The sequence below is a fragment of the Pyrus communis genome, chromosome 2, assembly GCF_963583255.1.
Source record: "Pyrus communis chromosome 2, drPyrComm1.1, whole genome shotgun sequence".
NCBI classification, from domain to species: domain Eukaryota; kingdom Viridiplantae; phylum Streptophyta; class Magnoliopsida; order Rosales; family Rosaceae; genus Pyrus; species Pyrus communis.
In genome coordinates, this window is record NC_084804.1 from 6,618,744 (window position 1) to 6,762,922 (window position 144,179).

The 144,179-nt window shown below is 35.5% G+C and overlaps 8 protein-coding genes, 3 long non-coding RNA genes, 1 other non-coding gene and 2 pseudogenes across 25 annotated transcripts; 9 read left to right on the forward strand and 5 right to left on the reverse strand.

Annotated features, from left to right (window-relative positions):
- Positions 1-13,001: 13,001 nt before the first annotated feature.
- Positions 13,002-15,442, forward strand: LOC137721386 (patatin-like protein 6). Its single transcript, XM_068460483.1, has 2 exons — positions 13,002-14,078; positions 14,784-15,442. Exons 1-2 carry the CDS (start codon positions 13,128-13,130, stop codon positions 15,159-15,161), a joined length of 1,329 nt encoding a protein of 442 aa, XP_068316584.1. The 5' UTR covers positions 13,002-13,127; the 3' UTR covers positions 15,162-15,442.
- A 6,170-nt stretch (positions 15,443-21,612) lies between these two features.
- LOC137726498 (probable LRR receptor-like serine/threonine-protein kinase At1g56130) lies at positions 21,613-54,188 on the forward strand. 2 transcript variants are annotated; one of them, XM_068465433.1, is made up of 25 exons: positions 43,435-43,592; positions 46,458-46,628; positions 46,913-47,099; positions 47,248-47,319; positions 47,444-47,515; positions 47,740-47,811; positions 47,938-48,009; positions 48,126-48,197; positions 48,303-48,374; positions 48,462-48,533; positions 48,616-48,687; positions 48,794-48,865; positions 48,959-49,030; positions 49,215-49,280; positions 49,483-49,545; positions 49,734-49,778; positions 49,885-49,946; positions 50,184-50,569; positions 51,740-51,935; positions 52,036-52,200; positions 52,322-52,440; positions 52,584-52,794; positions 52,906-53,137; positions 53,287-53,437; positions 53,526-54,188. In XM_068465433.1, exons 2-25 carry the CDS (start codon positions 46,520-46,522, stop codon positions 53,955-53,957), a joined length of 3,144 nt encoding a protein of 1,047 aa, XP_068321534.1. In that variant the 5' UTR covers positions 43,435-43,592; positions 46,458-46,519; the 3' UTR covers positions 53,958-54,188. The 2 variants fall into 2 exon arrangements, with proteins under 2 accessions (XP_068321533.1, XP_068321534.1); XM_068465432.1 differs by lacking the exons at positions 43,435-43,592; positions 46,458-46,628; positions 46,913-47,099; ... (2 more) ...; positions 47,740-47,811; positions 47,938-48,009 and adding exons at positions 21,613-22,516; positions 23,020-23,206; positions 23,414-23,485; ... (1 more) ...; positions 23,916-23,987; positions 24,114-24,185.
- Positions 24,193-24,611, forward strand: LOC137726506 (uncharacterized). The gene is made up of 3 exons (XR_011067645.1): positions 24,193-24,276; positions 24,382-24,453; positions 24,544-24,611. It is a non-coding gene; the product is annotated as an uncharacterized lncRNA (long non-coding RNA).
- On the forward strand, positions 24,942-29,519 carry LOC137726502 (probable LRR receptor-like serine/threonine-protein kinase At1g56130; annotated as a pseudogene).
- LOC137726505 (uncharacterized) lies at positions 31,644-38,182 on the reverse strand. Of its 11 annotated transcripts, none has more exons than XM_068465439.1 (6): positions 38,057-38,182; positions 37,632-37,873; positions 37,004-37,034; positions 35,225-35,297; positions 34,764-34,841; positions 31,663-32,701 (listed from the first exon to the last, which is right to left on the reverse strand). In XM_068465439.1, the coding sequence occupies exons 2-6, from the start codon at positions 37,798-37,800 to the stop codon at positions 32,648-32,650; spliced, it is 405 nt and encodes a 134-aa protein (XP_068321540.1). In that variant the 5' UTR covers positions 37,801-37,873; positions 38,057-38,182; the 3' UTR covers positions 31,663-32,647. The 11 variants fall into 11 exon arrangements, 2 of the variants coding, with proteins under 2 accessions (XP_068321540.1, XP_068321541.1); XR_011067642.1 differs by lacking the exon at positions 31,663-32,701 and adding an exon at positions 33,112-33,420 and having other exon boundaries at positions 37,632-37,697; XR_011067640.1 differs by lacking the exons at positions 31,663-32,701; positions 35,225-35,297 and adding exons at positions 33,112-33,420; positions 36,321-36,418 and having other exon boundaries at positions 37,632-37,697.
- Positions 54,189-60,539: 6,351 nt separating the features above from the next.
- On the forward strand, positions 60,540-72,452 carry LOC137726500 (probable LRR receptor-like serine/threonine-protein kinase At1g56130). Its single transcript, XM_068465434.1, has 24 exons — positions 60,540-61,006; positions 61,381-61,567; positions 61,714-61,785; positions 61,903-61,974; positions 62,203-62,274; positions 62,401-62,472; positions 62,590-62,661; positions 67,584-67,655; positions 67,746-67,817; positions 67,901-67,972; positions 68,079-68,150; positions 68,245-68,316; positions 68,498-68,563; positions 68,760-68,822; positions 69,008-69,052; positions 69,159-69,220; positions 69,460-69,845; positions 70,062-70,257; positions 70,358-70,522; positions 70,644-70,762; positions 70,910-71,120; positions 71,232-71,463; positions 71,612-71,762; positions 71,852-72,452. Exons 1-24 carry the CDS (start codon positions 60,895-60,897, stop codon positions 72,281-72,283), a joined length of 3,147 nt encoding a protein of 1,048 aa, XP_068321535.1. The 5' UTR covers positions 60,540-60,894; the 3' UTR covers positions 72,284-72,452.
- A 7,483-nt stretch (positions 72,453-79,935) lies between these two features.
- On the forward strand, positions 79,936-83,029 carry LOC137726503 (uncharacterized). Of its 2 annotated transcripts, XM_068465437.1 has the most exons (5): positions 79,936-80,238; positions 80,670-80,750; positions 81,795-81,884; positions 81,992-82,045; positions 82,587-83,029. In XM_068465437.1, the coding sequence occupies exons 1-5, from the start codon at positions 80,182-80,184 to the stop codon at positions 82,848-82,850; spliced, it is 546 nt and encodes a 181-aa protein (XP_068321538.1). In that variant the 5' UTR covers positions 79,936-80,181; the 3' UTR covers positions 82,851-83,029. The 2 variants fall into 2 exon arrangements, with proteins under 2 accessions (XP_068321538.1, XP_068321539.1); XM_068465438.1 differs by lacking the exon at positions 81,992-82,045.
- A 32-nt stretch (positions 83,030-83,061) lies between these two features.
- LOC137726504 (uncharacterized) lies at positions 83,062-84,695 on the reverse strand (annotated as a pseudogene).
- Positions 84,696-85,929: 1,234 nt separating this feature from the next.
- LOC137726501 (probable LRR receptor-like serine/threonine-protein kinase At1g56130) lies at positions 85,930-96,203 on the forward strand. Its single transcript, XM_068465435.1, has 25 exons — positions 85,930-86,087; positions 89,215-89,458; positions 89,786-89,972; positions 90,118-90,189; positions 90,509-90,580; positions 90,826-90,897; positions 91,024-91,095; positions 91,212-91,283; positions 91,389-91,460; positions 91,551-91,622; positions 91,709-91,780; positions 91,894-91,965; positions 92,059-92,130; positions 92,315-92,380; positions 92,531-92,593; positions 92,782-92,826; positions 92,931-92,989; positions 93,193-93,578; positions 93,724-93,919; positions 94,020-94,184; positions 94,305-94,423; positions 94,564-94,774; positions 94,886-95,117; positions 95,269-95,419; positions 95,509-96,203. The coding sequence occupies exons 2-25, from the start codon at positions 89,347-89,349 to the stop codon at positions 95,938-95,940; spliced, it is 3,144 nt and encodes a 1,047-aa protein (XP_068321536.1). The 5' UTR covers positions 85,930-86,087; positions 89,215-89,346; the 3' UTR covers positions 95,941-96,203.
- A 5,490-nt stretch (positions 96,204-101,693) lies between these two features.
- LOC137724641 (uncharacterized) lies at positions 101,694-109,463 on the reverse strand. Its single transcript, XM_068463388.1, has 3 exons — positions 106,656-109,463; positions 102,032-102,178; positions 101,694-101,954 (listed from the first exon to the last, which is right to left on the reverse strand). Exons 1-3 carry the CDS (start codon positions 109,461-109,463, stop codon positions 101,694-101,696), a joined length of 3,216 nt encoding a protein of 1,071 aa, XP_068319489.1.
- Positions 109,464-113,719: 4,256 nt separating this feature from the next.
- On the reverse strand, positions 113,720-115,411 carry LOC137721886 (uncharacterized). The gene is made up of 4 exons (XR_011066737.1): positions 115,334-115,411; positions 115,193-115,215; positions 114,862-114,937; positions 113,720-114,000 (listed from the first exon to the last, which is right to left on the reverse strand). It is a non-coding gene; the product is annotated as an uncharacterized lncRNA (long non-coding RNA).
- Positions 115,412-127,907: 12,496 nt separating this feature from the next.
- LOC137726823 (uncharacterized) lies at positions 127,908-137,898 on the forward strand. 2 transcript variants are annotated; one of them, XR_011067696.1, is made up of 6 exons: positions 127,908-128,453; positions 128,713-128,785; positions 129,305-129,341; positions 130,113-130,187; positions 130,994-132,629; positions 137,359-137,898. It is a non-coding gene; the product is annotated as an uncharacterized lncRNA (long non-coding RNA). The 2 variants fall into 2 exon arrangements; XR_011067695.1 differs by lacking the exons at positions 130,994-132,629; positions 137,359-137,898 and having other exon boundaries at positions 127,958-128,453; positions 130,113-130,657.
- On the forward strand, positions 131,585-131,688 carry LOC137727186 (small nucleolar RNA Z103). Its single transcript, XR_011067755.1, has one exon. It is a non-coding gene; the product is annotated as a small nucleolar RNA Z103 (small nucleolar RNA).
- A 5,057-nt stretch (positions 137,899-142,955) lies between the features above and the next one.
- Positions 142,956-143,726, reverse strand: LOC137724642 (uncharacterized). The gene has a single exon (XM_068463389.1). It carries the CDS (start codon positions 143,724-143,726, stop codon positions 142,956-142,958), a length of 771 nt encoding a protein of 256 aa, XP_068319490.1.
- Between the last annotated feature and the right edge of the window lie 453 nt (positions 143,727-144,179).

Below are 144,179 nucleotides of genomic sequence, written 5' to 3' on the forward strand. Positions count from 1 at the left end.
GCTGGTGTACGCATGTTTTTTTAAATTTTTTATACATAATACTTGATTTAATTAAACTGTTCATATATGTTGACTTCATAATATTGTACGGTATCTGTAAACGAACTGAGGCATCTAAGTACCTGGTCAGTTGAGAGAGTAGAATGTTGATGATAAAGGTAAACGTGGTTGATGCCATAACCTTGCATTGAGCGTTTTAGTATCGTTCTTTGATACTATAATCTTTCCTTCAACATTTAAAACTTATTATTCTTAAGAAAAGAGAGGAGGATGCGAAACTATTACAATAATTTAAGAGATAGAGAGTTTCGAACTCGGGACGCATATTTGGAAATCAAATACTCTATCTACTAAGATATTGAACTATATATACTCCTTCAATATTTGAATATTCGGGTTAATTTTTATGCTATATATAGTCTCCCAAAACCTATTTATATAAGATCAAAACTTTCTTGTAATAGGGGAATCCATCTTTCATACTTGTGATTGAAATGATGCAAATTAATCATGCAGTTCATGATAAAAAATAAATAAATAAATAAATTTTTTTTATTTTTTATGATGTATGGTGAATTTCGATCTTTGATGCGAAGTGATTTTTCATCTTTGAAGTCTCAAACCTACTTTAATGCTGTAAAGTACACATAACGAAATAAGAAACCCTGCTCACTTTCTCTTTCTTTTAGTCTTCTTTTAATTTCTCCATACTTATTTAATAGGGTATTTGGAAGTCCTTTTTCTCTGCACGTTGACAATGACAATTTTGTTGTCCTCTAAAAAAGTATTGCTGACTTTTCCTTTTCCATTACGCTGCATCCACCGCCACCATCACCAACAGTTTTGCTTTAATTAGTATCTGATTCCCGTTCGTTATGTGCCAAAGTTCTTGCTGTGATTGCTGCTAAAGAACCCTAGCTGCCGTCCTCTGAGTCTCTGACCTAAACAAAAGATGCTTTGAGAGATTATCATAGATTATGATTGATACAGAAATACGCTTTATTCCCACATAGCATATTTATTTTTTATTTTGTTATGCTTTTCCTGGGTAGGCATGATTTAAATTTATTCTCTGAGGCCATGGAGAAAAAGTCCCTACTGATCATCAAGAACTTTGTAATTACAAATGTTGTGAAATGTGCGACTTGGATGTCCGAGCTTTACCAAGAATTTTGTTACCTTGTCAAACAATTCACTTCTCCCATACAGATAATTTATGGCTTTACGATTTGCACGAAATAATCCAATTTACGTATGATCCAAGTATGATAGCGAGTATGCTAATGCAGATTAATTACAGTTATTCTTCAACTTTTCTCCAACATTTCACCAACTTGTCTGAAACGAGAAAGCTAATATGTAGTGTACGTAGCATTGCTCAAAAAATGCTCGAACAGCAGCACAACAACATAGAGCTTAACAATCGGAGGCGGAGGCACTATGTCTACTTGTCTAGGCCTACCCTCACGCTCTCAACCTTTCTAAATAATTTTGTATTATACTTCTTAATTTTTTTTGTTGTAAACTTAGTATTATATTTCTTTTAGTTTACATAAAACTCTTAAATTATTCATCAATAGTTAAATCAAGTGGTCTCTTTTTCTTTTCAATTTCAACAACACTCGTCTTAAAACTAAATTTAACCTTATTTTATAAACAAATCAATAACTCTTAAAATTAATATCTAAAGTCTGACTTAGTTTTATCAAAAAAATACTCTTCCACATTGTCCAACCGAAGAATAAGAAACTTCGAGTTTTTCCTCATCCTTTTTTTGAAATTTCATATATTTTAGCCTCCAAATTCCCCAGCCAAAATATCAATGTTTGTTAATCTCAATCTAATCAAGAAATTCAATCTGATCATCAATCGCCACATCATGTGGTCTCCAGAATATAGTAAAAAAACATAGTCTCTCTAGCATTTTGTATTGACTTGATATTGGAAGGTTAATTCCCCTTGATCTTCTTTAATTTTTGATTAATTACTTTCTATATTGACTTAATATTGGAAGGTTAATTAACATGAAAAAAAAGCATATAGCGCCTAAAAAAATATAATTAGCTCACAACTCCAAGCAATATTATACTCTTTTGTAAATACCATATATTTATTTTAGGATCCCTTGTTTTATTTTTTTAACATTTATGTGAGACCCCTCCACACATAAAATGATAACTCCGTCACCGTTATCAATGATAAGTAGTAAAAAATAGTAGAAAACAACCCTTGGTTTCCATGTCCCAACTCAAGAGAAGAACATATGCCCATAATTAAATATATTGAAAGCAAAATTAAACTAGGCCCAAACTGAAGAATCTTCCCCTTGTAACTAATTAAACTTATCCCGATCAGTTACAAAAATGATGTAGAACGAGGGGTGATTCGGTATGGGATCTCAAATCGAAAATGGGATCTCGAATCTCATACTGAATATTTTCAAGATGGAAATCTGAAGATCAATCCCAAACCGAAATTTTGATATTCCTAATTTTCGGAATTCCCCAAATGTTTTAAGTATTTCGGGATTTCCAAATTTCATCTATCCAAAATCAATAATATATTGAAGTTCAATCACATATCCGAATCCAGATTCCAATCCATAAGCAACATAATACAACACACACACAGACACACAAAAATCAAATCCAAATTTAAAGTACCACAATTCCAATTCAAACTAATAAATAATGGACGGCCCAGATCGTTTCTAAACAATCCAATGATGGCAATTAAATCTAACTATAATTAAATATATAATTTCGGTTCGGTTCGGGATTCCCAAAAAATTGAATAAGAAATCCCAAATCCCGTACCAAATGGTTCGGGATTCTGTTCCAAAATTTCAGGAATCTTGGTTTGGGACTTTTTCAGTTTGAGATCGGGATTTTTTTTATTTGGTATGGAATTTTTAGGAATTTTTTCCTGCCCTATGTAGAACAGACGATTGAAAGGATAGAAAAACAGCTGAAAAGACAAAACGTCGGTAACAAGGTTCAAGCATTGCATATTTGGCCTCTGGTGTCCAATTTGGACCTACAACCTGTCGTTTCAAAGAGAAACCTGCAATTTTCTCTAACGTAGGGGCATTTTTGGCCCAAAACGAGATTTTAAGATTTTAGGACCTTTTTAATATTTAGTTATTTGTTTAACTTGTTTCCTAAATGTAATGCTAGATAATTTAGGGTTAAGAGGTATTATAAGCAACCTCAGGGTGCTAGGGTTGTATTTTTTATATCATTCAATAATAAACTTTGAAACTTTTCTCAAGTCTTGGTGAATTTTAGTTTGCTAATAGATTCTAACTTTGAAACTTTTCATATATATCATGTGCGCTGATTCGCCTCTGTAGTAACAACAAGTGCTAAATCGACTCCATCGTAACTCCGCTTGGTTGTTAGATGGAGACAACACCGGCAAGAGAGGGTTGGGAAGTTCGTCGTCAGTGGGTTGCTTACCAATTAATGAGTCGATATTATACTACCCTATTCTTAGTATTAATTTATTGGTTATTTTGTAAGAATTTTGATGCTTTGAATTATATTTTCAATGTAGGACATTCAAATTCCTCTTAAGCAAAAAGTAATCAAACGGATGAATTTTGGAATGATTCCAATTGTTTGTGTCAAAGTTTCAGATTTTTCTACCATGCAGTTTATTTATAGCAATGAAATAAAGGAGAAACAAGGTGATGTGTTTTGGGTTCAAGGCCTTCTATAATTATGTTTGGGGACATCTCAAGTTTTAATTCAAGTCATTTTGGGCTTGTTTTGGAGCCCTGAAGATCCAGAAACGTGGGATTCTTAGTGGTGAGCAAATTTCCTAAAGTTTGAATATGAATGTATTTCCTAGCTATTATCTTATTTTATTATGTTTCCTTGTTTTTAGAAGCCATTTTCTAGTAAGGAATTTAAAGTGTGTAGTAGTATAAATAAGGCTTTTTAGCCATTAGGGTTTGAGAAGAAAGGGAGAGAGAGGAATGCATCAATACTTTGCTAGGTTTCGGCGATTCAAGTTTAATTTCCCGTTGCTAGGGCGAGGCCAGGAGCCTCAACAAGAATATGTAGTTTCTTTTCAATTTACTTATGATATTATGCATGCATGTTTTGAATTATTAATCACCGGTTTAAACTATCTAATTGTTTTGATGCTTGATCACCATTAGGATATTTATAAAAGTAATTTGATGCAATTTTGGTTGGAGGTCGATCTCTGAAATTGACGAAAGCTTCTTGTGGTTAATATGTGCATGTTCACTTAAGATGAATACCACGTCTTAAGGGTTGTATGGTTTTCAAAAGGTTTCACAAAACTTAATGAATCTTGCATGTTTAAATACGAATACCATAGACAAGTTGCATGTTTGATATACGCTCTATGTTGGGGGTCAAAGTAGGCATACTTTAAGAAAACCTAACCTTCAAAATATGCATGTGTAAGTCATAAGTAATTGAAAGAACTACGTATGATTGTTAAGGTGACAGCGGAACCTAGTGCCTTCAAAATTTAATTTTCAAAAACTGTTTTCTTTTAATTTATTTTATTTTGCCAATTTATTTAATTACTTTTATTAAATTCGTTTGAATTAGTTTAAATCACAAAATCAACCTTTTCTCAAACTTTGTTTTAAATAATTAACTAAGATTTGGTTTAGATATAAATTATTCATTGTGGAGAACGACTTTGACAGAGCCATCTATATTTGTAATCTTGCAAGTATTTTTATTCCTACTTTTATAGGTGGTAAAAATCCCCATCACCTGACAAAGACGATGATACCCGACTGAGACTTATTTCTATTGTTAAGATTTAAAACAATTTTCAATTTTAATACTAAACAAGGTTTTGGATTTTATAAAAAAAAAAAAACTGTTTTTAGGAGAAGTTATCTTAAGTTGTTTTAAGAATGACCAAGTTTTTTGAGCTGAATACTAAACTGGCCTTAAAAGGTTTGAGAGTTCCGCAAGCCTTCTTTGTTTTGTTGCAAAACGGTTTGTGGACTTGGACGTTTTTGTTACTCAAACACGATTAATCCAACTCGGCTTTGACTGGAAAAATTTATCTGAAAACCACGATACAGGAGAAGAAGAAAAATTAAAGGTGACTGACAATTGACAGTGAACTTGGTAATGGTTTCTCACACAACCCCGTTTAATTATGATCGTTAATAGTTCGTTTCATTTATTCAATTTAATCACTAGAAATCAAGAAGAGTGTGTGAGAAACTTATGTGAGAAGTTAAAAATGGTGTGTGAAAAGCACTCCCCATTTACAATTTTGACTCAAAACGGCCCATGGGAAACCACAATTATATACACATCAATGATCAATACATCAAATTGGTTCAAAGCTTTCAAAGTTGAATGGTTCATAGCCCCCGTTTGGTAGGCAGGAAATTTTGAGTTTAATTCTCAATAGAAGATCCAATCAAAGAAATTCTCGATGGTAGAATATGGTTTCTTTGGACCTGGGGTTAACGGAAAAAAAAATATAGAAATATATTTTTATTCCAATAGGATACTCTTTAGGATCCTGAGGATTCGTGAATTGTGTCCGTTCATCATACATTGTGTGGTCATATTTTGTCAGGTACTATTTGTGTTTAACTTTAAATTAATAAATTTAAAATAATTTTTGATCGCATGATGTACGATAAACGGACACGATTTACGAATCCCCGAAATCCTCACAAAGAGGATCTGGATTCATTTTTATTGGCACTCAACTTTTATAAAACTTTTCTTTTCTATTATAACTTCAATAAAACTTAGTTTTATTGACAAGTTAATTTGGCTTCTGATTTTTAGCTGAAACAAGATTCAGATCTCTCTCTCTTTAAGATTCGTTTTCTGATAAAAGGTTCAAATCCAATTTATCTTCAAATCAAACTTGTAATTTCATTTCTAATTTTTCATATCAAACTTGTTCGTTTTGTCTCTCTTTTCAGTCCTAATGTGAGTTGTGAGGGTCATGTGGAGTGGTGGTTGTGGTTTAATAGTGAGGACAGGCTAGGGTGGGTGGTTGAGTTGCGGCCCTTGCAGGGAGGGGAAGGGTACCGCGATCCAAATAGTGTTTGAACTCTCTCAATAAGACACTCTAATATCCGATTATGAGAACACACTCTAACTAATGCACTAAGATTTCACATTATATAGGCATTATCATGCCTAACTAATATGTATTGTTATGACAAGGTAATATGTGCAATTTTTTCCAACAGTGGGTTGCTGGTTTGAAAGAGGTGTACAGGGCTTAGGAAGTTGTGGTGGGTTGCACAAGTCCAGGGCAGTTATCTGCAATCTGCATCAAAAATCAAAGAACAAAGTTTGGTCCCATCCAAATCACCAAACGAAGCCTTAAGTTAATTGGTCAGCATACTGTCGGCTAGGAGCCCCATACCAATTACCATACGTATTCCCCAGTGGTGGCCCTGCATATATCAAGTAGCTATCCATGCATTGCATGCAGCCATTGGTAATTTGGTAGACCCCAAACCCTACCCCTTCGCTCACCAACAGGATCCCAATTCTCTCTTCTTCCTTTGTATTTATTTTCTTTATTTCAAAACAAAAGAAAAGGTATGATTTCTTTTACAATTTCTCTGTCATAGACGTATCAAATTCGTGGACGGGTTTTCAGAATAGAAATATACAAATTTCAGTAGCTTTTGACACGTTTTTGGACCTCTCCAAAGGTCCAAAACCAGCATCATACATATTTTACATTGTTATCCTAATTAATAATTAAACCCAACTTTATGTAATCTATGCTTCAAGATTATCATACCATTATGTCATAATAGTACAACAATTACACTAATTAAAATATGTAACCTCTGCTTCAAGATTATTCCACTCCATCCACACCCTCCACACACCATCAGACAAATTTGACTATTTAAAATCATAAAACCCACATTGAAATCTAGCAGCGTTATTTAACTAACCCAAAATGATTAAAGTTGTAATTAAACACATGATTATGACACCAACAATCTCTTGTCGGGTGGCAATAAAAAAAAAAGTTGGTCATAAACAAATGATTAAAGTTGTAAGTAAATGAAATTAGAGAAAAATATTGAACTAGTAAAGGGGACAAGGACAAGAATGCGTGGTGAACAACGTTCATCACGATGTTGTTTTTTTCTGATTGATTTCTTGGCCGAAATCTACTTCTACCAACCGGTAGATTTGGCGGTGTCCCCACTTGGCTGGGCAAAAAATATCGGCTGCGGATTTCGTTCGTGTATCTTTTGCAGTTTTTGCTGGGACAACAAATGGTAACTTAGGATGTTTATAAGGTTTTATGCTCCATTCCAATTTTGGGCGTCGGTGGTGAGTAGTGTTGGTTGAGGAAGCCGTCACGAAAGTGAAGTATGTCAATAGATCCACAGGGAAATAAATATGAGCCTCAATAAATTGCAAACCAGGAGGGTACCTTTTCAATTTTGTTGGTATGCATGACCATATAGTATCAAGGGACAATGAACTTGGAAAACTTGAACATAGAAAAAGGAAAAATAACGTGTAAGACTTAACAAAATTGGAATTGTTCTCTTACCGTGTAATCCATTTATATGTTCTGTTGTGTGAGTATAATTAGATCAAATTTGTAACTTATACAATTTTATGCGTTTGTAGATGTGTGCTGAAAAACTTTTACGTGTCTAGCTATATTTTTGCGCTAAAGATTGTTTGTTATTATGGAGGTGTGATAAATAAGTTTGTGAAACTTGATATCGACACACATGCATGTTTTCTTGTAAAAGATGGCATTTCATAAAATGAAAGCTTGAGCAACCAAAACCTTACATACTTTTTGTAGTAAAGGGTATACTACATTGAAGGATTCAAGAAATTAAGAGAAAACAACTCAATACATCAAATAACGTCATCTGTCACTAAATTAACACAAATCAGATGTCACTTATTAAAGAGTCTTTCCCTTACTAGTCAAGTGGTAAGGTACGACACTTTTTGATGAAGAAAACATACTTCAGAAAGTAGTTCAAATTGCTTAGCGGATTAGAGTAAGGAACCGAAAATCTTGTTGGTTCAAATACACTTCTCCAAATAATATGCCGATAAAGAATATTACTTGATAAAAGAAATAAACATAATAAAATCATAAAACTATCTCATGGGAGTTTAATTTTCTTAATTTTCTACATTCCTTCCTTTGAAGGAAAGGGTTAGAATGAATTGACTAGCTCTAGGAATCTTCATTTTGTTGTCAAATGTGAATTCGTCAAGGTTCGAGATATACCATGCTATATGTAATAATAAAAAGGGAACATCACTCATATTAAAATGGAGAAGGCAAAAGTTTCTATCACATAAAGAAGAATAAAACGTTGGGACCTATCTTGCGGGAACTCGTGCACAATTATAATAACAAAAGAAAAAAGGACACTGTGTCGGCAGTTTGAATCAAAGAAGAGGGATTAGACTATGAGAAGCATCTTGGAGAAGAACCAACCATTGGTGCTGAACAAAATATGTAGAAACTTTAATTAGGTCAAAAGAAAGCTGGTTCTAACTTCTAACCAATTGGTGGGATCATCACTTAATTAGCTAATTTATATTATCATCACTTAGTTAATTTTTTGTATGGTTGGAGGTCCTTCCCTCCTCTCTATCTTGGTGACAACTTGACATCACATATCGGTATAGCCAAATGTGCCAACACCAAAATTATTGGGGGTAATGAAGGAATCGAGATCTTCTCCGAATTATTTCTATTCAAATCTGCCGGATCGATCAATCAATCAATCAATTTATTGTCCTATTGAAGCAGCTGCAGCCACAGATATTGAAGCATTTGACAATTTATCGGACAATGTCAATGAGGGTAAACGGTACGTACGTGTGACGCTTGATATATAAAGACGATTAATCATGGGAGATTTCAATGAGGAGGGTGCTACTTGGTGCCTTTTGACAAGTCCCAAGAAATTTCGGTACACAACTCAGCTGCAGGTTTGGGTTCGGGACCCGGCGGGGCAACTATAATTGGCAAGATGAACGCCATGCTAGCTAGTATCTCATGACAATTGAATGTATCCAAATCTAAAGAGATATACGCTCACTTATTGTGACGACTGCTCATGGATAGCTCAAATTAATATTTTACGAGTATGTTTCATAATTCATTGAGTAGTCAATTTCATGCCTCAATCAACACTGTTCAACGGCGGATCTAGAAATTTGTTGAATGATTTTTGTCTGATCTTATTAACCCGTATGTCGATCCACCGTCATTCGTAATGAATTAAAATCCTATTTGTCAAATTTCAATATAAGTACTAGAGCATGTATTAGAATGTTTGTCATCATCAAGTGACACAGTATATGTGAACTCACAAACTTTGTCTGACAACATAATATATATATATATATATATATATATATATATATATATATATATATATATATATATATATATATCTCATAGTTATCAGCCTAGCAAGAGGCCATTCGAGGCATGCATGAGAGATCTGTGAGATTTCTGGCAGAAAATGTCGGTCCATCCGTACATGCACATCTAAGCTGGTGAAGAAGGAAAAAGAAATTAAAGAATCATACGAACACTCACATGTTATTAGGGCCTACAAGGATTTTCAGTTTCCATGGCTTATAACGACCACAAGATTTCACAGCCAGATAGTACTACTACTCCACTTGTGGGAGAGACTAGAGAGAGAGAGAGAGATGAAATTATGAATTAACTGGTGTACCTACGTACGTAGTACTTGATAAGTCAGGGGCTCCACTCGATATGGCTGTCTATCTATATTTATTTAATTGGAAATTTGGATACTAGGAGACGATGACATTCACAAATCAAAATTTCAGTGTGGATCGACCTGTCTCCAGCCAAAAACAAATATTTTGTGATTTACATCGGTGTAATCTATGGCAAAAGAAAAAAAAAGGGAAATGCTTTAGGGAGTCATGAATTTATGCATCTTTCCTACAAACGATGGACTCTTCACTAAAATCAAATAAGAATGTTTACATCATAAGCTAAAGTATTGAACAATCTTTCGTCCCTAATTACATAACAATGACGATGACCTCTTTGTTAGAGACACATCTAAAACAACCGAATGTACAACTCCATTGAACTTATACAGAGTGTAAAGGAGTGTAAAGAAACCCTAAACTCTAAACTTCAAAAGGTAACATTGACTCTAAAAATTACAAAACCTACGTGGCGTGAAGGCTGAGTAAGTATGAGTTAACTACGTCCTTCTTGTGAATGTGGGCGTGCCAACTTGCAACCAAACTCGATCAGGCAAGTAGAATACATGTGGTGGTGGTGTCAAATGCGCTACTAACTTATGCACTGAACCAATTACGACCCAGGAAATAACACGTCTCAACCTTGGGTTATAAAACCTAAAAACAAGGTTACTAGATCACTGGGAAGTTCAATAACTGGTTCAGCTTTCACTATGCCAAACAAGGGGTAACTAGGTAACACCTCTCTTCGACGAAGCTGATGAGATGACCTGTTGAGACGAGACAATTCTTCGTCCCCCGAGACTTTGATAAATAACCAAAACCAACCAAAAGCAATGTTGTTTGTCCAAATTGAAGATGCTTTTTGACTACTGCTACAGGAGAATTAGGATAGTTATGGTTGTGAGAAGGGTTTCGCGCGTTTTGAGTTGTTTCTTGAGTTAAAGGGGCTCTATATGTTGCAAATCCTCTTGTATTTATAGGGATAAATTATGTGCTGGTCAAGTCTAACAAATGGCATGGTTCTTAATATATTTTGATTCTTGTTCAATATATTCTTTGAATATACACGGAATTATTCTTGATTGAAACTCTATCGCTACCAAGTATTGTCGTCTTTGACTAGAACTCTAAACCTAGGTTGATTCAACCTTTATCCGAACACCAATTTTGATCCTTAATATTTCTCTCATCTAATAGCATGGAATATATGGGCCGAGTGCGATCAAAATCAAGTTCAAACAGGTATATTTGAAACTTTGAAGTCGATGGCAGTGAAGATTGAATTTTGAAAGAAACATGGCGCTTAGAATAGTACTGGTTACTGGCTACTATTTCCATAAGTAAAGGGGATAATGAGAAAGAAAGGGGATGAAGTTGAAGTTCCAATAAAGCATTATTAATTTATCATCGGAAGTAGCTGAATTATATCCCTCTAGTACTCCCATCCCTTCCAAAAACTGAACCCAGGATCTTCTATTTTCTGTTCTATCTGCCAGAGAGGTAAGATAGCAAGGTACTACGGACATTTTGGTATACATGGCATTATGATAGGATTGTTTTTGGGATCAATTGTTATCTTCTGTTCCCCACTATTATTATTCAAACTTTTAAATTGCAGTAAAAGTAAAGATTTTACTGCAAAATAACACTTGTTAACACTTGTTTAAAGGAAATAATAGTACCTCTTGGAAAAAAAAAAGGAAATAATAACACTTTCTATTGCAGAACTAACATACAATCAACACATTATTTGAAGTCTGCTTACAATTCAGGAATTTTATAATTTTTTTTCTCACCCAAATAAAAAGTATTACGTAGTTAAAAAAATGTGAAAATTACTAGCCATTATTCTCGAGAATGATTTTCACGACATGGACATCTTTATATCAATGGCACAAAAATATGTATAAGTTTTTTTGTTCACGTGACGTGTATTATTGACGTGAGACATCAGAATAATAATGTAACCGTATTATGTAAGTTAATTTTTTCTCTTAAGAGTTAATCTGTATTAGTCATAGAATGTCCTTTGAGTCATTAATTGAGAATAATTACCACTCAAAAATGCCAAAACCCTAAAGAATATTTTCTAGGGACACTTTGGATGCATTCCCTAACTATCAATATTCTTTGACTAAAACCTTATTGGTTTTCAATTTTTTATCAAAGTCACTGAAATTAATGTGATCATTTATTTATATGTAGGTTACTATATTTTTTAAATTAAAAGTTGAAATTTATAGTTGTTTATATTAATGCTATTTTAAATATATAAAAAAATCCATAATTTGTGGATTAAAAAATGTTAAAATATAAATTATACTCTCCAATATATATTGTGTGTGTGTGTGTGTGTGTATATAAACATGGGTACATTCATCAAAATTAACAAAAAAAATTATTGTACCAAAATATGGGTACATTCTTCAAAACCACACAAAAAAATAATAGAAATTAGGCTTAATAACATTAGTAAATTTCTTCGATTTGAACTTGAATAGATTAGAAAAAAACAAGAATAAGAGTGTACCCATATAAATTAGGCTTAATAACATTATCAAATCAAGAAAAAGAGTGTACCCATATAAGTTTAAAAATGGATTAGAAAAAAGCTGAATAGATTTTATATTTAAAAAAAAAAAAAAAAGGGTACATTTTACTTACAATTGAAAAATTGTACATTTTAAGATTAAAAAAAATTGAAAAATTATATGAATGGGTACATATAAGATTAAAAAAATTGAAAACCTTTTTATAAAAAAAATTAAAGGGTACAAACTTATTCTAATTATTATTTTTTTTTATTTTAAAAATTTTTTGAATTGAAAATTAGTTAGGAGTTTAGTAAAGGTGTGAGTAGTAAAATTCTAAATCAATTATTAATTTTTATTTTAAAAAGTATATAACTGATTTTTCCTGTTTTCTACCCTCCAAACCTATTCAAAGTTTTTAAACAATTGTGGCGGTTTCGGAGCACCCTCCGTCCAACGTACAGCTGCTGCATCTTTTCTTTCTCTTTTTTTTTTTTTTTTTTGTTCTGAATTAAAAAGCTCACTTGGTCGTATGGTAGCTAGGTACCTAAGAATGTTCCAAGAAGATGGTCATAGAAAACATTCGACTCGATATTAAAAATATCATCCTCTCACTCCCACACATCCACAAATTCCCACACGTACCTCTTCAAATCCCACCACGCACCTATATAAACCCTCCCTTCTCCCCTACCCATCTTCAACATCATCCACAACAAAACAAGTCTAATATTCTCGAAAAGCACTTACCACCACTCTAGCCAGTACTTTTCCTAGAAGCTATAAGCCAAAATCCTTACCTATATTTTCAGTACGTACGTTGGTCTTTTTTTGCATTAAATCTACAAAAATGGCGGCTCCCATGCTCAACGTTGACACAAACTTGCTCGACGTCGACAAGCTCTCCTACGAAATCTTCTCCGTTCTCGAGAACAACTTCCTCTTCGGAAACCCACCAAACTCAAAAGCCTTCGACCCCAACTCCGCCGATCTCTCCACTCCTCTCCACCACATGCATTCTAGCAAACAGTTCACTGGAAAGGTCAGAATTCTCACCATCGACGCAGCCGGAGCCACCGATGGCATCCTCGCCGCCAATGCTCTCTCCCACCTCGAGTCCTCTCTCCGCCGGAAATCCGGCGACCCCAACGCCGCCATCTCCGACTTCTTCGACGTCGTTTCCGGGTCAGATGCCGGCGGCATTCTTGCCGCCCTCCTCTTCACTCGAGGTTTAAAGGAAGGGTCGACCCGACCCATGTTCACCACCAAAGAAGCCCTCGACTTCCTTATCGAGAACCGCCGCAAGATCTTCAAACCGTCGCCGGATGGAGTTCTCCGGCGGTTTTTTCGGCCGGCGAAGGCTGAGAAGGAGAGGGAGAAACTCTTTCGGAAGACGTTCGGGGAGCAGCTGACTCTCAGGGACACGCTTAAGTCGGTGCTGATCCCTTGCTACGACATGTCGTCCAGCGCGCCGTTTTTGTTTTCGCGGGCGGATGCGGTGGAGATGGACGGCTACGATTTTAAGATGATGGACGTGTGCGCTGCCACGTCGGCTCAACCGACCGTTGAGGTGACGTCGGTGGACGGGAGAACAAAGCTCATGGCCGTTGATGGTGGTATCGCTATGAACAATCCGACGGCTGCGGCTATTACGCACGTGCTAAATAATAAGCAGGAGTTTCCGTTCTGTAACGACGTTGTGGATCTCTTGGTCGTGTCTCTCGGAAATGGAGAGTCCGAGTTTGGAAATTTGTCGCCTTCTGGTTGCCTCAGAATCGCCGGTGAAGGAGCTTCGGACTTGGTAAGAATTCTGATTTTTTTTACTTCTAATTTTTAATTTGCATTGTAAATATGTTAACTATTATTTCATTTCGGATAATACTTGTGTTTTCCTTAAAGGGAAACTTACCTATCCATACATACAATTTATGTATATTCATCGTACAAACATCATAATAAAAATATAAGTTATTCTTTTTATTATCATCTAGAAATTATATCTGTAAAAAAAACATTGTACGAACATAATAATTGTGAATAGATTCAATTATTAATTGTTAAAAATAAAATTAGTAGATATTGAACTCGCATCAAAATGTATAAAAATACAAATATTTTTCACCACTGCAATAAAACGTGATTTGCAAAAGTGAAAGTATTTCAATACGAGAAGCTTGACCTGTAGTTTTAAGTTTTAAAACTTTGCATGGTAAATTATTAGGGTTTTCTGAAGAAAAAAAACATTAATATGGTGGATGCTAGTTGTACCATGTGTACGGTGGTCGGGTGGCCTGATAAAAGTGCCACCTAATTATTGATAAAATATTTTTTTGTTTGTTAAAATAAACAGAGAGGCTCTTGTCCCTTTGCACAAATATTTTTAATTTGGTGGTTAAAATCTTTTGTGTAAAATATTCTCAAAGCATATTTGGTGCTTAATTAATTTCAATTCTCTTTATGATTATGTAACCTAACTAATCATTATTTTTCTTTTTCTTAATTAAAGGTTGATCAAGCCGTTTCAATGGCTTTTGGACAATCCCGAGCAACCAATTATGTTCGCGTGCAAGCCAACGGCATCATATCTAAAATGCATGGAGGCCCCCAAAACTCCAACGGCAAAAATAAGAACAAGATAGACATGTTGGCCTTGACAGAGGAAATGTTGTCGCAGAAAAATGTGGAGTCCATACTATTCCAAGGTAAAAAAATGGTGAAAAGCACAAATGTGGAGAAGCTAGAAATGTTTTCCGGGGAACTGATTAAGGAGCAAGAGAGGAGAAAAACTTGTATTCTTCCAACCGTGGCGTTGAAGCAGACTTCTTCGTCATCACCCAGCAGAACATCATCTGCCACAACTTTATCTATGTCGTCGTCATGTTAATTAGGGCTTGAGTTATGTACGTAATATATGTTAAGCATTTGCAGCCGCTCGCGATGTATGAGATTAAGTGTCCACATCTAAGCTAAGCTGCTAATGAGTTGATCATTTTGATTTTTTTTTTTTTGTATGTTTATTTGCTAGTTAATTAGTGTAATTAAGTTTTATGATAGAAGGATGTTTGCAGTGTGTATATAGCATGGAGGTGAGAAGAACGGATTTTTTATAGTTTGTATGTTTGATTCTGCAGGAGTCAATTTATATAATACACATTTAATTAATTATTTGCAGTTGTACTTTAGCTTTGGGCTTTTGGTAGTGGGTGTGTTGAGGGGATTAACTTAATTTAAATTTAAGGGCTTTTTTGGTCAATAAATTGAGCCTTGTGGGCCAGTTGCATAATGATGAATAAAAAGCAAAATTTTCATTTGTCACCTTAACTTTTATTCAAATTTTAATTTGTTACCTCAGGAACAAAAACAAACTCGAAATGATAAGTATATTTGTTATAGAGTGTTACGTTTTCTCCTTTTGGATTCAAATAGCAGCTTTCCTTCCTAAACGATTAGCAACAATGGAAATGATTTGGAGGACCCCTTAAAGTTAAAAGGAAAAAATTGTCGCGTATTTTAAGGTTGATCGGGAAAGGACTGAAACAACCTTATATAAGGGGTATGTGCAAGGTAGGTGATTCAATGTAAATGAATATTTTCTTTTGGTGAAGATTTTGATTGAATTGATGGCAAGAGGCAAACCAAAACAAATCTTTTTTTTTTTTTTTTTTTTTTTTTTGAGTTTGGTATTGTTTTTCAGGTAACAAATCGAAACTTGGATAATATTTAAGGTGGCAAATAAAAATTTCTCTCGCATTTCTCTTTAAATTAAGTTACTTTACCTTGCCACTCAGTACTACGATCTGATGGTATTTCTGTTTACTTGTAAGTGAGAGTTCTTAGGTTCATATCTCGTGGATGATAATTCGATACCAAATTAGGCTACCCATTGTGTGGTTTAGCTGAACTCTCACTTCCCTTAGTGTAAAATATATCGTTGTACTGAAAAAAAAAGTTACTTGCCCTAGTGGATAAAATCTTCATATTCAACCTACTACGTCTCTAATTCGAACTGTTGAATTTAGTTTAAATTATCTATTGCTTGTCAAAAAACTAAGTTTACAACTGGCCCATCAAGATTTATTCATTTTAATTAGGATGTCTTGGAAATTAAGAATCAAATATCTTATATCTTTTTAGAATCTGTTCCGGATTAATAGGTCTTCCTACAAGGAGTCAAAAGATCTCTATAAAGTTATAAACAATCCCCCTATTCACCGATTTATAGAATTCCGGTAATTGTTCGTATACCAATTATTGTGCGGGAATTCGGTTTTAACAGTAGGAATGATAATGTGTTTGTTCGTATACCAATTATTGTGCGGGAATTCGGTTTTAACAGTAGGAATGATAATGTGTTTCTACAATTAAAAGTCCAATGCATGCTGTCTGTGTTTAGTATTTTGGGCCTCTGCTTTGTTTCTCATCCTTCATTGTCTCTGTGATCCTGTGATTGTTCAAAGATCCATTGGTTTCTTTCCTTTTTTTTGGGGTTTCAATATTGTCTCTATAATTCCGTAATTATTCAAAGGTTCCTTGCTGTCTCTGTGATTCTGGTTTAACCTAGTGATCTTGATTCTTTATCAAATGTTGTTAGACATTCGACATGTTTTTTTGTCGGTTGCTTTCTTTCTTTTTTACGTTTTCAATTTCCCAAATGGTGTTTTCATTAGGTTTTTCTGGGAGTGGACTCTCTCATCCTCCCCAAAGTGCTTTAATGAGCGTTGTTGATAAGTGCGCTCTATTAGCGAACCGGAAATATTTCACGAAAAATCGCAACTTACATATTTAAGAAAATGAGTCGGCTTTTAACAATACATGCACAGCTTACATATTCAGAAAAATTCAGGAATATTTACATTCAACCTGTTAGAGTTTTTAAGATTTTTGACAATATTGTTGCTCGGCCTGCAATCTAAAAAGGATTTTTTTTTAAAACATAAATATTGACGCTATATTTAATATTTGATCTGTGTGTTGCTTTTGTTTTCTTCTGTTTCTTGGGGAAACAAAATATATTTGCCGCCACATTTTTTGTAATTAGGAACGTGCAACTTCATTCTGTTAATTGTACAATGTGTTTTTATGTCAGCTGAATTTAATGTATATAAAAGCTAAACTGCTTATTTTACCAACTCCATTCACCCATCTATCCTTGTGTTCATTCATGATTGTGTTGAATTTACGCCACATTATTTCTTTCGTTGCTATCGAGTAGCCTGGTGTTCTAGGAGGAACTGGCATTCACCTTCTGTGTACATTGTCTTTATACCACTTGAATATTGGGGATAGACTACACTTTTCAAACACCATAGTATCACAAAAAAATTGTCATATGGGTTTTTCAGTTACTGGTTTCTGGTTGTTTATTCTAAAAACAGGGAATAATTTTGGGAGTTAATTTTTTGAGACGTAGCTCTAAATTTGTGGTTTTCTTTTTGCTGATTTTCGAAGTAGTTGCGGGAAGCGGTTCTTTTGAACCAGTTCCACACACACACACCCCACTTCCCCGTGTTTCCCCTTTCCCCAATCTCTCGAACCTTCTCCCTCATTTCTCTTCTTTGTTTCTTCTCCCCCCATCTCTGCAACTCTCCTTCCCGGAGCACAAACGCACCACACCCACACCCCACCGAAAAATGATATGCTGCCGCCGCCTCACAAATTATTCCCCCGACGAACGATGCATGGATTGGCTCTTCTGCCTTAACTCCTCCACACACCCTCTGTTTCTTCAACCTTTATTCTTCTTCTTCTTCAACCTCAAGATCTTTGCTTTTCCTGCAAACCCGACCCGAATCTTCGAAACCCATTTTCAGATATGCCTCGAAACCCGTAACCAGCTTCTCAAATTTGAACCATAGACGACGACGTTTTGCTACCATTTTGAGAGCGAGTCACAGAAAGTCTCCTTACCAGGTTCTGGGCGTGTCTTCTTCTACAACTGATGTCGAGATTAAAGGGGCTTATCGCAAACTTGCTCTTAAGTATCACCCCGATGTTAACAAAGAGGTAATTAACAGGTTACAGATTCAAACCCATAATTTATTTTTTGTGTGGATGTGGAATTGCTAGTGCTTTAGCTGCAAATTGAAGGTTTTTAATTTCTGGTTAGTTTGTTTTCCTAATTTATTTGTCTGTTTTATGCCCATAATTTAATTTATGTTTTATGTCCTGATTCGATTTGATTTCGAACTCGAATCCGAACTCGATCGAGTGCAAATTCTACTGGGAATTTGGGTTCTGGGATATTGAAAATTAGAAGGAGATAAAAAAAAAAAATAGGATACTTGTTGGACCCGTAGGAACCGGCCCGTTTTATACGGGCCGAGTTAGGTCTGGTTTTCAGTTTGAAAATAGTAAAATCAGCCCCTGCCCATTGTATTTTCAAGTAGGTCCGATCTGGTCCCTTCAATCTTGGGCCCGGCCTAGCCCATGCCCACCCCTAGTGTTCTCTTATTTACATCTAAATTTGAATAGTTTATTATATCATAAAGGAAAAATGAAAAGAGAATATAAGATGATATTGAAGAAGGCCTAGAAGGCCTAGCAAAGCATCTGCCTGCTAGCTTGATTCAAATACCACAACCTCGGTTAATTGTTTAGGTGAGGTGTTCTATTTATATGAAAATCTTTGAGTCTTGAATATTTTAGGCATTGCGTCAGCAACTTGAGATGATTGTAAAGCAGTACATATAGCGTTGATGCCTTTTACTTGACACGCGTATTTGTTTCGTTGGAATTAAACTTGCAATGTACATATTTATGCCAATGAAAAGTCAAGGCCTTTGGAGCCTGATATTCTTTGTTAGGGTTTCTTTACAAAATTAGGGAGCTATCATGTCCATTTATGCTTCTATTTAGTAAGATTGGGTTAAGAAAGATTTCTAATGTGTTTTCTAAGTTTTTTTGGAGTTGCATTCATTTCTTGGAAGACCACGTTAAGAAGCATTTTGTCAATTGATGCCTTATGGAAAATTTTCATTATTTAATCCTCCTTTTGTTTTAGTTTCGTGTTAGCACATGGCGTATTTTGCTTTACTTGCTGGTTATTTGATGTGCCATCAAATTTGAGTATTATGTGGAAATGATTCATAGTTGTTGCAGATTATAGCAGTACTTCGTTTTGATTTGTAACCAAACTTTATACTTTATCTTTGTCTTGGGTTGCAGTATGACATTTAACGTTGAATTTGTAAGACAATTTAGCAAGTTTTTCAGAAACTTACTATTCCTGCCAAGTGCTCAAGTATTATGTCTTCTGCTTTTCTACTTTCCATTTTATGTGTTTTTCCTTCATGTAGGTTGATTACTTGAAACTATGATATTGATGACACAATACAATCTACAAATAAATGTTTCTTATAGCATGCATATCTATATAACAAGCAAAGTTCTATATATAACAAGCAAAGTTTGACTTCATTAGTTCTCAAGTACTACAACATCTTTTTAGTTGCTTTATGTGGAAACTATTCATTCCTGTTATGACTAATACATTCAATGTAAGCTTGGACACATTTTATAGTTAAAAACTATAAAATTGCATTGTTTGTGGACTTCAAGAGAAGAAAAAAAAACTTGTATTTGGTAAGAATAAGAAAAGGATAATGCTAGGGAGACTCTCAAATTGGCTTTATGGACTTTGTACCACCTTATGTCTCATAGTTAAACGTCAATTTATGTGTCAACATTATAAAATATTGCACATTCAGGTGGCAAACTATGATGCACAGACACAGATACGGTGACATGCGACACAACGACATGAGGACACGGCAAATCTCAAAAAACAAGAGCATGGACACGGCGATTAAAATGTAATATTTTTTTTTGGATATATTACATGTATTAAAAACCATACTAATATTCCTCTATTATCTTTATCAAAATTTCAAAATATGCCCAATCCAAATACACAATACCCAATTAAATTTTCAAGAGAACTCAATTTATTTTTGGAAGAGAAATCAGAGCTTGGTGGGCAACGGATGTGGTTAGAAAGTTGAGAGATTTTGGAGAGTAAAGCAGGCTATCCTTTAATTTTTTTTTTTTTTTTAGAGTACATCAACTAAGGAGAGGGGGAGTTCGGCTAAGCCACATAATGGGCAGCCTAATTTGGTATCGAATTTGCCATCCAAATTCAATGTGGATGACGAATTCGATATTAAATTGGTTTACACTAAGAAGAAGGGGATTATTTTATTTATTTTTTAGATGACTTGGCTCAAAGTTAATCGTTTTGGCTAAGTTTTTAAAAAATAAAGGGAATTTTCATGAAAATGGCTTGAGCTAAGTTTATTTTAATAAAAAAAAAACATGCTATAACCTTATTTAAATGAAAAGGACTTAAAATTTTAATGAAATACCCTTAGAATTTAATAAAAATGACAAAAGAATTTAAATTTTAATGAAAAAGACATAATTTTAATATTAAATTTTTTTTTTAAAAAAATTCTAACATGCGGACCTACGAGTCCTCACACAAGCTATTTATGAAACTTACAACATTGTTTGTGAAACTTTATGACATTGTTTATGAAACTTAATATACTATTTATGAAAACTTACGACACTATTTATGAAACTTATTACACTGTTTATGAAACTTAATGGTACTACATTCTTCCCTTTCATCTTCTTGAATTTTCTTGGCACATTCTCACCTTCCAAACGTAATTTCTTCTTCTAATTTTCTTTGATACTCATCAGATTTTCTTTGTATCTCTTCAATTTCTTAATTTTCTACACCAATTACTTAATTTTCTTATATTGTCCATCCATCTACGGCTTCCTTTTCTCCTCCACTTACAATCTTAACTTTCTACATCACGTATTATTATGTAAGTGGTGAAATTTTTTATTTTTTAACACAAGAATCTCACAATTTGTATAAAAACGTGGTGTATCATCTCATGTTTTAGGCATATTGAAAAATCTTTCGTCATCTTGATTGCCATTGAAAAACAACCCCACAAAAATAAAACTGAAAAATTTAATTCAATTTGAAGTCTTTCACTTATTCTAAACAAAAAATAAATAAAAATAATAATAATAATGTCTTATTGATAGCGGACAATGGAGAAAAAAGAATGGAAAGGAAGTGTGGTGCGCGCCAACTCATGTGGTTTTTTATGTTTTTTATTTATTTATTATTTTATCCTTATCCTCAAATAAAAGTCACTGGATGGTTGTTGTTGTTGTTTTTTTTAATTATATTTTATTTATTTATTTATTAAAATGTAAAGATTTAAGGTTCTTTTTATTAGTTTAGAAGGACAATACTTGGGTACTGATTAGTCAGTACCCAATTTTACTGATTACCAATAAAAATTTGACACCTATCCATTTTGTGTTATTTCGAACTACTACAATTTCTGTAACCAAACGCCTCTTATCCTCCTAAGGTTCTGCAATGGAGATTTGGAGAAATTCCAGACTCTTCCAACCTCTGCCTCCGTCGACCACATCCACGTATCCTCCTCCTTCGTCTCTCTTCCGTCAAATCCGCGACCATCTTTTTCTCGATGCAACCATGGTGGCAAGGAGAGGAAGCGGCGCCGAGTCACGACCAAAGAGTGAGCAGGTGCGTAAGTGCTGCCATGGCGAAGGAGGTTGGGTATGAGTGGGCAGGGTTTAGTTCGACGGAGGAGAGATTGATTGAGAAATTTGGGTTGGATTTGATGCAATGGGATCTGCGGCATGGCCTGAGTAGGACAGAGGAGAGAAACTGGTTGTTTGGTTACAGGAGCAATATTCTTAGAGTTGTTGTTTGGTTATAGGTTTAGAGGGAGCTTTAAATGAAACATGGCTTTATTTGATTGGGGTAATTTCAGTATATTGGGTCCTCCCCGGTGAGGACCCAAGTATTTTCCTTTCACCGTGTCCAACCCGGGAGTGTCTTGACCGTTGATAAATATTTCAAGAGTAAAGCAGGTCAATGTGTAATATTATAATATACAATTCAAGTAGTATGATCAAAGCCTTAGAACCTTGGACAGAAATATATGCATATGTTAATTGTCGATGTATGATTAAAATCTAATGGTCTTCTTTTTATATGCATGATTCAGTCAGTCGAAATATAAGTGTCGGCCGTTTAAGTTCACGCCGTCGAGGAGGGCAAGTTCTGGCACATGTACAATATGAAGATGAAGTTGATGATGAGGATACTATTACTCTGCTTCCTCAGCTGCTTCTGGTTTCAGCTGTCCTTTGCTCAAAATGCTACCACTGATCCATCTGAAGGTTCTCTCTCTCTCTCTCTCCCCCCCTACACACACACACTTTGCCACTGATCCGTCTGAAGGTTCTCTTCCTTCCACCACACCCCCCCCCCCCCCCCCCCTCCTCCTCCTCCTCTCTTACACACACCTACTTCGCCACATTTAAGTGTTCTTGACCAGGAGCTGGCCTTTTTTCCCTCAACAAAATGCTACCACTGATCTATCTGAAGGTTCTCTCTCTCTCTCTCTCTCTCTCTCTCCCCCTCCCTCCCTCCCTATACGCATACACACTTTGCCCCATATAAGTGTTTTTGACCAGGAACTGGGCTTCTTTCCCTCAACAAAATGATATTTTTAGTGTTTTTCGACTATATGAAATGAAGTTTCAAGGAACTTATTTGTAAAGCCTTTTTTTCTTCCCATACACAAAACATCCATATTAAGGGTAATTTTCCTTTGTAATAATCAATTTGATGGTGTGATATAATATAATACACACAAGGACTGAATTAACTGAGAGTGCAGTGAGGGCGTTGAACTCAATATTTGAACAATGGGACACACAAGCAGTGCCGGGGCTGTGGAATATCAGTGGAGAACCCTGCAGTGGATCTGCCATCAACGGCACCGGCTTTGAGAGCGAAATTAACAACCCAGCCATCGCTTGCGACTGTACTTACGACAATGGTACTACATGCCACATCACCAAACTGTATGTTAAACTAATCTCTTTATGAACAGGATTTCTATGCCAATGCTAATTTTCCGCTAGCTATACCTATATGTATATATACACACACACACACCTATACATATATATATATATATGTATATATATATATATATATATTAGTCAATAATTTGATTGCGCCCACTCCATTTTATAAAGTTCTAAATGTTCAATCTTTTTGCTTTCCAGGAGAGTGCAAGCTCAGTACAAAAGAGGGGTGTTTCCTGAAGAATTTTTGGCTCTCAGATATCTCGCAGTTTTGTATGATTTTTTTCAAACTCCCTTCTCTGTTTTTGGTTCATCAAAATTATCAATTGGAAATTAAAAATATGGTGATGTCGTAAGATTAAGAGTTAATGATTACATTTTGTTTCAATTTTTGTAGGAAAATCGATCAGAATTATTTCAAAGGTCCCCTACCGGCATTCATTGGCAATATGTCTGCATTGATTACATTGTAAGCAGTGAGAGAAAATTTGTTTAAGTACTCATACTTCGGATGAGACTCGTCGCAATTTGTATACTTCATTTTAAATATCATAATCTACAGTTATGTTCTTTACACCTTTTCTCTATTATTTACACAGTAATCTACACAAAACCATTATGTTTTTATTGAATAATGCAGTACTAGTTTCTTGTAATGTAATGTAATGGTGCTTATCTTTAGTTAACTGATATCTCTATTCAGGTCAATTGCCCACAATTCATTCTCTGGGCCCATCCCCAAGGAGCTTGGAAACCTTACGGAGCTAAATATACTGTAAGCCATGAAAAATTAGAAAGCGTACAGTAAAATTTTGTGTCATAAACATTAGATACAGAACCTTCTATCACTCTTCAATAATTGCTTTCGAGTAATTGTTAGCTTGTTCAACATGACTTGCAGGGCCATCGGATCAAATAATTTCTCCGGAACACTCCCTCTAGAACTTGGTAATTTAGTCAAGCTCCAGGAAATGTAAGTGGTTCGTTAAATCATCAAATTTGAATTGCATGTTAGTTCCTTATGCATAAGCAACATTTGCCAAGCTCACCAGTACGCAAATCTTGTAAGAACGGCTCTTAAATCGTATTTTAGATTTGTTTGTTTATCTAGTACTTTGAGATTGCTTTTCTTGGATGAGCTTATTATAAGTCAACTTTGTGAATTTTAGTTGGGCATCGGACAGTCTTTTCTCAGGAAAGATACCTGATTTCATAGGGAATTGGACACAACTCACTTCTTTGTAAGCACAGAAAAATTTGATCTTATGCAGTTTATGGAAGCAGACCTGAGATGGATAATTTGTTCACAAGCTTCTTATATGTTTCTGTAGGCGATTTCGAGGGAACTCTTTCGAAGGCCCAATTCCAACCAGCTTTTCTCAACTGACCTCATTGAACTCTCTGTAAGTACAAATGTTTCATAAATTTTAATTCTCTCTCTTTCTCCGAAGACGGGATTTCAGTTATTTTGCATATAATGATGTAGGCAAATCAGTGATATATACAACGGGAGCTCCTCTCTTGATTTCATAAAAAAAATGAAGAACTTGACTGATTTGTAAGTGAAGATTCTTGTCGATCCATATACTTTCATCCAACTTTTTCCTTTTTCCTTTTGATATCTTACTCCATCTACTTTTTATCAAATTTTATGTGAATAACAGAAAACTACGAAACGCATTAATCACTGGTACCGTCCCTTCTGATATTGTACGTACCACCGCATAAGAGCTTGAGTCCCAACGAGGCCAATTAGTTTTCTTTCATCCTGATTGCTCTGCTCAACTTATCGTTGGTGTTGCAGGGATCTGAGTTTCAACAATTTGACAGGCCAACTCCCAAGTTCTTTGTACAACTTGAATTCTCTTACATCCTTGTAATCCCCGTCCTTATTATTATATTTTGCTTGCCTTATCATACATAAGTTATCAAATCTGTAACATTCCCTACTTTGATTGAAGGTCTGGACTAATCCTTCTAGATTTTGTGCACAGATGACCTTTTTCTTGCTCATCTCTTTTTCTTTTCTGGGTGCCTTCTACTATAATCGAAATGGCCAGGTTTCTTGGAAACAATAGTCTGTCCGGACCTCTTCCGAGCCAAAAAAGCAATCTACTTCAGACTATGTAAGTCCTCGTTTCTTAAAAGTAGTCATATAGAATGTACTGAGTCTACTAACACTAAAACCAGTACTTTGTACGTGTGTGTGCACGTGCATGTATGTGTATGTGCATTTTGTAAGCATTCTAATCCTTTGTCTTACACAAGTTCTTATAACTTTCATGCATTTTGTGTCTTCTGATTCTATTTTGTTATTTGCAGAGATTTGTCTTACAATTTTTTATCAGGAAGCTTTCCCCAATGGGTGACAACAATATCACAATTGTATGTCTTTTTATCTTTCACCTTCATTTTATAGTTTAAATCCCAAGAATATGTTCGAACAAAAAATATCACTGCGATTAGTTCTCACAGTGCTACTTGCCTATTAAGTTTTGATCTTGTACATGGAATTTTCATTTGAAAGAGATATATTTCTTCACATGTTGATTGATTAATGATTTTATGCAGGAACTTAGTGGTCAACAACTTCACATTTGACAGTTCAAACATAACGTGAGTTGAAGTTTCTGTCGCCGGTTTTTCGACAAGCAATACTATCACTACTCTTCCACTATATGTTTCTATCTGGATAATTAATAATTGTTCTCTGTGTTTGCAGTACTCTTCCTGGATTGAATTGCCTCCAGAGAAATTTTCCATGCAATCGAGATACCCCACGATGTAATCTGCTTTTATGTCACCCAACATTAACTGTTTTAACGCAACGTCATGTTAGAGGAGAAGGCATTGCTTCTCTAGTTATGCATGCATATGGATATAGATTGCAAGCATGTTTTCATAAGTTCAGTAATAAGCATAACTGGTCAGAAATATGTTACTGAAAAACATTAGTATGAGTCTTCAATTTGAAGTTTCATCGCTAATCATGGGTAGATTCTGGTATTACATGAAACTTACAGATGCAAACTTCTCAATCAACTGTGGTGGATCGCAAATGATGGGACGTGATGGCATATTGTATGAGGCTGAAGACTCACTCTTGGTCCAGCAACATTCATTGTAACCAGTACAGAGAAATGGGCTGTCAGCAATGTCGGTATGTTTTCTGACGGAGTGTACCGATTGTTTCTGGAAAAGACCGTTGAACAAGTCACCGGAACAGATGTGACCCCGGAGCTTTTCCAGACTTCAAGATTGTCCCCAGGATCACTGAGATACTTTGGCCTGGGTCTTGAGAATGGACCTTACACTATAACATTGCACTTTGCAGAGACGGTTTTTGATAGGGACATTCAGCAAACTTGGGAAAGTCTAGGATGGCGTGTATTTGATATCTATATTCAGGTAAGGCTGCTTATGAAAAAAAAAAAAATCTGACTTATTTGAAGTGAAGACTCATTGGGTAGGTTTTCGATATTTTAAGCTACTTTAAACTTATAAAGGGCACATTTTATTTTGTTGATTTGAAAATGTATCCATGTCTAGTTTAATGAAAGAAATTTAATATGTTAGTAAGCCTAATATCTTTTTTATTTTTTTGAAAAATGTACCCATGTTTTGGTACAATAACTTTTTGGTTAGTTTTGATGAACGTACCCATGTATTTATGTATGTTTGTATACACACAATATATTAGAGAGTATACTTTATCCTTTAATGTTTTTAATCTATAAATTATGGTTTTTTATTTAAAATCTCATTAAGATAAACAACTACAAATATCAATTTTTAATTTAAAATAAAATAACCTACATAAAAATATATTATCACATTGATGTCAGAGACTTTAATAAAAAACTAAAAACTACCAAGGTTTCAGTCAAAGATCATTGGTAGTTAGAGACTGCATCCAAAGTCTTCCATGATTTAAAGGAGACTAGAATTATTACCTAGCTCTTCATTTGGTTGCTAGGGTACCCGCAAGATAAAGGACTTTGACATATCCAAGGAGGTAGGTGGGGTTAACGTAGGAATTATGAAAAGATTCAATGTTAGCGTGTCAGAGAATTATCTCGAAATTCATCTGTTCTGGGCTGGTAAAGGGACTTGTTGCATACCAGGTCATTACGGCTCACTAATAGCAGCCGTCCATTCTGCTTCAGGTATAATTTGTGTTAACTAGTAGAGACTTCCTGTGAATTGTTTAAATGTATTTTTCTGCTGTTAATTGACACTGAAGAATTGGTCTGTTTCATTGCTCATATTTTATACCAACAGTTTCCGGGCTTCCACCAACTACTCCAGGAAAGAAGAGCAGGACTGGGTTGATAGTTGGTATTGCAGTTCCTCTTGGAGTTGTGAGCTTGCTATTAATATTTGCGATCCTATATATGAGGAGGAAAAAATCAGAAAAAGAGGACCACGAAGGTAAACGACCATATTATTAGTGGTATCCAATTCAGGTTTCCCTGCTTTGACATTAACACACACAAGTAAGAATGCTTTCACGAAAGTAAAACTTATGTCACACTGTTTCGTGAATGTGCAGATATTCTAGGATTAGGCCCTCGACCAAATACTTTTAGTTATGCTGAGTTGAGAGCTGCAACCGAATATTTTAATCCTTCAAATAAGTTAGGAGAGGGAGGATATGGCCCTGTTTATAAGGTGAAATCCGTATTACATCAGTATCATATACTTGAAGAAATGACAAGAGAAAGGGAGAGAGCGAGCGAGTGAGCGAGAGAAGAAAATAAAGCTTCCTTTTTATTTCTTTCATGTCACTAAATTGTGTTTCTGTGTACATTGTAGGGTACACTTTTTGATGGGAGAGTTGTGGCTGTGAAGCAACTTTCAGTAGCATCTCACCAAGGGAAGAGTCAATTTGTATCTGAAATTGCTACCATATCTACTGTGCAACATCGGAATCTAGTGAAACTGTATGGATGCTGCATCGAAGGCAGCCACCGCATTTTGGTTTATGAGTATCTTGAAAACAAGAGCCTTGATCAAGCACTTTTTGGTACAAACCTATCTACTTTTAGGTTGCATAGAAACAACATTGTCTGCAGTTTCAAGCACTCTAAAATTGTTAAGAAATATTTTTGATTGGATGTGTTCACTAATATTTCAGGAACAAGTAACTTGCACCTTGACTGGCCTACTCGATTCAATATATTGTTGGGAACAGCAAGGGGACTTGCTTACCTTCATGAGGAGTCAAGGCCAAGGGTTGTACACCGAGATGTCAAAGCGAGTAATATTTTGCTCGATGCAGAACTCTCCCCAAAAATATCAGATTTTGGACTGGCAAAGCTTTATGATGACGAGAAAACCCACATCAGCACCCGGGTTGCAGGGACAATGTAAGCCATCCTTTATTGTTTTTCTAGAGGATACATACATTATGGCCACACACATTTATACTTGCATGAAATTTTAACACGCATGTTAATAATGCCTCTAATGATCTCAAGCAACATTGTGCAACCATTTGATTATCTTGCATTACAGAGGCTATTTGGCATCGGAGTATGCATTGTTTGGACATTTGACAGAGAAGGCCGATGTGTTTGGTTTTGGAGTCGTTGTTTTGGAGATCCTCAGCGGGAGACCAAACTCTTACAATAACTTGGATCAAGAAAAGATTTATCTTCTTGAATGGGTAGGAATTGCATTCGCCTAGCTTCGTTTAGGCATTGTTGTGAAAAACTTATTTATACTTTCCTTTGACCGTGGCATAATGTTTTTCAGGTATGGACTCTACATGAAAACGACCAAACTCTAGGGCTGGTGGATCCGAGATTGACAGAGTTTGATGAAATTAAAGCAACTAGATTGATAAAAGTAGCTCTCGTGTGCACGCAGGGATCACCGATGGCGAGGCCATCTATGTCACGTGTGGTTGCAATGCTCTCTGGAGACATTGACATAGGCACTGTCATGTCGAAGCCAAGCTATTTGACAGATTATGATTTTAAAGATGTAACAACATTGTCAACAGGTAGATTTTTGGTGGAGGATGATACCCCATCAACTGCATCCAAGGATAGTAATGTTCACCTCAACTATCAGCCGGGAGGCAGCAATGCAAGTGGTACTAACACTCCTTGGATTGACCCTGCGTCATCTGTAAACGTCACTCAATCACTGCTCGCTGGCGTTAGAGGAGAAGGAAGGTGATAAATATTGGGAAATGATTTCCACATGCTTCTTTTATCCCTTTGTGCGCCCTTGTACTTGTTTTGGACCCTTTCCTTTTATATAATACACATTTTAATAATTAATTGTAATTGTACTTTAACTTTGGCTTTTGGTTGTGGGCAGGGGACTGGCATGCCAGATTTGAACATATCTTAGATGGATGTATATTCTACTTATTCATACAAAATGTTTACAGATATGTTCATGAACCACCACCACTCAATGGAGATCCCACCACTAAAATTTAAGAATGTGTTCAGAGAATTCAGATAATTTAATAAGGCCTTTTTGGGTCTATAAATTGAGCCTTGATGTTGATGATCCAGTTGCAGAATACAAAAGAAAAGGCAAATTTTTTATTTGTCACCTAAACTTTTTTTCAAATTTCAATTTGTTACATTTTTTTTAAAAATAATTTATAAGGGGAGAATTCCGAACCTCATGTGGAAACTCAATAACCTATTTATTAGAATATAGAACCACATGCAATACAAAAACAATCTCAAAATTATAAGTATATTTGTTATAGAGTGTTACAATCTTTTCATGATTTAGGTCTAACATCCATAACATTTTGTACTCTCGGATCCAAATATGAGCTTTCCTCCCTGAAAAATTAGGCAACAATTGAAATGATTTGGAGCCTAAGTTTTTAGGAGGGGAAAGTTCATGTTTGGAGTTAAAAGGAGAACAATGTCGTGTATGTTAAGCTTGATCATGAAGGGACTAAAACAGCTTTATATAAGAGGCATGTGCAAGTGTAATACTCTGTATTTTAAAAAGTGGATATATAGAGGGAGATTTTGGATGCGGTCTTTAGCTATGAATATTTTTTGATTGAAACCTTGTTTGTTTTTAATTTTTGATCAAGGTCCCTGAAATTAATGTGATAATGTATTTCTATGTACGTAACTATATTTTTTAAATTAAAAATTAGAAATTTTAGTTGTTTATATAAATGAGATTTTAAATAAAAAACCATAATTTGTGGGAATAAAAATATTAAAATATAAATATACTATTGTGTGTGTTTATATATATAAACATGGGTACATTCATCAAAATTAACCAAAAAAATTATTGTATCAAAACATGGGTACATTGTGACATCCCACATCGCCCAGGGGAGTGATCCTTAAATGTATATTCTCATCCCTACCTAGCACGAGGCCTTTTGGGAGCTCACTGGCTTCGGGTTCCATGGGAACTCTGAAGTTAAGCGAGTAGCGCGCGAGAGCATTCCCAGGATGAGTGACCCATCGGGAAGTTCTCGTGTGAGTTCCCAGAAACAAAATCGTGAGGGCGTGGTCGGAGCCCAAAGCGGACAATATCGTGCTACGATGGTGGAGCGGGCCCAGGAAGTGATCCGCCCCGGGCCGAGATGTGACAACATTCTTCAAAATCACGAAAAAAAAAAAAGTATTAGGCTTAATAACGTTAGTAAATTTCTTCGATTAAACTTGACATGGATACATTTTAAAATTAAAGAAAAAAGAATGTACCCATATAAGTGTCAAGGTACTTTTAATTTGTGTCTTACGCTAAAGTTTGATCTACCAAGTTCTTTTTTTTCATTAGTTAACAAATACATATATGTTTCACTTTATTTGTAGATTGATTTATTAGGCTTTGTATTTCTCATTTGCGTGCCACTAGCAACTAAATACTTTGCTACTCTTTTAGTTTTAGTTTGAGGTGTGATTATAACCATGGGTTTTGGAGCTTTTAATTCACCATCATCTGGATATCCTACCAATTTGTAGAGTTACCATATGTTTTGTTCCAACAAGCTTACCATAAGATAAACTTTAACGTGGCCTTAGACATGCATCCACCTTACATGATAATTTTTGTTCATGATTAGCTCAACACATGTTGCTTTGCTATTGGAACACATATCATTATTAATGATTAGTTTAACAAATGTTGTCTTGCTATTCGAACACATATTATGGCTAAGAGCATCTTCAAAGGAGATGTCAAATTTTAAACATAAATTTTGAATTTGACGGCATATATGACATTTTGACATCTTTCAAAATTTTGCTCTCCACCCGGTATGTCAAATTAAATATTATTTTATTACACTATTTTCTTTTCTTTTATTTATTAAACTATTATTTTATCACCCATTTTGACATCTTTCAAAACCCCCGGATTTCTTCACTTCACACCTTCAGTCATGGAAGCTCTGCAAGCTTCCCTCCCGCAAGTCCCTCACACCCAATTTGAACCCAACGCTGATAAAATCAAATGCAACCTCACCAAGAAAGGCTTCCCTCCCGCAAGTCCCTCACACCCAATGCGAACCCGACACTAATACAATCAATATTGAATGAATTGATGCCCATTGCAAGCTTCTCTCGGAGATGCCCGACTGTTTCTCCGGCGAAGGCCATCGTCCAGTCGATGCCGATTGAGCCAAGTCGACGTCCTGCTGCTTCTCCAGAAACCGTGCCGAATTGAGATCCATCGAACCAAGTCAAAGCCCAAGCCTAGATTGATATCTGTTTCTCCGACAGCTGGGAAGATGGGGAACGAAGCGACAACTTAAGTTTGCAGCGGGGCTGCTGCTTTCTGGTTGATCCACAGGGATCTGGACTATTAAGATCCGGCCCATCTTCGTTTGCCTTCAGTTTCAGTGTTTCCCATAAAAAAATTAATAAAAAAATATTTGAAGCTGCTATCAAATTTGACAGCAACCTCTTTGCTACCAATCCATGTCAGCACCACATAGGAATTGGCATTTCGGTTGGACAATATTAGTGTAGTCCTTTATTACTGTTATAGCTTATGTGGACATTTTGACATCTCCTTTAGAGATGCTCTAATAATTTGCACAATACTTGGTGGATTTCTATTAGGACACTAGGGAGCTTTTATCCTCAAGTTTGATTGTACATGTTGTGAGAAGGAAGATCTCATATGATCCCTATAAAGGAAGGGGCAAGAACTAGAAGAAGGACATGAGGAAAAAAAGGGAGAACACCACACCAGCAAGAACACACTAGCAAAAGGAATGTTCTCTTTCTCATACCATTCCTCTTTCATCATCCATTTCTTTTACCTTATGTAAACGCTTTAAGTCATCTTTCATTGTATTTGTAAGTCTCTTGTATATAGTGAAATACAAATGAAAGCAAACCCCAATGTATGTAGTCACTTTGGCGAACCACTCCAATATTGTGTGTTTATGTGAAAGTGTTATCAAGTTCTAGTGAAACACCATTATCCAACTCCGTGAAGCACCACCAAATATCCCTCTATTTTGCAACGAGAATCCTGAGAAAGAAATCACATACAAATCCCAGAAAATGCATAAGAGCTTACCCAACAAATCTCTCCACTAAACTCATCATCACTTTCTTCTAGTTATCAAGTGAAAGAATTTCAAGAACGAGAAATTCGTCATATCTGTTTTGCAGATCAAATTACCATTTTCTATAGTTCAAATAAAAAAGCCGTCTTCAAGAAAGTTGTTCGTTAACTCGTTATATACAACATATCTAAATATGAGATCCATTGGAGCCGTATAACTTCAGAAACTCAGGTATAATCAGTGACTGCTCAGCACTCGTCTATCAACCAGTCAGGCCTGTTGTGAGCTTCGAAACTACATTTTCTCTTGCTCATATCAAAATACTTTCTTCATAGAAATTGTTCCTTATCCTCTCTACCTTAACATATCAAAGTCTCAGAAAGATCTAACGGTCCATTCATTCCAGATTATCAAAATACTATTACAGCCTTGAAAATCCGCAGAAAACCTTGGAGTCATGTTTGGAGCTTAAAAATTCAACTTACTGTGATCAAATAAAAACACTTCCTTCACAAAAATTGTTCCTTATCATCTCTTCTATAAAATATCCAAAAAGCTCGACAACCTAATCTTTATGTTGGCCTATACATCAGTTTAAGCAGCTTATATACGTTTGAGCAGGCCTTCTCAGCCAGCCACTTTGGCCTACATCTCCATTTTATGTTGCTCACCAATTATACTCCTGTTACATATGCACATTTTCAGCTATATTATAGAAGATAAGGGGTTGAAGAAAAACATAAAAGAAGAAAAGAGAAAGAGAGGTGTCGGGGGAGTTGTGAGAGGCAAGGAAAAGAAAAGAAAAGAGTGAGCAACAAGTGAATAAAAATGAAAACAACTGAGAGAGAGAGAGAGAGAGAGAGAGAGAGAAGAGTGTTGTTTTGTAGTTTGTCATCTGTGATAAGAGAAAGAAGGGGGTGTTTGTGGGAAGTGAAGGTGTGAGAATAGCCTACCGGAAGGTAAAGAACTGGAAGAAAAGAAGGAAAATAAAGAGGTTTTGGAAGGTTGGGAGAGAGTTGAAAAGAAAGAAAGTGGTGAGAGGAAGTTGATTAATGAGAAAAAAAATGTGAGTAGGTGTGGGTAAAAGGGTTTTGAATCTGATCCACACTATAAATAAAGAACATGAAAGGAGAAATATACGAAAGAGTTCAAATTGAAATAATGAAATTTTAAGGAAAACAACATGATGGTAAGATAATCTTTTACCTACTTAGCTTTAATCCTTACTCTTATCATTTTATTTGACGTGAATGACGCGGTGTGTTTGGATTGCTAAATGAATTATTGTTTTACACTTTACATTTGCATGATTATAGCATGAGAATATTGGCTTTGATATGGTGCTTTACATATGCATAAGCATTCATGCAAAGCAAGACAAAGAGTGGAAAGATCTCATCTATAAATATCCAAGCTAGGGTTCCCTCTAAGGAGATATAACTCATATATGATATCTCATCTAACGCGTACATGCTCATGCAACTCATGCATGGAACTACACGGGATTTGATTCTCCCTCTTTGACGAGGAAATATGTAGGCAATCATTTTCGAATTTAGTTACATCCCCCAAACAATTCTCCTATTTATCAGTGTTCAAGAGATTCCAACAATTATTCCTTCACCATTGATATTGGAATAATTACACGTTTTACATAAGTAACGCTCACAAAACCACACATTTACACAATTATCTCCAAATGAAAGAAAAAACAAGAGATAGGTGAATTGATCCATAAAATAAGCAGTTCAATTTACATTGCTACTCTCTTGTAACTTATTAGAGCTTCTTTGCAGATCAATCATAGTGATTTCTTCATTGCTTTCATCAGATATTTCTAAAGTTCTACTATAGTAGTCCAGTTGACAGAACAAATAGCAAGTGCGATTTTATTCGTTGCCTTGAATGTGTTGTAAAGATAATACCACCAACTAAGGATGGCAATTGATTCTTGTAATAACATACTATAAAAGTAAAGGTATGGATAAAAAAGAAAATGCGTCCTTTGAAAGATATAAAACAAACCTGAAATTCAACGAATTGTTCTTTTACAAAGCGCAACACCAGACTTGATTTCCCAGCTCCAACATCCCCAAGAAGCACCTGAAGAAGAACATCAAACATCACTGTGGTGATCACGACATGCAATACCCGAAGAAAAATAATTTATGAAAAAATAAACCTATTCATCACATAATGCTACAATACATATGCCTGCATATCCATAATTCCTATGTTTACGGAACATCTTTCGATAAATCACAACCTTCATTTTAAAATGGACTTTTGTATTTGTATTTTGCTTGTGAGTATGGTCTTGGTTAAAATTTAGCATTCTAGCATTTACTTCTATGATATCATATAGCAAGAAAGCTATGAGACCTGAGTCACAGTATATTGTATTCTCGGAGACCCTCAAAATACCAGAGCTAGACCGAGATAAACAACACGAAAGAGTAAAACTTCTGCTTTACATGTACACTAACATTTGCATGTGCAAAGCTCTCTATCCTCCTTTCCCTTCTTTTCTTCTTCACCTTTCGGTTCTTTCTCCTTAATCTAAGGAGATTGTTGTTTTGTTGTTAGTGGTTGCCATCATCATCACATTCAAATCAACTTTAGTTAAAATAATTAACTTTAATAATTGTAATAGGAAGGTCCGACCTTTGGGTCAACATTTGTAGGCTATATCTACGAAAAAAGTACTAAAAAAGTTTAAACACAAAACCCCCAAAATTATAAAATCAAAATATAATGTACTACCCCTTTTCTCCCGTTTTTCTCTCACCCTCCATTTCTGCAAATCACCTACCTCCCTCTCGCCCTATATACTCCCTACCTCTCTCATAATATCAAAACTCTCAAACCCAATTCAGTGCCCCATTACCTAGTTTTTTTTTTTTTTGTATATCTTTTTCAACTAAACCCTAAACCCTAAACCCTAAACCCTAAACCCTAAACCCTAAACAATCTCCTGCTGCAAGCAACATAACGTCCACTTTGCAGATTTTTGTGGAACCACTTTGCAGGTTTTGTGGAACCACTTTGGTAGTTTTGGGGAACCACTTTAAAAATTCAAATCTTAAAGCACCTGATGATCAGATTTACTGGAAATTCAAAACTTCAATAGGTATCCCTCCTTACCACAGATATGTAGTTTTAAAAATAAAACCAAAAGGAATAATTCCAATTAACATATACTTGAAAACTACCATAGTAATATTGATTATTTAAACTACTTTTTAAATATACCCAGCAAGGTAACTTTTCGGTTTGACAAAAATTTAAAACCTACGAATGGATATATCAAAATCAATTTGTAAGTATGATAAAAGTCCCTATGACAGTATCAAAGCAACTATAATCACAAAGAAGTTGGGAGATTACTTTCTGATTATCAAAACCACTATTGGATTTATGCAGACATAAAATCTCACAATATTATTACCACAACCTTATGCATAATAGGAACAACACTATAATCATCTGCCTACCAGAAATTAACTCTTCTACAGCAGCAAGTTTAACTCTTATACGGACAGAAAGAAGCAGGATACATAAGGAGCAAAACAATTTTCTTACTTCTACATCAAAGCAAAAGAACAACGCAAAAGAACAACCATTATATAGGTATGCCATTATCATCTGGGGAACAAATCCAATTGGCAGCTTTTACGTACCTACAAGTATAAGCAAAGTTTGGAATTCACAAAAAATACTGGGCAAATACTAAGGCTGCCATTTGAAAAAGCTAAACAACAACAAACTTTGACAAAATAACTACAACTAAATTCAGATGACATTCGATATATGAAGACAATCTGAGAAATCAAAGGCTCTAAAATCAATACCATATTTCATGAGCCTTTTATTGATAGTGAACCCAGCAGTAGAACCAGGATAAAAATTTGATTTAGAACCTTGCTATCTTTGTCCTTGTAAATATGATATTTTGGCATCGGCAATATATCACCCAAAAAAAAAACAAATATATCTGAACTCAAAGAAAATTTAGAACGAAAATGAAAAAGCAAATTATGAACGTTTAGAAGCTAATTTCATTTGCAATTAAAGCAACCAAGCTCTCTCAACATCAAGATTCAGAACCCCCCAAGAACCCAGAAATTTGATGAAAATTCTTCTAATCACTCAATTGGATTAGACAAAATCATGAATTTTTCTAAAGGCCAATATATTAAATCACAAATTTGAAGCAGATTTTGACATGCAATAAGTCAATAAGATAGGAATCGCTTCAGACTAACCTCGATGGCAGGGCCTCCGGAATCGCCTGATCTGAACCAACCAAAAAAAAATCTATTAACATGATCTTCAACCTAACTATAAAGAGGAGCTTTATAACATCAACATGCCAAAACAACCAAGCCCAACAAATTAACGAACTAATTTTTCTTATCCAATAATAGCATACATATTATCAAATTATCAATCAATAATTCACATATCGTTAAGGGTTAAACAAATATATGAAGACTGAAAATTTACTCACACATCTAATATATCCTTGCATTTCTATTTGAATTCAGAGTACGTGGAAATCACGTCAACAAATCAAAGCCCTAAATTTTTATCATCCTGAACTGGAAAAATCTGTAAAATCTAAAATTTTTGACTAAAAATGCTAACTTAGGAATATGAGGAAATTTGCAAATTAGCTAAACAACGCTATTATTTATCCAATCAAAGGCAAATTGGAATGGTGCAGAACTAACACTACAAAATTCGTTAAACTAAACAATGGGTAGAATGTTTATAAGATTTATATTTTTTACAAAATTAATCTTCTAAAAAGGCAAAAAACACAACTTTTTTGTTAAGCAATGGCATGGATTATAAATGCCAAAGATTAGATGCTGGTAGGCGTCAGATTACCACTTTCACCGAAGATGCGAAACCCCTCATTGCCGACGTGGCGGGGTGGATCCTCCGCCCCAAAATCTGAACCAACACAAAGATTAGGCAGTAAATCACATAATAGTAAATTAATCAAGTGTTTTATATAATGAAAGTTCATAAATTGCAGAAGTAGAGGGTGTATCATAGCTGATGAGCTTCCAGCTCCCACTTTTGCCTTAAAATTCCCAACATCTTTGATTCTTTCACACAAAATCACACTGAACGCAAACTAAAATCAGAAACAAAATAGGATCTAAGCACTGAAAATTTCAGTGAAAGCACTGAGAGAGATGAGGAGGAATAACAAATGATTTACTGGAAATATGGAAAAAAAAAAAATCAGATCAAAATTCGGACAGAAATAAACAATACGAATTAGGGCTTTGGGAGGGGGGACGAGCCTGTTTGGCGGATTGGAGCGGGGATCGGATCGACGATGCGATGTGTAAAAAATGAGCGTTGAGGGAGCGGAGCAGCAGCAGCCAACACTTTTATGCAGAACTTACTTGGAAACCAGATCAAACCAACCCTTAAAAAGTGTCATCTCTAACCGAATGGTCCAGAGGTCGAAAATAGCTCGAAAATTATCTCTAACCGAACGCTAGGTCAGAGGGTTCTGGAATCTGAGAGAGTCTCCCAGAATCGGAGAGGGCTAGAGGATTGGAGGGCTGGCTGGTCAGAAATACTGGAATCCTGTCGATTATAACCAACAGGAATGCTTAAGGACAAAAAAAATTCAAATGCAACGGCTAGCTGACGTCAGCTAGCCGTTGCATTTGAATTTTTTTTCTTTTATAGTTTTATTATTATTTTTTATTTACAAAATTTTTCCTATAACTTCTATTTTTAATATTTTTTTTAAATTATATTTTTTCCTATAACTTTTATTTTACAAAATTTGTTTCATTTTTTTTTTTAATTCTATTTTTTCCTATAACTTCTATTTCACATAATTGCTTTATTTTATTTTAAATTCTATTTTTATCCTATAACTTCTATTTCACAAAATTTGTTTTATATTTTTTTCCAATAACTTCCTAAGCCATTATACAACATTAAATTAAATTAAATAACATGAAACAACATTAAACAATATGAAATAATATTAAATAACATTAACCAACATACAAATTATACAACATAAAAAAAAAATTTAACAACATGAAACTTAAACAACATTTTAAAAAACATTTAATAACATAAATTTAAACGCCTACTCCATGCTTTTTTTGGCCCAAAGATGTGCAACAAGATCATGTTGTAGGTACTTGTTTGTGGCACGATAACGTATCATTCTATAGCGCCTCATGTACTCATTCATAGAGATACTACCAATTCTTGGATTGAAAAGCCAATTAGGCCCATCATATATTTTTGCATGAGCCCTTCTTGACCCATTTGGATCTTCTTGGTCTTCATCGGACTCTCCATCAATATACTCATCTCGATCATCCTTCACTATCATATTGTGTAATATGATGCAAGACATCATGATGGAGTCCAAATTTTCTTGACTCCACCCTCTTGCCGGTTCGCTAATAATCTTCCACCGTGCTTGTAGAATACCGAAAGCTCTCTCAACATCTTTCCGGTATGCCTCTTGGTGTAAGATAAACAACTTTTCTGCGTCATTCCTAGGGTTTGGAATTGCTTAGACAAGTCTCGCCCACTTTGGGTAGATGTCATCTACCAACTAATACCTCATATTGTATTAACGGTTGTTGATGTAGTAGTGAAGTTGAGGTGCTTTACCTTCCATCAAGTTATTGAAGAGGGGTGAACGCCTAAGAATTGTAATGTCATTTTGGGATCCAGGGACTCCAAAGAAAGCATGTCAAATCCATGTGTCATATGAGGCAACCGCCTCTAACACAACAGTTGGCTTTCTCGACCTTCCGCTAAAGCCTCATTGCCATCCGGTGGGACAGTTCTTCCAATCCCAATGCATGCAGTCTAATGACCCTATCATGCCTGGAAACACACGGTCTTCAGCTTTGCGAAGGAGCCGATTCAAATCTTTTTGATTTGGCTCGTGGAGGTACTCGTCTTTGTGAACCTGAACAATTGTGTCACAGAATTGTTGAAGAGTATCAAGGCATGTAGACTCAGACATACCATGGGTTTCATCCATCGAATCAGCTGGGGAGCCATAGGCCATCATTCGAAGTGCAATAGTATCCTTCTGATGAGGTGAGAAACTAGGGCGGCCTGCTCTGTCCAGCTTCTGTCGAAAGTATGGATTGACTTGCTGGACATCACGAAGTAAACGCTCGAAGACATGACGCCTCATCCAGAAGCGACGTCTGAAATCCTCTTCTGTGTACACCGAGTTGGGGTTGAAGTAGTTGTTCATCAGATTGGCATGCGACATCGCTCTGTTTTGTGGTTTGTAAGAGCGACCAGCAATAGAGCCACCCCATTGAGGTTGTTCCTCAGTTGGTTGACACACCATGGCCACAGCCATGACTATTGTCATGTTTTGTTTGTTGCGCCTTACTTGAACTTCTTCATCACACTCCTCATCTTCTCGTCTCATTTGCGCCCATTTTGCTTCCAATTTGGCATTAGATGAGGACCCCTAGTTGGAATTCATTGCAAACTTGAATTGAAAGAGATTGAATTGAAATAGATTGAATTCAAAGTTGTGTGAATTATAGCCCAATATCCACCCTATTTATAGCAAAAGAAAAATTCAAATCCAACGGCTAGCTGATGTCATGCTGACGTCACTTAGCCGTTTTTTTTAATTTAAGTTGTAGTTTTTAAATAATAAATTATGTTTGGCCCTCGGTTGGAGACCGTTTTTTGTGGCAGGGCTAAAACGAGTCATCTGGCCCTCTGGCCCTCGGTTGGAGACGGAGGCAAATATGACCATGTACTGTTCATTAAAATATTAATATCTAGGAGAATCTTGAAGGACCAGAGGGCTAAAATGAGCCCTCTGGCCAACCATCGGTTGTAGATGGCCTAAGTTTCAAGGTTTTTACCCTGGAATCCAGGCAAAACCCAGATCATATTCTAAATGGGTTTATCAAAAATAATAATTTAATTAGAAATGCTTATTCTTGTAAATTGTCGTTGCAATAATACAATAATACTCAAAATGATGTAGTGGGTGTACGGATTAAAGAAGGTTTTAGGTGAACGTGATCAGCCCACCCATGTGTCTAATAGATTTAAATAATAAAATGGTATTTGATGTGGTATGTGATGTGATGTGACATGTGTCTAATCCAATTCCTTTCCAGACAGTGAGATGGTGGGTATATATTACACTCTGTATTTGCACCCTGCCATGAATGGTTAAAGTTTCAATCTAACATTTAAATAATGAATGTAGTGGTTAGGAATTATTAAAGATAGAGTAATTACCCTTCTAAGGTGAAATCAAGCCTAAATCTGATGGGTTTTTTTTGTAAATAAGGTGAAATCAAGGGCCAATCTGTCCCATACCCTACAGACAAAATTACCCTTCCAACCCAGCGCAAATTTCATGAGTTTCTTGTAAATAAGGTAAAATTGAGGGGCAAAAATTTAACTGTAGCTGAATAAACAGTAAATCCTACCTCAATTTTAGAATAGATAACTAGAAAGTGTAGTCCGCGCATTGCTGCAGGAAATGTGATTCACACATTATTGCGGGATTGAAAATTGGATGACATATTTTGATGAACTAAGTTAGAAAACGACTACGTGTGCAAACAATGCAAACAACTAAATTAGACACAAGCCAACTAATTTTGAATTTAACCAAATCAGAAAAACAATCACGATCGAACTAATCTCTACTTCCCATATGAAGTAGAAGATGTCCTTTGTTTCGCATCTGTGAACAGCGCAGTTTTCACCCTCTACAAACAAAAAGATGGAAGTAAAACTGTTTAACAACATTATAAAAAATATACATACAGGATTATATATGTATTTGCACATAAAGTATAAAGATTTACTAACAGATTAGAGGTTAAATTTAACAAAATAAGTAATTATGAATTGAAATCAAACTATATCATAGTTGTTAAAAAATACTTTTGGCTAAATCTTACAAATGGAAAGAAAATGTCGCTTTCTTATCAACTAATCAATTGTCTCAGCTGTAGAAAAAAAAATTGATTTCAAAGTGTCCTTTACCACTAATTGTTCAAAATGCCCACCAATTGTTTCGGGAAAAACTGAACAAAAAAAAAACACCGAAAAAAATTTGAAATTTCGGTTCGGTTTCGACAAAAAACCGAACCGTTTCAAACCCAACCCAACCCTAGTGGAAAGGATGAACAATGAGTTGAGGAGAGAGAGAGGGAAGAAGCAGTGAAAACCCATGCGTCCCATTTTGTTCTCCGTTTGACGGCAAAGCAAACTTGCAAAATTGAAATAACATCAAAATAGGCGGAGGTAAAATCGGATCTACACTGTAGAAGTAACAATTATTTGAGTCTAAAAGGACATAACGGAAATTAAAACGAAAGTTACTCTTTTAGTATATATATAATTTGTGTCCTCTGTAGAATTGTGGCAACCATTTGTTGTTTGTGTACCAAACCCTTTATGACTAAACATAATTACAAAAATCATGTTGTAAATATATAACTTTGCAAACTAAAGTTAAAAACGAAATGACGACTGAAAATATTATATTATTTCAAAGGATCCTTCATTTTAACAATTTTTTTCATAAATTACAAGCCGTTTACAAATTGAACATTTTAAAGTTAAATTTTGATTTCTTTCTTAAACGAAATTTTGATTTCTTTCTTAAACGAGCCCGGAAGTTTACCTCCCAATTCGTCAACTTTGTCCATTGACTCGTTGTCTTTTGATTACGAGATAATTTAATGCCATCCACATTATTAAATATCATGTCGTCGAGAAAAATTAAATAATTATTTTGAGAATTGACAAGAAAAGTGGTCCAGCCCAAAGCAAATGCATGTTAACGTGAACCAGCCCAAAGCAAATGCATATTGACAAGAAAATTTAAAAAGTTACTTTGAGAATGGAGAAGAAAAGTTATGCAAACGGTGCGAACCACCTTGCTAATGTTGAATTATAATCCTGATTTGGTCAAGAGAAGTAGTCCAAAGTAAAGGCATATTGAAAGTTGTAAAATTGTGTGGACATTAGGCAAAGCCTAAGTTGGTGTGCATTAATGCGTAAGACTATATATGTAATGGTGTGAACAATTCATGCTAATGTTGAATTATAAACCTGGTTTAGTCAAGAAAAATGATCCAGCCCAAAGCAAATGCATGTTGAAAGTTGTAAAATTGTGTGGACATTAGGCAAAGCCTAAGTTGGTGTGCATTAACGCGTAAGACTATATATGTAATGGTGTGAACAATTCATGCTAATGTTGAATTATAAACCTGGTTTAGTCAAGAAAAATGATCCAGCCCAAAGCAAATGCATGTTGAAAGTTGTAAAATTGTGTGGACATTAGGCAAAGCCTAAGTAGATAAAATTGTTAATTGTTGAAGGAAAGAAATCAGTGGAAGCAAAAGAATAATGTTAGCGACACTAAATTTGTAGGCAAATTTTAGAAATTAAAGGACATAGAAATTTATGATTAGTTTATTACTTAAACGTTGATAAACATGTTCATTCTTATTGGTGACACATTATTTAATTTTAAATTTTGTCTCTAAATTTAATTTATTTAACATTACTCACGTCAAAATACATAAACAAACTTTTCGTCCTTATAGAAAAACGTCGTCTGCATTTTAATTATCCTAGTTGCTGAATAAACAAATTGCTGGTTTCAAGAATAAACAGACTGTCATCGACTCAGACCAATTATACCACTAGGCTCTTAGTAGGAGAGAAAGAGAGAGGGGATGAATTTCAGAACTAGTGGGCGAGGCAGCCGCCATCTCTGATCTCTTCCTTCCAGTTTTCTGCTTGCTTCTGCTTCTGCTCCTCCTTCTGCTTCAACAGCAGGTCGGCTCCCTCTCTCCTCTCTCTCTCTCTCTCCATATGATATGCACCTATAAAATACAGGAGATCAACTGCTAGCTAGCTGGCTCTCTCTTTCGAAATGTTAAAGTTCATCCTTAACTGTGATCAACAGATGCATTCGAAAGCAGTATATTTCCCTATCCTTTTTCTTGCTTAAAAAAAATAAAAAATAAAAAAAATATTGCGTGGTTTGTCAATGTCTAATAATTATTTGCATATTTTATATAAGAATTACTCTCAGTTTATTATCTTAAAGTTTTTTGGTTTTTAATATTTGGTGTATAAAATTTTTTTTATCCCAGAATTATACCTCAGTTCTTAATTTTCAAGCAGTCTTATACATTTGTTAAGTTGTCTGTTAAGTCATCTTTTAACTGGTAACGTGATGACCATATGAACAATGATTGAGCGTATCATTAAAGATCCACGTCGAAATTACAAAAAACTAAAATTAAAAAAACATTAAAAAAAAAATTAAAAATAGAAAAAGGTGGGGATAATTGCTTCCTCTCCCCCGTCCCTTTTTCTCTCTTCTGCAATTAGTTCTTCTGTGGATCTGGGTGCGACGAAGGTGCAACTTTGGTGGTTATGGCGGGTTGCAGCAGGTGGTCAGGCAAGCGCGAGGTTGCGACGGGTCGAGCAGCAACAGGTGTGGGTCTTGGTGGTTCGGGGTTGGCTGGGTGGTTCAGGCAGAAAAGAAATGGTTGGGATCTGGGTTGGTGAGTCTGGCGTGCCTTCGGCTTTGTCCTGCTCCGCCGCGGCTTGGATTAAGGAAGAAGTGATGAAAACCCAATGAGTGGGATTTGGCCCTGGAGTGAAGAGATGAGCGGGATTTCTCTGGCCTTCACCTTCGTTCCCAAATTTCTGCAATTTTTTTTAAGGGCAACGGAAAACGCACGATGGAAATTGGTTTTGGAAAAAATAAAGTGGGCAAAATCCATGGACAAAGAATTCTAATTCTTCGGAGCAAATCGGATCGATAGGTTTATCATCAGGCACGCTTTATTTTCCCTTTCAATTCCTCCGTTGGTGGCCGAATTGATCTCCGCCCACCCATTGCTAGTGGCAGCTAGACGAAGGGTGACGGTTACGAGGTCCGAAAACCTTTGTTGAGGGTTATGAGGTCGCGAGGGCAAGGGTTGCTGGGGATACGGGATTTTAGGGAGAGAAGAGAAAGAAAGATAGCAGGCTGCTGCATCATTGCTCAATTTTTTCTTTTTTTGGGTTTTAATTTATTTTTAATATTCACGTGGACCTTTATTGATGCGTAATGTCTAGTTATTGTTCTTATAGGTATCATGTCACTAGTTAAAGGCTGACTTAACAATCAGTTTAACGAATGTATGAGACTGCTAAAAAATTAAGACTTAAGGTATAATTATGGGATAAAAAAAAAATTCATATACTAAATGTTAAAAATCACAAAATTTTAAAATAGTAAACCGAGATCATCCATTTATATAATATCTTATCCGTGATTAAACTTATTGAACATTTTGGAAAACTCATCAACTCTGACCGCAAGTTGATCGCGTTGCATGTGCAACCTACGTGTCATACACCAAAGGTCACTTACGCCCAACGTCACTCTTTGGATTTTTTTTTATGTTTGAAAATCTGTGAACTGTGTTTGTTCATCGTACATTATACGGTCAATTTTCGTTAAGTACTGATTGTATTTCATTTTAAATAAAAAATAAAAAATAATTTTTGACCGCATGAAATACGATGAACGAACACGATTTATGAATTTCCAGGAGAATCCGAATTCCACTTAAGCAGTATATGTGTCTCCCTTGCCTTTCCTACCCAATGCGTATTACTGGTTAATAAAACCTGTCAATTTTATTTTATGCTAAGAGAGATGAGCTTATTGATACGATTGCGAGGATGAGTATGAGTCTTTGATATGAACAATTTTTTTTTCTTTTCCTAACATTGAAAAGGAGAAAATTAAAGTACTAGGCTAGTTTGTGAATTATGACTTGATTGTAGTTTTAGTATACAAATTTAAGATCTATTATAAGTAGTATTTAAGTTCGACAAATGTTAAGCATTAGTCTTTCGTGCTAAGAATTTTGGCCAAAGTTCCGAGGAATACCTTTAAGAAGAATAAATTAGAGAATTGCACGTATGCTGCTTTTAATAAAAATTCTCATAGAATTAACGTCAATAACCAGTGTTTCATATTTTGTTGAATACATGCATAGGTATAATGAATTTTTAGATTATCGACTAAAGCTACAATTTAGGGCGAGCCTTGGCACAATGCAAAATTTGCTTCTTTGTGATCGAAAGGTTACAGGTTCGAATCGTAAAAATAGTTTATTTGCTTATAATCGACGTTCTTTTCCCATCCTCCCAAATCAAGAATCCTTTTTGGCTTAGAGTCGCCCATTTTAGACCAAAGTTACAATTCGATTTTGTCATACATAATAATGTGATTAGTTTAAGATATTGTCACGATGACATCCTCGTTAGATTTCATATCAAGATCACCAACTAACAAGGAATTAATCCTTTGTTCTTTCGCTATGGATAAAAATCCCTCTCCGTAATTAGTAGTTGACCGAGTAAGAATGTTGATCCGTAAGTCAATCCCTTGATATTTCAACCAGAAAAATATTAACAATCTAGAATTGTACATGAATATTTCAACTTAATGTCTAATACTACAATATACAATTCAACTAATACGGTCAAAGCCTTAGCCAACTCCAGGTGGGAAATTAAAAAGGTGTTGGCCGCCATTTGATCATACAACTTGGACAAAATTTAAGTATATACGCACACGTTGTCAATATATGACTAAAATCTAATGGTCTTCTTTTTACATGCAAGACTCAGCCAGTTGGAATATAAGGGTTGGCCGTTTAGTTTCAATCCGTCGAGGAGAGCAAGTTCTTCACATGTACAATATGAAGATGAAGTTGATGAGGATACTATTACTCTGCTTCCTCAGCTGCTTCTGTTTTCAGCTGTCCTTTGTTCAAAATGCTACCACTGACCCATCTGAAGGTTCTCTCTATCTTTCTCTCTCTCTCTCTCTCTCTCTCTCTCCCTCCCTAAAAAATGATATTTAAGTGTTTTTCGACTATATGAAATGAAGTTTCTGAGGAAGTTATTTGCAAAGCCATTTTTCTTCCCATATACAAAACATCCAATTTAAGGGTAATTTTCCTTTGTAATAATCAGTTTGATCTCTCATTTGATTCGAGATAGTCTGGTAAGTGGTAACACAAGTCAAATCATGGTGTGATATAATATAATACACACAAGGACTGAATTAACTGAGAGTGCAGTGAGGGCGTTGAACTCAATATTGGAACAATGGGACACACAAGCAATGTCGGGGCTGTGGAATATCAGCGGAGAACCCTGCAGTGGATCTGCCTTCAACGGCACCGATTTTGAGAACCCCAATAACAACCCAGCCATCGTTTGCAACTGTACTTACGACAACAATGCTACATGCCACATCACCAAACTGTATGTTAAACTACTTTCTCTTTATGAACAAGATTTCTCTGACAATGCTGATTTTTCGCTAGCTATACCTATATATATATTCGTCAATAATTTGACTGTGCCACTCCATTTTATAAAGTTCTAAATGGTCAATCTTTTTGCTTTCCAGGAGAGTGCAAGCCCTGTACAAACGAGGGGAGTTTCATGAAGAACTTTTGGCTCTAAGATATCTCGCGGTTTTGTATGAATTTTTTCCAACTCCCTTCTCTGTTTTTGGTTCATCAAAATTATCAATTGGAAATTAAAAATATGGTGACGTCGTAAGATTAAGAGTTAATGATTACATTTCGTTACAATTTTTGTAGGAAAATTGATAAGAATTATTTCAAAGGTCCCCTACCGGCATTTGTTGGCAATATGTCTGCATTGATTGAATTGTAAGTAGTGAGAGAAAATTTGTTTTAAGTATCATACTTCTGACTCGTCGCAATTTGTATACTTCATTTTGAATATCATAATCTACAGTTATGTTCTTTACACCTTTTCTCTATTGTTTACACCGTAATCTCACAAACCATTATGTTTTTATTGAATAATGCAGTACTAGTTTCTTGTGTAATGTAATGGTGCTTATCTTTAGTTGACTGATATCTCCATTCAGGCAAATTGGCCACAATTCATTCTCTGGGCCCATCCCCAAGGAGCTTGGAAACCTTAAGGAGCTAAGTATACTGTAAGCCATGAAAAATGAGAAAGCGTACAGTAAAATTTTGTGTCATAAATATTAGATACAGAACCTTCTGTCACTCTTCAATAATTGCTTTCAAGTAATTGTTTGCCTGTTCAACATGACTTGCAGGGGCTTCGGATCAAATAATTTCTCCGGAACACTCCCTCCAGAACTTGGTAATTTAGTCAAGCTCCAGCAAATGTAAGTGGTTCGTTAAATCATCATATTTGAATTACATGTTAGTTCCTTATGCATAAGCAAAAATTGCACATTATGTATAAGATGGGTATTAATCAGTTGCCTTATGATTTTCACAGTTACATGGACAGCTGTGGAGTCAGTGGTGAAATTCCTTCAACATTTGCCAAGCTAACCAGTATGCAAATCTTGTAAGAACGGCTCTTAAATCGTATTTTAGATTTGTTCGTTTATCTAGTACTTTGAGATTGCTTTTCTTGGATGAGCTTATTATAAGTCAACTTTGTGAATTTTAGTTGGACATCGGACAGTCTTTTCTCAGGAAAGATACCTGATTTCATAGGGAATTGGACACAACTCATTTCCTTGTAAGCACAGAAAATTTTGATCTTATGCAGTTTATGAAAGCAGACCTGAGATGGATAACTTGTTCACAAGCTTCTTATATGTTGTAGGCGATTTCAAGGGAACTCTTTGGAAGGCCCAATACCAACCAGCTTTTCTCAACTGACCTCATTGAAATCTCTGTAAGTACAAATGCTTCATAAATTGTAATCTTTCTCTTTCTCCGAAGACGGGATTTCAGTTATTTTGCATATAATGATGTAGGCATATCAGTGATATATACGATGGGAGCTCCTCTCTTGATTTCATAAAAAAAATGAAGAACTTGACTGAATTGTAAGTGAAGATTCTTGTTGATCCATATACTTTCATCCAACTTTTTCCTTTTTCCTTTTGATATCTTACTCCATCTACTTTTTATCAAATTTGATGTGAATAACAGAAAACTACGAAATGCATTAATCACTGGTACCATCCCATCTGATATTGGAGAATATCAAAGTCTACAGATACTGTACGTACCAGCGCATATAAGCTTGAGCCCTAACGAGCCAATTAGTTTTCTTTCATTCTGATTGCTCCTCTCAACTTATCGGTGGTGTTGCAGGGATCTGAGTTTCAACAATTTGACAGGCCAACTCCCAAGTTCTTTGTTCACCATGAGTTCTCTTACATCCTTGTAATCCCCGTTCTTATTATTATATTTTGCTTGCCTCATCATACATAAGTTATCAAATCTTTAACATTCCCTACTTTGATTGAAGATCTGGACTAATCCTTATAGATTTTGTGCACATCTGACCTTTTTCTTGCTCATCTCTCTTTCTTTTCTGGGTGCCTTCTACTATAATCGAAATGGCCAGGTTTCTTGGAAACAATAGTCTGTCTGGACCTCTTCCGAGCCAAAAGAGCAATCCACTTCAGACTATGTAAGTCCTCATTTCTTAAAAGTAGTCCTATAGAATGTACTGAGTCTACTGACACTGAAACCAATACTTTGTACATGTGTGCGCACGTGCATGTATGTGTCTGTGCATTTTGTAAGCATTCTAATCCTTTATCTTACACAAGTTGAAGTTCTTATAACTTTCATGTATTTTGTGTCTTCTGATTCTATTTTGTTATTAGCAGAGATTTGTCTTACAATTTTTTATCAGGAAGCTTTCCCCAGTGGGTGACCACAATATCGCAACTGTACGTCTCCTTTTATCTTTCATCTTCATTTTACAGTTTAAATCCCCAGAATATGTTCGGACAAAAAATATCACTACGATTCGTTCTCACAGTGCTACTTGCCTATTAAGTTTTGATCATGTACGTGGAATGTTCATTTGACAGAGATATATTTCTTCACATGTTAATTGATTAATGATTTTATGCAGGAACTTAGTGGTCAACAACTTCACATTTGACAAAAAAAACATAACGTGAGTTGAAGTTTCTGTTGCCGGTTTTTAGACAAGCAATACTATCACTACTCTTCCACTATATGTTTCTATCTGGATAACTAATAATTGTTCTCTATGTTCGCAGTACTCTTCCTGGATTGAATTGCCTCCAGAGAAATTTTCCATGCAATCGAAATACCCCACGATGTAATCTGCTTTTATGTCACCCAACATTTACTGTTTTAACTCAACGTCATGTTGGAGGAGAAGGCATTGCTTCTCTAGTTATGTATACATATGGATATAGATTGCCATCATGTTTTCATAAGTTCAGTAATAAGCATAACTGGTCAGAAATGTGACTGAAAAACATTAGTATGAGTCTTCAATTTGAAGTTTCATCGCTAATCATGGATAGATTCTGGTATTACATGAAACTTACAGATGCAAACTTCTCAATCAATTGTGGTGGACCGCAAATGAAGGGACGTGATGGCATATTGTATGAGGCTGAAGACTCTGCTCTTGGTCCAGCAACATTCAATGTAACCAGTATAGAGAAATGGGCCGTCAGCAATGTCGGTATGTTTTCTGATGGAGTGAACCGATCGTTTCTGAAAAATACCCTTGAAGAAGTAACCGGAACAGATGTGACCCCCGAGCTTTTCAAGACTTCAAGATTGTCCCCAGGATCACTGAGATACTATGGCCTGGGTCTTGAGAATGGACCTTACAATGTAACATTGCACTTTGCAGAGACGGTTTTTGAGAGGCGCATTCAGCAAACTTGGGCAAGTCTAGGACGGCGTGTGTTTGATATTTATATTCAGGTAAGGCTGCTTATGGGAAAAGAAAAAAAAAAAAAATCTAACTTATTTGAAGTAAAGAGTAAAGACTCATTGGGCAGGTTTTCGATATTTTAAGCTACTTTAACTAAAGATAATGATTTAAGGAAAAATTTGGATGCGGTTTCTAGTTACTAATGTTTATTAACTGAGACCTTATTAGTTTTTAGATTTTGATCAAAGTTTCTAGCATTAATTTATTAATGAATTTGCATGTTAGTTACATAACATTTTAAAATAAAAATTAATAATTGATTTAGGGTTTTAATACTCACACCCTTATTAAACTCCTGATTATTTTCAATTCAAAAAAGTTCCAAAATAAAAATTAGAATAAGTCTGTACCCATTAACTTTTTATAAAAATATTTTAAACATTTTAATCTTAAATGTACCCATTTATATATTTTTCAATTTTTTCTAATCTTAAATGTACCTATTCTTAGATATATCAATTTGTTACATATAAATGTACCCTTTTTTAATATAAAAATGTACCCCTTTTCATATAAAATCCATTCAATTTTTTTCTAATCCATTTTTAAAATCTATAAATTTTGTTGATTTGAAAATGTATCCATGTGTAGTTTAATAGAAGAAATTTAATATGTTATTAAGCCAAATTTTTTTTTTTCCTGAAAAATGTACCCATGTTTTGGTACAATAATTTTTTGGTTAGTTTTGATGAATGTACCCAAGTATGTATGTATGTATGTATGTATGTATGTATGTGTATATATATAAACACAATATATTAGAGAATATACTTTATCATGTATTGTTTTTAATCGCATAAATTATGGTTTTTATTTAAAATCTCATTAATATAAACAACTACAAATATCAATTTAAGCCACTAGGAATAGCCTAGTGGTAATGGTGTGGGTAAGGGGTGGGATAGAATAAGTCCCAGGTTCGAGGCCTGGTGTGGGTGGGGTGGATAAAAAAAAAAACTAAATTAAAAAAGCAATTTTTAATTTAAAATATAATAACCTACATAAAAATATATTATTACTTAATAGCAGAGATTTTATTCAAAAACTGAAAATCATCAAGATTTCAATTAAATGACATTGGTAATTAGGAGTTGCATTCAAAATGTCCCATAATTTAAAGGAGACTAGAATTATTACCTAGCTCTTCATTTGGTTGCTAGGGTACCCGCATGATGAAGGACTTTGACATATCCAAGGAGGCAGGTGGGGCTGAAATAGGAATTATGAAAAGATTCAATGTTAGCGTGTCAGAGAATTATCTTGAAATTCATTTGTTGTGGGCTGGTAAAGGGACTTGTTGCATACCTTCAGCAGGTGATTACGGCCCACTAATAGCAGCCGTCCATGCTGCTTCAGGTACAATTTGTGTTAACTAGTAGAGATTTCCTATGAATGGTTTAAATGTAAATTTCTGCTGTTAATTGACATTGAAGAATTCGTCTACTTTATCGCTCAGATTTTACACCAACGGTTTCTGGGCTTCCACCAACTACTCCAAGAAAGAAGAGCAGGAATGGGTTGATAATTGGTATTGCAGTTCCTGTTGGAGTTGGGAGCTTGCTATTAATATTTGCGACTTTATATATGTGGAGGAAAAAATCAGAAAAAGAGGACGATGAAGGTAAACGATCATATTATTAGTGGTATCCAATTCAGGTTTCTCTGTTCTGGCATTAACACACACAAGTAAGAATGCTTTCACGAAAGTAAAACTTATGTCACACTGTTTCGTGAATGTGCAGATATTCTAGGATTAGGCCCTCGGCCAAATACTTTCAGTTATGCTGAGTTGAGAGCTGCAACCGAAGATTTTAATCCTTCAAATAAGTTAGGAGAGGGAGGATATGGCCCTGTTTATAAGGTGAAATCTGTGTTACATCAATATCATGTACTTGAAGTAATGACAAGAGAAAGGGAGGGAGAGCGAGCGAGTGAGAGAAGAAAATTAAGCTTCTTTTTTCTTTTCTTTCATGTCACTAAATTGTGTTTATGTGTACATTGTAGGGTACACTTTCTGATGGTAGAGTAGTGGCTGTGAAGCAACTTTCAGTAGCATCTCACCAAGGGAAGAGTCAATTTGTATCTGAAATTGCTACCATATCTGCTGTACAACATCGGAATCTAGTGAAATTGTACGGATGCTGCATTGAAGGCAGCCACCGCATTTTGGTTTATGAGTATCTTGAAAACAAGAGCCTTGATCAGGCACTTTTTGGTACAAACCTATCTACTTTTAGGTTGCATAGAAACAACATTGTCTGTAGTTCCAAGCACTATAAAATTGTTAAGAAATGTTTTTGATTGAATGTGTTCACTAATATTTCAGGAACAAGTAACTTGCACCTTGACTGGCCTACTCGATTCAATATATTGTTGGGAACAGCAAGAGGACTTGCTTACCTTCATGAGGAGTCAAGGCCAAGGGTTGTACATCGAGATGTCAAAGCAAGTAATATTTTGCTCGATGCAGAACTCTCCCCAAAAATATCAGATTTTGGACTGGCAAAGCTTTATGATGACGAGAAAACCCACATTAGCACCCGGGTTGCAGGGACAATGTAAGCCATCCTTTATTGTTTTTTCTAGAGGATACATACATTATGGTCACACACATTTATACTTGCATGAAATTTTAACACACATGTTAATAATGCCGCTAATGATCTCAAGCAACATTGTGCAACCATTTGATTATCTTGCATTGCAGAGGCTATTTGGCACCGGAGTATGCATTGTTTGGACATTTGACAGAGAAGGTCGATGTGTTTGGTTTTGGAGTTGTTGTTTTGGAAATCCTCAGCGGGAGACCAAACTCTTACAATAACTTGGATCCAAAAAAGATTTATCTTCTTGAATGGGTAGGAATTGCATCCCCTAGCTTCATTTTGGCATTGTTATGAAAAACTTGTTTATACTTTCCTTTGACCGTGGCATAATGTTTTTCAGGTATGGACTCTACATGAAAACGACCAAACTCTAGGGCTGGTGGATCCAAGATTGACAGAGTTTGATGAAACTGAAGCAACTAGATTGATACGAGCAGCTCTTCTGTGCACGCAGGGATCACCGATGGCGAGGCCATCTATGTCACGTGTGGTTGCAATGCTCTCTGGAGACATTGACTTAGGCACTGTCATGTCGAAGCCAAGCTATTTGACAGATTATGATTTTAAAGATGTAACAACATTGTCAACAGGTAGTTTTTTGGTGGAGGATGATACCCCATCAACTGCATCCAAGGATAATAATGTTCGCCTCAACCATCAGCCGGGAGGCAGCAATGCAAGTGGTGCTAACACTCCCTGGATTGACCCTGCGCCTTCTCCTGTAAATGTCACTCAATCACTGCTCACTGGCATTAGAGTAGAAGGAAGGTGATAAATGTCGGGAAATGATTTATGCATGCTCCTTTTATCTATTTGTGCACCCTTGTACTTGTTTTGGACCCTTTCCTTTTATATAATACACATTTTAATAATTAATTGTGATTGTACTTTAGCTTTGGCTTTTGGTAGTGGGCAGGGAAAGCATGCCAGATTTGAACATATCTTAGCAGATGGATGTATATTGTACTTATTCATACAAAATGTTTATAGATATGTTCATGAACCACCACCATCATTGGATGGAGATCCCACCACTAAAATTTAAGAATGTATTAAGGGAATTCAGATAATTTAATAAGGCCTTTTTGGGTCTATAAATTGAGCCTTGATGTTGGTGGTCCAGTTGCAGAATAGAGAAGAAAAGGCAAATTTTTTATCTGTCACCTTAACTTTTATTCAAATTTCAATCTATTACCTTTTTTTTAATAATTTATGAGGGGAGAATCTTGAACCTGTGACACATGGGTGGAAACTCAATGACCTATTTACTTTTAATAATTTATGAGGGGAGAATCTTGAACCTGTGACACATGGGTGGAAACTTAATGACCTATTCACTAGAATATTAAACCACATGCAATACAAAAACAAACTCAAAATTATAAGTATATTTGTTATAGAGTGTTACGATCTTTTCACTATTCAGGTCTAACATCCATGACATTTTCTACTTTTGGATCCAAATATGAGCTTTCCTCCCTAAAAAATTAGGCAACAATTGAAATGATTTGGAGCCTAAGTTTTTAGGAGGGGAAAGTTCATGTTTGGAGTTAAAAGGAGAACAATGTCGTGTATGTTAAACTTGAACGTGAAAGGACTAAAACAACTACTTTATATAAGAGGCATGTGCAAGTGTAATACTCCGTATTTTAAGAAGTAGATATATATATATATATATATATATATATAATGGAATATAGATGGTTTGTCAGAACAAGAACTCCTAAACAAACTCCAACATATCTCTATGGTTGCTAATAGTTATATTACCAATCATAATCTCAGCCAAACACAAGTTGTCGACCTTTTGGTCACTGGATTTACATGAATGCTCTATTCCTGGTGGATTCCTGGTTGGAGAAACATCTCACTGAACAATCCAGAAATGAAATAAAAAACACTGTTAAAAAAGATGAAGAAGGAATACCCATCTTTGATGAGCAAATTGGACAAGGAGTCCACTTGGAATGATTGAGTCAAGTCTATACAATGGACCCATCCATTTTGATTGTTTTCCAGACCTTACCATAAGTCTTTCAGACCCCCACATGTTGAAAGCACTCACACTCAACATCAAAACTTCAGGATATATATATATATATATATATATATATATATATATATATATATATATATATATATATAAGTGTCAAAGTACTTTTAATTTGTGTTTTATGCTAAAGTTTGATATACCAAGTACTTTTTTTCATTAGTTAACAAATACATATATGTTTCACTTTATTTGTTGATTGATTTGTTAGGCTTTGTATTTCTCATTGGCGTGCCACCAGCAACTAAATACTTTGCTACTCTTTTGGTTTTAGTTTGAGGTGTGATTATAACCATGGGTTTTGGAGCTTTTAATTCACCATCCGGATATCCTACCAATTTGTAGAGTTACCATATGTTTTGTTCCAACAAGCTTACCATAAGATAAACTTTAACGTGGCCTTAGACATGCATCCATTTTACATGATATTTTTTTGTTCAGGATTAGCTCAACACATGTTGCTTTGTTATTGGAACAAATATCATTATTAATGATTAGTTTGACACATGTTGCCTTGCTATTCGAACACATATTATGGCTAATAATTTGCACAATACTTGGTGTCTTTCTATTGGGACACTAGGGAGCTTTCATCCTCAAGCTAGATTGTACACGTTGTGAGAAGGAAGATCTCATATGATCCCTATAAAGGAAGGAGCAAGAACTAGAAGGACACGAGGAAAAAAAGGGAGAACACCACACCAGCAAGAACACACTAGCAAAAAGAATGTTCTCTTTCTCAGACCATTCCTCTTTCATCAACCATTTCTTTTACCTTATGCAAACGCTTTAAATCATCTTTCAATGTATTTATAAGTCTCTCATATATAGTGAAATACAAATGAAAGCAAACCCCAGTGGATGTACACTTTGACGAACCACTCCTATACTGTGTGTTTATGTGAATGTTTGTGTTATCAAGTTCTAGTGAAACACCATTATCCAACTCCGTGAAGCACCACCAAATCTCCCTCTATTTTTCAACGAGAATCCGGAGAAAGAAATCACATACAAATCCCAAAAAATGCATAAGAGCTTACCCAACAAATCTCTCTACCAAACTCATCATCATTTTCTTCTAGTTATCAAGAGAAAGAATTTCAAGAACCAGAAATTCGTCATATCTGTTTTGCAGATCAAATTACCATTTTCTATAGTTCAAATAGAAAAGCCGTCTTCAAGAAAGTTGTTCGTTAACTCGTTAAATACAACATATCCAAATATGAGATCCATAGGAGCTGTATAACTTCAGAAACTCAGGTATAATCAGTGACTGCTCAGCACTCGTCTATCAACCAGTCAGGCCTGTTGTGAGCTTCGAAACTACATTTTCTCTTACTCATATCAAAATACTTTCTTCATAGAAATTGTTCCTTATTTTCTCTACCTTAACATATCAAAGTCTCAGAAAGATCTAACGGTCCATTCATTCCAGATTATCAAAATACTATTACAGCCTTGAAAATCCGCAGAAAACCTTACAGTCATGTTTGGAGCTTAAAAATTCAACTTAATGTGATCAAACAAAAACACTTCCTTCATAAAAATTGTTCCTTATCATCTCTTCTATAAAATATCCAAAAAGCTCGGCAACCTAATCTGTATGTTGGCCTATACATCAGTTTGAGCAGCTTATGTAAGGTTAAGCTGGCCTTCTCATCCAGCCTCTTTGGCCTACATCTCCATTTTATCTTGCTCACCAATTCTACTCCTGTTACATATGCAAAGTTTCAGCTGTATTAAAGAAGATAAGGGGTTGAAGAAAAGCATAAAAGGAGGAAAGAGAAAGAGAGGTGTCGAGGGAGTTGTGAAAGGCAAGGAAAAGAAAAGAAAAGAGTGTGAGCAACAACTGAACAAAAATGAAAACAACTGAGAGAGAGAGAGAGAGAGAGAGAGAGAGAGAGAGAGAGAGAGAGAGAGAGAGAGAAGAGTGTTGTTTTGTAGTTTGTCATCTGTGACAAGAGAAAGAAGGGGTTGTTTGTGGGAAGTGAAGGTGTGAGAATAGCCTACCGGAAGGGAAAGAACTGGAAGAAAAGAAGGAAAATAAAGAGGTTTTGGAAGGTTGGGAGAGAGTTGAAAAGAAAGAAAGTGGTAAGAGGGAGTCGGTTAATGAGAAAAAAAAAAGTGAGCGCTGTTGATAAGTGCGCTCTCTGAGCGAACCATAAATATTTCACAAAAAATCGCAACTTACATATTTAAGAAAATGAATGGCCTATTAACAATACATGAACGCAGCTTACATATTAAAAAAAAAATTCAGAAATATTTACATTCAACCTGTTAAGAGTTTTTAAGATTTTTGACAATGTTGCTGTTCGGCCTGCAAGCTAAAAAGGATTTTTTTTTTAAAACATAAATATTGACGCTATGTTTAATATGTGAACTGCATGTTGCTTCTGTTTCTTCTGTTCCCTATGGAAACAAAATATTTTTTGCCGCCACATCTTTTGTAATCAGGAACGTTCAACTTCATCCTGTTAATTGTACAGTGTGTTTTCATGTCAGTTGAATTGAAAGTATATAAAAGCCAAGATGCTTATCTTACCAACTCCATTCACCCATCTATCCTAGTGTTTATTCATGATTGTGTTGAATTTACGCCACATTAGTTCTTTCGTTGCTATCGAGTAGCTTGGTGTTCTAGGAGGAACTGGCATTCAGCTTCAGTGTACATTATCTTTATACCACTTGAATATTAGGGATAGACTACACTTTTCAAACACTAGCGTATCACAAAAAAATTGTCAATATGGATTTTTCAGTAATTGGCTTCTGGTTGTTTATTCTAAGAACAGGGAATAATTTTGGGAGTTAATTTTTTGAGACATAGCTCTAAATTTGTTTTCTTTTTGCTGATTTTCGAAGTAGTTGCGAGAAGTGGTTCTTTTGAACCAGTTGAATTGATTTCTGTGATTGCATGTGGAGTGTGTTTTTAAATTTTGGTAGTCGATCTCAGAATGTGGTGGCCTTTTGGGGAATTCAGGGTTTCTCCAAATCTAAAATTGGTGTGTGTGTGTGTGTGTGTGTGTGTGTGTGTGTGTTTAGCTGAGGTTGAATTTGAATTTTGCGGACAGTTTGGTTTTTTGAAAATTTAGGTTTGGATAAGAAAATGACGATGAGCAAAGGAGAAGTGCCAGACTTGCAATAGGCCTTAAAAGTGTAAGTCATCTGTTCAACTCTATTTTTTTTAATTTGTCATCTGAGTTTCATAGAAAGCTCGCATCTCGGTTAATTTTTTTATTAGGGGTTTGACATTTTATTTGTATGGCTCGTTGAGGTGGTTTTTGCAACCAGGCTTGCATTATTGTTCAAGACTAACTACTGTGATAGTAGAGTGTGGCGAATTCTCTTATTTACGTCTAAATTTGAACAATTTATTGTATCATAAAGGAAAAATGAATATGAGATGATATTGAAGAAGGCCTAGCAAAGCATCTGCCTGCTAGCTTGATTCAAATACCGCAACCTCAGTTATTGTTTAGGTGAGGTGTTCTATATATATGAAAATCTTTGAGTCTTGAATATTTTAGGCATTACGTCAGCAACTTGAGATAATTGTAAAGCAGTACATATAGCGTTGATGCCTTTTACTTCACACGCGTATTTGTTTCGTTGGAATTAAACTTGCAATGTACAGATTTATGCCAAGGAAAAGTCAGGGCCTTTGGAGCTTGATATTCTTTGTTAGAGTTTCTATTACAAAATTAGGGAGCTATCCTGTCCATTTATGCTTCCGTTTAGTAAGATTGGGGTAATAAAGATTTCTAAGGTGTTTTCTAAGTTGTTTTGGAGTTGCATTCAGTTCTCGGAAAACCACATTAAGAAGCATTTTGTCAATTGATGCCTTATGGAAAATTTTCGTTTTTTAATCCTCCTTTTGTTTTAGTTTCGTGTTAGCACATGGCATATTTTGTTTTGGTTGCTGGTTATTCGATGTGCCGTTCAATTTGAGTATCATTATGTGAAAATGATTCATAGCTGTTGCGGATTATAGCAGCACTTCGTTTTGATTTGTAAAATACTTAATCTTTGTCTTGGGTTGCAGTATGACGTTTAACGATTGAATTTGTAAGATGGTGTAGCAATTTTTTAAGAAACTTATTATTTCTGCCAAGTGCTCAAGTATTATGTCTTCTACTTTTTTACTTTTCCTTTTTTGTGTTTTTCTTCCATGTAGTAGGCTGATTACTTGGAATTATGATATTGATGACACAATACAATCTACAAATGAATGTTTCTTATAGCATGCATATCCATATATAGCAAGCAAAGTTTGACTTCATTAGTTCTCAGGTACCAAATCTTTTTAGTTCCTTTGTGTGGAAACTATTCATGCCTGTTACGACTAATACATTAAATGCCTGCAGCAAAGCGCATACATTTTCTAGTTAAAAACTATAAAATTGCATTGTTTGTGGACTTCAAGAGAAGAAGAAAAAACTTGGATTTGGTAAGTATAAGAAAGGATAATGCTTGGGAGACCCTCTCAAATAGGTTTTATGGACCTCTCTACCACTTCATACCTTATGGTTTAACGTCAATTCTTGTGTCAGTATTATAAAATATTGCACCTTAAGACAGCAAAGAGTCCATAAGGCTGCAAAAGAAGAAAAAAAATATTGCATCTTAAGACGGCAAAGAGTATAAAAAGTCTCACCTTTGAAAATCTCCTTAACATTTCTTCTTTTAACTTTCTCGTACATCATTGAACTCAGACAAATTTTTCATCCCGATCGAATTTTCAGTGCAGCCACAAATATTGAAAAAGTCTCACCTTATTTTTCCTTTGAAAATGTCCACGTCTACTTTTCTAAACTTTATTGTACTGTCACGATATATTTTATACACAAAATTATCAATGATATGGTATTCTTTGACCGGACAAACTTACGACATAGATGCAAATGTTCCAATGTTTTAAGTTAAATCGCATAGTATGTCATGTATTTTGCCACACATAATAATGTAATTTGTTTAAATATTCTCACAATGATATTCTCGTTATATGCCGTATCAAAATCACTAACTAACAAAAAAAAAAACGTTAATCCATCTCCATAATTACAAGATTTGACCATCTGCTGAGCAAAAATGTTAATCCACTAGTCAATCCGTTGATATTTTCAACAAGAACCGTAGGTAAACATTTCAAGACTAAGTCATTAAAGCAGGTCAATCTGTAATATTATAATATACAATTCAAGTAATATGATCAAAGCCTTAGAACCTTGGACAGCAATATGTGCACATATAAATGGTCGATATATGACTAACATCTAGTGGTCTTGTTTTTACATGCATGATTCAGTCAGTGGGAGAGAAAACGGGTCGCCCGTAATAAGAAAAAGAAGAGAGACTTGTTCTGCTCTCCCAATTCACGAAGACGGAAGTCACTGGTTGGGCTGGTCCAACCAAGAAAGGCATGGGGCATTGCTTGTTCTGTTAGGTTCTTAGTAGGAGTCGTCTACCTTTTCTTCTTTTACTTCACGGTTTCCTTGATAGCTGGAAGTTCTCCAAAAGTACGAAGGCTGGAGGACTTTGTACCATCCATTCCAGTGTCGTTGAATTCTGTTCAACAGCCCAAGGATTTGGAGCGCATCTTTTGTATAGAAGTGTCGGCCGTTTAATTTCACTCCGTCGAGGAGAGCAAGTTCTGCACATGTACAATATGAAGATGAAATTGATGATGAGGATACTATTACTCTGCTTCCTCAGCTGTTTCTGGTTTCAGCTGTCCTTTGCTCAAAATGCTACCACTGATCCATCTGAAGGTTCTCTCTCTCTCTCTCTCTCTCTCTCTCTCTCTCTCTCTCTCTCTCTCTCTCTCTCTCTCTCTCTCTCCCCCTATACTCATACACACTTTGCCCCATATAAGTGTTTTTGACCAGGAACTGGGCTTCTTTCCCTCAACAAAATGACATTTTAAGTGTTCTTCGACAATATGAAATGAAGTTTCGAAGAAATTATTGTAAAGCCCTTTTTCTTCCCATATACAAAACATCCAAAAATTAAGGGTAACTTTCCTTTGTAATAATCAATTTGATCTCTCATTTGATTCAAGATGGTCTGGTAAGTGGTAACACAAGTCAAATTATGATGTGATATAATCTAATACACACAAGGACTGAATTAACTGAGAATGCAGTGAGGGCGTTGAACTCAATATTTGAACAATGGGACACACAAGCAGTGCCGGGGCTGTGGAATATCAGTGGAGAACCCTGCAGTGGAACCGCCATCAACGGCACCGAATTTGAGATCCCCGATAACAACCCAGCCATCGCTTGCGACTGTACTTACGACAACGGTACTACATGCCACATCACCAAACTGTATGTTAAACTACTCTCTCTTTATGAACAAGATTTCTATGCCAATGCTGATTTTTCGCTAGCTATACCTATATATATTAGTCAATAATTTGACTGTGCCACTCCATTTTATAAAGTTCTAAATGTTCAATCTTTTTGCTTTCCAGGAGAGTGCATGCTCTGTACAAACGAGGGGTGTTTCCAGAAGAATTCTTGGATCTAAGATATCTCGCAGTTTTGTATGAATTTTTTCCAACTCCCTTCTCTGTTTTTGGTTCATCAAAATTATCAATTGGAAATAAAAAATATAGTGATGTCGTAAGATTAAGGATTACATTTTGTTTCAATTTCTGTAGGAAAATTGATATGAATTATTTCAAAGGTCCCCTACCGGCATTCATTGGCAATATGTCTGCATTGATTATATTGTAAGTAGTGACAGAAAATTTGTTTAAGTACTCATACTTCTGATGAGAGTCTCGCAATTTGTATACTTCATTTTGAATATCATAATCTACAGTTATGTTCTTTACACCTTTTCTCTATTATTTACACCGTAATCTACACAAAACCATTATGATTTTATTGAATAATGCAGTACTAGTTTCTTGTAATGTAATGGTGCTTATCTTTAGTGAACTGATATCTCCATTCAGGTCAATTGGCCACAATTCATTCTCTGGGCCCATCCCCAAGGAGCTTGGAAATCTTACGGAGCTAAATATGCTGTAAGCCAAGAAAAATGAGAAAGCGTTCAGTAAAATTTTGTGTCATAAACATTAGATGCAGAACCTTCTATCACTCTTCAATAATTGCTTTCAAGTAATTGTTTGCCTATTCAACATGACTTGTAGGGCCATCGGATCAAATAATTTCTCCGGAACACTCCCTCCAGAACTTGGTAATTTAGTCAAGCTCCAGCAAATGTAAGTGGTTCGTTAAATCATCAAATTTGAATTACATGTTAGTTCCTTGTGCATAAGCAAAAATTGCACCTTATCGTATAAAATGGGTATTAATCAGTTGCCTTAAGATTTTCACAGTTACATGGACAGCTGTGGACTCAGTGGTGAAATTCCTTCAACATTTGCCAAGCTCACCAGTACGCAAATCTTGTAAGAACGTGTAAACTTTTGGATTCTCATTATTCTTCTCTACAAGGTTACAAGGATTTATATATACATGACTTCAAGTATCAAGATCAAATCACCCTAAATTAAGGGATACAAGTGTGTAGGTAGGACGGCTTATACTTTGTGGGTAGGACGGCTTATACTTTGTAGGTAGGACGGCTTATAGGACGGCTTGTACTTTGTAGGTAGGACGACTTATGACTACTAACAACCTTATCAACATCCCCCCGCAAACTTGACTCCGGGGAGGAGACAAAGTTTGAACACAGAGATCGAAAACGCGCCGTAGACAGCCCCTTCGTAAAGACATCTGCAAGCTGCAATGTGGAAGGCAGAAACTGAACTCGATGAGTACCAGAAGCAACTCGTTCACGAACGAAATGATAGTCAAGGGCAATATGCTTAGTGCGAGCATGAAACACGGGGTTAGCAGCCATGTACGTTGCACTTAAGTTGTCACAATGCATCAAAACAGGAAGACGAACAGGCACCCGTAGTTCATGTAGTAAACTGAGGATCCAAATGGTATCGGCACAAGCAAAGGCAAGAGCCCTATACTCCGCTTCAGCACTAGAGCGAGACACTGTCCGTTGCTTCTTGGCACACCAAGAAATTAAATTATTCCCCAAGTAAACACAAAAACCAGTTGTAGAACGGCGGGTGTCTGGACACCCCGCCCAATCCGCATCCGAATAGGCAGCAAGCTGAAATGGTTGAGCAGAGGGTGTGAACGTAATTCCCATGCCCAAAGTCGCTTTAAGATATCGCAAGATACGTTTAACAGCATCCATATGGTCAGTGGTAGGACGTCCCATAAATTGAGCGACAGTTTGCACCGCAAAGGAGATGTCAGGACGCGTTAACGTGAGATACTGAAGTGAGCCCACAATTTGTCTATAAAGGGATGCATCTGGAAGAGGTGAACCTGAGGTAGCAGATAAAGAAGTCTTGGCAGCAACTGGAGTAGGGCATGGTTTACACTCAAGCATATTACTACGTTTCAAAATATCAAGAGTATATTTGTTTTGTGTCAACCGGAGGCCAGAAGATAGATGGGAGACTTCGACACCCAAGAAATAGTGTAAACGCCCAAGGTCTTTAAGTTCAAACTCCTTACCCAAAACTGCAATAAAGGTTTGAAGTGGAGAAGAAGCATTACCCGTCAACACTATGTCATCAACATAGAGAAGAAAAATCAAAATTGTAGAACCCTGATGAAAAGTGAACATAGAGCTATCCGCCCTACTTTGAACAAAGCCAGAATGGACAAGGAAAGCACTGAGGCGTTGAAACCAAGCACGTGGTGCTTGTTTAAGACCATAGAGTGCCTTGTGCAATTTACACACATAATTAGGGCGAGTGGGATCAACGAAACCTGGCGGCTGCTGCATATAAACCTCCTCCATAAGAGAGCCATGAAGAAAAGCATTCTTCATATCAAGTTGATGAAGAGGCCACCCAAAGTGCACTGCTAAACTCAAAACTGTGCGAATCGTCGTAGGTTTAACCACGGGACTAAAAGTTTCTGAATAATCAACACCGGCTTGTTGGTGAAACCCCTTGGCGACAAGACGCGCCTTATGACGTTCAATCGAGCCATCCGAATTCTGTTTCAACTTAAACACCCATTTACAACCGACGATGTTGGCACGAGGAATCGGAGGAACCAAAGACCACGTACGTTGTTTTAATAGAGCATTGAATTCATCTGACATCGCCTGTCTCCATTCAGGGGACTTAGATGCTTGGCTATAACATGTAGGTTCAGAATCTTCCCCAACCAAAGCAATGAAGGCGTGAGGAATGGGATGGCGCGATGCAAAGTAAGACCGAGCTTTGGGTTTAAAGATACCCGATTTGGAGCGAGTTTGAGGTCCAATATATGGAACTGGGGCAGTAACAATAACGTGAGATGGCTCGCTAGCTGACGGGAGTAAGCTACCAGATGCAGGTGGAGCTATGACGCCAGGACCAGAGGGAGGCACAACACCTTGTCCAGTACCAGAATCTGAAGCAGCTGCTGCAGAGAGAGGAGCAACAGGTGGTTGCAGAGAACTAGTAGATGGCGGTGTAGGCAGAGTTTGCGTCTCAGAGGGCAGCGAGTAAGGTGCATGAATAATTGGCACAAATGCAAAGTCTGATGGTGGCATCGTGGAAGAAGCAGCAAGAGCACCATAAGGATAGGAGTCCTCATTAAAAATAACATGACGAGAGAGATATACTCGGCCAGTCGGAGGGTGAAGACATCGATAACCCTTGTATTGGTCACTGTAGCCAAGAAAAACACAAGCCAAAGATCTAGGTTGTAGTTTATTAGTCATATAATCACCAAGATACGGAAAGCAAGCACAACCAAAAGTTCGGAAAGCCATATAATCTGGAGACCGTCCAAATAGCATTTGGAATGAAGAGGCCCACTTAAGAACATGAGAGGGTAACCGATTCAAAACATAAACAGCGGTGCAAAGTGCCTCAGCCCAAAATGTAGGAGGAAGATTGGCAGCAAGTAACAATGTGCGTCCCATTTCAGAAATATGACGGTGTTTGCGTTCAGCAAGGCCGTTTTGCTGCGGGGTATGCGGACAAGAAAATCTGTGGTGAATCCCTTTTTGCGCACACAAGGTCCGAAACGATAAATTATCATACTACTTACCCCCATCACTTTGGAAGATTTTAACCATGGTCGAAAATTGATTATAAATAAGAGTGAGAAAAATATTAAAGTGAGTAAAAACCTCTGACTTATTACGCATAGGATAAATCCATGTATACCGTGTGTAGTCATCGGTAAACAAGACATAATAACGAAAATCGGAGACTGACAAAATAGGCGACATCCAAACATCAGAATGAATTAATTCAAAAGGAGACTTAGCATAATGTTCAGAAGAATGAAATGACAGACGATGGGATTTAGCCAACGCACAATGATTACAAAAATTTTTATTTGAAACTGAAAAGGACGAGCCTAATACATCACTAGAGGCTAATACACTAAGAACTTGACGAGATGGATGCCCAAGACGACGATGCCAAAGTGATGACGACGCTAAAACAGAAACAAAAGCACGTTTGGGAGCTGACCAATTCCTAGAGGCAAGACCAAGCTTAATGGGATAAAGGTCATCCTCACATGGGCCCTGAAAAAGAACAACACCGGTTTTTAAATCACGGATGACAAAACCCCAAGGAAAGAACGTTAAACTAACAAGATTATCACGTGTAAACTTAGCAACCGACAATAAATTCTTTTTAATTGCTGGAACATGTAAAACTTGGGATAATCGAAAAATAAACGACCCAGACTCAAATGAAATATTACCAGTGTGCGCAATAGGGAGGGCCTCACCACTACCAACAACCACCTTGTCATGAGAACCATACCCAGTAGCCAAAGTCATTGTTCGAGCATCACTCGTCATATGATGAGTAGCCCCAGTATCGGGATACCATGTTGGATCAGAGGGAGAAGCAAGATGCATACCAGCAAAGGCACGAGAGATATCATCATTTGAACGAGTAGCTTGAGGACACAATGCAGCAATGTGACCAAATTGGTTGCAGGCCCAACACTGAGGACCACGATTGACAGGAGCAGGTCCAAGAATACCAAGGCGTTGTTGTACAGCACCACGTTGACCATATCGCCCAACACCTCCATGTTGATTCGATCGGCCACCACTAGGGGTACGGGGAAACCGATTGCCACCAGAAGCACCATTGGGGCGAGAAGAAGAGTGACCACCGCGTCCATTAGACGAACCACCAACCGTATGACGGGCAGAATAGAAAGCAGAATGAGATGATGCAGCAACCTGTTTCATGGCGTGCTTGGACTCAAAGACTAGGAGACGGGTACGCAGATCATTAAAGGATGGCAGAGGTGGAAAATTGGTCAGGGCCAAGACAAGCATTTCATATTCAGGCCCCAAGCCGTTAAGCACATACGTAACCAAATCATCATTCTGAACAGGTTGACCAATGGAGGCCAATTGATCTGCCAAATGCTTGGCCAGACCCAAGTATTCTGCAATTGTTTGGTTCCCTTTCTGAAGAGAAAGCAACTGAAACCGATGATGGGTAGAATTGGCAAGGGATTGTTGAGAAAAATTCTGACGAAGATGCTCTCATATCTCACGAGAAGTGGACAGCCCAACAGTCAAAGAAAGAACGGGCTCAGTAAGCGTAGCACGTAGCAGGCTCACAAGTGTCTGATCAGTCTGGTACCACACAAGGTACTCGGGATTAGGAGTCGTAGTGACCACAGGAGGAACCACCGTAGAAGTAACATCAGAATCAACAGAAGCAGTGGGGGAGGCAGCAGGCGCAGGGGTGGTGAGAAAGAGAGGAGGACAGGGGTGAGTTCCATCAACAAAACGCCAAAGATTTTGGCCAATCAGAAAAGGCTTAACCTGACTTTCCCAAGGAAGATAGTTGGTTTCAGAAAGCTTAACGGAAACGAGGGTAGAGATATTGGGGATGGAAAAGGTGGAAGATGAAGTTGCGGAAGCCATGAAAAAAAAAAGGAGGATCAGAGGCTCAATACCATGTAAACTTTTGGATTCTCATTATTCTTCTCTACAAGGTTACAAGGATTTATATATACATGACTTCAAGTATCAAGATCAAATCACGCTAAATTAAGGGATACAAGTGTGTAGGTAGGACGGCTTATAGGACGGCTTATACTTTGTGGGTAGGACGGCTTATAGAACGGCTTATACTTTGTAGGTAGGACGGCTTATAGGACGGCTTGTACTTTGTAGGTAGGACGGCTTATGACTACTAACAACCTTATCAACAGAACGGCTCTTAAATCGTATTTTAGATTTGTTTGTTTATCTAGTACTTTGAGATTGCTTTTCTTGGATGAGCTTATTATAAGTCAACTTTTTGAATTTTAGTTGGGCATCGGACAGTCTTTTCTCAGGAAAGATACCTGATTTCATAGGGAATTGGACACAACTCACTTCTTTGTAAGCACAGAAAATTTTGATCTTATGCAGTTTATGAAAGCAGACCTGAGATGGATAATTTGTTCACAAGCTTCTTATATGTTTCTGTAGGCGATTTCAAGGGAACTCTTTCGAAGGGCCAATACCAACCGGCTTTTCTCAATTGACCTCATTGAAGTCTCTGTAAGTATAAATGTTTCATAAATTGTAATTCTTTCTCTTTCTCTGAAGACGGGATTTCAGTTATTTTGCATATAATTATGTAGGCAAATCAGTGATATATACGATGGGAGCTCCTCTCTTGATTTCATAAAAAATATGAAGAACTTGACTGAGTTGTAAGTGAAGATTCTTGTCGATCCATATACTTTCATCCAACTTTTTCCTTTTGAATTTTGATATCTTACTCCATCTACTTTTTATCAAATTTGATGTGAATAACAGAAAACTACGAAACGCATTAATCACTGGTATCATCCCATCTGATATTGGAGAATATCAAAGTCTACAGATACTGTACGTACCAGCGCATATAAGCGTGAGTCCCAACGAGGCCAATTAGTTTTCTTTCATTCTGATTGCTCCTCTCAACTTATCGTTGGTGTTGCAGGGATCTGAGTTTCAACAATTTGACAGGCCAACTCCCAAGTTCTTTGTTCACCATGAGTTCTCTTACATCCTTGTAATCCCCGTCATTATTATATTTTGCTTGCCTCATCATACATAAGTTATCAAATCTTTAACATTCCCTACTTTGATTGAAGATCTGGACTAATCCTTATAGATTTTGTGCACATCTGACCTTTTTCTTGCTCATCTCTTTTTCTTTTCTGGGTGCCTTCTACCATAATCGAAATGGCCAGGTTTCTTGGAAACAATAGTCTGTCTGGACCTCTTCCGAGCCAAAAGAGCAATCGACTTCAGACTATGTAAGTCCTCGTTTCTAAAAAGTAGTCCTATAGAATGTACTGAGTCTACTGACACTGAAACTAGAACTTTGTACGTGCGTGTGCACGTGCATGTATGTGTTTGTGCATTTTGTAAGCATTCTAATCCTTTATCTTACACAAGTTCTTATAACTTTCATGCATTTTGTGTCTTCTGATTCTATTTTGTTATTTGCAGAGATTTGTCTTACAATTATTTATCAGGAAGCTTTCCCCAGTGGGTGATCACAACATCGCAACTGTACGTCTCCTTTTATCTTTCATCTTCATTTTACAGTTTAAATACCCAGAATATGTTCGGACAAAAAATAGCACTGCGATTCGTTCTCACACTACTTGCCTATTAAGTTTTGATCTTGTACGTGGAATTTTCATTTGACAGAGATATATTTCTTCACATGTTAATTGATTAATGATTTTATGCAGGAACTTAGTGGTCAACAACTTCACATTTGACAAAAAAGACATAACGTGAGTTGAAGTTTCTGTTGCCGGTTTTTAGACAAGCAATACTATCACTACTCTTCCACTATATGTTTCTATCTAGATAACTAATAATTGTTCTTTGTGTTCGCAGTACTCTTCCTGGATTGAATTGCCTCCAGAGAAACTTTCCATGCAATCGAAATACCCCACGATGTAATTTGCTTTTATGTCACCCAACATTTATTGTTTTAACGCAATGTCATGTTAGAGGAAAAGGCATTGCTTCTCTAGTTATGTATACACATGGATCTAGATAGCAAGCATGTTTTCATAAGTTCAGTAATAAGCATAACTGGTCAGAAATATGTGACTCAAAAACATTAGTATGAGTCTTCAATTTGAAGTTTCATCGCTAATCATGGGTAGATTATGGTATTACATGAAACTTACAGATGCAAACTTCTCAATCAACTGTGGTGGACCGCAAATGATGGGACGTGATGGCATATTGTATGAGGCTGAAGACTCAGATCTTGGTCCAGCAACATTCAATGTAACCAGTATAAAGCAATGGGCCGTCAGCAATGTCGGTATGTTTTCTGACGGAGTGAACCGACCGTTTCTGGTAAATACCCTTGCACAAGTCACCGGAACAGATGTGACCCCAGAGCTTTTCCAGACTTCAAGATTGTCCCCAGGATCACTGAGATACTATGGCCTGGGTCTTGAGAATGGACCTTACACTGTAACATTGCACTTTGCAGAGACGGTTTTTGATAGGCGCATTCAGCAAACTTGGGAAAGTCTAGGACGGCGTGTATTTGATATCTATATTCAGGTACGGCTGCTTATGGAAAATAAAAAATAAAAATTCTAACTTATTTGAAGTAAAGACTCATTGGGTAGGTTTTCGATAGTTTAAGCTACTTTAATCAAAAACAAAAAATCATCAAGGTTTCAGTAAAAAAACATTGGTAGTTAGAGACCGCATCCAAAGTCTTCCATGATTTAAAGGAGACTAGACTTATTACCTAGCTCTTCATTTGGTTGCTAGGGTACCCGCAGGATAAAGGACTTTGACATATCCAAGGAGGCAGGTGGGGTTAACGTAGGAATTATGAAAAGATTCAATGTTAACGTGTCAGAGAATTATCTTGAAATTCATTTGTTCTGGGCTGGTAAAGGGACTTGTTGCATACCCAATCAAGGTGATTACGGCTCACTAATAGCAGCCATCCATGCTGCTTCAGGTATAATTTGTGTTAACTAGTAGAGATTTCCTATGAATGGTTTAAATGTATTTTTCTACTGCTAATTGACACTGAAGAATTCGTCTGTTTTATTGCTCAGATTTTACACCAACAGTTTCAGGGATTCCACCAACTACTTCAGGAAAGAAGAGCAGAACTGGGTTGATAGTTGGTATTGCAGTTCCTGTTGGAGTTGTGAGCTTGCTATTAATATTTGCGATTCTATATACGAGAAGGAAAAAATCAGAAAAAGAGGACGACGAAGGTAAACGACCATATTATTAGTGGTATCCAATTCAGGTTTCTCTGCTTTGACATTAACACACAGAAGTAGGAATGCTTTCACGAAAGTAAAACTTATGTCACAATGTTTCGTGAATGTGCAGATATTCTAGGATTAGGCCCTCGACCAAATACTTTCAGTTATTCTGAGTTGAGAGCTGCAACCGAAGATTTTAATCCTTCAAATAAGTTAGGAGAGGGAGGATATGGCCCTGTTTACAAGGTGAAATCCGTATTACATCAGTATCATGTCCTTGAAGTAATGACAAGAGAAAGGGAGAGAGAGCAAACGAGCGAGCAAGAGAAGAAAATAAAGCTTCTTTTTTCTTTCCCTTCATGTCAATAAATTGTGTTTCTATGTACATTGTAGGGTACACTTTCTGATGGGAGAGTAGTGGCTGTGAAGCAACTTTCAGTAGCATCTCACCAAGGGAAGAGTCAATTTGTATCTGAAATTGCTACCATATCTGTTGTGCAACATCGGAATCTAGTGAAATTGTATGGATGCTGCATTGAAGGCAGCCACCGCATTTTGGTTTATGAGTATCTTGAAAACAAGAGCCTTGATCAGGCACTTTTTGGTACAAACCTATCTACTTTTAGGTTGCATAGAAACGGCATTGTCTGCAGTTTCAAGCACTCTAAAATTGTTAAGAAATGTTTTTGATTGGATGTGTTCACTCATATTTCAGGAACAAGTAACTTGCACCTTGACTGGCCTACTCGATTCAATATATTGTTGGGAACAGCAAGAGGACTTGCTTACCTTCATGAGGAGTCAAGGCCAAGGATTGTACATCGAGATGTCAAAGCGAGTAATATTTTGCTCAGTGCAGAACTCTCCCCAAAAATATCAGATTTTGGATTGGCAAAGCTTTATGATGACGAGAAAACCCACATCAGCACCCGGGTTGCAGGGACAATGTTAGCCATCCTTTATTGTTTTTCCAGAGGATATATACATTACGGCCACACATTTATACTTGCATGAAATTTTAACACATCATGTTAATAATGCCTTTAATGATCTCAAGCAACATTGTGCAACCATTTTGATTATCTTGCATTGCAGAGGCTATTTGGCACCGGAGTATGCATTGTTTGGACATTTGACAGAGAAGGCCGATGTGTTTGGTTTTGGAGTCGTTGTTTTGGAGATCCTCAGCGGGAGACCAAACTCTTACAATAACTTGGATTCAGAAAAGATTTATCTTCTTGAATGGGTAGGAATTGCATTCGCCTAGCTTCATTTTGGCATTGTTGTGAAAAACTTATTTATACTTTCCTATGACCGTGGCATAATGTTTTTCAGGTATGGACTCTACATGAAAATGACCAAACTTTGGGGCTGGTGGATCCGAGATTGATAGAGTTTGATGAAACTAAAGCAACTAGATTGATAAGAGCAGCTCTCATGTGCACGCAGGGATCACCGATGGCGAGGCCATCTATGTCACGCGTGGTTGCAATGCTCTCTGGAGACATTGACATAGGCACTGTCATGTCGAAGCCAAGCTATTTGACAGACTATGATTTTAAAGATGTAACAACGGTGTCAACAAGTCGATTTTTAGTGGGGGATGATACCCCATCAACTGCATCCAAGGATAGTAATGTTCACCTCAACTATCAGCCGGGAGGCAGCAATGCAAGTGGCGCTAACACTCCCTGGATTGACCCTGCGCCTTCTCCTGTAAACGTCACTCAATCACTGCTAGCTGGCATTAGAGGAGAAGGAAGGTGATAAATATGGAGAAATGATTTCCGCATACTCCCTTTATCTCTTTGCGCACCATTGTACTTGTTTTGGACCCTTTCCTTCTATATAATACACATTTAAATAATTAATTGTAATTGTACATTAGCTTTGGCTTTTGGTAGTGGGCAGGGGACTGGCATGCCAGATTTGAATATATCTTTGGCAAATGGAGATATGTTCACGAAATGTTTATAGATATGTTCACGAAATGCCAGATTTGAATATATCTACTTATTCTTACAAAATGTTTATAGATATGTTCACGAACCACCACTGGATGGAGATCCCACTACTAAAATTTGAGAAAAACTAATGAAAATAGCTTGAAAACTTTGAGTTTTAACAATAAGGACAAAATAAAGGGTTAAGTGAATAGTACCAGGATTAACTTTTTAGTGTAAAAATATGATTTTTCGTTAAAATGAACAGTACCACGAGTTTTTCGTTAAAGTTCCCTAAAAGTTAAGAATGTGTTCAGGGTATTCAGATAAGTTAATAAGGCCTTTCTGGGTCTATAAATGTAGCCTAGATGTTGATGGTCCAGTTGCAGAATAGAGGAGAAGGCAAATTTTTTATTTGTCACCTTAACTTGTATTCAAATTTCAATTTGTTACCTTTTTTTGAAATAATTTATGAGGAGAGAATTTTGAACGTGGGACACTTGGGTGGAAACGCAATAGCATATTCATTACAATATTGACTGCAATACAAAAACAAACTCAAAATTATGAGTATATTTGTTATAGAGTGTTACAATCTTTTCACGATTCAGGTCTAACATCAACAACATTTTCTACTTTTGGATTCAAATATGAGCTTTCCTCCCTAAAAAATTAGGCAACAATTGAAATGATTTGGAGCCTAAGTTTTTAGGAGCGGAAAGTTCATGTTTGGAGTTAAAAGGAGAACAATGTCGTGTATGTTAAGCTTGATCGTGAACTAAAACAACTTTATATAAGAGGCATGTGCAAGTGTAATACTCCGTATTTTAAAAAGTGGACATATATATATATATATATATATATATATATATATATATATATATATATATATATATATAAGTGTCAAAGTGTCAAAGTACTTTTAATTTGTGTTTTACGCTAAAGTTTGATAAACCAAGTTCTTTTTTTTTTCATTAGTTAACAAATACATATATGTTTCACCAATACTTTGCTACTCTTTTGGTTTTAGTTTGAGGTGTGATTATAACCATGGGTTTTGGAGCTTTTAATTCACCATCATCTGGATATCCCACCAATTTGTAGAGTTACCATATGTTTTGTTCCAACAAGCTTACCATAAGATAAACCTTAACGTGGCCTTAGACATGCATCCACCTTACATGATATTTTTTTGTTCATGATTAGCTTAACACATGTTGCTTTGCTATTGGAACATATTTCATTATTAATGATTAGTTTAACGAATTGTCTTGCTCTTCGAACACATATTATGGCTAATAATTTGCCCACTACTTGGCGTCTTTCTATTGGAACACTGGGAAGCTTTTATCCTCAAGTTAGATTGTACATGTTGTGAGAAGGAAGATCTCATACGATCCCTATAAAGGAAGGAGCAAGAACTAGAAGAAGGACACGAGGAAAAAAAAGGAGAACACCACACCAGCAAGAACACACTACCAAAAAGAATGTAAACGCTTTAAGTCATCTTTCATACTGTGTATTTGTAAGTCTCTCATATATAGTGAAATACAAATGAAAGCAAACCCCAGTGGATATAATCAATTTGGTGAACCACTCCAATACTGTGTGTTTATGTGAATGTTTGTGTTATCAAGTTCTAGTGAAGCACCATTATCCAACTCCGTGTAGCACCACCAAATCTCCCTCTATTTTTCAACGAGAATCCTGAGAAAGAAATCACATACAAATCCCAGAAAATGCATAAGAGCTTACCCAACAAATCTCTACACCAAACTCATCATCATTTTCTCCTAGTTATCAAAAGAAAGAATTTCGAGAACCAGAAATTCGTCATATCTGTTTTGCAGATCAAATTACCATTTTCTTTAGTTCAAATCAAAAAGCCGTCTTCAAGAAAGTTGTTCGTTAACTCGTTAAATACAATATATCCAAATATGAGATCCATAGGAGCTGTATAACTTCAGAAACTCAGGTATAATCAGTGACTGCTCAGCACTCGTCTGTCAACCAGTCAGGTCTGTTGTGAGCTTCGAAACTACGTTTTCTCTTACTCATATCAAAATACTTTCTTCATAAAAATTGTTCCTTATTCTCTCTACCTTAACATATCAAAGTCTCAGAAAGATCTAACTGTCCATTCATTACAGAAAGTCTCAGAAAATCCTCAGAAAACCTTACAGTCATGTTTGGAGCTTAAAAATCCAACTTACTGTGATCAAACAAAAACACTTCCTTCACAAAAATTATTCCTTATCATCTCTTCTATAAATTATCCAAAAAGCTCGACTACCTAATCTGTATGTTGGCCTATACATCAGTTTGAGCAGCTTATGTAAGGTTTGTTTGGAAATTATATTTGTATTTCACAAATGAATAAGTTTACAATATGAGTATATATACTAGTTGTGAGCCAAAAGCAAGTCACAACACTTTCTAACTAAGAGAAAACAAACCTATAACAAACTAACAGTTTTACTTAGTCTCTAAGTATTATCTCTTGAGGATGAATTTACAATAGTATCCTTAATATCCCCCCTCAAACGAAACTGGAGAGGTCGAAGTGGAAGTTTGGCACGGAGGAACAGAAATCTGGGCTTGGACAGAGACTTAGTACAGATATCAGCAACTTGGTCCTGGGAGCATATGAAATGAAGAGAGACCTGCTGAGCCAGAACCTGTTCACGGATATAATGATAGTGATCTCGACATGTTTGGTGTGAGCATGGAAAACAGGATTCTTAGCAAGAGACAGGGCAGAGATATTGTCACACCAGAGGTGAGGAGAGCAAGGTAAACAATACCCAATATCAGTAAGCAGTTTACAAATCCAAGTGATTTCAGAGGCAGTGTTAGCAAGGGAACGATACTCAGCCTCGGTGGAAGAACGAGCAACAGTGAGTTGCTTCTTAGCACTCCAACTAATAAGAGAATTGCCCAGATAAATGCAATAACCTCCAGTAGAGCGCCTGTCTAACGAACAACCTGCCCAGTCAGCATCGGAGAAGGCCGTGAGAGAGAGAGGAGAGGAGGATTTAGTAAACCATAGGCCAAGATCAAGAGTGCCCTTAAGATAGCGAAGAATACGCTTGACAGCTTGAAAATGGGACACTCGTGGAAGATGCATGAACTGACAGACAAGATTAACAGCAAAACTAAGATCAGGCCGTGTCCAGGTTAAGTATTGGAGAGCACCTACCAAGGATCGATACTCGGTAACATTTTCAAGAGGAGGAGAGTCATGATCAAGTTTGGAGGTGCTAAGGGGTGTTGCACAGGGCTTGGCACCAACCATGTTTGCTTTAGTAAGCAAATCAAGAATGTATTTAGTTTGAGATAAGAAAATGCCAGTAGAGGAACGTTTGACCTCAATGCCAAGAAAGTAGTGTAAAGCTCCAAGGTCCTTGATGGGAAACATAGCACTGAGTTTGTGAATCACAGCTTGACAGGCAGCAGAGGAAGGACCAGTAACCAAAATATCGTCCACATAAACCAGGATGAAGATTAAGGAAGGATCCGTTTTGACGAAGAGAGAGTGGTCACTCTGAGAACCAACAAATCCAAGTGAATGAAGAGCAGCATGCAGTTTATCATACCAGGCTCGAGGAGCCTGTTTCAGACCATATAAGGATTTATGGAGCTGACAGACATGATTCGGTTTAGAGGGATCTTGAAAACCAGGTGGTTGCTGCATAAAGACCGATTCAGAAAGAGTACCATGCAAGAAGGCGTTGCTGACATCAAGTTGATTCAAGAACCAGTCAAATTGAACAGCAAAAGTAAGGAGAAGACGAATTGTCACAGGTTTAGCCACAGGGCTAAAGGTCTCAGTGTAGTCAAGACCTTCTTGTTGATGAAATCCCTTAGCAACCAGCCTGGCTTTATAACGATCAATAGAGCCATCGGGCTTCCTTTTAATCCGAAAGACCCATTTACAACCCACTAGGTTTTGAGAGGGATGGGAAGGAACCAATGACCAGGTTCGAGTGTGTAAGAGAGCAGTAAATTCCTCCTGCATTGCAGTGCGCCAATGGTGATGTTTGGAAGCTTGAAGATAAGTGGTGGGAAGATAATCTGGTAACAATTGAGAAGGTAGAGGATGTTTAGTGGCAGTGAGGGCTCGAGGCCTGTATATACCAGATTTTGAGCGAGTTTGCATAGGATGAGTGTTTAACAGTGGGGAGGAAGAGGCAGGGGGTGGGGAAGCTGAGAAAGAAACAGGGTGAAGAGGAGGGTGAGTGGAAAGGATAGGTTGAGGGGAAGGGACAGGTTGAGGGGAAGGGACAGGAGGAGAAGAAGGAGGAGGGATTGAGGTAAAAGTAAGAGAAGATGGTATAGGAGAGGTGGAGAGGGTAGAGGGAGGGTGGGAAGAGAGAGGAGGAGGAGGAAGAGTATGAAATGGAAATTGAACCTCATCAAAGACCACATGCCGAGAGATGTACAGTCTCCCTGTACCAGGATCAAGACATTTGTAACCTTTATGGTGAAGGCTGTACCCCAGGAAAACACAATGCTTGCTCTTAGCATCCAGCTTGGAAGAAATATAAGGCTTCAACCATGGGAAGCATAAGCAGCCAAAAACTCGCAGTGTACTATAATTAGGAGCTTTCTGGAAAAGAGACTCCCAAGGAGAAGGGCGAGATAGAGTAGGCAACCGATTTATGAGATAAATGGCAGTAGTAAACGCATCAACCCAATAGATATGAGGGACTTTAGAGGCTGCCAAGAGAGTTCTTGCAGTTTCCACAAGATGGCGATGTTTACGTTCTGCACATCCGTTTTGTTCAGGAGTGTGAGCACAGGACAATTGACGTTGAATGCCATGTTGAGCCAGGAAATTGGAAAATTGAGTGCTCAAGAATTCACCACCAGAATCAGATCTTAGAGCAATTATTTTAGTACACAAAACATTCTCAACCAATGACTTATATTGCATGAAACACGAGAGTACATCAGATTTGTAACGCAGAGGGTAGAACCAGCAATATCTAGTAAAGTCATCCACAAATATGACATAGAACCGAAAACCTTCCTTAGAAGCAATAGGAGAGGGGCCCCAAACATCCGTATGAATTAGTTCTAGGGGTTTCTTTGTAGTACTAGTAGTAGAAACAAATGGCAACCGAGAACTTTTGCCTAATACACAAGAGGAGCAAAGAGAAGTGCTCTTATTCTGTAACATAGAGATACGAGAGCTGGAAGCTAGCTTATTAAGAACTGCAACAGAAGGATGGCCCAATCGTCCATGCCAAAGAGTCCTGGAAGCTTTGGGAGCAGCAGTGAGAGCGAGATGCCTGGCAGTAGTACAAGAATGTGGAGGAAACTGATAGAATCCATGCTGAACAGGACCTTTAAAACGCATCCTCCCCGAAGAAAGATCCTTCACAACGAAGTGAGATGGATAAAGATGCATGGAGACTTGATTATCAATTAAAAAACGATTGGCAGACAGAAGATTGTGTTTCAGAGCAGGCACATACAACACAGATTTGAGTGCAAAATTACTAGGTGAAGCAGTAAGAAGAGAAGAGCCAGAATGAGTGAAAGGCAAACCTTTGCCATCACCAATATACACTTGTTCAGGGCCTGTGTAAGCTTCAGGATTCTGGAGCGTGGCATAGTTGTTGGTCATGTGAGAGGTGGCACCGGAGTCGACAATCCACGGAGAAGAAGAAGGATTGGAGGTGCTAGCAGCCAAAGCCGATTGAGAGGACTTGGTATTATAGTGAGGATCCATGCGATGAGGACAGGCGCAGGCCTCATGATCAGATTGGCGACAGATTTAACACGAGAGTTTCCGGGTGGATGAAAAATTCGGGCGAGCACCACGATTGAACCTCTGATTATTGCCTCGATGAAAGTGGGAAAACCTCTGAGAATTAGATTGCCTGAAATTACCTCGATTATACTGATTGCTCCGATTAGAATTACGATCCAGTCCACGACTGGAATAAGTTTACAATATGAGTATATATACTAGTTGTGAGCCAAAAGCAAGTCACAACACTTTCTAACTAAGAGAAAACAAACCTATAACAAACTAACAGTTTTACTTAGTCTCTAAGTATTATCTCTTGAGGATGAATTTACAATAGTATCCTTAATAAGGTTGAGCTGGCCTTCTCAGCCAGCCTCTTTGGCCTACATCTCCATTTTATCTTGCTCACCAATTCTACTCTTGTTACATATGCAAATTTTCAGCTATATTAAAGAAGATAAGGGTTTGAAGAAAAGCATAAAAGGAGGAAAGAGAAAGAGAGGTGTCGAGGGAGTTGTGAAAGGCAAGGAAAAGAAAAGAAAAGAAAAGAGTATGAGCAACAAGTTAATAAAAATGAAAACAACAGAGAGAGAGAGAGAGAGAGAGAGAAGAGTGTTGTTTTGTAGTTTGTCATCTGTGATAAGAGAAAGAAGGGGGTGTTTGTGGGAAGTGAAGGTGTGAGAATAGCCTACCGGAAGGGAAAGAACTGGAAGAAAAGAAGGAAAATAATGAGGTTTTGGAAGGTTGGGAGAGAGTTGAAAAGAAAGAAAGTGGTAAGAGGGAGTCGGTTAATGAGAAGAAAAAAAATGTGAGTTGGTGTGGGTAAAAGGGTTTTGAATCTGATCCACACTAAAAATAAAGAACAAGAATTAATGAAAGGCGAAATATACGAAAGTGTTAAAATTGAAATAATGAAATTTTAAGGAGAACAACAACATGATGGTAATATAATCTTTTACCTATTTAACTTTAATTCTTGCTGATATCATTTTATTTGACGTTAATGATGCTTTATGTGTTTGGATTGATAAATGAATTATTGTTTTACACTTTACATTTGGATAATCATGAGAATATTGGCTTTCATATGTTGCTTTAAATATGCATAAGCATTCATGCAAAGCAAGACAAAGAGTTGAAAGATCTCATCTATAAATATCCAAGCTAGGGTTCCCTCTAAGGAGATATAACGCATATCTGATATCTCATCTAACATGTACATGTTCAAACACATCTCTACATGCTCATCCAACTCATGCATGGAATTACATGCGATTTGATTCTCCCTTTTTGACGAGGAGATATGTAGGCAATCATTTTCGAATTTAGTTACATCCCCCCAAACAATTCTCCTATTTATCGATGTTCAAGAGATTCCAACGATTATTCGTATATCAACGATTATGCGCGAATTTGATTCCAACAGTAGGAATAGTAATGTATTTCTACAATGTAAGATGTAATTCATGCCGTTTGTGTTTACCACATGGTTTTGTTTACCAAAAACAAAACAAAGCAAAACAAAAAAAAAAAAAAAAAAAAAACAACAACATGATTTTCAGATTGGGCTGAGTTTTTCTGATTTCTTGATTAATTTTTCCTACTATTTTGGGCCTAGCCCAGTAGATTTTGAGCTTTTAGTCAGTGATTACCTTTTTTTCATTAAAATAAAAAGAAAATGAAACTAGAACCAGATCTAACCTCTAACATCTAACTTACTTACTTTATTGTTTGATTCACAGAACCAAAACTGGACTGATTTGATTTGATTTGAACAAGAGAACAGCATGGTTGGGTTCCACCATTCCAGTTCTAAAGGGGAAACTGAACTAGGTCGGTTCGTTTGGTCGCCGACATTACTGTCGATATAAATTCTAGTTCCAAGAAAACTGGAAAACCCAAGACCTAAAATTACATAAAATTCAAAAGAACCGAGAGTCTACAAAAGAAGGCGGCAAGTTTCAATGTCAACTGCGGTTGGCGATGTCTCAGAAAGCCTCTCAGATATCGACGACTCCGAGGTATGCAGATAAAGCAGGCATTGCTTTCTTATTATTTTCTTTCAATTTTCTGAAATGTTTTCGTCGAATGGTGTCTGCCCATTCTCCATAAGTTGATGAATTTTAGGTAGGTGCTCAAATATTTCGATGATAATAAGAATTTTTAGTTTGCATGCGACGTTGTTGGAATTTTATTTCGTAGTTATTGTGAAAAGTTCAGTTCTTGGTTCATGACAATCGACCACATTTTCCATGTCTGATAATTAAGGGGATAAATTTAATCAAACGCAAAAGCAGAGATCCTGAAAGTTACACCCACCAGCCCATCAGAGAACACTTCCAGCATAGCCCACTCGGTAGTCCGTATGGCGATTTGGATTCCTATGTGATTGTTGCTTCTATTTTTCGTTTGTGAATTTCGATATGGAAGAACTCATGCTTCTGTTTTTTAGGTTGCTGGGTACCTTAACAGCAAGGAGGCGGCGCGGTTTAAAAGATTCATTTGGGAAGTACTTAACAAGGACTATGATCAGGTAATGCCTTTGCAAGTTTGTAAGTTTTGGCACATTTGTTTTCACAAGGATTTGGTGCAATGTTAGGCAATTTCGTAGTTTCTGTTTATTCGATGGTTTTGTTCTTATTTTTCATCTATGTTTTTTATGGCCACGACTGTTCAGAGTGAACGATTGAGCGGATTTTGCATTTGATCATGACCGTACTAGTATACATTTTCCTTGTATGGGTTTCTGGTTTTCTTCCTTCCACTCTTTGCCTCTGCATTCTTCCTTTACTCTTTAGCTCTGTGATTTTTTGGAAGTTCTTAACTCAATTCTTTCTTTGTAGTACTTCTGTACTCTCTCTTTTCGTACTTGATTCAAAAACCCTAATCTTTGACCTCTCTTTGCTTTCTGGTTTCTCTAACTTTTAACCCCCAAATTCAAAAAGCATGCTGCTAACTAAAATTTGCAACAAACAGTTTGTCTTCCAGACAATTAACTTGTTTTTAGTCCTAATCTTTGAAACTATGGCTAATCTACAAACAATACTTCTTTTAAGATCCTAAGCACATAAAACAACAAATTCTGAATCCTTAAGCCCCACTAAATAGGCAATTTCAGTTATGATAGAGCACATGTCTTGGAAATGGTGTCTTGCTTGCACTTTTTATGCATTTCGTTGCAGTAAAATCATTCCTTTCAAAGAAGGACCTTCTAACCAAAACCTTGAATTTATTCATTATATCACTGGATATGGCTAGCTTAGCTATGTGGTTTATCCCAATATTGACTTCATTTGAGTTTATCTTTGCATTTTTCTACTGTCATGTATGCATTGTTCTCTAAAGTGTATGCTTGGAAGATTCATTCAGCTTATTCACCATTCTTCGCCGTTTGTGCCTAAATTCTCAACTGTTATTGGAGTCACACCTGCTTACAAATTAGTATTTTTTTAATCTTATCTGCATTTGATTTATTTTTTAGTTTTTCCCTTTTGTTTATCTGTCTTTGTTTTACTGCCAGCATTGAGCCTTACTTATCGATTTCTAATTTTCTACATACAATGGATAAATTTGGCAGGGAAAGAGTAGAAAACGAGCCAGAAAAGCCAAGAAAGCTGCACCTGCAGAAAAAACCGCTAAAGTTTCTACTGTGATAAATAACAAGGAGGTAAGGGAATTAGCTGATGGATATGCTTCGTTTAAGTATTATTCCTCCAGCATGATGCAACTTATATCTTATCCAACAATTATTTACATGGCATTCTTTTTTCGCAGAGGCTGAGTTCGAAAATCGACTTTGATGCTTTGAAGAAATTAAATGAAAAGCTTGTAAGTATCTTTTTACTGGCTTATTTTAGAATCATTCTTGCGGTACTCATAGCTCTGCAATTTGCGTATTATGTTGTCAAACATTATATGTCTCGTTGCCTGTGAACCTAATGCAGATTGCAAAAGACTAAAAGAGCCAAACAAACCTGGTAGACTAATAGTATGTCAAACTTTGACAGTCGTCACAAGTTACTTGTTTATGTCTGGTCAGTCGGCAGACACCAATTTTTGTATAGTGGAATAAAGGTCTATTGAAGTTGTACAAGCTATGGCAGGATAAAACCTAAATATGTGAAACCATGATCTTTATACAGGTTGTTTGCTAATCGAGCAGCTAATGGAAGACTTTAGGAAATAGGAAATGTTATATCTTGTTATATGGTTGATAGTTTTTTGGCCATATATGATAATTTTGCAATTGTAATTCCTTGTTAGGAATCCTAAGAGGTTTTAGAATGTCTGTTTTTACGAGCATCGGCCAGAACTTGTCAATGTATCCTGAATTTGCTTAATCTGACCTTTTTCTCCGTCTGTTTTTCAGCGACCTGGATTTGAAGAATGCAAAGAGTCTAATTGCGGCAGCGGTAAGCGGCTGTCAAATCAGAAAAAGATTCATTTTGAAGTTAGTCATGATGAGGAGCTCGAACATGAAAATATGTACAGTGAAGAGGCTGAAGCCGGAGAAGGCTACGACGATGATACACATGTTGCAAATGACGAATATAATGGATACAATTATGATGAAGAATACAATTACGATGAGGGATATAATAACGACGATGGATATGATTTTGACGAATTGTGATTCAAATGGTCAATGTTGTTTTCTTGATTTTGGTTAACTTTTCGTGATTCAGTGAATTCATGTTGTGATCGAAGGGTTAACTGATTATCTGTCCTGTTTTTTGAGAATTTTTTGAGAAGCATTTACTGGTTCTTAACAATTGTATCTGTCTGAGGAATACAAATTTGAGGATTGGATCATGTTATGATCTAAAAGCTTAAGCAGTTAACTGTTCTGGTTTTCGCCAACTCTTTGCAAAATATTGTATTGTTCTTTAGCTATTTGTATCAGTAAGAGAGAAATTTAACTGAGCGTTGCTTGTATTACATTCACTCCAGAAAAAATTATTCGATGTCGAAAAATCTTGACATAACACTGACTGAATAGCATGTCTTGGTTCAAATTCCTAGCTGTTCAGAGTTTGCTAGAAACAGCAAGGTACTTTGTATGCCGGCCCTGAGCAACAATCTTCCCAGTCTTCTTCTTCCTGATCTCAACACTGGCAACACCAACAGTCTTCCCGACACGTAACGTCCTGGACTCGATCTCAACTTCCTCGCCAGGATAAGCCGAATCCAAGTACGACACATTGATCTCCACCAAAACTCCGGAACTGATAGCTCCAGAGGAGAGGATTGCAGCTGATCCTATCAAATCCACAAGGGTTGCGGTGGCTCCACCGTGCAAGAAATTGCCCCCGTTCACCAAACGCGGGGGTACTGTGAAGGAGCAAACAATGTGTCCGGGTTCAAGGAGATCGACGTTAATGCCTTTCAGGATGAAGGGCTCAAAGAACTTGTCGGGCAGACCATCCATGGCGATTGCCATTTCACCTTCTTTCTCCAAAAACTTCTTCACTATCTCCATACTTGTTTCCTCGGCTCCTTCTTTCTTCATTTCAACTACCGCCTTCGATTCGAACTTCTGTTGCCGATTTGATGCCTACGAGCGTTTCTTCTTTCGGAATTTTAATCTGCAAAAGGATTTTTTTTGGGTCTCAATCCCAATAAAAATAATAGTTCTTGATCAAAATTATGCAACTCTGGGAAAAAAAAACAGAAAAAGATCATAAGGGAACAAGTTATATATCCATATTCTACCATATTACCAAAACGAGGGCAAGCCTTAGCGCAACAGAAAGATCGCTCATTGGAGCCTTGTTGGCTTGGAGTCACCCTTTATGATATTACTAGAGCATGAGAAGATCTCAATCATACCAAATTGAGAAATCAATTTAATCATATGAAAAATTATACGATTCATTTTCATTTCATCCATTCCAATCCGATCCTAGAGACCAAACAAGGCCTTAGGTTCTAACCAAACACACAGAAATTCACAAATAGAAAGAGTTGAATTATATTTTGCATTGCATTTTCTATCATTTTCCTTCCAAAGTTTCCTGGGAATCAAGCAGTACACCCTTAAATTACATCCATGGAGGGGAAAAAATGAGAACTTGCATACAAACAGATCAACCCAGAGACGGTAACATAAACCAAAATTTCATAAATATTTTCCGAGAATCAAAACAACCATATTCTTCACAAATTCAGGAGCAGTTTATACAAATTCCCATGTTATTCACAAATTCAGAAACAGACGCATAAATCAAGGATAATCTGATAAAAAAATTAAAAAAAAAGAAAAAAAAAGAAAGAGAAACAGAGCTCTTAATTGAATTAATTAATTAGAGAAAGCTATAACAGAGAGATCTGAACCTTGAGGGCTGTCAGCTGCGTCCTTTCTCTGAGTCAGTTCGTCTGCAGAAATGCGAGTGAGACAGAAGATAGACGTGAGATGTGGAAGAGGGGTGTTTTGACCAACAAATGAAAAAGCAAACAGAGGTCAAATTTGAAGTTTGGCATCCCAACTCATTCAATTGACAATAAATTTTTTTTTTTTTTATCTTTTAATTAAACACAATTACCAATACCTTAGGGAATTTCAATAGCTAGCAACTCACTCTTTTCGCTATAGAGATTTCAGTTTGCTCAGAATACGAAGCGAAACATTATATATTTTATTTTATAATTTTAAATTTTTTTATGTGTCTAAGTTGTAGTAATGATTTCTTAACTTTAATTCAATTGAAGTAATAATTCATAAATTAAAAATTCATTATCATTAAGCTTCTAGCTTATCAAAACGTGAAACTGTGTTCCCTCAACTAAAAATTTATTACCCTTTGTCCCTCAACTTTAATCTAACTGGAAAAATGATCTCTCAACTTTAACCCAATTGGAGCAATGATCCCTCAACTTTAACCCAATTGTAGCAATGGTCATTCAAACATAACTCATTTTGACAAAATTCTGACGAAGTTGATGAACAAGATCATAGCTAGAAGTTTTGATGAGTTGAGGGATCCCAATTGTAGCAATGGTCCTTTCAACATAACTCATTTTGACAAAATTCTGACAAAATTAACGAAAATAATCATAGCTACACGCTTTGATGAGTTACGAGACTAATGATAATAGATTTTTAGTTAATGGATCATTGCTCCAATTTGATTAAAGTTAAAGAATCATAGGATGTTTAGCTTTAATGGATGCATATAAACAAAATGTATAACATGTCACGTATTCCATTCATTTTTCACGAATTAGTAGAATCTCGACGAAGTGAAGTCAAAATTGAGTTAAAGGGGCAAAGTTACGATTTTTTTTTAAAGAGAAACATGAAGGGCTAAATGAAATTAGCAGAATCTCAACAAAGTAAAGGGAAAATTGGATTAAAGGGCAGGAACTTGTTTAGGTTCTAAGGTTTAATAGCTTTTACATCTAGTTAAAAATATGAAGGAAAAAAAAATTAATTACTTCATTTTTTTTCTTTTTTAATAAAAAGTAGCATTATTGAATTAAGTTTTAGAAAAAAAAAAGAAGACATGAGATCAAACCAATAATAAAATGCATAAATATCATATTACTTTTCGTGGTTCTACATTTTAATTATTCTATAGTTGTTGAATAAACAAATTGCTGGTTTGAAGAATACAGAGACTGACATTGGCTAAGACTAATCATGCCACTATATATAATTATATATACTACTCCCATGAGGCCATATATATTTTGGTTTATGCAAGTGGGAATTGTCATTTTCATTCTCGTACACTCATAGTAGAATAAAGAGAGAGGAGAGAGGGGATGAATTTCAGAGCTAGTGGGCGAAGAAGCCACCATCGCTGATATCTTCCTACCAGTTTGCTGCTTGCTTCTGCTTCAGCTCCTCCATCTTCTGCTTCAACAGCAGGTCGGGTATCTCTCTCTCTCTCTCTCTCTCTCTCTCTCTCTCTCTCTCTCTTCATATGATATGCACATATAAAATACAGGAGATCAACCGCTAACCAGCTATCTTTCTCTTTCGAAATGTTGAAGTTCATCCTCAACTGTAACCAACAGATGCAATCAAAAGCAGTATATTTCCCTATGGTCATTTTGGTTTTCATCCCAAATCAATCTAATTGATAGACTAAAATTTTATTTGTTTAAATAATTTGATTGAGATTCTTAGCATCATTTAAGATATTTAACTCATGTATTTATACATTTAATGTTCCACAAATTATGAAATTTAAACAAATTTAAATAATATTTTAAAAATATAATAAATACTTAAAAATCAATTTTAGAGTAATATTGTTTTTCACAAAAATTATAGCAAAAAATAATGTACCCACATAATTATTAACTTATTTTGAAAAATAATTATTGATTTATTTTAAAACATAAAATAAATACATATAATTAGCATGGGTACATGTAGCAAAACAAAAAATTATGGATACATATACAAATAAAAGTTTAAAAATTATGGGCACAAAAAAGAATTAATATATGGTTACAAATTAAAACTGAAAAGAAAATTTGTATAAATTAAAAGAAAGGTTGCAAATTAAAAATGGATACAAACTAAAAATAAAAATATATAATAAAAAATTTAGCTATAATTATAAATATACCGTAATGTTTTTAACCCTCATTGAATATATTTAGAAATAAAAAAATATTTTATTATTAAAATAATTAATAACTTAGATTTTAATCAAAAAAAATTAATGAAGTAGAAAAAATAGAAATGGGAAGTTAATTTTTCCACTTCCCCGTCTGTTTGCTTAGTTTAAAAAATTTAAAACACTGCTGTGGTTTGGCAATATTTAATAATTATTTATGCATTTAATATATTATCCATGATCAAACTTATTTAACTTTATGGAAAACTCATCAACTTGGGCCGCAACTTGATCGCATTGCATGCGGTGCAAGCTACGTGTCTTTACACCAATGTAACTTGGCAGAATATGTGTATTCCTTCCCTTTCCTACCCAATTTGTATAACTGGTTAATATAAATTATAAGTTTTATTTTATGTTAAAGAGAGATAAATTTATATTGATGTTATCTACATACTTATTTTTATTTTTTTATACATTTTTTTTTTATTTCTGATCGTCAGATAGAATGAATAAAATAAAATAAATAGAAAATAGCATTATCCTTTACTTATTGATACGATTGCGAGGATGGGTATGAGTCTTTGATATGAACAATATTTTTCCCCTAACATTGAAAAGGAGAAAATCATAGTACTGGTTTGTGAATTGATACTAAATTGTAGTTTTAGTCTACAAATGAAAGATCTATTAAAAGTATTGTATGAGTTCGACAAATGTGAAGCGTTAGTCCTTCACACTAGCTCTGTAAGAATCTTTGGCCAAAATCCGAGGAGTACCTTTAAGAAGAGTAAATATGAGAATTGCCCGTATGCTCCTTTTAATAAGAATCCTTAAAGAATTAGCCTCAATAACCAGTGTTCCATATTTTGTTTATAGATTAAAGTTACAATTGAGGTCTAGTTTTGGCGTAGTGAAAATGTTGATCATTTGTGATCCATAAAGGTTACGAGTTTAAGTTGTGGAAACAACTTCTTTGTAAAATTAAGATAATATTGCATACGTTAGACGTTATTTGTCAACTCTCGTAAAACGTAAAGTCTTATTAGTTTGAGCTGCCCATTTTAGACTAAAAGTATAATCCAATGATAGTTCTTGGTATCAATTAAGTTATATATACTTTTAATTAAGTACATAATTAATGCCAATTAAAATTATTAATTAAATACCGATTCCATTATAACGTCAGTACAGCAAGTCATCACCTACCTCCTCTTGCTTTAAACAAAAACAAGCCATCGAAATAATTACGCCAGATGGGTGGGATGGTGATGGGTTCATACGTGGCGGTTTAACTTTCTGTCATCAATCCAAAACGGATTGGGACGGATGTAACTGCTCCGGGGATGACATCCATCCAAAACATATCCTCTTTTGACTTTTCTCGCTGAATCATTCAACTCGGAAAAGCGGGATACGAGGATATGATGTTCGTTTATTGTAAATTATGCATTTATAAATTATTTAAAATTTAAAATTAAATATAAATAATATTTAACAAAAATTAATTGCATAAGGTACGATAAATAGACACGATCACGGATTCTCCCGAAAAAAATCCGGCAAGAGTCTTTTCCATTCAACTCAACTTGCAGATATTTTCATCCCGATTGAATTTTCAGTACGGCCACAACTTTTGAAAATTCCACCTGAGATTTTTCTTTTTTTTTGAAAATCCCACCTTTGTTTTTCTTTGAAAAAGTCCACGTCCAGTTATCTAAAATTCATTTTATCGTTGTATTTATACACAAAATTATGAATGAAATATTATTCTTTTACCGGACAAACTTACAACATACATGCAATTTTAGCAATATTTTAAGCTAATCGTGAAACTCCTAAGTTCGATATTTTATAATCTGCGTACTTGTTTGAATAAGATTACTGGTAGGTAGGGTACAATATTTAACTAGCCTATTCAGAGCCTGAACCACTAATTGCCCATCTTTTTAGAAAGAAAAAAATAAAAAACTAATCGAATAGTGTGTTTTGTTAGACATAATAATGTGATTAGTTTAAGAATTGTCACAATGACATTTGATGGCATATCAAAATCACCAACTAACAAAGAATTAATCCTTTGTTCTTTCGCTATCGAGAAAAATCCCTCTCCATAATTACAGTAATTGACCAACTGAGCAAGAATGTTTATCCACAAGTCAATCCCTTGATTTTTCAACCAGAAAAATATTAACAATCTAGAATTGTACATAAATATTTCAACACTAAAGCAGCTCAATGTGTAATATTACAATATACAATTCAACTAATATGATCACAGTCTTGGCCAACTCCAGGTGGGAAATTTAAAAAGTGGCCGCCATTTGATCAAGCAACTTGGACAAAATATATTGTATGTGTATACGTTATCAATATATGACTAAAATCTAATGGTCTTCTTCTTCTTACATGCGGTGCATGATTCAGCCAATCGGAATGTGCTAGCTGGAGACTGAGACTTAGCTTGAGACTGAACTTGAGCTAGAAGCCGAACCGCTTACCAACAGTTCAAGTGTTGGTCGTTTAAGTTCACGCCGTCGAGGAGAGCAAGTTCTGCACATGTACAATATGAAGATAAAGTTGATGATGAGGATACTATTACTCTGCTTCCTCAGCTGCTTCTGGTTTCAGCTGTCCTTTGCTCAAAATGCTACCACTGATCCATCTGAAGGTTCTCTCTCTCTCTCTCTCTCTCTCACACACACACACACACTTTGCCACATTTAAGTGTTTTTGACCAGGAACTGGGTTTTTTTCCCTCAACAAAATGACATTTTAAGTGTTCTTCAACAATATGAAATGAAGTTTCGAAGAAATTATTGTAAAGCCCTTTTTCTTCCCATATACAAAACATCCAAAAATTAAGGGTAATTTTCCTTTGTAATAATCAATTTGATCTTTCGTTTGGTTCGAGAGAGTCTGGTAAGTGGTAACACAAGTCAAATTATGGTGTGATATAATCTAATACACACAAGGACTGAATTAACTGAGAGTGCAGTGAGTGCGTTGAACTCAATATTTGAACAATGGGACACACAAGCAGTGCCGGGGCTGTGGAATATCAGTGGAGAACCCTGCAGTGGATCTGCCATCAACGGCACCGACTTTGATAACCCCGAAAACAACCCAGCCATCGTTTGCGACTGTTCTTACGACAACAATGCTACATGCCACATCACCAAACTGTATGTTAAACTACTCTCTCTTGATGAACAAGATTTCCATGCCACTGCTGATTTTTCACTTGCTACCTATATATATTAACGTCATAATTTGACTGTCTCGCTCCATTTTATGTAGTTCTAAATGTTCAATCTTTTTGCTTTCCAGGAGAGTGTATGCTCTAAACAAACGAGGGGTGTTTCCAGAAGAATTTGTGGCTCTGAGATATCTCACATTTTTGTATGAATTTTTTTCAACTCCCTTCTCTGTTTTTGGTTCATCAAAATCGTATATTGGATATTAAAAATTGTAGAATTATCAGAGAGATGGACAAAAGGCTCACTTCAAACAACACCGATATTGTCTCGACCTTGGTAACACCTGCACAATCCGTTAGGTGTGAGGTTTATCCCAAAAGGCCTCGGTATTAGTTGGAGTGGGATTTGAATATTTAAACTCTTCTTTCTTTATTTCTCTTGCCGATGTGGGATTTCAACAAAAATATGGTGATGTTGGAAGATTAAGAGTTAACAATTAAACTTCCTTTCAATTGTTGTAGGAAAATCGATCAAAATTATTTCACCGGTCCCCTACCGGCGTTCATTGGCAACATGTCTGCATTGACTGAATTGTAAGTAGTGAGAGAACATTTCTTTAAGTACTCATACTTCTGATGAGACCCGTAGCAATTTGTATACTTCATTTTGAATATCATAATCTACAGTTATGTTCTTTACGCCTTTTTGCTACTATTTATGCCATAATCTACAAAAAAATCATTATGCTTTTATTGAATAATGCGGTACTAGTTTCCTGTTATGTAATGTAATTAAGTTTAATGGTGCTTATCTTTCCCTAACTGATATCTCCATTCAGGTCAATTGGCATCAATTCATTCTCTGGGCCCATCCCCAAGGAGCTTGGAAACCTTACGGAGCTAACTCTGCTGTAAGCCATGAAAAATGAGAGAGCATACAATAAAATTTTGTGTCGTAAACATTAGATACAGAACCTTCTATCACTCTTCAATAATTGCTTTCAAGTAAGTGTTTGCCTGTTCAACATGACTTGCAGGGGCATCGGATCAAATAATTTCTCCGGAACACTCCCTCCAGAACTTGGTAATTTAGTCAAGCTCGAGGGAATGTAAGTGCTTCGTTAAATCATCAAATTTGAATTACATGTTAATTCCTTACGGATGAGCAAAATTGCACGTTATCGTATGAAATGGGTATTAATCAGTTGCCTTATGATTTTCACAGTTACATGGACAGCTGTGGACTCAGTGGTGAAATTCCTTCAACATTTGCCAAGCTCACCAAGATGCAAAAGCTGTAAGAACGGCTCTTAAATCGTATTTTAGATTTGTTCGCTTATCCAGTACTTTGAGATTGCTTTTCTTGGATGAGCTTAGTATAAGTCAACTATTTGAATTTTAGCTGGGCATCGGACAGTCCTTTCTCAGGAAAGATACCTGATTTCATAGGGAATTGGACACAACTCACTGATTTGTAAGTAGAGAAACCTTTGATCTTTTGCAGTTTATGAAAGTAGACCTGAGATGGATAATTTGTTCACAAGCTTCTTATATGTTTCTGTAGGCGATTTCAAGGGAACTCTTTCGAAGGCCCAATACCAACCAGCTTTTCTCAACTGACCTCATTGAACTCTCTGTAAGTACAAATGTAGCATAAATTGTAGTTCTCTCTCTCTTTCTTCGAAGACGGGATTTCAGTTTATTTTGCATATAATGATGTAGGCGAATCAGTGATATATACAATGGGAGCTCCTCTCTTGATTTCATAAAAAATCTGAAAAGCTTGACTGATTTGTAAGTGAAGATTCTCATCGATCCAGATACTCTCATCTAACTGCTTTTTCCTTTTGAAATTTGATATCTTACTCCTTCTACTTTTTATCAAATTTTATGTTTTTGGAATACAGAAAACTACGAAACGCATTAATCACTGGTACCATCCCATCTGATATTGGAGAATTTCAAAGCCTACAGACACTGTACGTACCAGCAAATATAAGCTTGAATCCCAACGAGACCAATTAGTTTTCTTTCATTCTGATTGCTCCTCTCAACTTATCGTTGGTGTGCAGGGATCTGAGTTTCAACAATTTGACAGGCCAACTCCCAAGTTCTTTGTTCAACTTGAGTTCTCTTACATCCTTGTAATCCCTGTCTTTATTATTATCTTTTTCTTGCCTTATCATACATAAGTTATCAAATCTTTAACATTCCCTACTTTGATTGGAGATCTGGACTAATCCTTCTAGATTTTGTGCAAATCTGACCTTTTGTTTGTTCATCTCTTTTTCTTTTTTGGGTGCCTTCTACTATAATCAAAATGGCCAGGTTTCTTGGAAACAATAGTCTGTCCGGACCTCTTCCGAGCCAAAAGAGCAATCAACTTCAGACTATGTAAGTCCTCGTATCTTAAAGTAGTCATATAGAATGCACGGTGCATGTATATGTTTGTGTATAATCGTAATCATTCTAATCTTATCTTACACAAGTTCTTAATAACTTTCATGCATTTTGTGTCTTCTGATTCTATTTTGTTATTTGCAGAGATTTGTCTTACAATTTTTTATCAGGAAGCTTTCCCCAATGGGTGATCACAATAACGCAACTGTACGTGTCCTTTTATCTTTCACCTTCATTTTACAGTTTAAATCACCATAATATGTTCGGACAAAAAATTACCGCTGAGATTCGTTTTCACAGTGCTTCTTGCCTACCAAGTTTTGATCTTGTACATGGAATTTTCATTTGATAAAGATATATTTCTTTATATGTTGATTGATTAATGATTTATGCAGGAACTTAGTGGTCAACAACTTCACATTTGACAGTTCAAACATAACGTGAGTTGAAGTTTCTCTTACTCGTTTTTAGACAAGCAATACTATCACTACTCTTCCACTACATGATTCTATTTGGATAAATAATAATTGTTCTCTGTTTGCAGTCTTCCTGGATTGAATTGCCTCCAGAGAAATTTTCCATGCAATCGAAATGCCCCACGATGTAATATGCTCTTATGTCACCCATCATTTACTATTTTAACACAACGTCATGTTAGAGGAAAAGGCATTGCTTCTCTTGTTATATATACATATGGATATAGATTGCAAGCATGTTTTCATAAGTTCAGTAATACGCATAACTGGGTAGAAATATGTGACTGAAGAACATTAGTAAGAGTCTTCAATTTGACGTTAACTTTACAGATGCAAACTTCTCAATCAAGTGTGGTGGAAAACAACTGACGGGAAGTGATGGCATATTATATGAGACTGAAGACTCAGCTCTTGGCCCAGCAACATTCAATGTAACCAGTACAGAGAAATGGGCTGTCAGCAATGCCGGTTTGTTTTCTGACAGAAAGGACCCATCGTTTCTGGAAAATACCCTTGCACAAGTCACCGGAACAGATGTGACCCCGGAGCTTTTCCAAACTTCAAGAGTGTCCCCAGGATCACTAAGATACTATGGCCTGGGCCTTCAGAATGGGCCTTACACTGTAACATTGCACTTTGCAGAGACGGTTTATGAAAGTCGCACTTCGCAAAAATGGCAAAGTCTAGGACGGCGTGTATTTGATATCTATATTCAGGTAAGGCTACTTATAGAATAAAAATTCTGACTTATTTGAAGTAAATACTCATTGGACAGGTTTTCGATGTTTTAAGCTACATCAACTAAAGACAGTGATTTAAAGGAGACTAGAATTATCACCTACCTCTTCATTTGGTTGTTAGGGTACCCGCAGGACGAAGGACTTTGACATATCGTCGGAGGCAGGTGGTGTTAACCGAGCTGTTGTGAGAAAATTTAATGTTAACGTGTCAGAGAATTATCTTGAAATTCATCTGTTTTGGGCTGGTAAAGGGACTTGTTGCATACCTGATCAAGGTGATTACGGCCCGCTAATAGCAGCTGTCCATGCTGCTTCAGGTATAATATGTGTTAACTTATAGAGATTTCCTGTGAGTGGTTTAAATGTATTTTTCTGCTATTAATTGACACTGAAGAATTTGTCTGTTTTGTCACTCAGATTTTACACCAACAGTTGCCGGGCTTCCACCAACTACTCCAGGAAAGAAGAGCAAGATTGGGTTGATAGTCGGTATTGCAGTTCCTGTTGGAGTTGTGAGCTTGCTATTAATATTTGCGATTCTATATATGAGGAGGAAAAGATCAGAAAAAGAAGACGATGAAGGTAAACGACCATATCATTACTGGTACCCAATTCAGGTTTCGCTGCCCTAATATTAACACACATAAGTAAGAATGCTTTCACGAAAGTAAAACTTATGTCAACTGTTTCATGAATGTGCAGATATTCTAGGACTAGGCCCGCGACCATATACTTTCAGTTATGCTGAATTAAGATCTGCAACTGAAGATTTTAATCCTTCAAATAAGCTAGGAGAGGGAGGATATGGCCCTGTTTATAAGGTGAAATCCGTATTACATCAATACATGTACTTGATGTAATGACAAGAGAAATGGAGAAAGAGCGAGCAAGTGAGAGGAAAATATAGCTCCTTTTTTCTTTCCTTTCATGTCACTAAATTGTCTTTCTGTGTACATTGTAGGGTACACTTTCTGATGGGAGAGTAGTGGCTGTGAAGCAACTTTCAGTAGCATCTCACCAAGGGAAGAGTCAATTTGTATCTGAAATTGCTACCATATCTGCTGTGCAACATCGAAATCTAGTGAAATTGTATGGATGCTGCATCGAAGGCAGCCAACGCATTTTGGTTTATGAGTATCTTGAAAACAAGAGCCTTGATCAAGCACTTTTTGGTACAAACCTATCTACTTTTAGGTTGCATAAAAGCAGCATTTTCTGCAATTTCATGCACTCTAAAATTTTTTTAAAATGTTTTTGATTGGATGTGTTCACAAATATTTCAGGGACAAGTAACTTGCACCTTGACTGGCCTACTCGATTCAATATATTGTTCGGAACAGCAAGAGGACTTGCTTACCTTCATGAGGAGTCAAGGCCAAGGATTGTACATCGAGATGTCAAAGCCAGTAATATTTTGCTCGATGCAGAACTCTCCCCAAAAATATCAGATTTTGGACTAGCAAAGCTTTATGATGACGAGAAAACCCACATCAGCACCCGGGTTGCAGGGACAATGTAAGCCATCCTTTATTGTTTTTCCGTAGGTTACATATATTATAGCCACACACATTTATACTTGCATGAAATTTTAATACACATCATGTTAATAATGCTACTAATGATCTCAAGAAACATTGTGCAAACATTTTATTATCTTGCATTGCAGAGGCTATTTGGCACCAGAGTATGCAATGCGTGGACATTTGACAGAGAAGGCTGATGTGTTTGGTTTTGGAGTCGTTGCTTTGGAGATCCTCAGTGGGAGGCCAAACTCTGACAATAACTTAGATCCAGAAAAGATTTATCTTCTTGAATGGGTAGGAATTGCATTCCCCTAGCTTTATTTTGGCATTGTTGTGAAAAATTTATTCACCCTTTCCTTGGACCATGGCATAATGTTTTTCAGGCATGGACTCTACATGAAAACGACCAAATTCTGGGGCTGGTGGATCCGAGATTGACAGAGTTTGACGAAACTGAAGCGACTAGATTGATAAGAGCATCTCTCCTGTGCACGCAGGCATCACCGATGACGAGGCCATCCATGTCACGTGTGGTGGCAATGCTCTCTGGAGATATTGACATAGGCACTGTCATGTCGAAGCCGAGCTATTTGACAGATTATGATTTTAAAGATGTAACGACATTGTCAACAGGTAGCTTTTTGATGAAGGATGATACCCCATCAACTGCATCCAAGTACAGTAATGTTCGCCTCAACTATCAGCCCGAAGGCAGCAATGCAAGTGGTGTTAACACCCCCGGGGTTGACCTTGCACCTTCTCCTGTAAACGTCACTCAATCATTGCTCACTGGCATTATTGGAGAAGGAAGGTGATAAATAATGAGAAATAATTTCCGCACGCTCCTTTTATCCCTTTATGCACCCTGTACTTGTCCTTGGGTCTTTTCTACCTCTGAGGTTTTGGCTATGATGATGTATATCTAAAATAAGATACGATTTTATAGATATTTGTCAAACTTACATGTCAATTTTGTGTTAGTAAGTTGCAGTGTAAATCTCCTCTTTTAATTAAGAGGAAAAAAATGGATGTTTCTTTTTCTATAGTTGGTGCTATTCACTCCCATTTTAACTTTTCACACATTTTTTTTGTTATTTTTTGTCTTTTGATATTTTTTTAATTCATTCGATCTGACGGTCCAAAATTGAGAAGAGCGGGTGGAGGTAAAAATAGGTGTGAATAGAACCGCCCTTTTCTATCCGATAGCAAAGTACGTATAATAAAACATAAGCAACCTTAGTAGGTGCCTATAAACAAAAGCTACGAGTTTTCTCTTGATGAGTTATTGTCGATTGTTGATTGATTATGGTGTCACCCTAATGTGACTGTTCGGTAGGGTTTTTGCATAAGCCAACTCTTTTAAATGACTGATTGTTAATTGTTGATCGGTCAGTGTCACCTGAGGAGGATCTTTGGTAAAACTGCCATGTAAGTGTCACTTTTCTCACATGAGTGGTCTCAACGGTGGGGACGGATAAAACCAAAATGCAGGGAAGTTCATGCTCACCAAAGCAGATCTCAGTTAAAAAATAACCTCGGATCAATCAAAGATTCCAAAGCAACATCAAGCCGTCTAAGGCTATGGTGGTTGTCTAGTTGTCTTTGTGCCTTTTTTCTTTACATTTGGAAGCATATTCGTGCGTGAAACTGCCAGTGCCAGATCACTTGAGGCAACAAGTCCAGGCCCCACATTTTATTCGTTTCTACTGTCCCCACGAAAAGTGACCGGTAGAATTTGAACGTTGCAAGCCTACCGTTTTCCAGTCCCACATTTTTATTTCTTGTCACTCACTTTGCTCTTCTGGACAGAATCAGAAACCTCCAGATCATCATACTTCACTCTACAAAGTACCAATTACACACACACACACACACTCACACACACACACACACACACACACACACACACATACATAGCAGCGCGCGCGCGCACACATATATAATACTCCCTCCTAGTCTCATCAGAACTCAAACAAAGAAGGAGAGCTTTGGAGAAGTGAAAGTAGTGGCAGAAACTAGAAGAAGAAGGGGAGACATGGGTATGGTGGTGGTGATCTCTCTGCCTTTTATTTTGTTCACCATACTGCTGGGTTTCGGGTGCTACTTCTTCGGGAGAGCGAGAGGGCGAAAGGATGCGATTGCCACGGCTCAGGTTTACGGGGTGCCTAGACCTGGCAAACGGGTCGTGTCTGTCGTGTTCGTGTCGTTTTCGTGTAACACCTGTTATCTTAACGGGTCGTGTCGTGTCACACCCGTTATCTTAACGGGTCCTTAACAGGTCGTGTCACTTTACCCAACGGGTAAAGTGACCCGACCCGTTATGACCCGTTAAGAAAAAAATATATTTTTTTACAATTTGCACATACCACACATTGCGACATAAATATTACTTGAAAACATTAAAACATTTCTCGTTCAAGTACTATATCTACACTCGAAAATGAAAGCCTAATAAAAAAAATAATACATACACTACTAATCTATTACAAATATTAAATGTGCAAGGATAAAGAGTTTTTGTTTTTAAGATTGTAAGTCTTTCTTAAAAGTTTACACCTCCATTTACAAAATCTTCAATTTACATCGAACATCATGAAATTCCACTAGTGTAAATATTTTAAATTGAAGATCAAATTCATTCTTTGTATTCATATAGGGTCAAGGAGTGTAGCTGTTAAAATTCATCAAAATCGGAGTTAAAATAACCGTTAAATCTTGATTTTTCGTTTATAACCGTCGAAAAGCTTTGTCCCGTTACTTGATCTCTGAATGTTTTTTTTTGTGATTTTTTGCTGATGTGATCTCCAAGCATATACAAACAATTTTGACGGTTTGGATCGTTGAAATTAGTTTTGGAGAATTCGTAAAACGATAGATTGACTAACACTTAGAGTTTATTTATACTTTTATTAAGTATAACATAAGATTTTGTGGTATCCACTTGTGTAAATATTTTAAATTGAAGATCGAATTCATTCATTGTATTCATATAGGGTCAAGGAGTGTAGTTATAAAAAATCATCAAAATCGGAGTTAAAATAACCGTTAAATCTTGATTTTTCGTTTATAACCGTCGAAAAGCTTTGTCCCGTTACTTGATCTCTGAATGTTTTTTTTTTTGTGATTTTTTTGCTGATGTGATCTCCAAGCATATACAAACAATTTTGACGGTTTGGATCGTTGAAATTAGTTTTGGAGAATTCGTAAAACGATAGATTGACTAACACTTAGAGTTTATTTATACTTTTATTAAGTATAACATAAGATTTTGTGGTATCCACTTGTGTAAATATTTTAAATTGAAGATCGAATTCATTCATTGTATTCATATAGGATCAAGGAGTGTAGTTATAAAAAATCATCAAAATCGGAGTTAAAATAACCGTTAAATCGTGATTTTTCGTTTATAACCGTTGAAAAGCTTTGTCCCGTTACTTGATCTTTGAATGTTTTTTTTTTTGTGATTTTTTGCTGATGTGATCTCCAAGCATATACAAACAATTTTGACGGTTTGGATCGTTGAAATTAGTTTTGGAGAATTCGTAAAACGATAGATTGACTAACACTTAGAGTTTATTTATACTTTTATTAAGTATAACATAAGATTTTGTGGTATCCACTTGTGTAAATATTTTAAATTGAAGATCGAATTCATTCATTGTATTCACATAGGGTCAAGGAGTGTAGTTATAAAAAATCATCAAAATCGGAGTTAAAATAACCGTTAAATCTTGATTTTTCGTTTATAACCGTTGAAAAGCTTTGTCCCGTTACTTGATCTTTGAATGTTTTTTTTTTGTGATTTTTTGCTGATGTGATCTCCAAGCATATACAAACAATTTTGACGGTTTGGATCTTTGAAATTAGTTTTGGAGAATTCGTAAAACGATAGATTGACTAACACTTAGAGTTTATTTATACTTTTATTAAGTATAACATAAGATTTTGTGGTATCCACTTGTGTAAATATTTTAAATTGAAGATCGAATTCATTAATTGTATTCACATAGGGTCAAGGAGTGTAGTTATAAAAAATCATCAAAATCGGAGTTAAAATAACCGTTAAATCTTGATTTTTCGTTTATAACCGTTGAAAAGCTTTGTCCCGTTACTTGATCTTTGAATGTTTTTTTTTTGTGATTGTTTGCTGATGTGATCTCCAAGCATATACAAACAATTTTGACGGTTTGGATCTTTGAAATTAGTTTTGGAGAATTCGTAAAACGATAGATTGACTAACACTTAGAGTTTATTTATACTTTTATTAAGTATAACATAAGATTTTGTGGTATCCACTTGTGTAAATATTTTAAATTGAAGATCGAATTCATTCATTGTATTCATATAGGGTCAAGGAGTGTAGTTATAAAAAATCATCAAAATCGGAGTTAAAATAACCGTTAAATCGTGATTTTTCGTTTATAACCGTTGAAAAACTTTGTCCCGTTACTTAACCTCTGAATGTTTTTTTTTTGTGATTTTTTGCTGATGTGATCTCCAAGCATATACAAACAATTTTGACAGTTTGGATCGTTGAAATTAGTTTTGGAGAATTCGTATGCCATCAATCAAGTTCCGTGTGTGTGTGTGTATATATATATATATTTATTAAGTAGATTTAAATCTATTTATTTTGTACGTATAAATTATAATTGACTGGTACATAGAATAGTACATACATCACGTGTCACGTGTTCATTATAAAAATAGTGAGATATAATGACAGTCATGTGTGTGATAAAAAGTTAATAACTTAAAAAAAAAAAAAAAAATTCTCACCACTTCTATTAATTTTCATTTTTCCCTCTCTTTTTTGTTTCCTTTTCAACTTTTTCTTATCATTTTCACTTTTCCCTCCAACATCTTTCCCTAATTCCCTCACTTTTTTGTTTTATTTTCAACTTTTCTTAACATTTTCATTTTCCCTCCATTTTTTTTTTCAAAAAGGGCGGCAAGTTGGCAAATGCATGATCATGCATATTAAATTATTAATTAATATGCATTATAGTATTTATAAAATTTAATATATATATATATATATATATATAAAATTAGTATAGATAGACTTAATATTTTGGGGGTATAATTATTATAGTATATATAATTATTATAATTATTATAAATTTTATAGTTAATTTAATATATATATATATATATTTATTATAATTTTTAGGGGTATAAAATTGTAAAATTAATGTATATAATTATTACAGTATTTTTTTAGGGTTATAAAATTATAAAAATAATATTCTGCTTATCGTGTATCGTGTTTACCCACGTGTATACCCGACCCAACCCGTTATCTTAACAGGTGCTTATCGGGTTACCCGATAAGACCCGATTCGTTATCGTGTCGACCCAAACACCTGTTAATTTCGTGTCGTGTCGTGTCGGGTTATCGGGTCGTGTCAGAAATTACCAGGTCTAGGGGTGCCTGCTCCTCCACCAGGAGCTAATAACCCCCTCCCTTCATCTCCTCCACCTCATCCCTTCAAACACGACAACCCTGCCAATGTTTAGCACCAACAAATTGTGTGTGGTTTTTGTTTTCGTTGTTTGATATTCATTTTGGTGTGAATTCTGAGCCATGTATATTTGTTGTAAACTTGAATCTTACTGAATGGTAGGAATACATTATTTGTTGTAAACTTGAATTCTAAGCATATGGCGTGATGAATTTTTTAGCAGGATCGTGGAATCGAAAACTTAAGAAAAAGAAAATTGATAATACTACAAGCACAACAGAAAAATCAGTTCCACAACCAAACTAATCAACTCACTCAGCAACCAAACTAATTAGTACGATGACTTAAATAGATGATTAGATAGATAATTATAGCGTTTAACCACTCAGTCCACCATTAAAAATATGGGAAACAATGGAGGAGAGAGGATAACAGAAAAATATGAAAGCTTAAGTAAGGCCTAACGATGGTATGGAGAGGAACTTTTACGACCCAAGAAATATATAGATGAACACATTCACATGAGTGATTTGTGTGCGAGTCAGTCAGTCGACTACTGCCAGAGTTTGATAGGCTGGGGCAGATACAGCAGCTTCCATGACATGGTTGGGGCTGATGTCACCATCATTTTCGAAGAAGGACTCGAGCAGCTTGTACGAGAAGCCACTCAACAACGTCACCCCTGGTTCTGGTTCTCTACAATGCCCAGCCGAATACTCAGGTTTGATCATATTCCAAATGACTAGGTGTGGCACCACATCTCCATACCCCTTCTCCTTATGCTTGTTCCGTATTTCCTCGTAATTAGTCTCCCCCCAGAAGCTGAAGTTGCTGCCTGTCAGGAAGTGTTTGTATGTCGTCAAGGCAAGCGCCTTCTTGACCTTCTTATCTGGCTTCAAATTCGCATTCACTGCCTCTTCTAGAATCACATCGAACACCTTCCCGAAATCAGCCGTCCAGTCCTGGCTTTTGATCAAAGTCTGCATATATTCGGCCCTCGAATTAAGATCCTCGCCTTGTATCGAATGGAGCCGAGGGTTTTTAGCTGTAAGTCACCACCTTTCCTTTCCACGGCTCGTCACTCAATTGAGGCAACAAAAGCCCTAAAGCCAAAGTGCCAAACCCGCCGACAAGGTGTTGTCGATATCACACACAGCCAACCAATTCTTCAGCTTCCCCTGCTTTGAGTAGACCTCCACCATTTTCTTCCAATTAACATCAGCCTCTTGCTCGAGCTCAAGATACTTGATATAGCTTAATATGTCATTCGGAAGCAGCACAGCATCATCGGGATCAATCTCATCGGCAGCAACCACTTGCTCTCGCTTGAACGCCGCTCTATAACCCCTCCGGTTGGCAGGTTCCTAGTCCCTTGGCACCATAGTTTTTCTCAAGGGCGACAAAACCTCCTTCCTCAGTCGGTCAATACAACAAACACTACCAGCCCCTTCTCGGCGGCATGATTCTGGCGGAAAACCTTCCTTGCGATGTTTTCGAACAGCATATGATGATCAGCGGTTGTAGGCAAAGAGGCAGCCGCTTGGGTAATCTCCAAGCAGTAGTCATCATGATGGTCATGGTCATGATCCTTGTGATGAAATAAGGTAATAAAGTAATTTTACATTTACTGTTTAAGTTAGGTGTAGAGAGAGGTTACATGGATTCAAATAAAATTTCTCTTTACAAAAACTAGAGATAAAAACATTTAAAAATATTTGCAAAAGTACAAACTTATCGTAGTATAGCAACTCAAGTAAGGTCGTTTTCCATAAGAATTGATTGAATAATTTGTATTTATATTAATCATTAGCTAATTATTTAGAACAAAGTTTCGAAAATATTGATTTTGAAATTTAAAATAATAAAAGTGAATTTAAATATAAAGTGAGAGCCCCAGTTTGGTGAAGCATTATAAAATACCAAGAATGCCCTTATTTAAAAAAAAAACAGCACAAACCCATTCCTATATAGAAGGACTATAATTGTAATACACAAATAAAATAGGGTTAAAATCGTAAGTCAGGAGGCAAAAACGAAAGTAATATTTAAAATGAGGACAAGACAGTAAAATCAGTGGAACAAAACAAAACACGGAGAAGGCACACGAGTAATGGATCGGAAACTGCTATGCGTCTAACCGTGAACCGTTTTGCGGAAGGAGAGAACGTGCAGAGTGGGTTGAGGAGGAAAAGAAACGCCCTAATCGTGAAAAATGGAGCAGTTTTGGTGGATGAGAGATATATAGAAGGCCACAAAATAAGAACCTGAAAAGAAAAATCTGAAAAATCTTGCAGGAAGAGAAGATGGTACTAAAGCCATTGCTCGCTCAGGTTTGCTCTTCTCTAATTCCATGCAGTTGTTGGAACACTACACTCTTTTCATTCTTTTTGTTTTTTTCAATGGGTCACACAATTTGGTTCTAAGATGAGCACATAGTTATGTTTTCATATCTTGCAGCTTTATGAACAAGGATTGGGTGTTTATTTCTCTCCGGTGATTCTGTGGGTGAAGCCGGTTTCCTTTCTCCACTTTTTACTGATTTATCATCTATGCCATATAATTGTTTGGGAGCTTATTGGAATTTAATTCATTTCCTCTTTGTGTTTCAATATTTTTTTTTGTCTCTCTTTGGTACACTACCCACTTACAATTGAGATCAAATTGGTATGGTTAGATTTTGCAGGGAAAACCTTTTATCTTCGTCTCCTGCTCTATATTTTCATGTTTTAATGGTCTCCTTTTTTTTTTTTTTTTCTTTTTTAATTTTTTTTTATATGTTTCCGATAGCAGCTATGGGTCCTCTATACAAAAAGAAAGTTATCCAGATAAAAGCTATGAAGGTATCTGACTACTTGATTTCCATGGCAACTTGAAGCGGCAAGTCCAATATTTGGTTTGTTTGACATCTTATATTTTGTTTAATGTGTATAGTTTAATGAAATGCCTGAGAAAACCATCATGATCATGATGCTTGGTAAACAATTTCTATAAAAAAATGTTCGACAAGAGAAATCCTGAGCAAAAGATGTCTGTCATCGAGAAATCCTTCTCTTTGCATTCCTTTTTTTGTAGAGAACTTCTTTGCATGGTTGGCTGCCTTTTCTATCTCTTATGGTTAGATGAATTATACTCGCTTTACTCTTTTGTAGATATAACATAAAATTAGTCATACGCTTTATGCATGTATAGGTAAAAATTAAAAAAGAAAAATTATCGTTTTTATATCTTAATGTGGTTGTTCCTACTTTTTTTAATTAGGTTCCTTCGTGGTTCTGATGGATTAAAGTTTTAGATCAAACACCAGCTAAAATTTATTATATAGCTTTTTACCTATTAATTGGTGCTTCGGTTGAACCTGATGCAGGATTTCTTGCACTCTGTCATGATCAGAACCTCACCTTCAATTGAGTATGCCTACATGCATTTTGACAACACTCCAGTTGTTATTGGAGCATTTAATATGAGCATATTATGCAGCTGTAGGACAAGTTGCTTCTAATAGAGAAGGTTTTAACGGCTAATGGAGATACCGAGAAGATGTGATTGAACAAAGATAAAGTTCCCAACAATATTGTTGTCTTGCCTATTGTTTTGAAGAGAGCACAAGAGTGTCTTTCAAATATTGACAAACTAGACCCTCAAAACAGAATCATATGTTAGGACATGCAAATACATGTTTTTTAATCTATCAAGATAGAGAGTAATATTTTTCTTAGTTTTATTCTAGGCGTTTGTTAAACATGACCAATGTGTGAGACGCCTATATATTGTGCGCATGTTTAATAAAACCTCTCACACATAGTATATAGCCAATTAAAAGAGAACTGAATGTATTTATAAATCAAATAAAATAGAAATGTAGAAAAAATGAAGGACATGTAGAACACAAAAAAACCTATATTAAATAAGGCAGCATAAATAGTTCATTAGCATACCTTCATAGCTTTTGTTTCACATGTAGACAACACTTTGATAGAGAAACAAAGGAAAACCTCAAATTACACGAATTACGTATTTTTTCATAACAAGTTTTTAGAACGTGCATAATAAAGAAAAGATCTCTCCCTTGCACGATGCATTAAAAATATATCTTGACAATTACAATAAGAAACAACTAACACAATGAAAATTTGAAGCATCAACCAGGACAATTATATGTGGCATTTACCTTCCAGATCATGTCTTCAGTCATGGACAATTATATGTGGCTTTATCGAGAGGGGTCTCAAAGTCAACCACAACCGTGTTAGTAAAAAATGACTCTATAGTAGGCCAACAAGGTGTATTTACATGGAATGTAGTATACAAAGAAGTCTTGCTTCATTCCAGCTAATTATGGTGACACCTAATAGGTAACAATTTTATTAACGATAACCTTTTAGTATGCATTCCTTGCTTATCAATTAACTCTTTCTATTTTATTTTTAATTTTCTCACCATCATTTGTAGATTGGCAATGAAAATTTGAAGCATCAATCATGAACAAATGGGTGGAAATTGCAGCATTGATGTCAATATGTAAACTTTCTTTTCAAAAGAAACAGTGACGTATAGACTTTATGGGTATTGTGAATAATGTACATATTGTGATGTAGGTTTTAAATTTTGACATTTAAGTTGTTTCGTATTTTGCTACGAGTACTTAATGTTTTCATCTACTCTTTTTTTTTTTTTTTTTAATTTACATATACTTGCTATTGTTCATGGGCTTTAGGTAGGAACTTGCATCTAAAATCGTATGTTGTTTGATAAGTGCATGAATAACATTTAAATCATTACTTTACACAAAGTAAAAACGAAAAACATGATAAATTTTTAGGACGTGCATAATAAAAAATAAAAAAAAGTTCCTCTTTGCACAATACATTTAAAGTATATCTTAACAATTACAATGGGAAAAACAAACACAATACACCTTTAGGCCCGCGTAGCGCCCGTGATGCAAAAATGCCTCTCGCACGCACGCATTGACTGCCTAGCACTCTTGTAAAGTCTTATATTTAAAGTGTAATGCTAGGAAGATGAAATTTATAAATAAATGATATATCATTAATAATAATGAATACGTTTATTAACGCTTAAGTAATAAATGAACCATCAATTTCCATATCTTTTAGTTTCTAAAATTTTGTCTAAAAATTTAGTTTCTTTAACATTATACAAATGTAAAACAAAAATATTATTTTTATCATCGACCTTATCTTTATTAAAGAAATGATATAAAATATAGTATAAATAGATAATAAATACTAGCCTCTCTGCACGCACTAACGTGCGTGCGAGAGGCATTTTTGTATCACGGGCGCTACGCGCCCCTAAAGGTGTATTGTGTTAGTTTTTCCTATTGTAATTGTCAAGATATACTTTAAATGTATTGTGCAAAGAGGAACTTTTTTTATCATGCACGTCCTAAAAAGTTATCATGTTTTTCGTTTTTACTTTGTGTAAAGTAATGATTTAAATGTTATTCATGCACTTATCAAACAACATACGATTTTAGATGCAAGTTCCTACCTAAAGCCTATGAACAATAGCAAGTATATGTAAATAAATAAAAAATTAGTAGATGAAAACAGTAAGTACTCGTAGCAAAATACAAAACAATTTAAATGTCAAAATATAAATCCTACATAACAATATGTACATTATTCACATTACTCATAGAGTCTATATGTCACTGTGTCTTTTGAAAAGAAAGTTTACATATTGACATCAATGCTGCAATTTCCACCCATTTGTTCATGATTGATGCTTCAAATTTTCATTGCCAATCTACAAACGATAGTGAGAAAATTAAAAATCAAATAAAAATAGTTAATTGATAAGTGAGAAATGCATAATGAAAGGTTATCGTTAATAAAGCTGTTACCTATTAGGAATCACCATAATTAGCTGGAATGAAGCAAGACTTCTTTGTATACTACATTCCGTGTAAATACACCTTGTTGGCCTACTATGGAGCCACTTTTTACTAACACGGTTGTGGTTGACTTTGAGACCCCCCTCGATAAAGCCACATATAATTGTCCATGGCTGAAGACATGATCTGGAAGGTAAATGCCTACATGTGGTATTGTCTGACCTTGAGATTTGTTTATAGTGATAGAGAAACTTAGTTTCACTGGAAATTGCTTTCTTGTAAGTTCAAATGGAAGCCCAGCAGTATCAGTACTTTTGAGAGGGATTCTTGGTAAGAAAACTCTGGATCTGGCAAATTGTCCAGTTAGAATTTCAGCATCAATAAGATTTCGGTAAGAACCACGACACAATAATCTTGTACCATTACACAATCCCAATTTCGGATCAATATTTCTTAAAAGCATGATTGGAGCACCTCTTTTCAAAGTTAACTTGTGCGGAGGCAAACCACCAAGTGAGATTGAATTCAAGAACTCTGGCTGATACAAATTCCTTGCGTCATCCTCAACTGAATCAAATGAATACATTGTCTCTTCTAAACCCGGAAACATATTGATTATCTTTTCATTCAACATATCAACGTCTTCATTTGTAGGAGTTACCACTGCCCTTTCCACCATGTAGGTTGCATCATTTATATGATCCTCTAAGTCAGGGAAGATTTTGGCAATTAATTGATTAATGGAATGCTCACTCTCCCATGGTATCACCATGCATTCAGGTAGTTTTACCATATCATCCATAATAACATCTTCATTCCCATCATCAACACGAAGTAAAAATTCTGAAAATTCACAATCATTTATGGATCTCATGTTTTGTTTGAGTTTTAAAATCTTTACTTGTGACCAAAATGATGCCTTAACAACACTTGCTTGGATTAGTTCGGACTTGGTTCCTTTCCGGATAACAGGAAGAACTTGTCGAAAATCTCCCCCAAATATCATTATCTTCCCCCCAAATGGTAAGTCAATATCTGTTAAGTCTCTGAACGTTCGATCGAGTGCTTCAAATGCATGACGATGCGTCATTGTTGCTTCATCCCAAATAATTGCCTTTGCCTTTTGTATTAGCTTTGCTAAATCAGATTGTTTACCGATCGAACACATCGATGATGCATCGAGACTAAGTGGTATCTTGAATTTAGAATGTGCTGTCCTCCCACCAGGCAATATCGTAGCTGCTATTCCAGATGATGCTGTTGCTAATACTATGTGCCCCAACCTTCTCAAGCTTGCTAACAATGCGCGATATAAGTAAGTTTTTCCAGTTCCACCGGGACCATCCACAAAAAAAGTTGCATTATCCGATCGTTGAACTGCACCCATTATTATGTTAAACGCACTTTTTTGGTCATCATTTAAGCGTTCAATTGCATCAAGATCTTGTTGTGGAATACATATGGATATTTCATCTTCAATACATCCGGTCATTCCTGAACTTGATTCATTTCCTCTTGTCATTTGGGGCAAATCAAACTCGTTTATACTCTTGTTAAATTGAACCAAAAGTATGTTCAACTCACGCAAGAGTATGTTGGTAGCAAGTGTGAGAGTTATGTTAGTCATGGAAACATAATCTTCCATCATGAATGGACAGAACTCATCCCATAACCCTCGAACACCAATTGGTGCACAATATACCAATATGGTGACGAATAATCTTCTTAAAGCCAACGACATCTGAATTGTGGAGGCCTCTAACAAACATTGTCGAATACTGTCATCTCTTTCTAACAAACCTCGTTGTTCTGCTGCCTGCTTAAATGTTGGATGCAAAACCCCATTAATTGTTCTCAAGTTTGTGAAGGATGTTGGTCCTCTAACATGATTAAGAATAATCCGAAGGTAAAATTTTTCGCCTTCAGCAGGTGAAACTGCATATATTCGCCCAATAACCTTGTTACGATTCTTTCTTTTAGACCACTTTCTTTGAGCTTGAATCCATCTGTAATGTGATGGTATCTCCATGTATAAATAATGTCGCGCTTCTGCATCCACATGATTAAGTGTAAAAAATTCAGTCAACATTGTCTTTCTTGTACTCTCATCATGTAGAATATTTGTTATGCTTTCATCGGCACGAAACTGAACTTGGTGCATATTAGGAAGATGTATTTGCATTCGCTCAACAGATGGATAAATTCGATTAATAATGAACTTGAATATTTTCCATAATGCCTCTGGTGCGCAAACCCATCTTGCATCCTGAAACTGCTTTATTTCATCGTATTGAGGGTCTGATTGCACTTCAACTGTCACTCTGTCTGGGCCTTTGTAAACATACTTATATAAGTACTTGACACTTTTTATGCTTGCGCAAATTTCGACATTGATGTGACAATCATACCTTAACAGCAACCATGGATTATATGGAATGACCCAACTATTATCAACCATTATGTTTCCTTGTCGATTAAGTGAGACGGGCAATCGATTTCCTCGCCTTTGATAAATTGGATACGAATCATTCCCTTGAACGGTGACTGGTGCAAATGGTTTGGGAAACTTTCTCTTACAACTCCCATTTTTCATACATGGAGATAGATGATTATGAATCCCACACGGGCCATGAATCATATGCTTTAACACCACATTATAAAGTTGAGGCTCTACATCTTCATTTGGTATTTCAACTCTAACAATTCGGTCATACTCATCTGGGTTATTGATCTTATCATTTTCATCTAACACAACCAGCATATGCACATATGGAAGACCACGTTTCTGAAACTCAATAACGTATGCGTAAGCAACAACACTGCCCAATACCCCCTTTTCAATGATGTCTTCTTTTAGTTGCTCAAGTTTTGCACGAAATACTCTAGTGAGTAAGTCAGGGCGATCTTGTGGAGTTTGTCCAGCGAGTAATTCGCTTTTGATTTCTTCCCAACTTGGGTTACATGTCATGGTAATAAAAAGATCTGGCTTTCCGAATCTTTGAACCAAAGTCATTGCGTCTTGATATCGTTGGTACATGTCACGTGGGCTTCCAACAAATGATGATGGTAAAATAATTCTACGCCCGATGCTACCTAATAATATTTTATTTTCAATTAGCTGTATATATTTTACACACTTTAAACAAAGTTATATTTCTAAATAACGATGACTGAAACGATATATATACCTGCATTGTGTTGACTTGCATTTAGAGAGTCTTCAAGTCCTTTGTAGAGATCCGCTCTAACTGTGGCTTGATTAGAACGCAACCATCTAAGTTTTTGTGATTCAATTTTAATGTAGTTATCTACAGCATATTGTTGCAAGAGACGTCCACCTCGAAGCAAAAGTGATGATCCATTATGGCGTATCTACAAAAGCAAATTTCATATATTGCTTTTAATATAGGAATCATCATTCATCTATATATACCGGGAAGTAAATTATGTTATTAGTACAAACCTGTAACATATAAGCATAATAGTCGCAACATGTTATTGCTCTTCCACCATCATCACGACTGTTAACATCTCATCCATAGGTACCGTAAGGCAACAATAGTGGATATTGTAAGGGATCATAAAATCCAACATAGTCTCGGACGTGAGAAAGTCTTCCACTAATTGTCTCCACCACGATATCCCTTCCATTTGCAATTGTGGCATTATCTCCATCTATTATAATTGCCGCAACTTGTGATGCTGATGGTAGACTATACTGACGCCGATCTATTGGTTGCTCTTTTAGGATCAACTTGCAATTCGGCAAATCTTGGCGTTGTCCGAGGCTTCGCAATGTATGAACAAAAGGATTATGGTTGTTCAACATATGTTGTATCTTTTCAACCACACGTCTATCTAAAACTTCACTTTCACACATTCGGTTTTCAACTTCATGCTCAGTGTCATATATATAAGCTTGTAAAAATCGCGGTCTGTTCCCTTCATTTGGTAAAAGTCCACCAATCTTATGATATAATGCACCTTGAGCACGAAATGTGTAAATCCCACGACCACCAATATTAATTCTTTCATCCACGTGTACTCCCATTGAAGTGAATGCAAATGCATGATTGTAAGCTCGAATATTTTGCCTGAAGTGTCTACCCTCATTTGTTTGGTCAGAGAAAAGAGCAACCATTTCTGGTGGGGATTGTATTGGGGGTAAAACAATTCTTCCTTTCAAGCAACACATATTCAAAGTTTCTCGAGCAAACAATCGTGCATAGCAGTACGGACATGTGGTTGGAGCAGATAATTGGCAACCTAGGATACCCCGATTCTCATTATAATTTCTAGCACAATTGTGGTTTCTTCTTCCTCTGGTTTGGCGCACATGACAATTGGTTCTATTTGCATATTCTTCTTCTGATATTTTTACATGAATATCCAACATTCAGTATAACAATTTTCTTTGTAACTAATCACATATCTATATAAAGATAAAATTATATACTAAGCTCACCATTGTGGGGAGGAATTGAGAGCATCCCATAAGATATTTGTGACCTATTTGAATGTGCCAACTGTCCCATATGAGTACGCATTCTAGTAGAAGTTTGGTCATCATGATTTGTGATATCTGACAAAACCCTTGAATTCGCGCTTTCATGCTCAATTTGTTCTAATAAATAGACCACATTATAATACGATTAGTTAAAAATTTTGTCTTTAATATTTAATATATTTAGTTGTGAGTCTAATATTTCGTAAGACTACCACTAAAAATAACTACAACATTGAGATCAATATGAAAGTATCGAAGAAAAGAATACAATGAGATTTCAATTAACTAAATTTTGTTCTTAAAAAATAACCAAATTTTTTAAGTGTGAAACAAATAGAAATAAAGAAATTGAAATAAATACCAGGAATTTGTTGTTCTATATTACTGGGGTCGACCTCAACATCATAGTTAGCCAACTGAACCCGTTCTTGTATATTATTGGGACCTACTTGTTGCATAGTTAAAAGAAAAATTAGAAATTAGATTTTTTTTTTTTTTGCATTAGTATGAGTTAAAGAAAAAGAAATATGAAATAAATACCAGGAATTTCTTGTTGTATGTTACTGGGGGATGTCATAGTATGATCATCATATAGAGTTGGAATTTGTTGTCTTTTTTCTTGTGCTATTAAACGTCGTCGAGCTAGATATCTTTGATGTTCTTCAGGACTCAATGATTGACGCCATTGTCTTGCACGACTTTGGCCACGCTCCATGGAAAAATTTATCTAAAAAATTAAAAAATAAATGAACCTAAATTGAATACAAATTCTGTTACATTCCATAAATACGAAAAAGTCTACGTAGATGCCTATGAACAGAAGAAGAAAAAACATTTATCTACACATCACTATAATACAAAAGAACAAAATAAAATGATCACAAAATACTTTTGAAGTGTAATAGGTATTAGTGCAACGAAATGACGGGCCTATATACACTTCTCGGTTGGTGTTAGGACTTGGATATGATTTAGCTTTCATGTTTTTTTCTTTTATAAATTAGCATTGTTTATAGAGTTATAATTTTTATGTCAACTGGATGAGTAGAATTTTAAACTTTTTTAATACCCCTAAACCCTATCATAAATGACGGATGTGGGTTGGACATAATATAAAAAGTTTTTAGAAATGTGTAACCCGTAATAAGAGAACGTGGGTTGTACATGAATATGACAGTTGCCGTTTGTTTGGATAGTTGGATAGTGCTTATATCAAAAATCGAAGTGATGTTTTCATCGTCCATTTTTTTAATGTAAGGGGCCACATTCATTGATGAAATTTAGGATGAAGCTTTGAGGGAGGGTTTGATTCATCCAACGAATAAAAACAATCTTGGCTAAGAGTGTAGAAAAAGTATATCTCACGTAAGCATCTCCTATGTGTGTTGTGTTTCATTTCACTATGTTACCCCTATTATAAGCAGTTACTTTTGTGTTGTCTTTTTTATTGAATGAGTACTTAATGTTGTCATCTACTATTTTTTATTTATTTACATATACTTGCTATTGTTCATGGTCTTTAAGTAGGAACTTGCATCTAAAATCATATGTTGTTTGATAAGTGCATGAATAACATTTAAATCATTACTTTACACAAAGTAAAAACGAAAAACATGATAACTTTTTAGGACGTGCATGATAAAAAAAAAAAATAGTTCCTCTTTGCACAATACATTTAAAGTATATCTTGACAATTACAATGGGAAAAATAGGAAAAGTACCAACTAACAAAACCGAAGGGAGCTAATGTATTTACCCTCTTTTCTTTTTTTATATTTACTGTAACTTTTATTTTGAACAATACTGTAACTTTTTTAATTCCAGTGTTTTTTTTTATAATTTGTTTTTTACACATGTGGTAAAGATGATTTTTTTAATTTGTGTTCTTAAATTGCCAACTACTGCGTATCAAATTGTGAGGGTTGGTTAAGCACGTTCATGTTTTTCTTTCAAGTTTTTTGTTTTCATTCCAACATTATTTTAAATTTTCTTATGTTTAATTTTTACTGTAACTTTTTTAATTTTAGGTTTTTGTATTTATATTCGTTTTTTACATATATAGTAAAAAAAAAATTTAATTTGTGTTTTTCCATTAAAGTTTTCATATTTGCTTTTTTTTTTGTATTTATATTCATTTTTTACATATATAGTAAAAAAAAAAAAAAAATTTGTGTTTTTCGATTAAAGTTTTCTATGTAGTTATTTTATTTTGTTTTTTTACCAATTTGTCCTAGTTTTTTGAAATTTTTTAGGTTTGATAGTGAAGAAAACACAGAGACATTTTTGACATTTTAAAATGCTTCACCTATTTGGGCTTCTCCCTTTATATAGATAGAAGATATAGAAGATTTATATATATAGATTAACGCAAAAATGGTTTCCGTGCCAAATGTTTACACAAAACATCTTAAAAATATCTTAAAGATGGTTTCCGAACCAAATTTTTGCATTAAGATATTTTGGGATCTTATCTATTGTTAAGATGTTTGGTACGTGCCCCTAAAAATGGTTTTGGGTTAAGATTTTTTGCGTTTGTAAAAACACGGGGTATTTCTAAAAAATTAGGACAAAGTAGGTTCTTGGAGCAAAGTACAAATGCTAAATTTGTGCCAATTTAAGTGGTGTGCAAATTTTACCCTTTAATTTAATACAAATTCATTTGAGATCAGGCCATGAAAACAGCCTTTTTTGTTTCAATTAATGGTTGTTTGTTTTCTTACACCTAACGCTAGAGTACAATGAAACACCAAATAGGCTAGGAAATCATTCATCATATAAGAAAGAACTTCGTACATAAGCAGGACCATCCAAATAAGATTTCAGGCAAAGAGGATGGTGATACACGAAATACATAGTTATTCTGATTGTATATAGGAATGATAAATATGTATTCGTCCATAAAAAAGAATGAAAAATAGGAGAAAAGTGCCAACTAACAGAACCGAAGGGAGCTAATGTATTTACCCTCTATTCTTTATTTGTCCCTCTTCTTTCTGTTGCATTTATGTTGGCGTCTTCAACCGTAGCATACAATCTCAGTTTCCTATTGAGAAAAACAGAGGCATAAATATCATCTTATCCTCACAATACCACAAAATACAGCTTACTACATATTGGATTCTATTTGAACACTTTATTTTACCAAAATCTGTTAAAGATGAGTTGATTAAAGCTATAATTTGTTCTATTTTTGTAGACCTATATATTGAGTTGGTTAGATTGGGGATTCCAATTATTGGCTGGAATTTGGATGTAGAATTGTTGGATAAGATCTAAGTCTTATTGATAATAAGGATCATTAGATGTATCACACATATGTTTTTAATGATAATAATGATCATGAGGCTCCCCTAATGTAGTGTTCTGAGGAAAGTGGAAAAGATAAACTAAGTTCATGATGATACAGATAGAATATGTATTCATGGATAAGATACCTTAATGATCTTATGTGCATTTTTCTGGATAGGTCTTCATCTATTTACCTAACTATTGTGATAGTTAAAAGTTGCTTAATATGCTCTAAAATTAATGTAATTTAGTAAGGCTAAGTAAAAGCCAAAACCAAAATGACATAATAAATTCATTGCATAATATATGTCCATAAATGCAAATAGATGCTTGTAATTTAATTGATCTGTAAATGGCAAGCAATACTTATATGGAACAAAGAAATAATACAAATAAATGGCTAATAGTTAGGTATATAAGAGCCAGAAACCTTTCTCTGCATACAAAAAATCTAACAATGCGAAAATTAACCCACAAATACTTAATGTTAGCCTCTTCAATCAAATTCTACTTAACCCAAGACAAATCCAATCCTAATCAGCGAACATGACTTGAAAATTTGCTGGCTTTCTTTATCGTCATGTATGGCAAATAGACAGCAAGCGAATGCTCAAACCTGGAATGTGTAGCCACTGGTATTCTCCATGTGTATCACTCCCGAAACACGTTAAAAGCTTTGGCAAGTAAGCAAACTGCAACATCGATACAATGACAAACAGAACTTCAGTTACACATTGCCAAACCGTCCAAAACTTTACTCAGCAAGAGAGCAATTAAAACATCATATTCTAATAAAAAAATTGTAAGGCTACATCCAAACTGAATTGTGCATCTTTAGCAAAAACTTATAAAAAAAAAAAAAAATTAGATTGCAAAACTGTCTATGTAAATACTTAAAGTCATTGTAAAAGAATATACTATAATCGAACGAAGAGCATAAAACTCACCACGTTGCTTCAAGTCATTAAGCCTGAAATGCAATGAAATCAATTCAAACCACATATTACTGATGATTATTCTTAGGGGTGGATCATTTAAACATATTAGAACGATTATCCAAATATTGGTTGGATGATCGAAAATTTTACCTCTGCACGGATACTTGGATATGCATTAAGTTTGATAAGCATTAGTTCACGTTCTACTTGTGGCTCCCTTGAGATGTCTTTGACCTGATAAAGCAGAATTATAAGTGAAGATAATGCAGAAACTACCAAAAGGTTTTACACGAAATACTAAAGACGTCCACTAACCTTTGTCACATTCACCAACTTGTTGAGCTATTCAACAACCTGCCTCAACACCTTTTCAGTCCCAGACACAACTATGGTAAAGAGAGCCTTGTCCTTGTTCAAACCAACAGCATGAGACTCGATATTCTAACCTCTCGTGGCGAAAACTCATGCTATTCGGTTTATGATTCCACTCTTATCCCCAACAAACACTGAAATAGTATGGCCACTTATTCATACCAATCTACGTACACAGTATTTCAATGTAAACATACACAGTATTTCAAATGTAAACCCAATTATCAATTAGAAAACAAAAATAAGCAGAAACCTGCTTATCAACAGACCTAAAATTGATTAATCATGTAGCTTTACAGCTAAAAAAGGGTACATACATAAGAAGCTGCGCATGCAGAACCTCAACTCACAATTGAGCAAATTAGGAGAAAAAACCCATATCATAATACAGTTGAAATACAAAACTATGCACAAACATAGGAACTATCTTACAATTGGGTTTTATAAAAAGGTGAGACTAAACCCAAAAGAACAAAAAAACCAGCAGTAAAATCAAACTAAAGAATCAAACCCCAAGAACAAAATCAGAAGAGAAAAACAAAAAATGGAGAAATTCGAAAGGGTAATGGAGAAATGGAGGTGAAAAGAAACGTACTGGGATCTTATGAAAAGGGAGACATGGGACTTGAAGTAGATGTAATCTCCGTGAAGAGTGAGAATTGAACTATATAAAGTGACTTTGTATTAATGCACTTATGCTTTAGAAATTACTAATGATAATTACTTATAAATTAGAAAACTAAACTTTGGAATAAGGTCATATAATATTTATATTAGTTTAAGTAATTGGTCACTTTATAATGTTACATTACAAAGATATATGAAATATCTTCATATATTAAATTACAATTAGTATCGCACTAAAATGCCTTCATATACCACTTTAATATATGAAGGCATTTAAGGTTAAAGATAGTTTTGTTCCATTGTGACATTTCATATAAATGTAACTTTATAATGCTGCAATTATAAAGCATATACTTTATATTTTATCAGTTAAACAAAGTCCCTGTAATTGAGTTACTTATAAATTGACTTTGTTGCACAATTAGTAAAGATGCACATTTCAGTTAAATATAATATGTAACCTTATTACAATTAGTAATATATTTTATATATTTATATATAAAGTGACTTATAAAGAAGGTTACAGTAGTAATTATGAAGATATTTATTTGTTCTTTATTTTCAAAATATCTTTGTAAAATATAATATGTAATTTAAGTAATTATTTTATAAATTGTGTTTGTGTCCATCACAACAATTTCTTATTATTTTCAATTTTTTATTATGTTCAATCATCTAACTTAGTCTTTTTGCACCTGCCCATTGTACCCAAAAATGAAATTTATGAATTGTACACTAACCAATCCACCTTTTTTTTTTTTTTTTTTTTTGCTTGCTAATTATTATGGTGTCTTTTTTTTTTTTTTTTTTTTGGCTGATAGAATTTGATTTCACGAAATGAGCTATGCTTGATCATTATTATGACTTTGGTAATTAAGTTACTCAGTCTAGTTAGAATTTTGTTATCTCCATCAGTACCATTTTACCATTATATATTGTACAGAAGAAGATCAAGAGTTAGGTTCCTTAAACTCTCATATAAAAAATAAAAAAATATGCTTAATTATTTAATGTTGTATAGAAAATATGAAATTATCCATATATTTTGTAACATGAGGATTAGTGGCTGTATTAAAAGGGTGCACAACAACATTTTTTTTATTATGGTGGACAAAAAGGTATTATGGGCAATATTTGGCGTCATTCGAGCAGGTTGACATATCATTTGTTCAATGGTTGTGTGAATGGGATAGTTGATGCAGTTAGAGGAGTGAGTACATAATTATGGGTGTGCCATTTTGGGTTGGGACTAAGATGTTCAACATTAGAGCATGGGCCAAGCTACGTAGTTCCAATTGCTTGAGTTGAAGAAAGGTTGATGAGATAATGGTGTTACCGTACAATCATCCCATCATTCCAAAGTGATAATGGTGTTATTGCATGCCATATTGTCATATTGCCACATTTGTTGAATAATTTAGGAGCATATATTCCATCCAATTTGCACATATATGAGTAATCTCTCATACATTTTTTACTATTTTTTCTTTAAAACAACAACGAAGATAAAATGGGAAAACATATACTATTTATAAATAAAAAAATATGAAAATATGACATGTAATTTGATTTCTAAATACATATTAACAACACTTAATGTCCTTAAATCAAAATGTTTCAGATTCATAAGTTTTCAATCAAAGTTATAGGCTAGCTAGGGATGAACTCCTAATATATGAAACAAAGCAAAATATGGACAACATGTACATATGTAAACATAGCGTCTACGTGTGAAATCAAAGCCATGCTTGCCACCCATTTGCTTGCACTTGATGCTTTAGATTTTCATGGTTAATTTGCAAGCAATGATGATAAAATAAGAAGTCTAACTATAATGCACAATCCCAACTATAAAGATTGTAAGCAACTTAACCTAAATACCTTTAAGTTTGACAATTTTCTCATGGCAATACTTTTACTCCAGTTACTTGTAGAATACTGAAAGATAAATATATTTGTCAAGTTTGAGGTAACAAATTGTAATCATATTTACAAAATTAAATAATAAGAAATATTACCTTAATCTTGTACTTCAACCTTTGTACTTTAAGACAGGTGTGATGCTTGTAAAACTGACAAAAAATGCAATTTTATTTATATTTGAAAATTGAATGCAATTTGAATTTATAGTATACTTTTGTATGAAAATAAGAGAAGACTTACCGTATTTAGAAAAGTTGTTTGGCCACTGTTAATCTTTTTTCTGCACCCATAAATTGTTTTATTTTATTTTATAATTTGAGATAATTAATTTGTAGAATGATATAGAGAATGCCATTAAAAATAAATAGGTAAGAAATGGTGTTGTACCTTATTTGTTGGACTTTATTCCAAATACGTATGATCTGAGGAGTTGTTGAAGGTTTTAATTCTTCCACAGCCTTTTTCATGCGCCACCTATATATTGAAGGTATATATAATGTTAGATTTCTTGTAACAAATTTGTATATAATTTAGGATACATACTGCTCATGCTTCTTCTTTTTCCACTCTTTGAGAATTAGTTGGCTTAGATTAGTAGTTTTTACTCCGACAGATATCTCCCAACCAGGTGTAAAAATAGAGACACGTCTGTTTGAGATCTTATCAATAGGTTCCTTCTTCATTTTTGTGGGTATTCTTGTAAATATCCTAAGAATGAAAACTTTATATTTTTAAAATTACCATAGCACACGTATAGCACATTAAGATAATCAAAAGTGAAACTTATAATCTGACCAAAATTTAAAAATCGCACGATGAAAATTTCAAAGGAAGAAGTTTAAAAAACTAAAATTGACTTAGAAATACTAAATACAAACTCATATATACATCCTGAAAGTTGCAATAGACCGCATCAAATTTATCACCTAAAAGATAAAGCGTAAAAAAGAACCTAAAAACTGAAAAGGTAAATTTGGATTGAGATTTACCCAAAGTTACTCAAACCTTTGAACTTTGGAGCCTAATAGAATTGTCTTGACCCTATAACAAAAAGGAGAGAGAAAGAATAAGAAAATTGAAATAAAAAGCACCAAGATTTTAACCACAAAAGCTATAGCACATACGTTTCAAAGGCGAAAACCCATGGAAGTGAAAAGAAAGAAGCTTACACCCAGATTAATTTCCTTTTTACGCCTGGGGAGAGGGAGAGGGAGAGAGAGAAGAATGGCAAAGCAAAAAAAGCGAAAAATTTGAAAAAAAAAAAAAAGAAGAATGATGACTCGGACGTTGCTTAAACCCGTTTTATCCCACGTTGGAGTGTGAGAGTCTATAATATCAAGTAACAACTCTTGATAGCAATTACATAACTGAGGGGAAAATTAGAACATTTGAATTTGGATATGGGAAAATGGGTAGAAACGAAAAAAATGGGATTTTATGAACTGGGAAGTTAGCGTTTGTAGTGGGCGAATTACACTCCTTTTTGAAAACTCAAGGCAACCTCTACCCCTTTCTTTCTCCCACGTTGGTTTCGTTATATCTATATATAAATATAGAATTTTGTGAGATATTAATTCTTTTTATCACATTTTTAAATTTCTTAGATATTTTTTGAATACAATTTTGTTAGATTAAAATTTTCTCCGAAAATAGAAGAGGAGTGGAGTATTATATGACCTTTTTTTTTAAAAATTTTTCAATAAAACACAACTAATATTTCTCACACACTCACCACTGTTGAACGCAATATCATTTTTGCATTTATTTTCTGGTACGTGGGTTCTTGGTAGTTTTTGTTTCTACGGTTGTTCATGGTTCTCCCTGAATTTGGAACTGATGACACCATTTTGAACGTCCTTTTCATTTTACGCTTAGAAATTTTTTCCTTGGCTGAGCATATGAAAGGTATTGAAGTGAAATTTGTAAACTGCAAGTAACTGAATATGGGGAGTTACTGCTTGGTAGTGGGTGAAAATTTTGATGTAACGGAAGTTGAAATTGATTAAATAAAAGAAATTCAAGGAGAGAAGAATGATAGGACATGTAGGATTCTCCCACGTTGGTTGGTTTCTTATTTTTTAATATATTTTTGTGAGATATTAATATCTCTCCCACCTAAAATAGAGGAGGCACGGGCCTTTATTTTTTTTTCCAAATAAAACAAATTTTGAATTTACAGTTTTATTTGAATGAGGTATCTGGAGAGGATCCTCAATCTTATAAACGTGGTGTTTTTAATTATTTTAATGTTTTTTATTGATTTTTTATTATTAAGAGAGAAAATCATCCGGAATTATAGGTGGCAAGTGCAACGTGCAAATGGAGTGGAGTGAAATTCATGCGGTTTTAACTGTTTGTATTTACCATTTGTCTCTTTTTCCGCAAAACTTCTTCTATTTACCATTTGTCTCTATTTTGTGCTTTACTTAGATCTCCTTCCGCAAAACTGCTTCCTCTCCCACGTTTGAATTTTTTTTCATGCACGATCGTGTTTATAGTTCTACAAAACTACTCCCTTCACACGCTTCAAGTGTTCAATGTCTGAATAGCAGTTCTAATTCTAAACATATTAGGGTTCTTTTTATTTATTTATTTATTTTTATTCCATTAGTTTTACAATAACGTGAGTCTGTAAACTACAGTCTCTCCCACGTTTCTTTCCTCAATTTTTTTCAAAATTTTCTAATTCTAAACATATTTGGTTTTTTTTTTCATTCGATCAAATTTTACAATAACGTGAGAGTTTGTAAACTAAAACCTGCAGTCTCTCTCCCACGTTTCTTTCCTCAATTTCCCAACATTTTTTTTTCGCTTTTTTCTCATTTTTTTTAACGGCATCCGTCTCTTTATGTTTTCATCTACTTTTTTTTTTTTTTTTTTTTTTTTTTTTTTTTAAATCAAGATGAGTACCAATATTGCATTCATGGGTTATCTATTACGTGGACTCGTGACCAGTATGCGTTTTAATTTCCGGTTTCCTATGTATTTTTTTTTTGTATTACTTGCTCTCAATTTATAGTAAAAATTTAATATTTTTTTCATTACAGTTTTCTATTCGGTTATGAGTTTTTTACCAATTTGTCCTTATTTTCTATTTTTTTTTGGGTTTGATTGTGAAGCTTTGAGGGAGGGTTTGATTCATCCAACGAATAAAAACAATCTTGGCTAAGAGTGTAGAAAAAGTATATCTCACGTAAGCATCTCTCATGTGTGTTGTGTTTCATTTCACTATGTTACCCCTATTATAAGCAGTTACTTTTGTGTTGTCTTTTTTATTGAATGAGGACATTATGAGAATATTGAATGCTTCACCAAACTGGTCTTCTCCCTTTATATATATAGATAGAAGATATATATATATATATATATTTACGTTGATTTTGGTAAAAGAACTGTTATTGATGTTTGATAAAAGAACTGAAAAGCTTAAATAAATAAATAAAAAGGATATATATGCATGCGTGTGTACGGTACAGGAATAAAGAAACATTGATGGTCTTTTACCTTGGTAGTGACTAATTTTGCAGTCATATTCATGTGTGTGCAATGCAATAAAAGTAAGCACCCGCCTTTTGTCTTTCCTGCAAGAAGAAATGGATAAATTATAAATAACTATTAACAATAGTCCAGATAAAAGGGAAGATTTAAAATGCATAAATTCAAACTATATAACTTAATTAAGATGAGAGGAGAATTGAAAGCATCTCAATGAAAATTACAGAACAATCTAACTAAAAGTACGATAGCCTTGAGTAACAGAGGCAATTTAGCACCCAAATAAAATTGGTAGATTAACGAATATGAGTTCAAACGCGGAGGAAAGCAACAAAACCAATCAAACAATGAATTACCAATAGAATAAAACGACAAATATGAATATCTTACAAAAATGCAAGCAACAAATTACCAATACTCAAACAAAACCTCACTTCAGTGAAATTCAAATTTGGAGAAGGTTAGAGAAAAAGGACTTGATGGGTTGGATACATGGAATTGGTACAGACGGGGCATTCCCTATAATTTATAGATATCATTCAAAAAATAAGAAACAAAGATGGTTAGGGAAATATTAAGACGATTACAGGAAACATACATGGTTAGTTGAAGAGGCAATCTGCAAACACTAATTACCAGTAAATATTTATAGATGGAAAGCCTTTAGATCTGTATGTGTTCTTCGAAACATTGTCAAATTTTTATCTAATGTGCCGCATGGTCTCTGGGTCTGCATCTCTATAGCCAGTCGTTCCACAAAGTTGTTGGTGTAGTCCAAAAACAACACAATCAAAATCAACGAAGAATGAAACCCAAAAGTAGAATTAGGTAAAATAAAACGCTAGATAAACCCTGAAAAATCTAAAAACCATTGCAGAGTCAGAGTGTTGAGTATTTATGTTCAATAGTAGAAAAGGAATTTCACCACTTGCCTGATTCTGATTACTTGATGAGGTTGCAAAGTGGGGACTTGATGGAGAAAGAAATCAACACAAAAAAGAGCAAGAGAAGAGAAGAAGAGAAGAAAATAAAGAAAAATACCTGAGAGACTGAGAAGATTGAGTTTTTGTGTGGTGGATGGTGGAAGAAAGAGAGAAACCGAATGCAACTGCTCATAGCGGTTCCAAACCAAACCACGTTCATCTTCTCTCCCGTGTAGTAATACTGGTTTTACCATTTTATCCTCATTTTCTTAACTTTTTTGGATTTCAATTGTTAAGAAAACGAAGGGGCTTTCTTGGCATTTTTGAATGCTTCACCAAACTGGTGTAAATCCATGGCAGGAGTATCTCACTTTATATACTAGGGTTCCGCTATCATCATTAACAATTCTATATAATTCTTGTGAGAACCCGAATTTTTTTTAATTAATTAGTAGTGCAAGTGTTTGATTTAACTCTCTAATCTATATAATTAGACTAATATGTAAATTGGTTCATATTTTTTTAGATTCATTATATATATATATATATATTATATACTATATACATCTAAAAAAAAAAGGACAAATACAATATTTTGTTATTACTTTATTTTTTTTATTTTTCCTTCTTCTGGACGACAACCCCAATAAGACCATCTCCAATGGTTGGGCTAAAAGCTAAATTTTTTAGCCCGGAAAATTTAGCTTTTAGCCTAGAAACAACTTTTCTGCTCCAACCGTTCTAGCCTAAAATTTTAGCCCGGGATTATTAAAGAATGAACTTAGGCTATTTTTTTTGTTAAATTAAATTTAAAAAAAAAATTAAATATGTAGACTATTGTAAATTAATTTTATGAACATTTTAATCCAAAAAAATTTAAATTCCGATAAATATTAGGTGGAGTCCACTCCGATTTCTGGGCTAAATTTTGAGGGAAATTTGGCATTGGTTTAGCATTTAGCATTTAGCCCAAAATTTCCTCTTGGGTTGGAGTGGGTTTGGGGGGAAATTTTGAGAGGTAATTTGGCTTTTAGCCCACCATTGGAGTTGGTCTAAGGAGTTCACAATCTCCTTATCTTCTTTTGTCTGGAAAGGGGAAAAAGAAGCCCTAGCTTTTTCTCTCTTCGAATTTCATAAGCAAGAAATAAGTTTTTGTCTTTGAGTCTTTAATTCCATACTTATCTAGAGTCAAATTGGAGTAGCCAACAAGTAATTCATGAGGTAAGTTTGTTTTTGTTTCCTTATGACTGTACATTGAGCTTGTGTTTTACATGCTTCTCTCTCTCTTACCAGCACGTAGGAATTTGAAATTAGGAGGTGTGTTATTTTCATTTGCTAGGATTTTCATCTCAATCTAGTTACCATGTGGGTAGTCAAATAAATCCTCCTCTTACTGCTAGCAAGCAGGAGGTGTTCAATTTCTGTGGCTTGGTGGGTTGTGTCACTTGAGTGTTAGTTCCAGGAGAACTTGTGGAGTCTATGGAAGCAGGAGGTGGAGGTCTAAGAAGCAGGTGGTGAAGAGTCTAGAGTTAGGTATCATGATTGTTGGGGATAAGTACGAGTTTTTATCCAGTTAAAATGAAACAAAAAAACCTGTATAAATAGGGAGTTAATAGTTCTCTTGAGAATCAATAGTAATAGAAATGCCAGACAAAAAGCTTTATAGTTTCAAAAGGCTAGTGAAGGAGAAAGGGTGCTAAGAGTTGAAGTATTTTCTTTTGGTTAGACTTCTCATTCCTTTTATTTGTTTCATTTTTATTTTAGGGGTGCTTTGAAGAGGTTGGTTAATCAATAGTCAATCTCTTTCAGTTAAAAACCCTCGTAATTTTATTATAGAATGTTCAGTTTTCCCTTTGATTTCAAAATATACTTATGTTCTGTTACTGTTTAAAAGAGAGCTTTCATAAACTCAAAAAGAAAGAGTCTTTTATGTTGAGGTTTTGGTTATGGATTGGTATGAAGGAAGGGATTTCAAGGTGAATTTTTGAAACATGAAACTTTTGAACTAGTCATCCAAGTCAATAAACAAATTTTGGTGTTGGAAACGAGTTATGATTGTAATAATATATTTAGATATTATTGGTACACATATCCAATATTAATTTTTCATAACAAATTTCCACTATCCAAAAACTTTTAGTTTTAAAACTATTTTTACTAGAAAACTGAAGTATGTTTTGTTTGAGATATTATTATACATACTTATTAAAGTATGTATTCTACAAAGTTTATTTATAATACAAGTTATATTGTACGCTTAAATAGTGATAGTTTATACTTTGAATAGGAACTCACGAGTTGGATCAAGATACTTGATCAGTTTGGCAGTTACGTGGACTTACGTTGTAGCTTTAGAACCAGGTAGGGGTTGCTTGGGAAACCTCATAAACATTTATTCTTTTATTATCTGATTAATACATATTGATTGATATTTATCTATGTAGTTGGATTCATAAACTCATTGCCTATATGATTACTTGGATGGATTGATATACATGTTTTTCATTCATTTGTTAAACAATGAACTGATTACCTTGAGTTGAGATTCTTGCAAAAGGGATAGGGAATTGGGCAATGAGGAAGGCTTTTGTGTAGTTGAGCCTAATTCTTGGCAAGTACCAGGTCTCAGGCTAGCCCCAAAGTGCACAATAATTTAAGGGTATTACGAGACTGGCAAAAGGGAATTAGGCAAGAGCACTAACAAAAGGAAAATATGGTGTTTGGGTTCAGGTTAATAGGGTTTGAAGAGAGAAACTTTGTGCATTCATACATATCATTTTTCTAATGTGTTTTAACTACATAAAAATAATATACTCATGGCTATATATATATATATATATATATATATATATATATATATTGAGGCATAATGTCCCTACTGAGCTTTATGTTCACCCTAATTAAATTTGTGCAGGTTCGGAACCAGATAATTAAGTCATGTGCTAGAGATGTTACTTGATGTATGATATGTGTAAATAGAAATAAAATAAAGAACTTGGTGGTGTTTGCTCTTTTGTTTGAATAAGGAACAAGAAGCTTTATGTAAATTTATGTAAAGTGTACTTTGTAAAACTTGAGAATTATCTCTTGGTAAATAAATGTGAATTATGTTTGAACAGATTTATATCTTCTAAATAATTTTTTTTTCTTGTTTTTCTTCACTATTTAACTATGGATTAATTTGTTCTTAAAGATTTTATTCCATATTAAATTGTGAATCATGCCTTAATTAGAGTTTTAAGTTAATACTCTGATTAGGGTGTGACAATTCTTCCAATTACTTATGAATTTCCACATACATGCTTTGAAGGTTAGGTTTTCCTAATGCATATTTTCATCGTGATGTTCAAGCGAAAACGTATATCTAACATGCAACCCATCTGTGATGTTCAGATTAAATATAAACATGCAAGACTCATTAAGTTTTGTGAAAACCCTTTGAAAAACCATGCAACCCTTAAGAGCGTGATGTTCACCTTAAGTGAACTTACAATTACTAATCACAAGAAGCCTTCTTCAATTTCAGGGTGATGTTCCAACAGAAATTGTATCAAATTACTTGTCTAAAAAAACCTAATGGTCGTGAATCACTAAGACAATTAGATAGTTTAATCGCGGTGATTAATAATTCAAAACATGCATGCAATCAATCATAAGCAATTAATAAAATCACATATTCATGCTAAGGCTCAAGGCATCGTCGTAGCAAGAGAACTAGTTACGAACAATCATAATAAAAACGAAAGAAAATATATTAACTAGAAAAATGATTGAAAACACCTTGTAGGTAAAAAAATCTGAAGTTCTCCAAAATAATGCGTCTCCCAATGTTGTGTAGAGAACCCTAATGGCTATAAAGTCTTATTTATAATACTCCAAATTAAAACCCTCATAGAAAAGGTTTTCTAAAAACTAGGAAATAAAATAACAAAAGGATAATTAGGAATTACATTCCTATTCTAACTAAGAAATCAGCCTAGCAAAGATATAGCCACATTTTCGAACCTTTAGGGTTCCAAAACAGACCCAAAATAGCTAGAATTAAAGCTTAAGATGTCCTGAACATAATTGCAGAAGGCCTCGAAGACAAAAGACATCATCTTGGACGCCAAAAAGCCCAAATAAGCCTAAAACATTACTTTGACAGCATTGTGCTGTGTCTTTATTTCATCACCATAATTAAATCGCTTGATAGAAAATTATGAAACTTTTACATGAATAAGTTGAGAGACACATGAATGTCCTCCAATTTGAATCACTCCAAAATTCGTATGTTTCATCATGTTTTGCTCTAGATGAATTCGAATGTCCTACATTGAAAATATAAAGCCAAGTATTAAAATTCTACTAAAATAATTATCAAATTATACTAAGAATAGGGTAAAATATATAATATAATATTGACTCATCAATGAAATTTTTCAATATCAGACTTGAGGCACTGGGCGAAAATATATGAAACGCAGTCGTGCAAGAAGCGGTAATCAGTGTCACGCTTGTATCTATGAGCTGCCTTGTTGGCTGTATTTTTTTTATTGATTTTCTTCATTTGATCTGATGGCCGAACATAAAGTGTGAAAAGTAAAATTAAATGTGTGAATAGCACCACTCTTGAAAGGGTAATGCTAAGGAGACTAAATTTGTAGTGTAAGATCCCACATCGCCCGGGGGAAAAGAGGTGATGTGCTTTATATATACATGTTCACCTTCTTATAGTAAGACGTGTTTTGGGTGGAAGCCTAAGAACAAATCTGTGAGGGCGTGGCCCAAAGCGGACAATATCTTACTATGCGGACTGGGATATGACATGTAGACTAAATTTTCACACTAAATAATGCGTCACTAATAGGAAATGAACATGTTTATCAACGTTTAAGTAATAATACAATAATCAACTTCCATGTCATTACTTTACAAAATTAAGTCTACAAATTTAGTTTCCTTAGCATGGCTCCTCTTGAAAAATCACTAGAAATGAGCCTTAATTACATTGACATCTATAACATTTTTTTTCCAAAAAAACAAAAGATGTAACAATTTTTTGGTCACATGCATTGTGACATGCTGACATGTAACATTTCCCTCCATTCTTAATCCGTTCCTTATTTACAAGGTGGAGTACGAAGATGGTAGAAAATACTTAACTAGTGATATATATATATATATATATATTTGTGAAAGAAAAATATTACATTAAATTAATAGAAAGCTTTATTTTAATCGCTAAATAAGATTAACTTTTCAACAATCCTGTATTGAAGATTAAAAACTAAAAATAACCCTTTGACTCGTGTCCACGTCAGATTATACAATTCATGTCATATTTAATTATTTTTCTACAAATTTATTATATTTTTAGTTTTCCTCAATGTTGTTTACCATCAGCTAAAGTTCTATCTTTTACCATAATCCCACCTCATTCCACATGATATATTAATACTGTCACACTAATTTCGAGAGTTGAACTGAGAAATTCTCAGATTCATACTATGATGGGTACATCCATATTTGATGAGATACCTTGGGTGTTCAAATGACGGAAATATTCATCTAGGGTTAGGATCACGCGGCTAGAATTAAAGGGTTGCAGGGCACTTTTGTCATCTTAATTTTGGGATTGGGATTGATGGTGAGGGCAGACAGAGAGGGACAGCGGCCATGCCGCTTGTAGAGGGAGAGAGATTTCGTGTGGATCTTTGATTCGGGAGTGGGAGGATGACAGTGAGAGAAACCGAGAGAGAGAGAGAGAGAGAGAGAGATTTTGTGCGGATATTCGATTCGGGAGTGGGAGCGTGACAGTGAGAGAAATCGTCGGTATTGCAGGGAGAGAGAGGGAGGAGTGGGGGTGGTGAACAGTGGCAAGTTAGGTTCGTGTATGCGGGATTTGCTGTCCTTCATCCATCATGTGTCTGCATGTCCTCATTCACAAGGTAAGTACCATTTTTATACTTGATTTTCTACTGTTTGGTATGGTTTTAATCCTCTCTGCCATTTTAATATTCGTGCATGTCCTGATTGAAAAGTCAAGAAATCATTTTGAAATCTTTTGTCTACTGCTCATAGCCGCGTGTATGTTCTTCTCCAACCCCACCTCTCTTTCATCAACAAAGCTTGATAATTTGTTTTATTTATTTTCTGGAAAATTTTCCGATTTTGATTTTATTCAATTTTTGTTTTTGTTAATTGCAGCTGCCAGTAGCAATTTTCCCAGTACACATGCCCTCGATGCAGCTCACGCTACTGTTCCCTGCACCGCTACAAGGTATGCATGCTGATTTGTACATATTCTTATTTATTTTATTTTGTAATATTTAGCAAAATCAAACATTTGATCACCTTCTTTCGATTTTGGGTTTGGTGGGTTTGATGCGTACTGATATAAATTTATTTGGTTTTGGTTGATCTGAAATTGGTGATTGCATTTTCATAACACATTGGAATGTGAATTTTCATGCGTTTTGTAATTCTGAGTCTGTTTGGATGCTTTAATATGTTGGATTACCTTCGATACTGGCCTTCCGTGACTCCCTTGATTTATGCATGATGGAACTAATTTACTTTAGAATAGATAATTTATCTGGTCTTCTTACTTTTGTTGGAATGTTGTTACGGTAATCTGTTAATTTTGGATATTTGTTTGTCATGGGTTCTGTAGAATTAGACTCCAGTTGTGTCCTCTCTGGTTTTCTGATTATTTTCTCAATTACGATTATTTCTTGCCAATTTCCTTTGAGATTTGTGCATGTGTGTTTGTTAATGCTCTGTTTCTTCGTTTTTACAGGAAATAGAATTGCTCTCTTCCTCTTCTTGGCAACCACGTATGCCCTCTATCTCTCAAATTCTTTCATTTGGGTTCTAAATGTGAGGCCTTATTGCCTAAAATATCATGTTGTTAAATGGGTTATGATATTTTGATTCTCTGCACATTCTGCGTAGTGCAAAAAGCAAAATCTCTCTCTCTCTCTCTCTCTCTCTCTTTTGCTTTTTGTGGCTAAAGATCATGTCGTTTGTGTCATAAATTTGTTTTTGTTGCATGGGGTTATGTATATCTTTTGGATAATAAAAAAGTTTGAATCTTTGCTAGGTTTCTTTAAATTTCTTTGAATTCTGCTTTGTGAATTTGGTTTAGAAATGTGTAGAATTGCATTTAAGAGGATCATAAGGAAGAGAAGCAAAGATCAGTTCTCAGGCATTCCCTACATGAGATGACTATGCTTAATTGCTGACTCTCCACTTGCTATGCTACTTTGCTTCTCACTCCTTCAACTGCTCTTTCTCTCTCCCCTCTCTGCTGTGTACTGCCTAATTAGTTATTTACATTTGTTTATTTATCTCTGTAAAGCTTTCATGCTTGGATTTTAAACATATGATTCAATTAGAAACCTTTATAATGTTGATGGTAGTAGAACATTCAACAGATATATATTCAACATTCGGTGGCTCTGGCAAAATCATATAGACTAATATTTGTTAATATATGGAGGTGAGACGAGCTATTTCATTCCGAACTAAGACCTAAGAATCTTCGCAATTCTTATCCTTTAAATTTTATATTTTTTTTAATATTTATTAATTTTTTGGTGATGCAGATAGATGAACATGTTCAAAGGGAAATCACGAACCATAGATCACTGGACCATCCGAATATCATTTGATCCAAAGAGGTTAATGATCATAAACTATTTTCATATTGTACATGTTCAAAGGGAAATCATGAACCACAGATCATTGAAGAATCCGAATATCATTTGATTCAAAGAGGCCAGTGATCATAAACTATTTTCGTTTTGTATTTTAAGAGGATGAATTTGGCAAGTTCATTTTGAATTTTGTATGAGTATCTGCTGGGGTTGGGTGGATGACGACATAACATGCTAAGTTTGGTCTTTGGTGTGCTTAAACTGGTAATGGGGATGGTTGGAACTTTGAACCCGAAATGCAGTAGGACTAAGAGAAATGCCCTACCCACCAGGGCAATCCACTACTTGAAGAATTGTTGTTAAAATAACACTGCTAAAAATATGAGCTTTACTTCCTGCACTTTGTCTTATTTATGTATGCAGTTACGTCTGAAACAGTTGGTTCCTGCCGTAACGCGTGAACTTATTTTCTAGTATATACTAAAACTCAGTTTCCCAACAGTGTTCATTAACAGTGATTTGACGAATTTGCCCTTCCAGCTGTTTTCATCTTCAGCCTGTTTCCCTGGGTTGCACAGTAAATTTACTAATTTGCCCTTGATGTACGCGTGTTGGTCATCGTGGCTTTTCCATTTGTTATCTTTTAAACAGTTTTTCGATTTGTAATTGCATGATCCAATGAGTTTCTTCCTAGATAACATTGTAAAACAAAAAGATCACCTTAGGAGATGATTCGTTGTACGTGTATTGGTTTGTAGAACATATACATGAAAACATTGTGTTTCCTCAAAAAGCATATTAATATCCATTTCTTTATTGGTAAAAATCAGGTAAACAGATCGATCAACTCCTCTGTTTCTTCTATAGGTACATCTGTACAACAACCAATGGTATGTTAATATTCAGAATTTATTACTTTTTTCATTAATGTTTTACTCTTAAATTCAAGCTTTACTAACCTTTCTCTTCAGGGGAATTGGCTATTACCAATATATATACAGATTCGTCTTTTCGTTTGGTCTAAATGCATGTCCAATTACCTGTCTACGCAATGATAAGTTAAGTTAGACATCCAAAAGCATTACTCAAAACACTCTTACCAAAAATGGACCCATTCCACATGCCTCAATTAAGCCAAATTACCTATTGGCAATAGGGCGGTTGTTAGATCTATCTATGCAACATCTTATTATTCGTTAGATAGATTAAACAATTCCCCTATTCCTCCGGTCTTCTTTGATTCAATTAAACCATGTGGAAAGAGTATATATTTGGTTAGAACATCTAAATTTATACTTTTGGATGGCCATCTTAAACCGCTTGGTCATCAGCCAAGTAATTAATCATGCTTTCAAAGCAGCCCAAAAGAAGAAGGCCTTTGTCTATAAATTGGTAACAGTCCATTCATTTGAAGAGAAAATATGGAAGCGATGATTATTTATCCAAATGATCAAAAGCTGAAATAACTGAGCAAATAGTATCTCTGTGTTAAACAGAGACGCCTAATCAGCTTTATTTGATCCATCTTTGAACATCCATTTTCCCATTTTTACATTAGAATCAGTACTAAACTGGCTTACATATCTTCTTACACCATATTCTCATGTTTTTGATGCATTTTTAATACTGGTTTTCAATTTCCTCCAGCTCAACTCATCAAATTTGCCTACAGTTTTAACCCATTTTTCACTCATTCAAAGATAGCTTGCTGCAAATTTGACAATCATTTTAGTCGGTATAAAACATAAATTTACTTTTTAACCTGCTTTTCCAATCTTCGGACATCATCTCCTTTTTATTATATATTTTTCCTTTTGTTCTTTCTCTATGTTCCCACCTGCTAGAACAACATCAAACTCAAGTTTTGTTATCCTCAACAAATTATCAGCATGGATTCCTATAAACTCTTACCTCAACTAAGTGTACAGCTCTATATGCTTTTTAATTCTTCATATCCGAACGGTATATATACATGCTTATTACGAATCAAATGACACAACTTTACATTTACAATTATATATTGTTTCTAATAGCTTATATAATTTTTTCTTCGTTTTCCTGTAACATCATATCGTAACATGGTCTAATGATATTCAATATAATTGGACAAACTGTTATAGACCAGTTAATGCCAATTTAAACACTTCTAATAAGTTACAGCTACATTTATTATCTCAAATTTCAACATCAAATGCATATTATTTTACTTCAAACATTTCGTTAATTATTAATAATTGTTTTGACGTGTTATATACTCACACTCATAAAAGCAGTTATCCTCCTATGCATAATTCTCCACCCAAATTTATATCAATATTAAAACACTTCTAACCTTAATTTATAGTTACTGCAGTATATTCTATGAGCACATCATTTTCTTCTTCAGTTTCTGCTGTTTTTTGTTCTCTGGGTTATACATGTTGCCGGTGTTCACAACTAAAATCGATTACACAAACTTGACTACAGGTATGCCACAAATTACATCACTTTCTGCAAACACTCTGCTTCTTTTACTTATTATATTTTCTGTGTTTAAATAGCATGAACATACTAAAAACCTGTTAATTACAAACTATCCATTACAAGTTTGCATTGGCTGTTTTCTTCTTTTATGTCCAGTAGGATAAGACCCGCAGCAATGCGCGGGCACTATTGCTAGTTCTTGCTAAAACTATGAAACTTTTCGGACCAATACATACAAACCATATAAACAAGCTATACAAGTATCAATTGGTCTGTCATTTATGAGAGCTAAACACGTTCTCCTCACCATATAGCTTATGATTAAGATAAATCGTACCAATTGTTGTGTTGATTAAGACAAAAGAAAAATATAAACAGTAGCTTAGAAGTTATTTGTGGGTTCCGACGAAGGCAGCGAATTGAGGAAGCCGAAGAATTGTTGCTTCAAACAGATTTTCATGGAGCATGGGTCTAGACGGTAACAATACTGTTTGTCAGAGTAGACAACCTGATTGAAAATTTTCATTGATTACAAGTTCAAATCAAGCCTGCTTTAACATCGCTCTCTCTCTCTCTCTCACATTACTTTTTAGAATAGCTCACATCTAACACAATTCAAAACTTGCATATGCACATCGCGTAGACGATTAACATGATTAAAACACAGAAAACATTATTCACCTAATATCATATCATTAAAAGAACATAGAAAAGAAATAAAAAGAGAATATAGACTAATATGATTTCATATTGCATTCATATTGAATTTGTTAAACAAGTGTTGTCCTTTTCCATTCCATGGATTGGAAAGGTCTCACAAAGACGACGACATAAACCTCTGGACTCTATTAGCTACGCTCCTATGATGATGATAATAAAGATGATGATTAGGACTGAGGACTCAACCTAACCATCAATTATTTAATGAAAACTGAAATGAGAATACCTTACTGACTCAACTCGGACATGACTTGCTGGAAATAATCACATACTCACTGCATTGTAGTTCCATATAACACCGGCCACTCACGCCTTCATTCTTTACTTTTTAATCTTGATTTCAGCCATTGGCACCACTTCCAAACCATTTTTTGTTGCCAAGGTATCAAATTTTGAAAATCTCCCCCCATTGATCCATTTGCTCACCACCACAAATCTCCCATACCAAGGCCAATCCTTCCATTTGCCTTCCTGGATTTTCTTCTCCCTGAGCTCGTTGGGGGACATGAACAACTCATTGTCTTTAGCTGGTTGGTTTTTTTTTTTTTTTTTGAAGTGGCTGTGGTCCTTTGGGGGTGGCTAGGGGACATGAACAACTCTTTGTCTTCAGCTCGACATGAACAACCCTTGCGTTGATCTGTACTTCCACTGCGCCAAGGGACAAGACGCCATGTCGATCGTGGAATTCCGCAAAACTCTGATGAAGCAAGTGCTTCCCTCGACCCGGTCACATAATCCTCTAACCACCCTCAGACTTATCTGCAACTTCATAGACAGACGTGGCGACAGTGTTGTTCATGTCCAAATGACCACTGCCGCTTCAAAAAGAATACCACCCAGCTAAAGACAAGGAGTTTTTCATGTCCCCAGGGAGCTTCGGTAGAAGAAAATCCGGAAGGCAAATGGAAGGATTGACCTTGGTATGGGAGATTTGTGGTGGTGAGCAAGTGGATTAATGGGGGAAACTTTCCAAAAATGATACCTTGGCAACAAAAAATGGTTTGGAAGTGGTGCCAGTGGCTGAAATCCAGATTAAAAAGTAAAGAATGAAGGCATGCGTGGCCGGCGTTATATGGAACTACAATAATTTGCAATGAGTTTATGTTTCTTTCCAGCGAGTCATGTCCGAGTTGTGTCAGTAGTGTCTTCTCATTTCAGTTTTCAATAAATAATTGTTGGATAAGTTGAGTCCTCAGTCGTAATCATCATCATCATAGTAGCATAGCTAATAGTCTAAAAGGTTTATGTCGTCTTTGTGTCTGTGTGAGACCTCCAATTCCATGGAATGGAAGAGGAGCACACTTGTTTAACGAATTCAATATGAATGCGATATGAAATTATATTAGTATATAATATTCTCTTTTTATTTCTTTTCTATATTCTTTTAATGATGTGATATTAGATGAATAATGTCTTTTGTGTTGTAATCACATTAATCGTCTACGCACTGAACATGTGCAAGTTTCTAATTGTGTTAGATGTGAGCTATTCTAAAAAGTAATGTTAGAGAAGCCATTAATTTAAATCATATTTTATAACTACTTATTGATTGGTTTGAAAGTGAGCCCTTCATTTAATTTAACGTAATATTTTTCTTTCACAAATTTGAAACATATATATCACTAGTTAAGTTTTTTCTACCATCTTCATACTCCACCTTGTAAATAAGGAACGGATTAAGAATGGAGGGAAATGTTACATGTCAGTATGTCATAATGCATGTGACTAAATTCGGAAAAAAAATGTTACATATCGTAACACTAATAGACGTTGATGTAATTAAGGCTCATTTCTAGTGATTTTTTTAAGGAATAATGTTAGGGAGATTAAATTCGTAGATTAAATTTTGTAAATTAAATGACATGGAAGTTGATTGAATTATTACGTAAACGGGCTCATTTCTTATTGGTGATATATCATTTAATTTGCAAATTTGGTCTCCTTAGCATTACTCTTTCAAGTGTGGTGTTATCTACACACATAATTTTACTTTTCATATTTTATATTCGACCATCAGATCAAATGAAGAAAATCAATAAAAAAAATACGTGAGACGTAAAATGAGTGAATAACACTACACAGTTTCCAATTCCAAAATAAAAAATTTATTATTGAGGGATACATTCGTGGGCCGGTTTTGCCAAAAGTGGAAAGAAAAACCTTTTAGGCCTCATTCGGTAGCTCAAACTGTATTGACTATTTTTTATGGATATGATAAATAGCCACCGGATAGTACTGACTAAATTAGTCGGGCATTTAGTGCAGTATCGGACTAATGGTCGTATTATTTTTAGTGTCTTTGGTATTATATTGGATAGGAGAAATTCAAAATATTAATATTTTTAAGATAAAAATTGGTGGCTAATGGGGAAAAATTTTACACATTCACGACCATCAAATGGGTTAAATTAAAAAAAGAACAAAATCTTCCTTTATTTAAATCAAACTTAAAAGAAAATTAAAAAAAAAATTGAAATCATCTCTTTTGTTCCCTAGATCTCTTCGTTGCACCCTTTAAACTCCTTCCCTCTCTCCCTTCTTATTCCCCGACTGCAGAAGAATTCCAAATATTTGTTCCCCAGATCTCTTCGTCGCACCCCCAAACTCCTTCCCACTCTCTCCCTTCTTCTTCCTCGACTGCAGACGAATTCCAAATAATTGTTCCCTAGATCTCTTCGTCGCACCCCCCAAACTCCTTCCCTCTCTCTCCATTCTTTTTCTTCCCCGACTGGAGAAGAATCCCAAATTGAAATCATCTCTTCGCCGCACCATGTTTTTTTGCAAGACCCAGTTGCAGGGGAGGACGGCGAGTAGGTGACGAGGAAGGCCACAAGGAAAGGACGACAAGGAAGGCGATGAGGACTAGGAGAGCAAAGATGGCGAGAGAGCGACGGCGACAGAAAGCAATGACGAGAGAAGGCAACGGGGAGGACGGCAATGGCGATAGAAGGTGACGGGAATGACAACGATGCTGAGAAAAGGTGAAAGAGAGAGAGGGTCGAGTTCGAGAAAAAGGAAAGCAAAACAAACTAATAATCCAAGCCTTTTGGTTGGTTTTATTAAGCAGGCGTATACCATGTTAAATAAGCAGGTCGATTAAATTAATCTGGCGCTTATTTAATACGAGTGAACGACAAACACCCAAGTTCGTATAACTAGTCCTATTTGATCCTTTATTCGATCTGCCAAACAGGGTCTTAACGCCTCGTTTGGCAGCTCAGACTGTACTGACTATTTCTGTCGGATATGATAAATAGTCACCGGATCGTACTGACTAAATTAATCGAGCGTTTAGTGCAATATATGACTAATAATCGTATTATTTATACTGTATTTAATATTATACCGGATAAAAGGAATTCAAAATATGAGTAAACTACTGATATGCTCCCCAAATTATTACCTAACTTTCGATTTCCCCCCTGAATATTTTAATTGGAAAATTAAGGACTTAAACTAATTTTTTTGGCCGATTTACCCCCTGGTGTTAATTTTTCATTCATTCCATTCAAATTTTTGTTAAATGGAAGCATGAACATAACAAGTGTGAGTAGTTTGATCGCTTTATTCTTTAAAATAATTGAAAACCTTAGATTTCTAAAATATAAACCTATGCAAATATATGTGATTCTACAACTTTTGTGTCTAAAGGTCTAGTGAAGTGACACTTTTGTCCACAAAGAAGAGTTATGTGGTGTGCATATGATAAGAGTTAACGTTAATTTGGATGAAATCTATGAAAAACTAACGATAGGGAAATCGGCCAAAAAATTAGTTTAAGTCCTTAATTTTCCAATTAAAAAGTTCAGGGGGGAAATCAAAAGTTAAGTGACAGTTCAGGGGGCAAATTGGCAGTTTAGCCTTTAAAATATTAATACTTTTAAGATAAAAATTGATGATTAATGGAAAAAAAAAAAAGCACTTTGTAGAAATATTTATGGAATTCAAAATAAAGCACTTTGATGATTAATGGAATTCAAAATATTTATACTGTTTTTTCTTCACTTTGCAGAAAAGAAGCACTTTGCTTCTCCCATTCCTGAAGCAAAATGAAATGGAGACGGGCACTCTACAAAGACCATCAACGCCCTCAGATGTAGAAGCAGACCCTAAAGCCCGTTCGTGTCTTCTCTTTCATCGAGTCCTACACCGAAGACTCTCAAATCTCCACCTCTCTGTCATTTGAAGCATCACCGCCGATGTCAAACGAAAGCCAAAAAGAGAATGCGGTAGCCATTGAAGTATCGGAACAACGTGCAGCAGCCGCAACAAAGGGAAACGCAGAGAAGATAAAAGATAATCTTGGTCACTGCCGCCGTTGCTGCAGGACGGCTAAAACCATTCGAGTTTCGTCAGTCCATCATCGCGACTCTCCTCTTCCCTCTGCTTACACCGTTCGCGGTGATCAGGGCATGCCCTGAGAGTAGTCGAGGTAACGGTCGCCTAGAGTCCCCAAGTTCTGGGGGGGCCCAAAATTTTTTATACATCCTGTATGTAAAATATAAATAAAGAAAACGTAACAAGCATCACAATTATTTTGTTGGTGCAATGGAAACGGTTCCACTCCATTTTCATTGGGGTGGGCAGTTCAAAACACCTTGTAGGCATTAGTTTTTGGCTTTTTCAAATCTATGAAATTAAAGATAAATTGCTCTTTAAAAATTTTTAAATTACAAGAATCAAAGGGAGTTAAAATAATTCAACAAATATTAATTTTGAATGAATTTAAAATTTTCGACTTTAGAAAAAAAAAAATAACAAAACCTCATGTTAGTGGGTGGTTTATGTTTAAATTCGTATTTATTTTCAAAAATATTTTAAATAAAAATTGTATAAATAGAAAACAACTTGAGTTTCTTAAATAAAAAACATACAAAAGCCAGCGCGTGTGACAAGAGGCTAGTGAAATTAATGGCCTCAATTTGTCCAAATGCATTTTTTTTTCTTTTGCTTTTGAAAATAACCTAAAAAAACGACAAAAACCAGAATAATCAGAACTTTGTAATCCTTTTTCTTTCAACTTCCCTGTCTTTCTATTTCTATTGAATGTTTAAGCAACTATCACTTGGTCCTAAATATTGTAATTTGAGGTAACCATAACTTTGAATTTAAATTTTATTTTTCAATAATTTATTGTTAAACTAGGTTATTCTAAAATTTGATTCGCTAGTGTGTTAATTTTAGAAAGAACACAAGAGAACCACTTGGTGTTGTTGAATTATTATATTTGTCAATCAAGTTTTATTGTTTTTTACTCTCTTGATCACCAAGACTCTTGACTGCAAACACTTAGTGCATTTGCGTCTAAAGACATGTGACATGTAATATTAAGTAATGTAAGTATATTTTTTTTCTCTTGATATTAATTTTTAATGATATTCAATGAAGAAATAGACTTTTTATGTAATTAGCGAATTTTTTTTTACTACATACCAATATACAAAGAGTCGGAGGTCCAAGAACTTTAGAGCCCCACTTTGAAGACTCGCCTAGGGCTCCTAAATTCTCAGGGCCGGCCCTGGCAGTGATCAGAGAAGGAGGAGGAGAAGTTGCAGGAGGGCGGAACAGAGAGAGGCGTGTTTCTACCCGACTAAATAATACCGTGGTTTTGGGCGGTATAACTAAGCGGGTATCAGCCGGATAAAGGAGGTGGGGCTAGATTATTAATCCGGTGGCTATTTAATCCAAACGGACACCAAACACCATACTTCGTATTATTAGTACTATCCGATGTCTTATACGGTGTGTCAAACAGGGCCTAAGCATTTTTCGCTTGCAGATGAGGCCATTTTCTTGGTTCCAAAAAAACAAACACACAAAGCTCTACAGCTGGAGGGGGAATGATAATATTATTACTGGAAGTCTGGAACGACTGTAGTGATTCTTTTTTTTTTCAAGCAATGAAGTGTGAGGGGGTAAGGCAGCTGTGGAATTTATAGGCAGTGGAAGATTCGTGGCTGCCATTCTGTGATGATGTAGGTAAAAAGTTGATTTTCTATTTTTACTGCCTATAGCTACTGTTAATGCTTAGGAGGCAGATTCTTTCCCCTCTCACTTTTCGTACCCTCTTGTTTTGTGTGGTCACGGTTACACCACGTTAACATTTTATATATTTTTTTTTTATAAAGATAATAAGAGAAAAATGAATGATAATATAAAATGTTGATGTAACTTAACCATGACCACACAAACAGGAGGGCAAGGGAAGTGGATGGCAGAGAATCTGCCTCCTAATGCTTAAGCCAAGAAGTATGGGGCTGACATTTCAAGAAAAGGTATATAGAGCTTCTTTTTTACTGTAAATACCCTTTTGGAATTGATTCAATACAAGGTTAGCAATATAGAACTTTGTGTTGTTTTGCAGTGATCTATGAACAGCAGCAGGAGTTGTTGCCGCAACACGAAACCTAGCTTTTGACTATCCGCTGACATCTATCTGAAGGTTTGTGTACTGTCTTATGTGGAATTGGGATGGTATAACTTTGAATATTTATCATACATGATGATAGAGAATGTGATTTATCTATAAAATATAAAATGATCGGTTGTAATTTTGGGTGTATGATTTGCTTCTGTTTTTTCGTTTCAGAACACGTTGCTCTTCGTTTTTTGAAATTTTGTTTTTGTTGGAGAAAAAGCTCAAAGGAAAAAACCGAAATTATTTACTTTGAGCATAAAGGGCTTCAAAAGCGGCACACAAAAGCCCCTAAAAACGAAGAAAAATAGATGAGAAGAAATAGAATTCATTTTGATTAAAGAAAGTGAGAAATTAACCTTGATGTATTATACTTCTTGGTTGTTTTGATGAAGTTGAGAATAAAGGGCATAATAATTCGATTTGGTTTCCCTCTGTACATTCTGTGTTTCTAATGGAAATTTCAAACCTTTTCTTTTCTGTTTCTAAATTTTTATGCTTTATGGGTTTTTTAATGGCAGTTTTAAGGAAAAGCTAACAAGGAAGAGTACTACTGCGACCATGTGAGTGTCCTCTATCCTTAATATGCTCAAATGGGGGTGCAAATTTCATATTTTTCTTAATATGGTCAAATGGTATGCAAATGAGATTGGGTTAAGCTTTTGGGTTTAACACACTCACTCTCTTTCTGCTTTTGGGTTAAGCTTTAAGCTTTTGGGCTCAAATGGTGGTGATTTAATCATAAGAAAAAGTCGAGTTCTTCAGTTCATTGCAAGTCGACCCATTGCCAGGTATATCTCTCTCTCTCTGAAGATATTACCAATTAGGTGTATTTATACTCTTATTGGATGTGAATTTTAATATAATGATGTAACTGCATGATAACCTATGCATCGTTTGGAGTTTAAATATAACACTTAAAATAGTGGGCAAATGAAAATGTGAAAGTGATAAACTATAACCTCATCCATCATTTATTTTAGAGATCACTCAAGTTGTGAAGAAATGTAACTAGCTATTTTATGAAGATTATTAGCACTTCATGTACAATTGTATTGCATAATTTTTGTGAAGAATCTATTTATCAGCAGAATGAACTTTAAAGAAAAAACAGTTTGTAAAGTAGGAGAAACAGCCAGGTGCCACTGTGTAAGATTCTAGGGACTGCTGAATTGGAATACTCAGAGAAACGATATGCATAGGGATCACTAATAATGTTTTTTTGTGTGTGTATGTGTCTCATATGTTGAAGGCACCCTAATATTAGCAGTCAGAATGGAGCAATTTGTTTGGATATTTTTGAAAGACCAATTGAACCCAACTCTGACATTTAACTGCAGAGATTGTTGGATCTAAAAATGAGAAAATGGAAATAGTAGCACAACACTACTACTCGAAATTGGCTTTGGGTAAGCTTCCACTCTTCTATTTATAATCTCTTTGAGAAGTCATTTTGGTTGCTGGTTTTGAAAGAGATAATGTCAAATTCATTTATGAACAAAGAAAATAATATGCATGTATAATAAAGTGGAATTTTTCATGGTATTATTAACTTGCATGCTATAAATTTAGTTGTTGATCTTGACTTGGCATGAAGAATGGCATGAAAAAAACTCAAAAAAACTAGAGCTACTCTGCTGTTTATGCAGTGAGCGAAGGGAAGTAAAGGAAAAACAGTTAAGTTAGTATACAGTAGTTTTTACTTTTTCTGTGATATTGTCTTGCATTTTTTTATTGGTTTTGAAACTATAACCGAGTATACCATAGCACTACAACTTTTCATAAAGTGGTTCCAATAATATAGTTTCGTATATAATACTCTTACACTCTCTTTTACTAATTTTTGTTACACTATCAATCACTCACAGGTCATGTTATTCATAGAGTGGTTCAAAGGATTCCAAAAGCTTCATTCACCCAATTTCACCTCTTCAAGTAAAAATTCTTTCAAAAAACTCAAACATCTTTCAGAGTAAATAACATGAACCTTCTTTAACAATCTTATGGCTTTGAAACATTTTGTTTTTTTATACGGTTACTAACCCCGCAGCAACGGGCCATATTTCTAGTAATGTCTGTAACTTAAACAAAAACTCCCACCCTCCCATACTCCGTCCTCAAACGTCGACTATTCATTACGTCATTTTGGGAGCTGGTGACATGTTTTCGCGACGTTCATCGCCCCTCGCTTTCTCACCCTCGAATCTTACTCATTCCTTCATTTTGAGAGTTGGTGACATGTTTTTTAACGTTCATCGCCTCTCACTTTCTCGGCTTTTATCGTCCTTTTTTAATGTCTTTACAAAATAGAAATTAGGGTTTCTGGCCTTTTGGTTCCTGGGATGGGCCATATGTTCATCGGGTTTCCCCATTTGTTTCGGCTTGTTTGCATTCCTTGTGCGTTGGCCCTGTATTATCCTTTTCTTTTTCCCCATTTGCAGCACTTTTTGGATTCCACATTGTGTTGGAGAGATTGCACTTACGGGGAGGAGTGTTGGAGTCTGCTTTGTTTGTTGAAGAACATTCACATATGAAGACTAGAAAGAGTCCCTAACCCAATGAGTAGTTTATGCGATTGACTACTAGCCAACGTTCCAATTTATAATTTCCTTCCAATATCAAACTTTTGTTTTCATTTTCGTCAATTTCTGTATTATCTGTATACGTGGTCGTTGCGGGACTCACTCCATCGCCCAGCTGCATGCATGCAAGCTGAGCCATGTCATCAGTGATTGACTAATGTTATGTGTTCATCACCATGAGAGGGAAAAGCCACAGGAACATGTTGAATGCTTCCTTTCAATCAATATACCAAATTACAAAACAAAATTCTGACAGGAAGATTAATAACAATTAATGTGTAAATAAAACAAGTTTTGCCTGTCCAATTAGTAATTTTAACAAGTCGCTAACAAGTTATTTGTTAGTAACTTGACATGATATTAGATTAATTCTAATATTGACCCTCACATTCTATTTTATTTTCATTTTTATTTGACTTGACAATTTTAAGTACTGGGAAGAGAAAAAAAAAAAGAGGAGATTTAGAAATATTATGAATCCAACACTATTAATTTGTTCTAAAATGAAAAATATGAAAGCATAAGGCCTACCGATGGTCTGGAGAGGAACTTTAACGACCCAAGAAATATATAGATGAACACATTCACACGAGTGATTTGTGTGCGAGTCAGTCAGTAGACTACTGCCAGAGTTTGATAGGCTGGGGCAGATACAGCAGCTTCCATGACATGGTCGGGGCCGATGTCACCATCATTTTCGAAGAAGGACTCGAGCAGCTTGTACGAGAAGCCACTCAACAACGTCACCCCTGGTTCTGGTTCTCTACAATGCCCAGCCGAATACTCAGGTTTGATCGTATTCCAAATGACTAGGTGTGGCACCACATCTCCATACCCCTTCTCCTTATACTTGTTCCGTATTTCCTCATAATCAGTCTCCCCCCAGAAGCTGAAGTTGCTGCCTGTCAAGAAGTGTTTGTATGTGGTCAAGGCAAGCACCTTCTTGACCATCTTATCTGGCTTTAAATTCGCATTCACTGCAACTTCTAGAATCACATCGAACACCTTCCCAAAATCAGCCGTCCAGTCCTGGCTTTTGATCAAAGTCTGCATAAATTCAACCCTCGAATTAAGATCCTCGCCTTGTATTGAATGCAGCTGAGGGTTTTTGCTGTAAGTGACCACCTTTCCTTTCCACGGCTCGTCGCTCAATTGAGGCAACAAAAGCCCTAAAGCCAAACCCGCCGACAAGGTGTTGTCGACATCACACACAGCCAACCATTTCTTCAGCTTCCCCTGCTTTGAGTAGACCTCCACCATTTTCTTCCACTTAACGTCAGCCTCTTGCTCGAGCTCAGGATACTTGATATAGCTTAATATGTCATGCGGAAGCAGCACAGCATCGTCGGGATCAATCTCATTGGCTGCAGTCAGTTCTCTCATTTGTATTCCGCTCTATAACCCCACCGGTTGGCAGGTTCCCAGCCCATTGGCGCCATAGTTTTTCTCAAATGGAGATAAAACCTCTTTCCTCAGTCGGTCAATATAACAAACACTACCATCCCCTTCTCGGCGGCATAATTCTGGCGGGAAAACCTTCCTTGCAATGTTTTCGAACAGCATATGATGATCAGCGGTGGTAGGCAAAGAGGTAGCCGCTTGGGTAATCTCCAAGCAGTAATCATCATGATGGTCATGGTCCTTGTGATGATGAAAATTTTCAATATCAGACTTGAGGCACTGGGCGAAAATATCCGAAACACAGTCGTGCAAGAAGCGGTAATCAGAGTCGCGCTCGTATCTCTGAGCCGCCTTGTTGGCCGTGTGGATCACCTTCCTCCTCAACATCAATTCGCTTGCCTTTGACTTGGCGTCCTTTTCCTTTACCTTCACCAT

Excerpts from the sequence above, each read along its gene's own strand:
- LOC137721386 (XM_068460483.1), top strand. The coding sequence starts at position 13,128 with ATGGCGGCTCCCATGCTCAACGTTGACACAAACTTGCTCGACGTCGAC. Across the intron at positions 14,079-14,783 it reads GTGAAGGAGCTTCGGACTTG|GTTGATCAAGCCGTTTCAAT; the intron begins GTAAGAATTCTG and ends TCTTAATTAAAG.
- LOC137726498 (XM_068465432.1), top strand. The coding sequence starts at position 22,405 with ATGTACAATATGAAGATGAAGTTGATGATGAGGATACTATTACTCTGC. Across the intron at positions 22,517-23,019 it reads TACCACTGATCCATCTGAAG|TGAGGGCGTTGAACTCAATA; the intron begins GTTCTCTCTCTC and ends CTGAGAGTGCAG. Across the intron at positions 24,186-48,125 it reads TTAGTCAAGCTCCAGGAAAT|TTACATGGACAGCTGTGGAG; the intron begins GTAAGTGGTTCG and ends TGATTTTCACAG.
- LOC137726505 (XM_068465439.1), bottom strand. The coding sequence starts at position 37,800 with ATGATACACCCTCTACTTCTGCAATTTATGAACTTTCATTATATAAAA. Across the intron at positions 35,298-37,003 it reads CCGGAGGCCCTGCCATCGAG|ATTAAGGAGAAAGAACCGAA; the intron begins GTTAGTCTGAAG and ends CAATCTCCTTAG. Across the intron at positions 34,842-35,224 it reads AGAGCTTTGCACATGCAAAT|GTGCTTCTTGGGGATGTTGG; the intron begins GTTAGTGTACAT and ends GTTCTTCTTCAG.
- LOC137726500 (XM_068465434.1), top strand. The coding sequence starts at position 60,895 with ATGTACAATATGAAGATGAAATTGATGATGAGGATACTATTACTCTGC. Across the intron at positions 62,662-67,583 it reads CTCACCAGTACGCAAATCTT|TTGGGCATCGGACAGTCTTT; the intron begins GTAAGAACGTGT and ends TTTGAATTTTAG. Across the intron at positions 68,564-68,759 it reads AGCAATCGACTTCAGACTAT|AGATTTGTCTTACAATTATT; the intron begins GTAAGTCCTCGT and ends TGTTATTTGCAG.
- LOC137726503 (XM_068465437.1), top strand. The coding sequence starts at position 80,182 with ATGTCAACTGCGGTTGGCGATGTCTCAGAAAGCCTCTCAGATATCGAC. Across the intron at positions 80,751-81,794 it reads TTAACAAGGACTATGATCAG|GGAAAGAGTAGAAAACGAGC; the intron begins GTAATGCCTTTG and ends TAAATTTGGCAG. Across the intron at positions 82,046-82,586 it reads AGAAATTAAATGAAAAGCTT|CGACCTGGATTTGAAGAATG; the intron begins GTAAGTATCTTT and ends TCTGTTTTTCAG.
- LOC137726501 (XM_068465435.1), top strand. The coding sequence starts at position 89,347 with ATGTACAATATGAAGATAAAGTTGATGATGAGGATACTATTACTCTGC. Across the intron at positions 91,461-91,550 it reads TGGACACAACTCACTGATTT|GCGATTTCAAGGGAACTCTT; the intron begins GTAAGTAGAGAA and ends ATGTTTCTGTAG. Across the intron at positions 94,424-94,563 it reads GATATGGCCCTGTTTATAAG|GGTACACTTTCTGATGGGAG; the intron begins GTGAAATCCGTA and ends TGTACATTGTAG.
- LOC137724641 (XM_068463388.1), bottom strand. The coding sequence starts at position 109,463 with ATGACTTTGGTTCAAAGATTCGGAAAGCCAGATCTTTTTATTACCATG. Across the intron at positions 102,179-106,655 it reads AAGGTCAGACAATACCACAT|GATCATGACCATGACCATCA; the intron begins GTAGGCATTTAC and ends TTTCATCACAAG. Across the intron at positions 101,955-102,031 it reads ATGCCGCCGAGAAGGGGCTG|GAACCTGCCAACCGGAGGGG; the intron begins GTAGTGTTTGTT and ends CCAAGGGACTAG.
- LOC137724642 (XM_068463389.1), bottom strand. The coding sequence starts at position 143,726 with ATGAGAGAACTGACTGCAGCCAATGAGATTGATCCCGACGATGCTGTG.